Source organism: Lycium barbarum, chromosome 3, assembly GCF_019175385.1.
Source record: "Lycium barbarum isolate Lr01 chromosome 3, ASM1917538v2, whole genome shotgun sequence".
NCBI classification, from domain to species: domain Eukaryota; kingdom Viridiplantae; phylum Streptophyta; class Magnoliopsida; order Solanales; family Solanaceae; genus Lycium; species Lycium barbarum.
In genome coordinates, this window is record NC_083339.1 from 17071524 (window position 1) to 17215702 (window position 144179).

At 38.1% G+C, this 144179-nt stretch overlaps 6 protein-coding genes, 1 long non-coding RNA gene and 1 pseudogene across 8 annotated transcripts; 7 read left to right on the plus strand and 1 right to left on the minus strand.

The window, feature by feature from the left end:
- Positions 1 to 30338: 30338 nt before the first annotated feature.
- LOC132630574 (probable glutathione S-transferase) lies at positions 30339 to 31826 on the plus strand. The gene is made up of 2 exons (XM_060346144.1): positions 30339 to 30795; positions 31179 to 31826. The coding sequence occupies exons 1-2, from the start codon at positions 30487 to 30489 to the stop codon at positions 31530 to 31532; spliced, it is 663 nt and encodes a 220-aa protein (XP_060202127.1). The 5' UTR covers positions 30339 to 30486; the 3' UTR covers positions 31533 to 31826.
- Positions 31827 to 42001: 10175 nt separating this feature from the next.
- LOC132630575 (uncharacterized) lies at positions 42002 to 47277 on the plus strand. Its single transcript, XR_009578627.1, has 2 exons — positions 42002 to 43934; positions 47119 to 47277. It is a non-coding gene; the product is annotated as an uncharacterized LOC132630575 (long non-coding RNA).
- Positions 47278 to 63990: 16713 nt separating this feature from the next.
- Positions 63991 to 65450, plus strand: LOC132630576 (probable glutathione S-transferase). The gene is made up of 2 exons (XM_060346146.1): positions 63991 to 64457; positions 64901 to 65450. The coding sequence occupies exons 1-2, from the start codon at positions 64149 to 64151 to the stop codon at positions 65261 to 65263; spliced, it is 672 nt and encodes a 223-aa protein (XP_060202129.1). The 5' UTR covers positions 63991 to 64148; the 3' UTR covers positions 65264 to 65450.
- Positions 65451 to 66425: 975 nt separating this feature from the next.
- On the plus strand, positions 66426 to 70444 carry LOC132630416 (uncharacterized). Its single transcript, XM_060345993.1, has 8 exons — positions 66426 to 66486; positions 66893 to 67074; positions 67254 to 67444; positions 67607 to 68157; positions 68227 to 68816; positions 68976 to 69363; positions 69696 to 69764; positions 70347 to 70444. The coding sequence occupies exons 1-8, from the start codon at positions 66426 to 66428 to the stop codon at positions 70442 to 70444; spliced, it is 2130 nt and encodes a 709-aa protein (XP_060201976.1).
- A 1346-nt stretch (positions 70445 to 71790) lies between these two features.
- On the minus strand, positions 71791 to 82041 carry LOC132630578 (uncharacterized). 2 transcript variants are annotated; one of them, XM_060346148.1, is made up of 10 exons: positions 81888 to 82041; positions 75219 to 75863; positions 73773 to 74564; positions 73492 to 73662; positions 73361 to 73393; positions 73150 to 73260; positions 72867 to 73068; positions 72675 to 72767; positions 72184 to 72550; positions 71791 to 72094 (listed from the first exon to the last, which is right to left on the minus strand). In XM_060346148.1, the coding sequence occupies exons 3-10, from the start codon at positions 74403 to 74405 to the stop codon at positions 71911 to 71913; spliced, it is 1794 nt and encodes a 597-aa protein (XP_060202131.1). In that variant the 5' UTR covers positions 74406 to 74564; positions 75219 to 75863; positions 81888 to 82041; the 3' UTR covers positions 71791 to 71910. The 2 variants fall into 2 exon arrangements, with proteins under 2 accessions (XP_060202131.1, XP_060202132.1); XM_060346149.1 differs by lacking the exon at positions 72675 to 72767.
- LOC132630580 (probable glutathione S-transferase) lies at positions 79706 to 81141 on the plus strand (annotated as a pseudogene).
- An 803-nt stretch (positions 82042 to 82844) lies between the features above and the next one.
- On the plus strand, positions 82845 to 84320 carry LOC132630579 (probable glutathione S-transferase). The gene is made up of 2 exons (XM_060346150.1): positions 82845 to 83373; positions 83773 to 84320. Exons 1-2 carry the CDS (start codon positions 83065 to 83067, stop codon positions 84145 to 84147), a joined length of 684 nt encoding a protein of 227 aa, XP_060202133.1. The 5' UTR covers positions 82845 to 83064; the 3' UTR covers positions 84148 to 84320.
- Positions 84321 to 109557: 25237 nt separating this feature from the next.
- Positions 109558 to 111727, plus strand: LOC132630582 (probable glutathione S-transferase). Its single transcript, XM_060346152.1, has 2 exons — positions 109558 to 110051; positions 111206 to 111727. The coding sequence occupies exons 1-2, from the start codon at positions 109740 to 109742 to the stop codon at positions 111557 to 111559; spliced, it is 666 nt and encodes a 221-aa protein (XP_060202135.1). The 5' UTR covers positions 109558 to 109739; the 3' UTR covers positions 111560 to 111727.
- The last annotated feature ends 32452 nt before the right edge of the window (positions 111728 to 144179 follow it).

Consider the following 144179-nt stretch of genomic DNA (forward strand, 5'->3'; position numbering starts at 1 on the left):
ACCAAGCAAAAACGGCTCGAAATAAAACATTGTTGATGAGGCGATTGGTAAATCACAAGCTACGTAGCGGTACCTCTGTCACAGAACACACAAGTTTGTTCCAAGATCTCGTGAACCAGCTAAGTGCAGCCGAATGGGTTCTCAAAGATGAGGAGCAAGCAATCTTGCTCCTAAGTTCTCTACCTGATAGCTGGGAGACTCTTGTCGTCACTCTCAGTAATTCCGCCCCCAATGGTAAGGTGACCATGCAGGTAGTCACGGACGCCTTAATAAACGAGGAATCGCGAAGAAAAGAAGCCGGGGTAGATCAATCATATGCCCTTGTTTCTGAAAATAGTGGATGCAACGGAGGTAGAAACGGAGGTAGAGGAAGAGGCCGAGGCAAAGGTAGAGGTCGAGGTCAAAGTAGAGGAATATCTCAAGTTCGAGGGAGATCACGAGAGCGGGGAAAGTCCGTCGATACCAACACTTGGTTTGAGGGCTATTGTAACTATTGTGGCAACTATGGCCACAAGAAGGTGGAGTGTCGAAAGCTTAAACGGGAGCAGCCTCAAACTAACCAGAGTTCGAGCAAGGAAGATGGTGAGACCATGGTCACCGTGTCACCAGACATTGCACTTGTTACATGCGGAGATGAAACATTCCTACACGTGGGCACAAATGATATTGAGTGGGTGATTGATACTTCTGCATCATTCCATGCCACTCCACACCGGGATTTGTTCAGTACTTATAAATCTGGAGACCACGACGTTGTGAAGATGGGAAACACCAGTTTCTCGAGCATTGTTGGCATTGGTGATGTGCACATAAAAACCATCAATGGAAGCTCACTTGTGTTAAAAGAGGTTCGTCATGTTCCGGATCTGAGATTGAATCTGATCTCAGGAGTAGCTCTGGATCGACAGGGGTATGGAAATCTGTTCAAGGATGGTACGTGGAAGCTATCCAAAGGCTCTATGGTTATTGCTAGAGGACATATTTGTGGTACTCTTTACAAAACCAATGTAAAGTTGTATCGACCGAGTCTCAATACAGTTGAAGAAGAGACATTGCCAAACTTATGGCATAGACGATTGGGCCACATGAGTCTGAAGGGATTGACGACTCTTGCAAAGAAAGAAGCCATCTCAATAGATAAAGACGTAACTTTGGATCCCTGTGATCACTGTTTATTTGGGAAACAACATAGAGTTTCTTTCAGTTCCACCAGAAAGAATCGTTCCGAGTTGCTGAGCCTTGTCCACTCTGACGTGTGTGGACCCATTGAAGAAGAATCTCTTGGTGGTAGCAAATATTTCGTGACATTCATCGATGACGCATCACGGAAGGTTTGGGCTTATTGTCTCAATTCGAAGGATCAAATATTTGATCGTTTCAAGACATTCCATGCTATGGTAGAAAAGGAGACTGGAAAGAAGCTGAAATGCCTCCGATCCGACAATGGAGGCGAGTACACTTCCCGGGAGTTTTTGGCATATTGTGCTGAACATGGGATCATACATGAGAAAACGGTGCCACGAACACCACAACATAACGGTGTAGCTGAAAGAATGAACCACACTATTGTTGAGAAAGTCCGATGCATGCTCAGTATGGCTAAACTGCCAAAGCCATTCTGCGGCGAAGCTGTTCTGACAGCTTGTTATCTAATAAACAGGTCACCTTCAGTCCCATTGAACTTTGAAGTTCCAGAAAAGATATGGTCTGGGAAAGATATTTCATATTCTCACTTGAAAGTGTTCGGGTGCAAGGCATTTGTGCATGTATCCAAGGAGATGAGGCAGAAGCTTGATCTCAGATCAACTTCGTGTATCTTTATCGGCTATGGAGATCAAGAGTTCGGATACAGGCTGTGGGATCCCGAAATGAAGAAAGTGATTCGAAGTAGAGACGTCGTGTTCCATGAAAACCAGTTTCATGAGTGTGCTCCAGCAGTCAACAAGCAACGAAGTTATCATGCTCCAGATGATGTCCCTGAATCACCACACATTCCTCTCAACAACGAGGAACTTCATGATAATGTCCATGATGAACAAGAAAACATTGATCCGGCAGATGTTGATAATGATCAAAACGAAGAAATTCTTGAGCAGGGGGAGCCTTCACCCCAAGACGCAGCTGGAAATAATCAAGTTCGACGTTCTGCACGAGGGTTAATCCCTCAAAGGTCATACTCGCCAACAGAATGGATCCTTCTTACCAGCGAGGGGGAGCCAGAAAGCTTTCAAGAAGCTCAATCTTATCGTGAAAAATCCAATTGGCGACAGGCCATGGAGGAAGAAATGAATTCTTTACAAAAGAATCAAACATATGAGTTGGTGAAACTTCCTCCGGGAAAGAAGGCCTTGAAGAACAAATGGGTCTTCAAGCTCAAGAAAGATGCTAGCGGAAATATCGTGAAGTACAAGGCAAGGCTCGTAGTCAAAGGTTTCCAACAGAAGGAAGGAATCGACTTTGATGAGATTTTTTCGCCGGTTGTGAAGATGATGTCTATCCGAGTGGTTCTCGGATTGGTGGCAAGTATGGATCTTGAACTTGAGCAGATGGACGTGAAAACAGCTTTTCTGCATGGTGATTTGGAGGAAGAAATATACATGGAGCAGCCCGATGGTTTCCGAATCCCAAAGAAAGAGCATCTCGTTTGCAAGTTAAGGAAGAGTCTCTACGGTCTCAAACAAGCCCCAAGGCAATGGTACAAAAAGTTCAACTCATTCATGCTGAAACATCAATACAAAAGAACAACTGCAGATCATTGTGTGTACTTGAAGAAGTTCCCCGATGGAAAATTTATCATCCTTCTGCTCTATGTAGATGATATGCTGATAGTAGGCCAGGATGCAACTATGATCAACAACTTGAAGAAAGATTTGTCTAAGTTCTTTGATATGAAAGACTTAGGCCCTGCACAACATATCTTGGGCATGAAAATCATTCGTGATCGAAAGGCAAAGAAGTTGTTCTTGTCACAAGAGGAATACGTTGAACGCGTGATCAAAAGGTTCAACATGAAAAATACCAAGCCTGTTGGTACTCCACTAGCAAATCACTTCAATTTGAGCAAGGAAAGTTGTCCTTCTTCCGAAGAAGAAAAGAAGAAGATGAAAGCAGTGCCCTACTCTTCAGCAGTTGGGAGTTTGATGTATGCAATGGTGTGCACAAGGCCAGACATTGCTCATGATGTCGGTGTTGTGAGCAGATACTTATCAAATCCAGGAAGAATACATAGGGAAGCTGTCAAGTGGATACTACGGTACCTGAAGGGTACATCCAGACTATGTTTGTGCTATGGGGAAGCTAAGCCGATTTTGGAAGGTTACACTGATGCTGACATGGCACGAGATTATGATAGCAGGAAATCAACTTCGAGTTATATATTCACATTTGCAGGGGGAGCTCTGTCATGGCAATCCAAGTTACAAAAGTGTGTAGCACTATCAACCACAGAAGCCGAATACATTGCCGCAGTTGAAGATGGGAAGGAGCTTATGTGGCTGAAATGTTTCCTTCAAGAACTGGGTTTCCGACAAGAAGAATACACAGTTCATTGTGATAGTCAAAGCGCTATGGATCTCAGCAAAAACTCGAGGTACCACTCACGCACAAAACATATTGACGTTCGATATCACTGGCTCAGAGAAGCAGTCGAGCAACATGAACTGAAGCTCTCCAAGATCAACACAAACGACAATCCTGCAGACATGCTGACCAAGGTGGTACCGAGAGACAAGTTCGAATTGTGCAAAGAACTTGTCGGCATACACTCAAACTAAAAGCCAGTGTACCCTCCTTCAGGTGTATGGGACTGGAGGGGAGATTTGTTGGGTCTATCCCATAATTTGAGGAAGGAAACATCTCCCTCATTTTAAGAAAGAAAACAAGGAAGAAAACATTTCCCTTGTTTTGAGGAAGAAAACATATTCCTTGTTTTAAGGAAGAAAACATCTTCCTTATATTTGGCAAATTATCAAGTGCTTGCTTGAGTCACAAATGACATCAATAGGTTCATTTCATCCCTATAAATAGGGATGCCTTCTATCATTTATAGTATCACCAAGAGCAAGAGAGAAAAACAGTAAGGAAAACGCTTGAGTGAGATATAGGTATTCAGTTTAGGATTGGTTTTTTGTAATAGTTGAGTGTGAGAGTTGCTCCTCCTATTGTAATTCTGTTCCGATTATGAATAGAAGACTTTTTCAATCCTAACAGACCGCGACTGCAATTCGAACCTTCAAGCACGAGCAAAAGTTGTCCCCGTGTTCATCCTTCAGTTCTACAGTCTTCTGCTGTGTAACCCGAATAATACCAGAATTTGCGAAATTCGTGTGAGCGAATTTGTATGGAAAAGTTGAAGAAACTTCTAAAACTCTTAGCCTCTTTATGGAATAAGACCCCTATTTTATAACTACAGGTTTAGGGTTTTCACCCTTTTCCAAAACCTGTTGGGTCTTTATTTTCCACTAAGAAATAATAGTCCATTTAATTCTTTATTATTCGGGCACAGCAGGGACCACATAATTTAATTAACGAGGCTTCATATTATGGAATTAATTCAAAAAATCTGAATTAATCCTACCATAATAAATTACGAATTATTCCGCTAAAAAATCGTAACTGCACTCCTCAGTTCAATTTCGAAATCATACATTAAAACTTATTTAACTCCCCATGTTAAGATTACATATACCAATCAATTAAATCAAATTACTGACAATTTAATTCATTGACTAATTGAATCCTTTATATTTCTGCTTAACTTACATCATGTGACGGATACAAAATCCACCTGCAGGGTTTTCACATGAGACTTATAAGCATCTATAAAGAGGTATCATCATTCTCAAAGTCGAGACATGGATTCTATCAACTAATTATTATTTCACAAATGTAATTTGCCATTATCCAATTTACCAGGAATGCATAGACCCGCAATTGAGTCGTACCTTTTAATAAATCAAAATAATGAACAAATCACATTGATCATAATAATTATATCAAGATTAAGATTATAAGTACATTTAATGAACTAGAGAATTTGTTTTATATATTCAGTACAAAAACACTTATCTCTACTTGGTCCGTTCAATACATACAAAATGTACTAGCACAGGAAGACGGAACTATACCATTCCTATAATGAAGATACGTTATATTAATCTTGTGCTACAATCATACTGATGACTTTGTCCAATTTTCATCTTAGATTGTGAACATAAATTTTATACTTATAAGAACCGACGATTTAATCTTCCGTGTATAAGCTAAACTCTATACACTAAATCATCTACTATATAAGTAAAGGACACACATATTAGTACATGATCTATTTAAATCTTTATTAAACAATGAATAAATAATTGTTCTATAATAAATACTATATCCAAACACATTGTTAATAGTATATATCCCAACAATCTCCCACTTAGACTTTTAACCATGACAATTGTTAGAATATACTATGTCTAAACGCATGGTTAATGGTATATACCCCCAACAAATATCTATGCACCAACTTGAGGAGAAGTGTTGAAATTTTGTGAATTTTTATGTTAAGTGTTTACCCTATTAAGGAATAAATATACACTACAAAAATACGCTCAAATTACGGAGGTTTTATTGTGGGGGTCAATCCAACTCCAGCAAATTGCATCAAACTGCAGAGGTTTGACTAACCCCCTCAATTTCAATACAATTTGCGGGGGTCACCAACCTCCGCAACCAGGGGCAGAGCTATAATGCAACATCGGGGTTCGGACGAACCCAGTAACTTTTGCGTAACCTTATATTAGTAGTAGAAAATTCAGTAAGTGTATCTCTACATTTTCCGTGCGAGCCTACTAACAAAAATAGCGGTTGGTTTAGTGGTGTGGAAATGGTTAGCGCACTCTGTTCCCTGTGAGCTTTTGTGGGTTCGAAACCTGCTTGCGGCGTTTTTCCTTCTTCTGTTTTTTAGCTTAGATTTTTTTAAAGTTTATTTTTATAAAACAAAACATAAAATTGGTAAACAACCCATTTTTAATTTAAAAAGTAGCTCATTTTAATCATTCCATTTTAATTTAAAAAATAGCTCATTAATTAAGCTCATTCCAAAAAACCGAATTAGAAAAATTGAACCGAGCTTGAAAAACCGAATTAGAAAAATCAAACCGGTGTTCGGTACACACTTTCGAATATTTAAAAATCGACCGAACATCCATCCGCATTTGTTCGTTTGACGATTGTTATACATTAGCTTGAGGTTGTTGTCCTGTCTTAAACTTCTGAACCCACAAATCTCAAATCTTGGACTCCGTGGCTACAACTCTTAAAATTAAAATTTTATAATACCAAGGCGGGACTTTTTAGTTTCCTGCTCATTTTTTCGCGGGATTTGTATTTTACACAACGGTCTGTATGCTCAGTGTTCATTCATACTTGTCCTCTCTCTCTTCGCATTTCTCTCAAGGTAACCCTAATTTGGACTTTGAAAGCTTCGCAGATGTTTCGATCGGTAATCAAACTGAGTTGTTTTTAACTTTGAATTATTTGAGATTTGTAATCTAATTCTAATATTTCTCTCTTGGGTGATTTTGGAGCAAAAGAAGGCTCCGATTAACTATTGTTCGATTTGCTTCAAGGTCTTTCTTTCATCTTGCATGTTCTAATCTTCTCATTTATCACACTTTGATCGTTTTTCCCTTTCAGTGAATTTAGCTTCTTCTGAAGCATTTATTTAAGTAGTACTTACTATTTAATATTCGATGTTTCTAGATTATGTGACAACAACATGACTGAGATGCATCAACTTTTGATATTTCGAGGAACTAATTTGATGTTGAGTAAAAAATTATCCTCTAAGAAATCAATTGTAAAAACTTGTTTCTGGTGACTTTTGGGACTTTAAACAATTTTAATAGGAAGTTGTATTAGGTACTAGTAACAATTGTTTGTTGTCTTTTGCTGCAGATACAAAAGCAGTAACTTTAAGCTCTTTCGAGGAGTATTATCTTTGTGCTTGGGCCAAAATTTCAACTAAAATCAGAGGCATTTTACTGCTGGTTGAAAAGTACCGCAGGTGTAAGTCTTTTAGAGTCTGTGTAGATAATGGTTTTGCTTGCATTTATATGGTGTAAAGCAGATGAATAGTTATCATTAGGTGTTTATTTTCCTTTATAGTTATCATTAGGTGTTTATTTTCCTTTCTTGCCTTAAATATATGTATATGGATACTGGCAAATTGAATTAAGAATTTCAATCAATGTGAGAGATTGACTGAAGCTGTTATTTCAAAGACTAGACCTTTGAATTTGAGAGTCTAGTTAGATTATATGGATTAAAGTCAATATTTATTGTTGTGTTTCTCAAAATATTGAGCATAACTTAAGAATTATGTACTATATATTTGCATTAATAGTCAGATCCTGAGGACCTTTACAGTTCTAGCTATTTACTAATGAAAAAGACAATATTTACATCCATTACTTGAGTAGATGTGTTTAAAACTTTTACCTTTTTAACGTCGTTGGACTTAAAATTTTCTTATCAGATTAAATTAAACAAATAATAGAGGAATGAAGAAGCAAGATTGAGGAACGAGAGGGCCGAATAAAATGAGGAAGTATAATACATCAAGCCTACCCTCTTTTGGTTTTAACAGGGTATCTATGTGATTGTGTAATTAGACCTTCAAATACGATGTGTAAATTTTAAGTCATCTTGAATCCATATAATCATCTACTGTTATATGAATATTTTGCTAATTTAGTGAGGTTTTAGCTTATTTCTTATGAACGGTTCTCAAGTATTTAAAATATTGTTGGCATGCGTCGTTATCATGTTACTGGCAGAAACGACTACAAGAATATGTATTCCTCTATCACATATATATATATATATATATATATATATATATATATATATATGTTTCTGCTCTTATAGTCTTATTGGTTTATAAAACCAATTCCTTGTTTGTTTATGTATTTTTTCCTATGTATGTTTTTTGGTGGAAGTTAGGTACTGATCGACTTTGTGCAGAGTGGTGCAAAAGCTAGTGAACATACTGAAGCAGACGGACCAAGAGATCCATATCAGATAGAGATGACCGCTGCCCTTCTAAAAAAGTCGTGAGTGCTTTTAGTCTATGTTTTTATGGTTTTGCATTAAGTGTCAAATTTTGAGTGCCCTGATACATTTAAGTTGGTGAGAGCTAAGTCTCCCTCCTTCTGATCCTCTTTTTGCTTGATTTCTATGCATTACTGATTGCCATCTTTGTTCACCCCGAATTTAGGTAACCAATTGAATTTGTAAGTGAGGTATAGGATATGTGGATGAACTTTAATCTATTTTGGGTTTATAGGAAATAATTATAGATTTGCGCGTTATAGCATATGTATGTGAACATATGCGTTAGTGATTCGAATCAAGATACAAATGTTTATGATTAAGCCAACTATATTGGAAGAATAAGCATAAAATGCCACTGATCCGGACCAAAGGAGAGAGAACTTCAATATATAATTTCTATTACAATGTTCTTGATTTTAGAAAAGCTAACCCTTAAAAGTAGGGAAATGCCTCCTATTTATAGTTTTGCCTTATGGGCTTTGCATACAACATAAAGCCTTTTTCGGAATAAAATAAACCCTAAAAGGATAAGGTTGGGCCGTACGGTCGTCGGTATAATGTGACGGAACGATGTTGACGCATGACGATTTTATAACTGATTAACCGGACTAACGACCACGATCAACTCGGTCATGCTAAAACCGGACCAACGGTCATGATCAACTCGATCATGCTGAAACCAGACTGGCTGTGATGCGGAGTTTGGTTCGGTGATACCGGACCAAACAAATTCGCTTCACTTTTCTCAGGTCAACCGCAGCCGGTGCAATATCACCAGTTCTAAGGGAAGACTCGGTGATCATGCCTGTCTCTTCTTATCTCCGGTCCCCGGTCTCACCAGTCTTGCTTATATCCAGTTTTTATCGTATACAGATAGTCCCCACACTTCCCGGACCGTAGTTTTACCGGAGTAACGGGAAATGGATGAATCAACAAACCGGTGGTGCCATAAGCCCGTTCTTATCTTTAAATTTTTGGCGGGAACAATTGTGACACGTCCCTCAGCCGTCAGCCACGTGTCTCACCCCGAGTGGTCGACTTTGGCAACCGCCGTAACGCACGTCTCTTCAACTCACGTCTCATTAATTGTGGGACACGTGGCACCCCCCGGTTGGCTGGCTTCTGTAACTATTTCAGTCCCCCATGCCTATATAAAACATTTAACCCTCTTATTTTACCACTTTCACTTCTAATTCTTGCTTCTCCACCTTTGATCGTCTTCCTCTTCTATTTTCTTACTTATTTTGATTGCCAAAACAGACCAACTTTGTCAACCTCTCCATTGTTGTTCTTTGATCGAAAGTGTTACTTTGCTTCTTCTCTCACTTCGCCATTTTGAAATTTTCTCTCAACTGCTTCTTCACTCTTATTTTTTGTAACTTGTTCCTTCTCCCTCATCGAGTTCACAGAATCTCTTTTTTCATTATCTAATTCAAATGTCTGCCAACACCGAAACCACCTCCCAGGATGTTCCCTCGGTTTCTTCTCAAGGAACCGAGCCAACTTCACAACCCAAGGGAAAAATCGTCATTGAGCCTACTGCTTTGGACATTGTACCATCCAAACCCAACTATAACAAGGAGTTTGAGGTTGAGAAGCCTTCTCTGGTCGCTGATAGAGGGTTTGATGTAAGGCGGTATCCATCGTCCATTACCGAGGACAAACTTGATCAAGTCCGGGCTTATTGCGGATGGGATAACCGTCCGATGCAAGTGTTTGCCCCCGGACCCGACGAATCGATCACCGATCATCGGGAGGGCTTCCTGTACGTTTACACCTATCCTTTTACACTCAAGTTCGACCCCCCGATCGACTCGATTATTTTGGATATGTGCTGGACATATAATGTAACCTTGGCTAGATTGGTCCGATAGTCTGGAGGACCATGGCCTGCCTCCGGCTGTTGGCCAACAACGTAAAGAAGGAGTTTATGATGGCTTACTTCATCCGATTATATTCCCCGAGGTTGTTCCGAGGGGGTGTGATAAAGCTCGCCAAGCGAAGTCGGAACCCGATCTTTTCGAAGATGGATGAAGACAGAGACCGAGGTTGGCTAGAGCGCTACGTCCGGGTGAGGACGCGGACATTATTCCGGCCAACTATATGCCCTTTCCAGAGAGGTGGAATGATAATCGTAAGTTTCTCCATTCTTTTAATAGTTACCCTTGAATGCTTTGTTAAACGCTTGCCCTTTCGTATTAACACGATTCGTCCCCTTTTTTATACCAGCCGTGGCATGGATACCTCCGGCTGTCCGGAACATGAATGAATGGGTTGGTGCTCTCCTTAGCCAACACACCCATGAAGCACGGACATGGGGACTCCTGTCGCGTGGTCGATGGGTCGCTCAAAACCACGGTAATACTATGCTTGATTTGGAACACATTATATCCTCATCTTTTTCTTTTCCCTTTTATAACATCTTCGGTATTCAGGTTTACCCAAGGGCTCGGTGGACCCAAGACCGGAGCCAGCAGCCGAACTCGCTGCGCTGGCACTCGAATTTGATTCAGCGGGTACATCTCGTATTATTGCTGCTGCCAACAAAAGGAGGAGAAACCCCTCGGACAAAGGGCAGAAACTGAAAAAAAGGGCAAAAAGCGTCGTTCGGACTCTAAGAGACGAAACAGAGCTCGATTTCCTTGTTTGGAGGGTCGGTGTGACTCCCTCCGTTGACTCTATACCAGAGGAGGATACAACCATTCCGCCGTTTCCTTCAGCCGGGGAAGAACCGTCAGCTCTGACATTGCACATAGTTGGGGAAGAAGTTCTTTACCCGACTCCTCTAAGGTCAATTGAATATGTTGACATTTTAGGTGATGCTTCATCCGAGGAGACCCCCCTGCAAAGGACCAGAAGATCAGGGCATGCACCAACTGCCGAGGCTGAACAGAGGGCTGAGCCGGTCCCCGAGACCGAGGTTCTATTGGATACCGGTTCAACACCTGCTGGGTACCCAACTACAACACTCGAGGCACCCGCTCCTACTAAGGCTGTCGGAGCTGTTCTGGCTTCTCCTACTCCTGCTTCGAGGTCGGACAACCTCGATGATATGTTCTTGGATACCCCTCCTGTAACCGGAGAAGCTGCCGGTTTCGGACATCTCCCTATCCCTCGAGTCACAAGGGCAGCCGGCCGGGCCACCGAGACTGGTTCGAGAGATAGCCTGGTGCGTATCTTCCCAACCCCGTGTGTGGAACCTATAAGGACCAGATCGATCATGGTCACCGTCTTTGAGGATTGCAGCTTTTCGTCTCGTCCGGTGAGAGTAGCTAGCTATTTGAGGCCCCTCGTCTCGGACTCGGATAAGCGGAAGATGACCGGAGTCCCCTGGCAGAGTCTCATTAATGAGGGCATGCACGCGGGCAATCGAGTTAGCTTATCAGCTTATCCTTGCATAATTCAATGTGAATTTTAGCTTCTCGTTTATCCAAGTTTAACTTCTCATTTCTTTTACAGAGTGTGGTGCTCGTCAATGAAGCCTTCATCCGTGCTCAGCAAGAAGTTGACGACCTTAAGGGCCAGCTGGATGCCCAGGGTCGAGAAACGGAGAAGTTCCAGCACCTTTTGCAAGTGAAGGAGGATGAATTGAACCGAGCTGTTGCCCTTTCCAACCTTCTGAAAACCTTTGGTTAAAGGATGAGTTAGCCAGGATGGTCGAGAAGAACCGGCTTCTGGAAGCGGACAAGGTCAGCCTTAGCCAAGATAATGCTTGTTTTTCTTCGAGGCTTGGTGAACTCGAAGCCACTATCTCTCAACTCCGAGGGGAGCTTGACTCGGTCAAGACTGATGCCGTGAACATGGCCGAGAGGCATTGGCTGCTTGAATCCGAGAGTGCTAAGTATAAAGAGAGGATGAGGGTATTTGAGCAAAAAGCCGAGGATAGAGCCCGGATATGCGACGAGCTGAAAATCGAGCTCGAGAAGATAGCCGAGGCTAATGACCTTCTCAAAGCCGAGCTCAAGTCGGCCACTCAAATCCAAAGAATCCTCGATGAAGAGAGATGAATTAGTGGCCAAGCCGGCCCAGGCTGAGGCCGATTGGCAGAAGCCCTTAGGAGTGTGGAGGCTGCCGAGGTTCATACCACGATTGCGGTGGAGTATGAATGGTGGAAGTCCCGGAGGGCCACCCTTGAGCAAGCCGAAGATTCCAAGCGAACAGTATCCGAGCATTCTGGATCCAGCTGCACCGAATAGATCAGGGCCTGCACTTAGCCTTTTTTTTTAGACTTGTAACAGGCACTTAGCCTTTATTTTGTCTTTGCGTTTTTTGCTTGATTTTTGTTTTTCAACTTCGTAGGAATTTCAGGTGTAAAAAACCTTACATATAAGGAATGTGCATTTTTCTTGTTGACTTTCTTTATTCTTCGATCTGTGTTTATTATGACTTTTGCTCGGAGATATTTTTCTGGTTTTATGCCTCGTTATCGGCCTTTCACTTTGTCCGGCATAATTTGTCCGGGGATTTGATCAAGTTATTTGCCCATAGGACTTAATTATGCTCTTTGAATTCAGACGTCTCCGAATCACATTAGGCATTTTAGGGCCGATATTTTTTCGCCCGTTCATTCATTATGGATTAGGTTCGGACACCTGAATCCTAGCCTTAGCAAATTCTGATATAGCAGTCTCCATTCAAGGGTGTTAAAGATTTTGGCTTGGTTCAATGTGACTTTGTTGCCTTTGACGAATTTTGACTGCAGTACCCGGTGTAGGGTATCTGGATAAAGCGATGCCGAAATTCGGCGGTAATCACCGGGGTAGGGTGTTTAACAATAGTCATATCCGAAATGCAATAATCTGAATTTTCAATAATCTTTGCACTGCAAGTATTTGTATGTACATGATATGAGAATTTCATCCATTTCCTTCTGTTTTTGCCGTAGCAAATACTAAGTGGACACGATTCATTCTGATCGTTTGGTCCTTACATCGAAACCTAATACAGAAGGTCCGGTTTTAGACGAAGATGAGAAACAAAATTTCGAGGACCCAACGACATTCTGCTTTGTTGAGCTGCTTCGTTTTCTATTTACCGGGGTAAGCTTTGATGTGGGTATAGTAGTCCCCTAGTGTTTATCCGAGCTGCATGATCGGGTAAGCACTATCCAGTCCCACTCGTAGGGTATACCCCCGAGTTTTCGGACACTTGACTTTGTTTTTACTAAGTAACACGTTGTACTTGTTGCCTCATTAAAAACTTTGTCGGAAAACCCATTTTGGGACAAAACCGTACTAAGGAAAAGAGTGCAACACGTGTTTTCAGACCTAACACCTAGCTTCATCCGGTACTTGAATTCCTGCGAAAAAGAAAGATGAGCAAAATATAACACAAGGGCAAGTGTCCATACCTTAGTAGTAATATCTCTTCAAAAGCGCCACGTTCCAGTTATTGCGCAATCGTTGTTCGACCATGGATTCCAGCTGATACGGCCCTTCCCAGTTCGGATCCAACTTACCATCGTTGGGATTCTTGGTGTTCAAAGTAACTTTTTGAAGCACCAAGTCCCCAACTTGGAAATGTCGAAAATTGGCCCTCCGGTTATAGTACCTTTCCATTCTCTGTTTCTGGGCTGCAATTCGGACCAACGCATTTTTGCGAAGTTCATCCGTGAGGTCGAGTTTTACAGCCATGGCTTCCTCGTTTGATTCACTGGTGGCGTATTTGAACCGGAGACTCGGTTCGCCAACTTCTACGGGGATGAGGGCTTCAGCCCCGTAGACCAATGAGAAAGGTGTTTCTCCCGTGCTTGATTTTGCTGTGGTTCTGTGAGCCCATAATACCTCTGGGAGCACCTCCCTCCAGCGATGCTTCGATGTTTTAAGTCTTTTCCTTAGATTTTGAATTATTGTTTTATTTGTGGATTCTGCCTGTCCGTTTGCACTTGGGTGATACGGGATTGATACAATTTTCTTGATCTTCAACCCTTTAAGGAAATCATTGACTTTGCTGCCAACGAACTGAGGACCGTTATCATAAGTTATCTCGGTCGGGATGCCGATACGACAAATAATGTGGTCCCATATGAAGTCAATAACTTCTTTTTCTCTAATATTTTCGAAGGCCTGCGCTTCAACCCATTTGGAGAAATAGTCAGTCATAAACAAAATAAAACGGGCCTTACCTGGCGCCTATGACAATGGACCAACAATGTCCATTCCCCACTTCATGAAGGGACAAGGTGATATCACCGAGTGCAGCAACTCCACGGGCTGATGAATCATCGGGGCATGTCTTTGACACCCGTCACATTTCAGGACAAAATTCTTCGAATCTTCCTCCATCCAGTTCCAGTAGTAACCTACTCTGATAATTTTTCGGACTAAGGCTTCAGCACCGGAGTGATTGTCGTAAGTCCCCTCGTGTACTTCTTTCATCACATACTCGATTTCTCCGGGACCCAAACACTTGGCTAGGGGTCCGAAGAATGACCGTCGATACAATTGACCGTCTACCAAGCAGAACCGTGTTGCTTTTGTCCTTAGTGACCGTGATTCTTTTGGGTCACTCGGGAGCTTTCCATCTTGCAAGTAGTCGATGTATTTGTTGCGCCAATCCCAAGTTAAACCCATTGTGTTTATTTTAGCATGTCCATTTCCTATCACCGAATTCATCAAGTGCACCATAGTCTCGGGGTTGATTTCTTCTCCTTCGACTAAAGATCCCAAATTGGCCAACGCATCGGCTTCGCTGTTCTGCTCCCTGGGTACATGCTGCATGATCCATTCTTTAAACCGGTGTAGTATCACTTGGATTTTTTCCAGATACCTTTGTATCCGTTCGTCCTTAACCTCGAAGACGCCATTCACCTGGTTAACGACCAAGAGAGAGTCGCATTTTGCTTCAATTATTTCAGCCCCCATACTCTGAGCTAATTCCGAACCTGCAATCATAGCCTCATACTCGGCTTCATTGTTAGTCAATTTAACGGTTCTGATGGATTGTCGAACGACATCCCTGGCGGGAGTTTTAAGGACAATTTCTAGCTTGGAACCTTTGAGGTTCGAGGCCCCGTTCGTGTGTAATGACCAAATACCCGAAGCTTTTCTCGAGGTCAGCAGAAGTTCTTTCTCAACCTCGGGTATCATAGCTGGGGTGAAGTCTGCCACAAAATCGGCCAAGATCTAGGACTTGATAGTCGTCCGAGGCTTGTATTCGATATCATATCCGCTAATCTCTACAGCCCATTTAGTTAGTCTACTCGATAATTTCGGTTTATGCATGATGTTCTTTAGAGGGTAAGTAGTCACTACACATATCAGATGACATTGAAAGTAAGGCTTAAGCTTTCTAGAAGCACTTACCAATGCCAATGCCAACTTTTCTAAGTGGGGATAATGGGTCTCCGCATCCCCTAAAGTTCTACTCACATAATATATAGGGAATTGTGTACCTGATTCTTCTCGGACCAAAACACCACTTACCGCTACCTCGGATACAACAAGGTAGAGAAAAAGCTGCTCGTCCGCTTTCGGTGTGTGCAGTAGAGGCGGGCTGGACAAGTACCTTTTCACTTCTTGCAAAGCTCTTTGGCACTCCGGTGTCCAAATGAAGTCATTTTTCTTCCTTAGTAAGGAGAAAAAATGATGACTTTTATCCGAAGACCTCGATATGAAACGACTCAGCGCCGCTATCCTTCCGATGAGCCTCTGCACTCCTTTGACATTATTAACCACCTCAATATCCTCGATGGCTTTGATCTTATCCGGGTTGATTTCAATCCCCCGGTTTGACACCATGAAACCAAAAAATTTGCCAGATCGGACACTGAAGGCATATTTTTCCGGGTTAAGCTTCATGTTATACTTGCGGAGTACATCGAAGGTTTCCTGCAAATGCTTTAAATGGTCCTCTGTTTCCAGGGACTTGACGACCATGTCATCAATATAAACTTCTATTGTTTTCCCTATTTGTTCTTCGAACATTCCATTAACTAGGCGTTGGTAAGTTGCACCGGTATTTTTTAATCCGAAGGGCATGACATTGTAACAGTAAGTCCCATACCGGGTAATAAAGGATGTTTTCTCTTGATTCTCCGGGTGCATCGGGATTTGGTTATACCCAGAGTAAGCATCGAGAAAACTTAACATCTCATGTCCGACCGTCGCATCGATCATTCTATCGATGTGAGGCATCGGAAATGAATCCTTCGGGCATGCTTTGTTTAGACCCTTATAATTAACGCACATTCGAAATTTATTACCTTTTTTCGGCACCACTACTACGTTAGCTAGCTAGTCCGGGTATTTTACCTCCCGGATAGAGCCTATTTTCAAAAGCTTTGTTACCTAATCCTTTACAAAGGCGTGTTTTGCCTCTGCCATGGGCCTTCTCTTCTGCTTCACCGAGGGGAACCTCCCGTCAAAGCTGAGCTTGTGAGTCGTCACTCTCGGTGGTACACCTGTCATATCTATATGGGACCATGCGAAACAATCGGCATTAGCTTGAAGAAATTTAATTAACTTGTTCCTGAGCTCCGAGGTTAACCCCATGCCCAGGTATACCTTTCTATCCGGTAAATATTCAAACAAGATGATTTGCTACAACTCCTCTACTGTTGACTTGGTTGCATCTGAGTCATCCGGCAAGACGAACGATCTGGGTACACCGAAATCATCCTCTTCATGCCCCGGGTCCGATCCATTCTGCTCCGTTGTCGAACCCGTGTACTTTAGTTGCTATTTAGGGTCCTTGCCACCGACTGATTCATTTTCTTTTTTATCCGGTTTTTTGGGAAGGGGTGACGCTTCCTCGACCGCGAACTTCTCTCTTGCAGCGGGTTGTTCTCCTCGGATGTTTTTTATCCCCTCCGGGGTTGGGAATTTCAGCAGCTAATGTAATGTCGATGGCACGGCCGTCATGCTATGTATCCACGGTCTACCCAGCAATGCATTATACTTCATATCCCCTTTGATTACATAGAACACCGTTTGCTGAATGGTGCCGTCAATGTTGACCGGCAAAGAAATCTCCTCCGTGGTTTCACTTGCCATATTGAATCCACTGAGCACTCGGGCTACCGGTACGATCTGATCGAGTAGCCTTAGCTGTTCAACCACTCTCCACCGGATGATGTTGGCCGAGCTACCTGGGTCAATCAAAATAGGTTTAACTTGCGATTTAAAAATAAGAATAGAGATTACCAATGCATCATTGTGCGGTTGAATGATGCCTTCTGCATCTTCGTTGTTGAAAGAGATGGAACCCTCGGGTACGTAATCCCGGCTGTGCTTCTCACGCACAATGGAAACTTTTGTCCGTTTCATCACCGGCCCTCAAGGGGTATCGGTACCCCCAATTATCATGTTGATTATATGGTGAGGTTCCACTGGTTCGGCCCGTTTATGAGATTCTCTTTCCTTGTAGTGGCCTTTAGCTCGTTCACTTAGCAATTCTCGAAGGTGGTCATTCTTCAGTAACCGAGCTACCTCCTCTCTTAGTTGGCGACAGTCCTCAGTTCTGTGCCCATAGGTTCCATGATATTCACACATCACGCTCGGGTCCCGTTGGCCCGGGTCTGACCTTAGTGGTCTCATCCATCTTGCTTCTGCGATACGGCCAATAGCCGAGACGAGGTCTGAAGTGTTGACGTTAAAGTTGTACTCCGATATCCTTGGCAAGTCTTTGTTGCTGGCCGAGCTTTCGACATCACTTCTAAATAAGCGACCTCGACTATTTGACGGGCGCTCGGTCCGTTTATCACCCCGACCGGAGGATTGGCTCGGGCCAACCCTAGATTTTTCTGACTTGAAGCTTGGCTTTTCCGAATGAGAGTATGGCCGATATCTTTCCCTCGATGGTCTTGACTCCGGGTCGTAATTTTTCCTTGATCTCTCAGAGCTTTTGTTCATATTTACGGGCCCCGGGGGAAGTTCGAGTTGGTCATCCTCTACCCGAATCTTTGATTCGTATCTTTTATATATATATATATATATATATAATTATGGACATTTGCCCATGTCACAGCCTCGTATTCTAGCAAGTTTTCCTTTAGTTTGAATGAGGACATCGAGCTCCGAGGATTAAGCCCTTTGGTAAAAGCTTGTGTAGCCCATTCCTCCGGAACGGGAGGGAGCTCCATCTGTTCCCTTTGGAACCGGTTGTCAAATTCACGCAATAACTCATCCCTTTGGGCTATACGGAAAATATCAGCCTTACGGGCCTGCACCTTTTTGGCACCGACATGAGCTTTTATGAACGCCTCCGTGAGCATTTCGAAAGAAGTGATTGAATGCTCGGGCAGATGGTCGTACCAAGTCAATGCTCCCTTTGACAGAGTTTTCCCAAACTTTTTCAACAACACGGATTCAATTTCATCCTCTTCAACATCGTTGCCTTTTATGGCACAGGTGTATGAAGTCATGTGTTCCTGAAGGTCCGTTGTGCCGTCATATTTCTGGATATCCGGCATTTTGGATCTTTTCGGGATCAATTTCAGAGCCGCACTCGGAGGAAAAGGACTCTGAATGTACCTCTTTGAATCCGGTCCTTTCAGAATAGGCGAAGCCCCCGGGATCTGGTCCACCCGAGAGTTATATATTTTCACTCTCTTCTCAGTCGAGTCTACCCGCTTTGCCAATGTTTCAAGAAATCTCAGAACTTCGGTGGATGAACCAGCTCCGGACCCATTACTCTTGACCATCCGTGTTTCGTCCCTTCTGGGTTCGGCAACACCTTTCATCCTCTCCAGGGCCGTTTCATCATTTTTGCTTTGCAACTGGGCTATTGCGACTCTTTGTTCGGCAATAGCTGCCCTCTGTTCCTGCAACATTTCAAAAATTAAACGTAAGTTAATATCATCCGGGGTACCCGACACTTTCCGGCCTTGTGCCCGGGACAAAGTAATTGAATTGTGAGTATTTAAGGGATCGGTGGCCGGCGGGGCGGCTTTCTCCTGGTTCACGGTGTTCTGTCGGTTGAGGCCTTCCCTCGAATCAACGGAGTTTGGGTCAATGGGTTCTGCTGGTAAGCCCCATAGCCCACTATTCTCATTTTCGGCCACAATCTCGTTATTGTTGACGTGACCAGATTGTCCACTGCTTGCCATTTGGTTCGTTTTCACAGAGACGAACAAAAGATTTTTTCAATCGTAATGGGTAAGAGATAGAAACCAAGATCAAAGACCACTATTATCCTAGGTCCCACGGTGGGCGCCAAACTGTTTACCCCGAATTTAGGTAACTAATTGAATTTGTAAGTGAGGTATAGGATATGTGGATGAACTTTAATCTATTTTGGGTTTATAGGAAATAATTATAGATTTGCGTGTTATAGCATATGTATGTGAACATATGCGTTAGTGATTCGAATCAAGATACAAATGTTTATGATTAAGCCAACTATATTGGAAGAATTAAAATGCCACTGATCCGGACCAAATGAGAGAGAGCTTCAATATATAATTTCTATTACAATGTTCTTGATCTTGGAAAAGCTAACCCTTAAAAGTAGGGAAATGCCTCATATTTATAGATTTGCCTTATAGGCCTTGCATACAACATAAAGCCTTTTTCAGAATAAAGTAAACCCTAAAAGGATAAGGTTGGGCCGTACGGTCTGACACCCGTACGGTCGTCGGTACAATGTGACAGAACGATGTTGACGCGTGGCGATTTTATAAATGATTAATTGGACTAACGGCCACGATCAACTCGGTCATGCTGAAACCGGACTGGCTGTGATGCGGAGTTTGGTTCGGTGATACCGGATCAAACAAATTCGCTTCACTTTTCTCAGGTCAACTGCAGCCGGTGCAATATCACCAGTTCTAAGGGAAGACTCGGTGATCATGCCTGTCTCTTCTTATCTCCGGTCCCCGATCTCACCGGTCTTGCTTATATTCGGTTTTTACCGTATACAATCTTACTAGAGGTTTGAAGTGAAGCCGACATGGATGTATATATTATTTGATGTTGAACTTGTTAGCCCAAGTGTATATATTAGAGCAGTGAGCTATAGCAGAGAAGATTTCACGCACTACAGATAAAGGAACAACAAGCAAAAAATCCTTGTATCCTATAGCGAGCTAAGAATCCTTAATATGACTCACACTTATATGAATCTTTGTATCCTATAGCGAGCTAAGAATCCTTGATGTAGCTCACACTTATATTAAGCCTTGTTGTTTTAATTAGCAATTGAGGTAAATAATTCATACAAAGAAAATTTTGTTCGGGTGTATTTCAAGTATGGACAAGTGATATCTGTCCCTCCAAAGGATCTAAAATTAGGACAGATCCTCGGTAGAAAACTGTATACAAAAAACTAATGTATCAATGAGTAGGTTAAATGTAACACATAATTCATAGTGTTATGTGTTTAGGAGAATGCTACAGTCCTTTAACGCATAACAAGATGCTTAATGATTCCAATTAACAAATCAAAGAATAGAATGCTTCATGGCATAATATGTTTGTGATGACAAAAATCAAGCAGAAACTCTTCCTTTTGTATACCTTTCTTTCTAATAGTAGTAAACAATAATCGATCTCGTCTCCGATTATGGAGTATCTCTTATTTTAGTTTTTACTTTTTGGTTAGTACTTAAATTCTAATGCTGAAAGTTTTTAGAATTGACTATATCAAAGGGAAATCTTAATATGCATTATTCTGGTAGGTACTTGTCTGGAGTATTTATAGATTGAAGTCAAACCATACTCTCTTCATTTGGTGCATATAATGCCTTTTAAATATCTGCAGAGCCAACTTGATAACGTTTTAGTCTAATTTTATTGGTGATGCTAAATATGTTTGCTTAGTATGGTCACCGTTAAAGAGAGACTGTCAAGACTTTTATATGTTGCTTATTATAATATTTTCACCAATTTTACACTACTCCATGTTGAACATAGTAGATGTGTCCTGGTGTATTTATATTTTCTCAAACTAATTCAGCTGTTTGTAGGTGTTATTCCTAGTGGGTGCTTTTGAAATAGAGCTTCTAGGCTTATACATTTACTTCTTTTTTTTTTTTCCTCTTTAACTATTGTTTTTACCTTTTCAAATAAAAAATATCATTGTTGTTACTTTCTCCTTTGAACATGTTGGTCTTGGAATAGTCCTTCAAACCTTACTGGTCTTATTGATTTGGGTTTGGTTTAGAACATTCTTTTTAAGAATTGAATCTGCAGGATTACACTTATTCAAATATAAGAACTAGAATGACACCTAAATTTGTTATTTGCCTCTTTTTCCTTGTTTTAATTGTGGCTTTCATTTTTCACCTTAACAAGTTATTGCAGACTTCTCCCATAATGCTGGCAATGAAATATGCTGCAGTAGGTGCTATTTTGAAGAAGTGAAATTTGAAGATGCAAAGCTTGTTATTATGCAATGTTTGCTCATTAAGTGATTGAGAAAGATATTCATTGTGGTCTGTGGACAACAAGTGCAGTGCTTGGAGGAGGCTCATTCTGTGTATAGAGAAGATGTATTAGAATTGTTCTTTATTTCTTACATTCTTAGGGCATAAAGGTGTTACGAGAATCTGATAATCTTATGATGTTGTTGTACATGTATTAACAATTTTATGATTCAATTAAATATTGATGTTTCTTCTTATAAAAGTACTTCCATATTTTTATTATAGTAATGACTGTATACAACAACACAACAACAACAACCCAGTGAAATCCCACAACGTGGGGTCTGGGGAGGGTAGAGTGTACGCAGACCTTACTCCTACCAAGGTAGGATGGCTGTTTCCGAGAGACCCTCGACTCAATAAAAACATAAAAAGAGGTCAGATACGGCTAAGAGATTCAAAGCAATATGGAAATGAAGTAACGCAAGCGACACAGATAACATAGAATAATCAAAGCACAGGAAATAACAGATAATAGCATAATAGCATAAATTAGAGCACAAGAAATTATACTACGATAATGCGACTATTAATAAGGCAGGGTAATGAGACTATCTACTAGCCTTCTACCCTAATATGGGTCCTCCAAACCCTCCTATCTAAGGTCATGTCCTCGGTAAGCTGTAACTGCGCCATGTCGTGTCTAATTACCTCTCCCCAATACTTCTTTGGCCTACCCCTACCTCGTCTGAAACCATCCATGGCCAACCTCTCACACCTCCGCACTGGGGCATCCGTGTCTCTCCTCTTCACATGCCCAAACCATCTCAATCTCGCTTCTCGCATCTTGTCTTCCACCGAGGCCACTCCCACCTTGTCCCGAATATCCTCATTCCTAATCCTGTCACTCCTGGTGTGGCCACACATCCATCTCAACATTCTCATCTCAGCAACTTTCATCTTTTGAACGTGAGAAACCTTAACTGGCCAACACTCCGCCCCATACAACATAGTCGGTCTAACCACCACTTTGTAGAACTTTCCCTTAAGTTGTGGTGACACCTTCTTGTCACATAGCACTCCGGAAGCAAGCCTCCATTTCATCCACCCTGCCCCAATACGATGTGTGACATCATCGTCAATCTCCCCGCTGCCTTGCATAATAGACCCAAGATACTTGAAACTACTTTTCTTCTGGATGACTTGGGTACCAAGCCTCACTTCCAAGCCGGCCTCCTGAGGTGCTTCACTAAACTTACACTCTAAGTACTCTGTCTTGGTCCTACTCAGCTTAAACCCTTTAGACTCCAGAGTTTGTCTCCAATCCTCCAGCTTAGCGTTAACTCCGCTACGAGTCTCATCGATCAGGACTATGTCATCCGCGAAAAGCATACACCATGGCACCTCACCTTGAATTTGCCGCGTCAATCCATCCATCACCAAGGCAAATAAGAACGGACTAAGAGCTGATCCTTGATGCAACCCCATCCCAACTGGAAAGTGCTCTGAGTCTCCTCCTACTGTCCTTACCCTGGTTTTGGCTCCCTCATACATGTCCTTGATCACCCTAATGTACGCCATAGGTACACCTTTAGCCTCCAAGCATCTCCATAGGATTTCTCTTGGGACTTTGTCGTAAGCCTTTTCTAGGTCAATGAATACCATGTGTAAGTTCCTTTTCCTCTCCCTATACTGCTCCACCAGTCTCCTCACAAGATGGATGGCTTCTGTAGTTGAGCGTCCCGGCATGAATCCGAACTGATTCTCTGAAATAGACACGCCTTTCCTCACCCTCATCTCCACCACCCTTTCCCACACTTTCATAGTATGGCTTAGTAGCTTGATACCTCTATAGTTGTTGCAACTCTGGATATCTCCCTTGTTCTTGTATAGAGGGACCATTACACTCGACCTCCATTCTTCAGGCATCATTGTCGTCTTAAAGATGACATTAAACAACCTAGTCAGCCACTCCAAACCTGTCGGGCCCGCACTCTTCCAAAATTCCCCAGGAATCTTGTCAGGTCCGGTCGCTCTTCCCCTGCGCATCCTACGAACAGCACCCTTAACCTCCTCAACCTTAATACTCCTGCAATACCCAAAATCTTGACGCCTTCCAGTATGTTCTAGATCTCCCAACACAATGTCTCTGTCCCCTTCTTCATTTAAGAGTTTGGAGAAGTATGACTGCCATCTCCGTCTAATGAGAGTCTCCTCTACCAATACTTTGCCATGCTCGTCCTTGATGCACTTCACTTGAACCACATCACGTGCCTTTCTCTCCCTCACCTTGGCTAGCTTGAACAATTTTTGATCCCCTCCTTTCTCTTCTAGTTCAGCATAAAGGCGTTCAAAAGCTGCCGTTTTTGCCGTCGAAACCGCCAACTTCGCCTCCTTCCTCGCCATCTTATAAAGTTCCCTATTCGTCCACTGCTCCACCTCATCCTTGCTTTCTATCAACTTCGCATACGCCACCTTCTTTGCTTCCACCTTCCCTTGAACTTCTCCATTCCACCACCAGTCCCCTCGATGCTGGCCACGACTACCTGTCGAGACCCCCAACACTTCCCTTGCTACCGCCCTAATGCAACTAGCCGTCCTATCCCACATACTTGTCGCATCCCCACTGCTATCCCAGGCGCCCATAACCTTCAATTTCTCTCCCATCTCCACGGCACTAGTCGTGGTCAAACTCCCCCATCTGATCCTAGGTCGGTCATCCACGACCCTCTTCTTCCTCGGCATCTTGATCCCTAGATCCATCACCAAGAGCTTATGTCGGGTTGTAAGATAGTCGCTCGGAATGACCTTACAGTCTTTGCACAGACCTTTATCGTCCTTCCTAAGGAGTAAAAAGTCAATTTGGGTCTTAGCCACTGAACTACGGAAGGTTACCAAGTGCTCCTCCTTCTTTGGGAAACTCGAATTGGCTATCACCAACCCGAAAGCTCTTGCAAAATCCAAAAGTGAGACTCCTCCTCCATTCCTGTCCCCGAAGCCAAAGCCTCCATGCACATCATCATAACCTCCCGAAATAGGCCCGATGTGCCCATTGAAATCACCTCCCACGAATAACTTCTCAGTAGGCGGTATGCCTCCCACTAATTCGTCCAAATCCTCCCAAAAGCGCCTCTTATCCTCCTCGCCTAAGCCCGCTTGCGGCGCATAAGCACTAATAATGTTCAAAGTGAGTCCTTCAACGACCACTTTAATCGACATCATCCTATCAGTGGCTCTCCTAACCTCTACCACCTGGTCTCTTAAATCACTATCTACTAAAATGCCCACCCCATTTCTATACTTCGACCTACCAGAGAACCACAGCTTATACCCGTCTACCTCTTTAGCTTTAGGACCTACCCATTTAGTCTCTTGGACACAAGCTATATTAATCTTCCTCTTCTTAAGAATCTTAACTAGCTCTATGGACTTTCCCGTTAACGTCCCAATGTTCCAAGACCCTACTCTCAACCTAGAGACTCCTTTAACCCACTTACCCCTCCTAACCCTCGCCCCCGTCCCCGAACGAGAACATGACCCTAGTCTACCATCACTAACCAAAGCCACGAAAATAAGTATGAACTAATAAATTATTCAAAGGTCTAAAGTCAGCAAAATATAACCACAAGTGTATAGACAAATAGTGAATATGGCAACCGGAGGTACCAACTCCAGTTGAACTAAACCTGGTTGTCCCCGGAAAACACTGTTCACGGTCGAGTACTGTTCACTGCCGGAAAAATGTTCACAAATACCTGAAAGGGAGAAGAGAATAGGAGGGAAAAAGAAGAAAAGAAAAATAAAAGAAAAAGGGAAAAGGAGAGAGAAAGAGGGGGCTGGCCGGAAAAAGTCGCCGGAAAAAGTCGCCGGAAAAACTCGCCGGCGATGGCGCAGCGGCGTACTGGCAGCGCCAGGAGCAGATTAGAAAAGGAAAAAAAAGGAGAAGAGAAGAAGAAGAAAAGGAAAGAGAGAAGAAAAGTAAATCTAGCCGGAAAAGTGGCCGGCGTTACCTGGTCGCCGGCGTCACCTGAACAGTGGTGACGTATGGTCGCCGGACGGAGTGGTGGGTGGGCAGATCTGGGAGAGAGCAGAGGAGAGAGAAAGTGCAGAGGAGAGAGAAAGAGCTGTTGGGAGAGAAAGAATAAGAAAGAGCTGTTGGGAGAGGCATGAATTCAAACTATAGACTCAAGAAATTGAGATTATCATAGTAATGACTGTATATTGATCAAATTATTTTTTTTTTGGTAACAACTGTGAAAATATTACCATTAACAAGCAAGAATTTACTACCAAAAGAGCACCTAGGACTAAAACCACCTTCCAGGAAGGGTGCTGCAGCCTCCTAGGCCTCAGACAGGAAAAACCAAAACAAACACAACTCTAAGTACAAAACTGCTGTATCAAATGTTACCCTCTCACTGTTCTCCTCGCTCTATGTAGTATAGTTACTCTATCTCTCATCTCTTTCTTAATTTGGCCTATAACAAAACTACTATTAACATTTATATCCTTGAAGATTTTCCAATTTCTAGCCCTGCCATGTATGATAAATCATAGCCCCAAAAACTGCAGTAAACAGCTCCTTCAAATTGCACCAGTTTCTACCTTTGAACAACTTCAGACTCTGTTGCACATTACTATTACTAAGAAGAGTGAGTTCCAACTCACTTTCTCGTCGTCCGTTGCAATTTAATAAAAAAAATAAATGTGGGCCCCATATATATTATTTAAACAATAACTAATATATATAAAAAAAAATTGTGGGCCCCATAATTCTAATATATATCCATTCCAATTTAATTAAAAAAAAAATTATGGGCTCCATATATATTAAACAACAACTAATATTAAAAAAATAGTGCAAATTAATAATGTCAAAAAAAAAAAATGCACCCCGTATTAAAAAATCAAACAATATTCATGTAATTTCCAAAGTATCTCATTAAGTCAATAATGATGGATTCATTGTCACGTGCGTATTCGTAACAAACATTAATATAATAAAGTTTTTAATACGGAGCACAAACTACAATATTATATTAATCGTGTTTTGAACATAGTATCCCATATTGATAAAATCAAGCAATATATATATATAAAAAAAAGTGAATTAAAAGTGCAGACTTTGTATTCGTAGCAAACACTAATATAATAAAGTTTTAGATACGGAGCACAAATTATAATTTTATATCAATCGTGTTTTGAACATAGTATATATATATTACATGCATAAAAATAGTGCAAACTAATAATGTCCAAAAGAGTGGACTCCATACTAAACAACACCAAACAATATATAAAAAAAAAAAAAAAAAAAACTATATAAAGCATGGGTGTAGACCCATGCTTCGTCGTCCGTTGTCCCTTAAAAAAAAGTGTGGGCCCCATACTAAATAACACCGAGCAATAAAAAAAAAGGGAAGAAAAAAAAAGTGGAACTCACCATCTCCAAACTCATGGGAAAAAAAAAGTGGAACCTATATTATCAAAATCAAGCAATATCAAAAAAATAAAAAAGTGAACTCCATATTAAAAAAAAATATAATGTTAAAAAAAAAGTGTTGGCTTTGTATTCGTAGCAAACACTAATATAATAAAGTTTTAGATACAGAGCACAAACTACAATGTTATATTAATCGTGTTTTGAACATAGTATATGTATATATATTATATGCATAAAAATAATACAAACTAATAATGCCCAAAAATAAAAGTACCCCCCATAAAGGGTGGACCTGATACTAAACAACATCGAGCAATATAAAAAAAAAAAAAGTGGAACCCACCATCTCCAAACATACTGTAAAAAAAAGTGGACCCCATATTAACAAAATCAAGCAATATCAAAAAAAATAAAATGAACCCCATATTAAAAACAAATAATGTCAAAAAAAAGTGTAGACTTTGTATTCGTAGTAAACACTAATATACTAAAGTTTTAGATACGGAGTACAAACTACAATGTTATATTAATCGTGTTTTGAACATAGTATATATATGCATAAAAATAGTGCAAATTAATAATGTCAAAAAAAAAAGTTCACTCCATATTAAAAAATCAAACAATATTCATGTAATTTCCAAAGTATCTCATTAAATCAATAATGATGGATTCATTGTCATGTGCATATCAATCCATTAGTGGGAGCAAATGAAATTGCTTTTCTTCAAAAAGTTAAGTAGTCAAACCATACAGTTTTCTTTCTTTTTTTATATTAGCCTGAGATCTAATCTAGATATTAAACTGTTTATTTGCTATTCCGCCATGTCATTTATTTGTTATGTTCACTAAAATAAATATACTTAAAATATTTATATTTTAAAATAAGATAGAATTTAATTACTTTTTTATTTTTATTCTTACTCTAATAAATGTGAAAAGAGATTAATGTCGTAAAAAATATATATATCAAATGGAGATCAAATAATGAATAAGGTAAATTAGTCAAATTATAATTCTAATCGACATTTTCGTTAAAAACCATGCAAAAGACAAAATGACAAGTAAAATGAGCTAAACCGAGAATATTTACCAAAAATTAAAAAATAGTATTTCTTCGTTTAAATAGAAAATCAATTTCTACTTTGTTTCGTTTTAAACATGTAAAATTAATTCAATAATTTGAATTAGAATTATCCAAATCAAAATTTGATAAAAAATAATAAGTATTTTACACCTTTAAATTAATCGAATTAAAATTAAAAGTATCAACTGATGCTTACATATTTCTATTGTTTTATCTCAAAGAGAGGAAAATAGTTTCCTTTTAAACAAGTCTTTTCTTTTAAAAAAATATTAATAAATTTGCGTTGTATTCGTAGCAAACATTTATATAATAAATTTTTAGATACGGAGCACAAACTCCAATGTTATATTAATCGTGTTTCGAACATATATATATATATATATATATATACACACACTATTCAAAGACAACTACATACACATAGATGCAATATAATCTAAAATGTTGGGCCCGTGCGCAGCACGGGCATAGGCCGTCTAGTCTAATTGTCTAAACTGGAACCCTGTCCAGTTTTTGGTCAAATTATTAAATTTTGTTATATATGAGTAATTTGTAACCCAGTAGCAATAATAATAATAAATATTATTCCGACATTGTGGAAGTTATGACCCCCGCAAATGAAACAAAATATTCTGCACATTGCGGGGGTTACGACCCTGTAAAGTGAAAAAAAAAATCTGCCAAACAAATTGCGGAGGTTGAAACCGCCGCAATTAGACCCCGCAAAATGGTTCCAGCAGTTAACTAAACGCAAATTTATTGCGGCGAACGTAATTGTGAAGGTTTTAAAAACAGCCGTGACAACAGATTGCGGGGGCTTTTAAGTCCGTGATTTACAAATTTAACCCCGCAATATAAGCGTTTTTTTTTTGTAGAGTATATAAATAGATTCCTTGTAGCCCAAGTTTAGAAGTCTATCTTATTTAGAAGGTTTATAATTTCTTACCTAAAATAGGAAATTCTTTCACTTAATGATAAAGCAGTTTTGTATACATTGTAATATTACACTCTTTGAGAATTTACTTACTCTAAATTTTGAACTCGTATTCAAATAAAATTACTTGTAAGATAAACGTATCTTAGCCGGCTATAAACATACCAGGAAGTTTCACTTCTTTTGCTTGTGAATTAATGATTGTACAATAATTAATCATATCAATTTTCTCATCGAACTGAGAAAGAAAGATAAAATTAATTGGTGACTCATAATGTTAAATATCAATTTTTTTTTTGTTTCTAGGGGAAAAAAATATTACTGGTAATGATTTAGCAAGTTCCGAGAATTGACCTAAAGTGTGTGACATAAGCACATAAGTCATCTTTGTTATTGTTCTCCTCGGCTAATATGTGTTAAGAGCTTGTTAATCTTTCTCTGCTTTAATTTGGTTCAACCATGCACCGTGCCGCATTCCTCGTAAGCAATACACAATAATTAATTCTTTCCTATTAAAACAAATACCATTTGAAGATCGTCGTTACTTCATCACCACTTGTCACTTCCACGACATCCGTAAAAGAAACACCCAATTTCACATAAAAACTGCCCCATTCAAGCAAAGCTTTCTCTCAATAACCTTCATCTTTAGTACTTTTATCGTCTTTATTTACCATCGGCAGAAGTCCAATGTTTCTCCATCACCATAAACCTGTATTAATCCACAATATTATTACAAATGATTTAGGAGCATGAATTATGTGTATATGTGTATTTGTTCTTTTCATTAGGAGGTTGATGTGGGGTTCTAGCATTGATATTGGTGATCTAAGAAAGATTGGTGATGGGGTTATGTCGATAAAGTTTAGATAGAATTGCAAATTTAACTTCGTGGTTCAATTGATCATTGTTTAGTTTCAATTGGGCTGATTTAGGCTTGGGGTGATAAACTTGAGCTTGAGGATAAAGACCTGGTTGTTGAAGGGTCTAAGTGTTGAGGAAGACTGTGGTGCTGCTGCTGGAATATTGACCATGTTCTTCAAAATTTAGTGGTAAATTTGAACCATTCCACATAAATTAAAGGCAAATTTGACCTTTTTTTTTCTTTTGTAAAAAAAAATGTCTAGTGTAGGAAAGCTTCTTCCGTTCGTCAATGTGAACAAATCTAGCCCGTTTTGGTAACAACGGGGGTAGATTTTATAAATAGTTGGGCGATTCTAGACCATTTCAGAGACTTAAAGGGCGCATTTGACCTTTTTCCTATTATAAATATACGTAATTACTTCTTCATGGAAAAAGATATTCAAGAAATTAATAATCGAGCCCCGAAATCTTATCCAAGCTGACTCTGGGACCAAGTTCAATGAACTGAACCTTCAATTACAACCTCATATTTAAGACCACAACAGTATTTATTTTAAGTCTCCGGTCAATCTGGAAGCATTATAAATTAGTACAAAACTAAATTGCCAAAGAAGAAACATTAATGAATTTGCTTGGTTTCTACGATACTTCCTTGTTTTCCCCTCTATAAAAGAAGCCTAGACCTCAAGGGACAACAACCACATAAAAGTCCCTCAATATAGTAAAGCCAAAAAAAAAAGAACCAAAGTTGTGAGATGACAGATGTTAAGTTGCTTGGTCTATGGTATAGCCCGTTTAGTCACAGAGTTGAGTGGGCTCTAAAGATTAAGGGTGTCAAATATGAATTTATAGAAGAAGATCTACAAAACAAGAGTCCTCTACTTCTTGAATCAAACCCTGTTCACAAAAAAGTCCCTGTTCTCATTCACAATGGCAAGTCCATTTGTGAGTCTATGGTAATTGTTGAATACATTGATGAGGCATTTGAAGGTCCTTCCATCTTGCCTAAAGATCCTTATGATCGAGCTGTTGCTCGCTTCTGGGCTAAATTCCTTGAAGATAAGGTATATTCATTTTCATTCTATATTAATTTGTAAGTTAATTCTCTTGCTTTTGTAGGATAGGAAATGATATTGTATAGGCTATATACGCCAATTAATTGAAATTATGTTTTAGTAGTACTTATTCTTTAGGTCTTATGTTCCTAAAAAAATTTTGTTCCGACATAGATTATTATATATAATTGTAGAAATATTGAGAATCTCTGGTACTTTAATAATATTATTGAGACGAACTTAAATGAAGTAATACAGTCACCGAGAATTCATATAGGCAACCACAACCTATTTGGGACAGACGAGTAGTTATTGTTATTTTTGTGCAGTCCTATCTGCAGAATTGAGTGTATTTTTTTGGGTTGAAATTTAGGTTGTTGAGTGTTGTGTAGGTGCCAGCAGTGGGAAAAACTTTCTTTCGCAAAGGAGAGGAGCAAGAGAAAAGCAAAGAGGAAGCTTTAGAAGTGCTGAAAATTCTTGATAATGAGCTCAAGGATAAGAAGTTCTTTGTGGGTGACAAATTTGGATTTGCTGATATTGCTGCAAATTTTGTGGGGCTTTGGCTGGGAGCTTTTGAAGAAGCTTCTGGAGTTGTTTTGGTGACAAGAGAAACATTTCCAAACTTTTGTGCTTGGAGAGATGAATACATTAATTGTAGCGAAAACAAGGAATATTTACCTCCAAAAGATGAGTTGATTGCACATTTTAAAGCTCGCTTTCAAGCTGTTGCAGCTGGTTCAAAATGAACACCTCTAGTGAATTTCAAGATCAAGTGTGGGAATAAAAATAGAAGTGAATCTACATGTTTCGTCACAATTTTGTGAAAAATCATAATGCAAATTTTGTAGATTTTTCGTAATCATTAGTATTGGTTCGAACTTGTAAAAGAAAAGGTTAATCGTGTTCCACTTTATGTATCTTACTTTCTTTTTTAGTCTATTACAAAAATGTCTCTTTCTACTTGAGTTCGAAATTTTGTGTATGAAGGCCAGTTTAGAAAGATATATGACATGTCTGAAAGTGCCTCGTGTTACTGTTTAGTTTGATTTGGTCAGTGATTGTAGAATAATTAATCATATTACCACTGTTTTCTCATCGAATTGAAAATAGCAAGAAAGAACTTGTGACTCAAAGTGTGAAAGCATTTTATACTTCTAAGAAAGCTGGAAATAATTATCAGGAGCGTATCGTGTTCCCGTTTTTGCTGGTTAGTCAGCGATTATAAAATTATTATTCCAATTTTTTTCATTGAATTGACTAAAGCATTTGAGGAAGCAGAAATAATAATTAACAGAAAAAACAAGCAGCGGCATTTGAGGAAATTATGTGGGTGGCATACTGACATGAGCACATAAGTCATCCACCACCGTTGAGCTTTTAAGTATAGAAAAGCTTTTGTCGAGTAATCGTTGACCAAAATGTTATAATATGTATCTCAATATTAAGATATTGTCATCTATAGTTGAAACAATCGTTGAAACCAAAGAAAATTATATACTATCAATAAAAACAAACGTTGAAACCAAATGTAAGCAAAAGAGAATTTGAATTCTGCATAACTTGATATTTTAATTATCCAACTAAACCAGAGCCAAATTCCTCAATTCCACAGTACCTTGACAGTAAACATGATGGTAATTGTAAAGTCTTGAAGATCACATTCAAAAAGTTATATGGTGAGCCATCATTTTTTCCTTTTCAAGGGGCAATGTAAAGCCAGTAATAGACAAAATCAAAAGCTAGGACGCTTTAAGAATTGTAAGGAGTAAGAAAGACAAATTTGATAAACAGCGCTTTCAATTGGGTTGTTAGTTGGAGAGAAAAGAATCCCTTTTTAGTCGGAACAACATTGTAACGTTTTTTAGAATTTGATTACTATTAGGACATTTTCAGAGATTCGATTGATTCAAATCTATTCAAGACCTATTAATATGTTTTAAAAAATATAAATATAAATGCATTTAACCGGCTGAAGTTTGAACCATTCAAATTAACACCCTCTATTAAGTGCAAGCAAATGAGGTCCAATGAGACAAAAAGCGGTTCTCAAGTTAGGGATCACTCAGTTCATGTTATTGAAATTTTAATCTAGAGATAATATTATTAAAGGTAGAATTAATTAACAGTTCAAAGGATAAGTTCCCCTTTGGTAGAGATTAGCAGCGGACATAAATCATCGAAAACCGAATTACTTAACCGAATCTGAATTACCGTACAGTACCGAACCGAACTTTGAAAGTTAGGTACTTGGTATCTATTTTTAATTACTGATTACTGAAACCGAACTTTAGAAATATCAAACCGAATGCTGAACGTCCACACCAAATGAATTATTTACCATATATAGGGGCAACATTAAAGAGTGATTTGGATGTCTTGATTGACCTGTAATGCTAAATTCATAATGTTAGGGCTTGAGAGTGGTGATCTAATATCTATATGTGATTTCTCTAAAAGCTAACATGTCAAATGTTGGACAAACTATGAACATATCTTGTCCAAGATATCTTTCCTTCAATACGTAATTACCGAGTTACATAAGTTTGATTTACCGTACCGGACCGAACTTTGAAGTTCAGTTGTTGATATCTACTTTTAATTATCGAAATTGAACTTTGAAAATACTGAACCGTATATTGAACGCCCACCCCTTATGAAGACTCTTAACTTTCTTGGAATTGAGATATAATTTAAATTTTGAGTGTGATACAGGTAAAGTTGCTGCCATGTGACCAGGAGGTCACGGGTTCGAGCTGTGAAAACAACCTCTGCAGAAATGCAAGGTAAGGCTGCGTACAATAGACCCTTGTGGTCCGGCCCTTCCCCGGACCCCGCGCATAACGGGAGCTTAGTGCACCAAGCTGTTTTTTTTTTTTTTTTTTTTTTTTGAGTGTTATACAGGTATCAGACTTGTAGTGGCAAAAACTTTCTTATCTGAATGGAAGAAGAGCAAGAAAAAAGTAAAGAGGAAGGTTATTGACTTGTTGAAAGTTAATGATAAGAGTAGAGTTGTAATATTTGTCCATGAAAATATGCTTTGCATAATCATGAATTCCGCAAAGCAGGCCGACAGGTCGAGCGAACGAGAATTGTCGAAAAAGTACCTCAGTATGCTGTAGCCCGCTATTTTTCTAAATTTGAGTGGCTTGGACAAAACATATTTTCATGATGGGTCATTCTGGCCATCTAAGCCATGGGTAAAGGCTGAACTAATTTGGGCTAAATATATAGCTTAAAATTGATGGGTCTTCATCTGCACTTTTGTCCCCTATTTTGTGCTAGTCTTTAATTTTTACCCTTTAAAATCGAACTTACACATAGAGTGATATAAGTTACGGATCATAATATTTACAAGTTATGCCAACGCTAACTTATCCCCCGCTAGGCATAAGTTCGATTTTGAGATGCAAAAATTAAAGAGCAGTCCATTTGAAGGTCAAACCGTGCAATTACTTCTAAATTGACTCATAAGAGACTTCTTAGAATATAAATATTTTTTAAAAAAGTATTTTTCGTTTAATATGTTATATATAGACATAATACAAAAAGTTCTTTTAATTTTATTTGGTAACTAAACAAATTGCAAAAACAGAAAAAAATATTAAAATTTCTAAGAGTTGGGGGTCGGTATATAACTAACTGTATATAGTTTATCTTGTCCTAATTCATTTCAATTCAGTTCAAATAATTTTTGAGCGAGTATTAAATCCAATACAATCAAATAATTTTTGAGCGAGTATTAAATCCAATACAATCCATCCACTTCACATGTCTAATTTAATGAGCTCAGATCTTCGTGGAAGAGCAGATTAGGCGGTGAATAAAAAGTTACTTCTTCTTCTTCTTCTTCTTCTTCTTCTTCTTCTTCTTTTTTTTTTTTTTTTTTTTTTTTTGTGTGTGTGTGTGTTTGGAGAGATAATTATATTAACTGCAGTCAAGTCATCGATATTTGCCTACGAGAGATAAGTTGGTCGAATTATGTAGATTCCGCAAATTCATTTCTTTTGACTACAACGTTATACACAATTAAATATATCTTATCCCTTCCGCTTTATTTATGCGCCTTCATTTATTTGAGCAGTAAATTTAAAAAAAAATAAGAAAGACTTTTAAATTTTATGATCTTAAATTATAAATGTGTGTAGTATTTTAAATTTCCTTCAATTTTATTGGAGTTAAAAAATTACTAAATATGAAATTCTTTTTAAAATAAATGTAAGATGCATGATTGAACTAGATGAGATATTAAATTACCATGACCGAGTATGCACTCCTCTCTGTATATGGTCAGTCCCACATTGGTTGTGGGAAAGGAGATTAGACTCCGTATATGATTTTGCGCAATCATCACCAATTCAGCTAGCATTTGAAGTTAAATTATGATATCAGATTCAGGCTCTTCTCAATGTATTCTTTATAGAATATTAATTCTCTATCTTATAATTTCCATGCTGGATTGGTGAGTCCCACATTGACAGTGAGACAGAGAGACAGAGAGATTGAATTCCTTATATAATTTTAGATTATTCTTGTATACATGACAAAATATAACTTAACACATGGCATGATGAGAAAGGAACACATGGCGGTTGAAGGTGAAACGCTGATTAGTAGTTTAACTTAATCGGAATGAGAGACCCTGGATAAACCCGGAGTAAACCAACCAAAGCAATTGTCTCGGGTCATTAATGAAAGATGAACGTTGTGTGACCGGTCCAGCTTCAAAGCATACGTTATGATTTAGAATTAAAACAACATTTATTGTTTATTATTACTCATTATTAGAATTTAATCACGACCTATGTGCTGATGTATTTGTACTATAAAATGAGCCTAAAGGCTTCTCTAAAGCATCATTGAATAACAACTACTTACACACATTCATACTGTTCAATCTTTCACAATTAAGCTCACTTTATCATTCTTTTGTACCGGTTTAATATTAATTCTGCAAGGCCAAAGCATACAATAGTTCCATCGGAGGAAACCTATCAAAGGATTCTCTCCAAGGATCAACTAAGCCCAGACTTATTTAATTCATTCTTGCTTATAATTCTTTACTGATTTATTCATTTGATTTCTCTAGTCATTATTAGCATTTTTATAACTGTTTATAACAAATCAAATCACATATTCTTTAGACCACAAACAAATTTAATTGTACTCTTTTTTAGGGTAAACAGTTTGACGCCCACCGTGAGGCTAAGGATAATAGTGATATTGCTTTGTTGCTCTAATTACTTTACTTATCACTTTTTAATCTCTGTTACCAGTTAGTTTTTAACAATGACGAACACTGAAAACCAAGTTGATGGAGTATTGAACGACGCTAATGCACAAGAAACAGAATCGGCAATAGGAGAAGTCAGGGCGAGGAATCATCAAGCCCAGATTTCCCCTCGTGGATCCAAGCATGGGAAATGATTTAACTCCTAATGATGAGCACGAAGAAGAAGTAGCGGCTGCAAATCCGGGGTTAGCAAAGATCTTGGACCTGCTGGAAAAGCAGTAAAAGGCTATTGCTGATTTGCAAGCAGGAAGAAGTAATGTTGAAACGAACTTACCCAATACGAATTTCGAGCACGGAGAAAGCAACAGTGAAACTCAAGGTGAAAAAATGACACCGGACATTATGCAATACTAGGAGGCCCTTTCTAATCGGCTAGAAAAGAATGAGAAAGAATTAAACAATCAATTGGATCGGAACGAAAAAGAATTTAAGGCGTTCAATTTCAGGATAGACCAGATTCTAGGAGCCCCTCCAGTACTGAAGGGACCAGATTTAAAGAGATATGTGCAGTTGCCGTACCCACCAAGTGCAATGCCTAAATTAATCCCAAGGAGGTTCAAAATGGCGGGTCTACCCAAATATGATGGAACCACAAATCCGCAAGAGCATGCGATCGCATACACATGTGTCGTTAAAGAGAATGATATGCAGCCAAACGAGATTGAATCCGTTCTATTCAAGAAGTTTGGTGAAACATTATCTAAAGGGGCAATGACTTGGTATTCATTACTTCCAGAGCATTCGATTCATTCTTTTGATATACTTGTGGATGCTTCTATCAAAGCACATGCTGGAGCGAAGAAGGTGTCAGCAAGGAAAGCGGATATCTTCAAGGTTACTCAAGGCGATGCTGAGTTGCTTCGTGAGTTTGTTATAAGGTTCCAAAAGGAACGAATGTTATTGCCGGCCGTCCAGGATGAATGGGTAGTAGAGGCATTTGCCAAGGGATTAAACCCTAGAAGCTTGAGAGCCTCGTTGAAATTAAAAGAAAGCCTATAGCAATTTCCCGTTACAACATGGGCGGATGTTCATAATAGGTATGAATCAAAAATTGGAGTGGAAGATGACCAGTTTAGGCTACCGGCTGGATTAACTGGACGAAGTCGGAACCATAACAGACCTAGAAGGAATGCTGATCACGATTTCAGATTTGGGAAATAAAGATAACAGCCCTATGATCAATAGGAAAGATCCTGTTCAAGACCAAAAAGGAATCGAAATAATCAATATGAGAGGGCAAATTTTGACAGAAAGATCAATTCAAGTCAAAATAGACGGGGATTGCAGCCCAAATCTGCAACCGTGGATTCAGTTACAAATAATATTGAAAATTCGAGGTTATCGAAATATAATTTCAATGTTGATTTAGTAGAGTTGGTTGCAGCAATAAGCAAGATTGATGGTGCGAAGCGGCCCAGACCAATGAGATCAGATCCCAGTCAAAGGGATATGAGCTTATTTTGCAATTACCATGGAACCCATGGTATCGGACTGCTGACTACCCTCAGGGATGAGGTTGCACGGTTGTTAACAGGTGACCACTTAAGAGAATTTTTAAGTGACAGGGCCAAGGACAATTACGGAAAGCATAGGGATTTAATTAAGCAAGAGATTCATACCAAACCACTTCATGCTATCAACATGATAGTTGACAAGCCCGAGAAAACCAAGGAAATTCCTCCTGGTAGAAATGATGGGGTGTTAGGAGTTCGCGAACATGAACGAAATAAAGTAGTGTCTATTGGCAGCAAAAATGTGGAAGAAATTTCACCCCGACCTTGGTGATTTCTGCTTTGATTAATAATTACGAAATTTCTGGAGTTGTCGTTGTTCTGAGGAGTGCAGTGATATTTATTCAATGGGGAGTCATAGAGCAGTTGGCAATGATGGGTGAAATAGAATTATCCGGAGTAATTGAGAAAGGAGTTCTAGAATTGTTAGTTGTCACCGGAGGCAGGGAAAGGAATACAAAGTTTCGAGTAGTAAATGGAGGCATAGATTTCAAGGTTGTCTTGGGGAGACCTTGGGTTTAAGATACAAACGTTGTGATCGCATCTTCACTCAAACGGTTGGAATTTCAAACGTCAGAGGGAGTAGAGTTCGTCCCAGCGAAAAGTTTCGATGATTGGAATGCCTGATAGTGGCATAGGCAAGGCAGATTTATGGATTACAAAAAAATCGATAGATAAAGTGAGCAGAAGGAATGAACAAAGGAGTATTTAACCGGATAAGGTTACAGGGGTAGAAATTCGTACCAAATGATCGAAAGTCAATATCATTCGAGGTAAGTTTTAATTCTTTAAATGTCTTTTCTAAGAAAATTTCAACATTTATTGCAGGAGTAGAAGGGAAGTTGATCCCAACAAGAAATGAGTTCGGAAGCAAGGGAAGGTTAAAAAATTACCCGAACTTAGAAAACACGTGTTGCACTCCTTTTCTCTTCGTCAAATTTTATCCCTGAAAACAAAGAAAGGATTTTTCCGGCAAGGTTTTTAATGAGGCCGCAACAAACGTGTTACCTTGAATAAATTGGATTGGAGGCAGCAGGAAACCATAAATGATTCAAAAAACTTTCAAGAAAAAGGAATCTAAGGCGAGATACTGGGGACTGACGAAGGAAATGTCATAAGAAGTCAAAGCTTTTAAATCAAAAGAATGATACAATTTTCTTAGATAATTATTGGCCAAGCTCTAAGCCGGCCAGTCAAAAAGTTATACAAATTTGATGGATTTATTTCCTAAAAAGTTTAGTGTTACAATAAAAGGGAAATGTATCAGCCAAGTAGACTTTTTTTCTCCACGTAAGATTGTGATTGAGAGTTATACATACTCAAATTATAAGTTTGCACTTAAGCAAATAATGCCCAAATGAAATAGAGACGTCTAATTCATTAGCATAATTATAGGACCTTATTCATGAAAAGAAAATTGAGTCGGAAGTATCATTCCCAACCAATAAGGCAAATTCAGAGGTATTTAAACCCGAGATAATCAAATTCAGAGGTATTTCAACCCAAGATAATCAAATTCAGAGGTATCTAAACACGAGATAATCAAATTCGAAGGTATTTTAGCCTAAGAAAATTAAGTACAGTAATATTTAAACCTGAGGGAATTATTATCCATGTGGAGGTATTTAGCCCGGATGATAATAAGATAGCCCGAATAAGAAAATTAAAAGGAGAAAAGAAGCAAATGTGGAAATTATCTGCCCAAGTGCAGTAGAAGTGTGCATGAATCGCATATACACCGCTTTCGCAGTAAGTATGGAAGATTTTGCTTGATTATTCTCGTATCTTTATTTTGTCATACATTAGAATAAGAAACAGTTGCTAGAATTGTAAAAAGAAGTGTGACAATAAGTAGAGTGAAGAGTCATGTTTATTGAAATAGAAGTTAGGAATACATGTTGGGAAATTAAAAAGGTACGACAAAAAGCTCAAGGTAAGTACAAAAACTGAAAGGGTTATAATGTATCAGCAAGCTACTAGTCTCAAACTAATTATCACAAAGCATCTACTTTTCTCATCACAATTGGAGTAAAAAAACTTCCTATAGTAAAAACTCTTCCTATATGGTTATGGTAGAGTTAGCCTACAAATTTCCTCTTCAAACCCCTCTGGAACCTTCTGCGAGGATGAGCAGGGAATAACTTGGCAAGTTCATCAGTAGACATGTCAAGAAGAGCATCAAGAAACTAAACTTCTTAAACGTTTTCTTCTTTGGCTGCTGCCCAGCAACCTCGCCTTCATATTCCGTTGAGGTAAAAAGCCTGAGGAAAAGTAGCTATTGACACCTAATTTTTGACCTCCCATAATTCTATTTTAATTACCTAGAATTCTTGAATATCAAACGGAATGAAATATGTATTTTTATAAGTCAAAATGGTTTTTACAAAATTGTTTCGATAATATTTTGCCATTTCATTTGGCAAAATAACTCCCAATATGTATTGTAAATCATTTGGAAAATAATTTACATATTTTTTATAATTAACATGAAGCACTTGCCAAGCTTAATCAAAAATATTTTAAAATAATTATTTAATTAGTTGTTAAAATTATTGAAGGTCTAATTAACAAGTATTTTACTCTGTTTAATTCAAGAAATTTGATTAATTAAATAAATAATCATTTTTACCTCTCAAATTTTAGCCCTGCATAATCAATTTGCATTTGTGCAATTTTTAGATTAATCATAATTAATTAAATGTTTAACTATGGCTATATTTGAAAATTTGTTTACTATGGGATTAATTGCAGCTACAATTGAAATAATCGATTGTTGGTTAATTATGGCCTTAGTGGAGATAGTCAACTTCATAGTTTAAATCAATTAAGGTCATTTTTTTTTGTAAAATTAGTCTTTAATTGGATGATTAGATTAATAGCCTGTTTGGCCAAACTTATTTTTCCCCCAAAAGTACTTATTTTTTCAATAAGTGCTTATTTTAAAAAAAGTGAGGTGTTTGGCCAAGCTTTTGGGAGAAAATAAGTACTTTTGGGGAGTAGCAGAAGCAGTTTTTCAGAAGCTAAAAAAAATAGCTTTTGCCCAAAAACACTTTTTTGAAAAGTACTTTTGAGAAAAATACACATAGAAGCACTTTTTAAAAGCTTGGCCAAACACTAATTGCTACTCAAAAGTACTTTTTAAATTAATTGGCCAAACACAAACTGCTTTTAGCCAAAAGTACTTTTTTGAAAAGTACTTTTGAAAAAAATACTTTTTAAAATAAGCTGTTTTTAGAAGCTTGGCCAAACAGGCTATAAAAGATTAATAGCCTGTTTGGCCAAGCTTATTTTTCTCTCAAAAGTACTTATTTTATCAATAAGTACTTATTTTATCAATAAGTACTTATTTTTAAAAAAGTGATGTGTTTGGCCAAGCTTTTAGGAGAAAATAAGTACTTTTGGGGAGTAGCAGAAGCAGTTTTTCAGAAGCTAAAAAAAATAGCTTTTGCCCAAAAACACTTTTTTAAAAAGTACTTTTGAGGAAAATACATATAGAAACACTTTTTAAAAGCTTGGCCAAACACTAATTGCTGCTTAAAAGTACTTTTTAAATTAATTGGCCAAACACAAACTGTTTTTAGCGAAAAATACTTTTTTGAAAAGTATTTTTGAAAAAAATACTTTTTAAAATAAGTTGTTTTTAGAAGTTTGGCCAAACATGCTATAAGTCTTTTACATAATTAACCATACTTATTAGTCTGGTATAGTCGGATCGAGCGAAGAAATTAATGCTTGCCTCTCTCTCCACCGCATCAACCAAACAAGGCATAACCCTTCTTTTCTCTTACTTTTTCTGCGATTGATGGTCAAACAAGGACAAATCCCTTAATGGGATTTGTCTTAACCTACTTTGAATCAAGGACTCTCATTGGTTCACCAAGAAATCAACGAATTGACCACAATTGAGTCAAATCCGACCATTGATATGTTTATCTGCTTGAATCTTAGCCGTTAAACGTGGTATTGAGAGAAGCAATTATGAGAATTGCAAAAAATCGCACATCGAGTATGAGCTAGGGTTTCGATTTTTTGGGGTTCTATAATTTGCATTTGACAAGGACTCGAACATGGAATATTACACATTTTCACACAAAAACTCGAATTACCTAGGGATTTAGCATGTTCTTGTGGGGTCCAGTCCTCTATCCCATATTTTAAGAAAGGAAGATTTTTCTTCCTTTGACAAAATCACATTGGTAGCAATTGTGGAATTGGCCAACAAGTCAATTCTTTTGTTCACATAGCCGTGATGTAAGCGCTTACCTCATCTTAGTCGTGATGTAAGCGCTTACCTCATCATAATCGTGATGTAAGCGCTTAGCTCATCATAGTCGTGATGTAAGCGCTTACCTCATCATAGGAAATTCATTCCTATAAATAGGCGGCCTATGGTTCATTTGTATCATTACCAAGATCATTTGCTATACACACCAAAATCTCAGACAATACATCTGAGTGAGAGCAAAGTGAGGTGTTCCATAGACTGTGAGAAAATAGTCTGTGAAGAAAAATAGAGTGTGAGTGATATTGTAGTAAGGTGGGAAATCAAAAGAGTGTTATTTCTTTTGAGGGTGTAGTGGTCTTAGGAGTATTTGTACTCGTTACTACACAGTGTAAAATTCCTCGCTATAGTGATATCAGCTGCTCCTCTTGGCCGTGGTTTTTCCCTTATTCAGAAGGGTTTCCACGTAAAATCTTGGTGTCATTATTGCTGCATTTTATTCTTGCTGATTTAACCATAAGTTAGTGTTCCGCGTTTATCACTAATACCGTGAATATTATTTTTGCGGGTCTATTTTATTCCCAACAAGTGGTATCAGAGCCAAGGTTCTGTCTGAGTATGCTCTGTGGTTGCAGCACAGTCTGAACTTCCACATCAGAAAAGAATTACTTTGGTCCTCGAATAAAATAGTATTTGTGTTTGTGATAAACGATGGAAGCCAACACTAGTAGAATGGTTACTTTGAGTGGCGTAAATTATGCCATTTGGAAGGGCAAAATGGAAGATTTGCTCTGTGTCAAGAATTTTCATCAACCTGTCTTTGGAAATAAAAAGCCTGATAATAAATCAGATGAAGAGTGGAATTTGTTGCATCGGCAGGTTTGCGGCTTTATTAGACAGTGGGTTGACGATAATGTGTTGAACCATATTTCTGGGGAGACACATGCTCGGACCCTATGGAAGCATCTTGAAAGTTTGTATGCTCGAAAAACTCGTACCAACAAGATGTATGCAATGGTATGCACTCGACCAGATATTGCTCATGCAGTCGGTGTTGTTAGCAGATTTCTCGAAAATCCAGGGAAAGAGCATTGGGAAGCTATGAAGTGGATACTCAGGTATCTAAGAGGAAGCTCAGGGGGAGCTATACCATGGCAGTCGAAGTTGCAGAAGTGTGTCGCACTATCAGATATGCTGACCAAGGTGGTACCGAGAGACAAGTTCGAATCGTGCAAAGAACTTGTCGGCATGCACTCAAATTAGAAGCCAGTGTACCCTCCTTCAGGTGAATGGGACTGGAGGGGGAGATTTGTGGGGTCCAGTCCTCTATCCCATATTTTAAGAAAGGAAGATTTTTCTTCCTTTGACAAAATCACATTGGTAGCAATTGTGGAATTGGCCAACAAGTCAATTCTTTTGTTCACATAGCCGTGATGTAAGCGCTTACCTCATCTTAGTCGTGATGTAAGCGCTTACCTCATCATAATCGTGATGTAAGCGCTTAGCTCATCATAGTCGTGATGTAAGCGCTTACCTCATCATAGGAAATTCATTCCTATAAATAGGCGGCCTATGGTTCATTTGTATCATTACCAAGATCATTTGCTATACACACCAAAATCTCAGACAATACATCTGAGTGAGAGCAAAGTGAGGTGTTCCATAGACTGTGAGAAAATAGTCTGTGAAGAAAAATAGAGTGTGAGTGATATTGTAGTAAGGTGGGAAATCAAAAGAGTGTTATTTCTTTTGAGGGTGTAGTGGTCTTAGGAGTATTTGTACTCGTTACTACACAGTGTAAAATTCCTCGCTATAGTGATATCAGCTGCTCCTCTTGGCCGTGGTTTTTCCCTTATTCAGAAGGGTTTCCACGTAAAATCTTGGTGTCATTATTGCTGCATTTTATTCTTGCTGATTTAACCATAAGTTAGTGTTCCGCGTTTATCACTAATACCGTGAATATTATTTTTGCGGGTCTATTTTATTCCCAACAGTTCTTGCTAAAACCTTTAAATATTTGAGTTAGTTTAAGTTTTAAATCTTTGTTTTCTTTTGATTGTGGCTGAGTTAGGGATTTGAGGAGCATCTCCAAATCTATTCTCGACAAGGGTTGCACTCAAAAAAGGTAATATTTTATCCTTTTAGTTTCTTTTAGTCTTAATCTGTTCAGTTGATATTAGGCATTAGTTTAGTTATGTTGTGAGCCTGCTGTTTATGCTTGCTATTAGTGATTAATTTATAAGCATGTTTGGTCAATATTTTGTTCTGTTTAGTTGATATTAAGCAGTAGTTAGTTTTGGTGGTGTTGTTAGCATGTTGTTTATGCTTGCTATTAGTGATTAGTTTATAAGCATGTTTGGTCAATATTCTGCTCTGTTGAGTTGATATTAAGCAGTAGCAAGTTATGGTGTTGTTGTTAGCCTTTTGTTCATGCTTTCTATCAATAGTGATTTAGTTCATAAGCATGTGTTGAGTTCAGTTCATCGCTTTTGTTTATCTAGCTAGGGATGATGCTCAAGTGTTTATATGTTTAAGTTAATGATTATCATGTTATTTGTTTTCAACCTAAGAGGATTAGTGTTTAATGTTGGAATTAGAATCTGGAACTATATAATGATTTGTTAAGCATAGGAGATGCGGAACATCATGTTTACTTAATCAATGTTAGATGTGTCATTTTTTGTCAGTCTTTTATGTTTGAATATAGTATGATCCCCTGTGTAAACTTGGTTGGTCTCTTTACTGTTAATATATATCTGCAATTAGCATTGATTGTTTTGGTTTAACCTAGTCTTGAACTATCAGTCTTAGATTAAGGTCTAATGGTCAATGTAGTATGCTGAGTAGTTTAACACAACTATATTCAAATTCAGTTGGGGTTTAGATGTTGTATATAGTTATTTGACTTCCAAGAAATGTTTATTTGATTTCTAGTGCCACAGTTTATAAGTGTTTACATGCCTTTACTTTGCACAATCCCATCATCAGCATGTTTAAAGTACATTGGGTTCATTGATTTGCTTAAGTGGGTGGGCAAAAAATAAAAAAAAATAAAAAAAAGTATCTAACTGCCTACTCTTTTAATGACTCGTGAGAGTTTTTGACAAGGGTGTTCAATATGTTTCTTTGAAACTAACTGTAAAGAATCTTACATGTAAAATGAATGAAATAGTATCTTAGAGACTCTGACATGCTTGTTTAACATCATCACTGCCTTGAGTTGTTTAATATTGAGTTAATATGCCTTGGTCTCCTATTTTGGACATCATTTGTTGATCTTCTGTTGTCCGTCTGAAGTCTTCCATGGTCCATGACACATCAATGATGGCCTGGGGTGTTTTAAGCTGCCTATATATGTTTGTATAAACTGTTGTGCATCTGTTGTGAAAGAGATTATTGAATAAACTATATTGATATGATCTTTGTGAAATTTTTCCATAGTTGTATTTGTTGATACCTAATTTTGGCTCGATGTGCTTAAAATTAACATTTTGGGGTGCCTTGATTCGTTAAAGAACGCGAAATACATTTTTGCATATTTTTACATTTTTGACAATTTATTGATGATTATTCTTATTTTAGGAATTTTTATCAATTTATTGTCTTTTTTTTCAAGAATCATTATTTTGCACATGTACAGCGTAATACTACTATTTTGTGCAATCAATAATGGTCACTTTATTTTATAGCGGTACATTTTTTATATCTTATACATTAATATTTATATTTTATACTTACATTATTATTTATACATGTATTAATTAACTATATTTTAGTACAGTTCGTCAATGCAGAAAAAACTGAAGCAATTAATTTTTAAACGCAGAGCAAAAATTCGATCAAGTCAAGGTCTCGTCACCTTTTAAAAAGTTAACATTTGAGGCGATGGGTTGAGTTCTTGATCCATTGGTTAATGCATTTTTAAATGGGGGTTAAAAGGGGTAAGGGAATAAGGGGGTGCATTTTTTTATTTTTTGGACAATAGTAGGAGCTATTTTATACTATATAGAAAAGGGAGGGCCTTTTATTCCACAATAAAAAATATTTTCAGATTTTTTACTCCTCCCTCTTCTAAAAAACCCTAAACATTTTTCTCCCTCTCCTCACTTCTCTCTAAAAACCGCCGCCTCCCTCCAAGTTCCGGCGAACTCCGACGCAACCCACCAGTCGCAAACCCCCACTGCCCCACAACTTCATCTTCCTCGTCCCCCAACCACACCACCACCACAACACCTCCATCAACCACCACTGGCCCATCACGTCTCCACCATCAATACCAACCAACAACGCCACCAAAGCTTTGACGAACCATCGCACAGCCACCACAGTCCCACTCCCTTTCCCCCTTTCTTCCCAATGCCCTTTTCCCCTCCAACTCCAACTCCGACGAAATCCGCAACCAAACACCACCACAACTCCGCCTACGAGAAACCAGTCCACACCACCACAATGGCACTGCTCACTCCGTCTCCCTTTCCCCGCTAACGTTTATTATGTTCTTGTGTTTTCAGATTTCTCCGACGAACAGCCAGCAACCAAAAACCACCACTTTGTCTCCTCTTTTTTTCTCGTCGACAACGCCAAATGACCGCGAACCATCAACTTCGTCAACACCCACAAACTGCCTCGACACCACTGCCAAACAACACTATTCACACCCTTTTGCTCCCTCCCTTCTCACCTCCTTCACATCAAAACTCCCACCATCTCCAACGACCTTCATTGGTCGCCTATTGTTCATTTGCTGTCCGTTGGTTTTTACCCCATTTTTACTACTTTAACTCCATTGTTATCTGTGTTCTTGTACAATTGTGGGCGTGCTTGAGCTACTGGTTACCATTGTTTTTTGACTGATTTCATGCCATTTTGCTTATCTCCAATAGGCTACTTCAGCCATAGTAGCTACTGCTCTGTTTTGGTTAATTGTTTGTTGAACCTGTTGACGTTTTTGTACTGTTTTTTACATATTACCCCTTTAATGATCTTTGGACTGATTTTTACATTTTGTTTACTAAATAATGTTGATTTTATGTCTGAGAAATGCTACTCCGTTGGGTAGGCATTGGTATTGTGTTTAAACCTTTCTCGGTTGTGAAACTGTTATTGACACTTTCACCCCTTTTTATTATTTTACTAAATCGATTTGGGCGAATACTAAACCCAAATGGCCGATGAAGAAATTTCCGTCGATTTCCAAGGCCTCCCATGTACAAACGACGGGTTTTTATTTTAAGTTTATTTATCATTTCTTTAATTCATTAGATAGTTATTTATTCTCTTACTAACACTTTTACTAAGTGTTTATACAGGTATCCGGAGATACATCTGAATATGACACTCGGAAGGAACCCGAAGACTTCATCGAATCAGTGTTTGTATTTACTTTCCGCATTTTTTTATAACTGTACAAACATAAACTCAACGTATAGTGGGAACTTTATTTTTGGAATGACGGGTTGATATATTTATTTACTTGTCGCCTTGTTTGTTAAACTTAAAATTGTCATTCGCTTTAGGCAAGACTTAGGCCGTCAATACTTTCATAACTGTATTAAATTGACTTGGTATAAATACTTTGTTAGATAAATTCACACTTTTGACGTTTAGGCAAAACATACTAGTCCCTCCTTTATTTTATATTATTTATACACTCTTAATACAACTTACATTTTATATTGTTTCGTGTACACTATTACATATTTTAATTAAGTTAACTTCACATTTTGACGCTAGGCAAATATTAAGTCTTCTATTCACAAATCTTTTATTCTTTAGAGGCATTACACATTTTCACTCATTTTTTATCCACAATCTCTTATACTTATTTTTTACCAATACTTTTTACAATTATTTTGTTCCTTATTCTTTTGATAGGATATTTATTAAACAAACACTCTTTTTAACTAAACGGTAGAAACAAGTCAAATAAACTTTACTTTTCTGAATAATTTTGCTATATAAACTCTTTACACCAATGAATATTTGTAGATTATTTTTTTACATTCTTTATGGACTAATATACCTAGTTGTACAATTCTTTAGACATTTTATGTTCGATATACACTCTTTTATTCTTGAAAATACATTCTTTATTTATTTAATATTCATACATTCTTTCATAGACGCACATTCTTTATATCCTTGATATATTTATTTTACATAGTCTTACATTTTTTTTATATATTCTTAATATAGTTACACATTCTTTACACTAACATATATATATATATATATATATATATATATATATATATATATATATATATATATATATATATATATATATATATATATACACTCTTTGTACTAACAGATATACTTTTATACTTACGAGATACATTCTCTTTATACTCTTTTATATATTCTTTTTTACTATACATTCTTTATGAATACTTGATACTTGATATAAATACATTTTTATACACTGTATATACTTAGTATATTATCACTTAGTGTAGATTTTCATGAAGTCATAACATTTTGAAAACAGGTAATAATAATGATAAACAGATAGATAATCCCCCTCTAGTTTTCAGTTAAACTAAGTTTAGGGACTGTCTTCGGACAGACTCTGAGGGATGCTTAATACCTTCATCTCGGGGTAAATAAAACCCTTATCTAGAATCTTATAGGTTCGTGGATTAAAAATGGAGTGGACACACAAATACATATAGGTTTCCTATTTTTCCTTAAAAATTAGGTGGCGACTCTAACCCTTTTAAAACCAGTTAAAAGAACCGTGAAGTTGCAAACTATATTGGACCCAGTTCAAAATAGGGCATAACAGAATGACAACTCTGCTGGGAATCACCTAGGTTTTGACCTTAACAGACTTAGTTTAAGTGAGCACTTGAGGGATATGCGATTATTTATCTATTTTTATTATTATTACTTGTTATATATATCGTGAACTGCTACGATATTATCTTTGAAAGGACACGAGCAAAGCCAAACTTGTGTTCCTTATTTGTTTGAAGACATTACATGTTACTGCTTTCTTTATACTGTCCTCGTACTTGCAATTGAGTCTTTGGCTGTACACATACACACATTATACACGCGAGTTGTGCTTTGCGCTCCTCCGAACCTTCTTCAAACTCCTTAGTTTCAGAGATTTGTGGGCTAGTCTTACTACTTGTCATCTCGCAGTTTTTCGAATATTCTTTATCAGCTTAGGTGAATCTACTCTTAGAATTCTTAGGCCGTTGTATGTAAAATTTGGATCACTGCTCTAGCCGGATTAATTTCATTCTTTATTTGTCACACATTCTTTATTTGCTACATGCTCTTTGCATCTTACATATTTTTTTATTTGTTTTACATACTAAATTTATTAGACATTCTTTGGTTGTACATATATACTAGACATACCTTCTTCCGCCTCGTCTGCTTTATCGGACAATTTTGGTTGACTTGTGTTGAGCTTGGAACCTTTCCAAACCCCCACGCCCATTTTTTGGGCTTTACGACCATCGTCACAGCCACATTATTTTTCATACCCATGTCCGATCTTTGTACCATCGTTTTGACTTTATCAGTCTTTTTTTTAATACAAAATGGTCTTGTACATTCTTTCCATCTCTGGAATGCACTTTTTCATATGCAAACTCTTGTACATAACCTCATTTCTTTTCAATACAACCACTAATTCATAGAAATCATACAAATCACATACAACACCGTATCTGCCCGAACTACGTCTGACCTGATTCTTGTCCTGACAAGATACGTAGGCAACCCTACATAAGGGTTCGGTCTCCCCACTGTTTCAAAATAATTCACCAGAATAAAAACTGGGACAATTATTTTGGAGCAGTTCAAAGACGCTCTCCAAAAAGGCTTCTAAGAGCGTTAATCAACCCCTTGAAATCCAAAACCAACAGTGCCAATACCAGCCTTACCCCTACCATCACCTGGCTTTGGTCCCAAAATCTGGGATATAAGCTGTTTTTCTTCTCCCAAGCATAGCAGGCCATGGAACTTTGGCTTGTTGGTGTTTATTTTTCAACCCCAAGGGTTCAACACATGTAAATACTCCCCCCCTCAACTATACAATAATCGTGCCAACTGACAAGAAGTAATGTCAAAGCTCCGCAAACAGTTTGGTACCCAATCATTGCAATCTTACCGATGGGCGCGGAGTATTTTTAGAAACTCCGTAAAAGTCGGCATCCCCTCTTATCACCTTGCCAGCAGACGCGAATTGTTTTTAAAGTTCCGTTGACGTTGACATTTCCTCATAGCCAGCCATGCCAATGGACGCAGAGTAATGTCAAAACTCTGCCAACGTCCAACCTTCTCCTCCATAACAATCTTGTCAACGTATTGGAGTAGTGTCAAGGCTCCATCTACGGTTGGCATCCTTCTTTTCGGCTGCCTGTTAGAGTATTTTCAAAGCTCTAACTGTGACCGGCTCATTTCTCTAACCGCCTGTCAAGGTATTTCCAAAGCTTGGCAACGATCGTTCCCCTTTTCGGTCGCCTGGCCATAGTATTGTCCAAGCTCTGATCTTACGATTGGTCCTTTCCTGGATAATTTTCAAAGCCCCGTGCCTACGATTGACACATCTTTCTACCGTCTGTCGGGGTACTTGCAAAAAACTGCCTTCAATCGGCACCTCTTCTTATATCTTATCTGCAAGAACTACGCACACCTGATTCTCTTCTTTGATAAGATACGTAGGCAACCCTTTTGGGTTCGGTATTCATTATTCAAAAAAAAAAAATCAGAAAAAAAAGTTCGAAAATTATTTGAAAATAAATAAAAAAATTCTTTGTTCTTACCTCTCTGAACGAACTACGCGCACCTGATTCTCATCAAAGATGAGATACGTAGGCAACCCTTCTTGGGTTCGGTACCCCTTATTCAAAAAATACAAAATAAAATAAAATTTTAGATTCATATCTTTGATTTGGTTGGTACCAACACAGTTAGGAATGTGCATAGGAAAGAAACAAGTAACAATCAATATGATGGAGAGGACTGACTTCATGGTAAACCATAGATTCTTTTGGTACCTCTCATTCACACTTTAAGTGACACTTGAAAAATTCTCTTTCATGCTTGTAAGACAAGAACAAAACCAATCTTATTGTTTCATGTGCATTGTGTGGTGAGCTTTAGATAGCGTTCAATTGCATTGCATTGTGATCTAGAACTTGGCCAGAATATCTGTTGAGGCGAAATTATGAGTAACACTCAGTATAGGAAAGGATCGTAGGCCTTCTTTGACCCGTTTGAGCCTTTCTAGCCTACCAAATGACATTATCCCTAGCATTCCCCCTTTGAGCCTAAAGCCTTTTCTTTGACAACCACATCATAAGCCTATATCATTTCTGAGTGCTTACATGCATTATCCCTCTCTTGGCCCAACCTCCTTGAGCCAGCTTACTAGAAATGTGCAATCGCGGATAAAGATCCAAGCTGAAGTTTCCAATGACAAAAAGATACAAAAGTCCCATAAAAACAAAGACGAACAACGACCTCCAAAGCAAGAACGAGTCAAAAAAAATCATCAGTCATCATTCAGGATCTCGGGTACACAACCTGTTATTCCTCTTTATTTTTCACACTCCGGCATATAACTCGGAATTAACATCAGGACTTTGGGCATACAACCCAGGTTCATTCTCTTAATCCCCAAAGAGTCTTGGCATACAAACCGAACTCCAAAAATAAAACTCCAACTTGCAAAAGAAATCACACAAGTACAAAAGGAAAGGACAACAAAACGAAACAGATCAGCATCAGAGCACACAAATACAAAGCACAACCATAGTGCAACGCTCAGGGAAAGATTAGTCAATCCTTACCCAAATGATATCTTACCCTTTTCCCAAGCCTACATTACAAACCCATAACAAGCCCTACGTGATCTTATGCCAAGGGTTCTCACATTAGTGGATACTTTCATGACGGCCAAGCCTATGGTATCACAATTGCATGCATTGAACATATTTCTGAGTAAGAGTGTACTTCTCTAGACATCCCAATGTTCAAAATACTGAATGTGTGAAAAAGGGACTTTCTTTCTAGTGAGGGCACTTGAAACATAAGGATAGTATAGTTCAAAACCTTTGCTTGAAGCAAGACGAACAACTCTTGTCGATACTTACATATGTCTGAGGTACCACTTGAAGCTATAGGAATTATCCTGAAGTAAATCTCGGTTAGTTGGGAGGAAATTGATGGTTCTTATGCACAAAACTAATTGTTGGTACCAACTGAAGTCAAGACACGATTCTCTTCACTTCTTCATTCTTTAAAAAAAAAAAATATAGGCGCCCACCTTCTAATGCGGGTATTTTCATTTCAAGTACATTTTTACAGGCGCCCACCTTCTAATGCGGGTATTTCATTTCAAGTACATTTTTACAGGCGCCCACCTTCTAATGCGGGTATTTTAAATTCAGTCAGGCACCCACCTCATAATGCGGGTATTTTAATTTCAGTCAGGCGCCCACCTTCTAATGCGGGTATTTTAATTTATGTTAGGCGCCCACCTCATAAAGCGGGTATTTTAATTTCAGTCAAGGCGCCCACCTTATAATGCGGGTATTTTAATTTCAGTCAGGCGCCCAACTTCTAATGCGGGTATTTTAATTTCAGTCAGGCACCCACCTTCTAATGCGAGTATTTCAATTCTAGTTCAGGCACCCACCTTCTAATGCGGGTATTTTAATTTCAGTCAGGCGCCCACCTTCTAATGCGGGTGCGGGTATTTTAATTTCAGTCAGGAACCCACCTTCTAATGCGGGTAATTTAAGTTCAGTCAGGCACCCACCTTCTAAAGCGGGTGCCCACCTTCAAATACGGGTATTCCATCTCAAAGCTCTGGCACACAAAGCAGAGTATGCATCAGGATCTCGACACACAACACGAGACTTCATTTCATTTCAAGGCTCTGACACACAAACCGGAGTATGCATCAAAGTCCTCACACACAATCCAGGACCCCTCTACATTCAAAGCTTTGGCACACAACCCGATGTTTTCATCAAGGTCCCGACATACAACTTTGTAGTCCATTTTAATCCATTGCTCTGAGTTTGGTCACTCCTATAGCAATACATCATTTTCCTCCCCAAATCATTTTTCCAAACTACAATCGGTCTGACTCCCATTTCAGGGATATATAGGTAGCTCGAATTCGAGCACGACTGTTCTTCGTCCCACACCTGTTAGGACCACTCCAACAACATTGGGGAAAAATTTTGATCGGACGATCAAAATTTTCCACAACATCTATTAGTCATCATTTTTCAAACTACATTGACCTGATTCATGTGATTGACGAGATATGTAGGAAGCTCTATGCAGAGTTCGGTCACATCGGGGCGAGAATCATTCTTTCCCCAGAAAGTATACAATCTTGCACCCTCCCAACATTTCGTAGCTCGACACTAGGGCAATTTTGGAAGCGATGACGTGGGGTACGTGAGTGTTTTCGAACCTGAACAATCCTTCGCTTTTTATCATTTTTCTTTTTATCACAACCCCTCCGACGGATGGAGAACATTGTCAAAGCTCTATCAACGTCTGACTTCTTTCTCCGTACATATACTTTTAGTTATTCTTTGCCGAGCCAAAATAGGCTACACGTCAACGTCTTCGTCCCAAAACTCTTTCATCGTCTCCGGTCGAAGAGGGACAAGCAGTTGACACCTAATTTTGGCTCGACGTGCTTAAAATTAACGTTTTGGGGGGCCCTGATTCGTTAAAGAGCGCAAAATACATTTTTTCATATTTTTACATTTTTTGACAATTTATTGATGATTATCCTTATTTTAGGAATTTTATCAATTTATTGTCATTTTTTTCAAGAATCATTATTTTGCACATGTACAGAGCAATACTACTATTTTGTGCAATTAATAATGGTCTCTTTATTTTATAGAGGTACATTTTTTATATCTTATACATTAATATTTATATTTTATACTTACATTATTATTTATACATGTATTAATTAACTATATTTTAGTACAGTTCGTCAGTGCAGAGAAAACCGAAGCAATTAATTTTTAAATGTAGAGCAAAAATTCGATCAAGTCAAGGTCTCGTACCTTTTAAAAAGTTGACATTTGAGGTGATGGGTTGATTTCTTGATCCATTGGTTAATGCATTTTTAAACAGGGGTTAAAAGGGGTAAGGGAATAAGAGGCTGCATTCTTTTATTTTTTGGACAATAGTAGGGGCTATTTTATACTATAAAGAAAAGGGAGGGGCCTTTTATTCCACAATAATAAATATTTTCAGATTTTTTACTCCTCCCTCTTCTAAAAAACCCAAAACATTTTTCTCCCCCTCCTCACTTATCTCTAAAAACCGCCGCCTCCCTCCACGCTGGAGCTCCGAGCTCCGGCGAACTCCGACGCAACCCACCAGTCGCGAACCCCCACTGCCCCACAACTTCATCTTCCTCGTCCCTCAACCATACCGCCACCACGACACCTCCATCAACCACCACTGCCCCATCACGCGCCACCATCACTACCAACCAACAACGCCAAGCTTCGACGAACCACCGCACAACCACCACAGTCCGACTCCCTTTCCCCTTTTCTTCCCACTGCCCTTTTCCCCTCCAACTCCAACTCCGACGAAATCCGCAACCAAACACCACCACAACTCCGCCTACGAGAAACCAGTCCACACCATCACAATGCCACTGCTCACTCCGTCTCCCTTTCCCCGCTAACGTTTACTATGTTCTTGTGTTTTCAGATTTCTCCGACGAACAACTAGCAACCAAACACCACCACTTTGTCTCCTCTTTTTTTCTCGTCGACAACGCCAAATGACCGCGAACCATCAACTTCGTCAACACCCACAAACTGCCTCGACACCACTGCCAAACAACACTATTCACACCCTTTTGCTCCCTCCCTTCTCACTCCTTCACATCAAAACTCCCACCATCTCCAACGACCTTCATTGGTCGCCTATTGTTCATTTGCTGTCCGTTGGTTTTTACCCCATTTTTACTACTTTAACTCCATTGTTATCTGTGTTCTTGTACAATTGTGGGCGTGCTTGAGCTACTGGTTACCATTGTTTTTTGACTGATTTCATGCCATTTTGCTTATCTCCAAAAGGCTACTTCAGCCATAGTAGCTACTGCTCTGTTTTGGTTAATTGTTTGTTGCACCTGTTGACGTTTTTGTACTGTTTTTTACATATTACCCCTTTAATGATCTTTCGACTGATTTTTACATTTTGTTTACTAAATAATGTTGATTTTATGTCTGAGAAATGCTACTCCGTTGGGTAGCCATTGGTATTGTGTTTAAACCTTTCTCGGTTGTGAAACTGTTATTGACACTTTCACCCCTTTTTATTATTTTACTAAATCGATTTGGGCGAATACTAAACCCAAATGGCCGATGAAGAAATTTCCGTCGATTTCCAAGGCCTCCCATGTACAAACGACGGGTTTTTATTTTAAGTTTATTTATCATTTCTTTAATTCATTAGATAGTTATTTATTCTCTTACTAACACTTTTACTAAGTGTTTATACAGGTATCCGGAGATACATCTGAATATGACACTCGGAAGGAACCCGAAGACTTCATCGAATCAGTGTTTGTATTTACTTTCCGCATTTTTTTATAACTGTACAAACATAAACTCAACGTATAGTGGGAACTTTATTTTTGGAATGACGGGTTGATATATTTATTTACTTGTCGCCTTGTTTGTTAAACTTAAAATTGTCATTCGCTTTAGGCAAGACTTAGGCCGTCAATACTTTCATAACTGTATTAAATTGACTTGGTATAAATACTTTGTTAGATAAATTTACACTTTTGACGTTTAGGCAAAACATACTAGTCCCTCCTTTATTTTATATTATTTATACACTCTTAATACAACTTACATTTTATATTGTTTCGTGTACACTATTACATATTTTAATTAAGTTAACTTCACATTTTGACGCTAGGCAAATATTAAGTCTTCTATTCACAAATCTTTTATTCTTTAGAGGCATTACACATTTTCACTCATTTTTTATCCACAATCTCTTATACTTATTTTTTACCAATACTTTTTACAATTATTTTGTTCCTTATTCTTTTGATAGGATATTTATTAAACAAACACTCTTTTTAACTAAACGGTAGAAACAAGTCAAATAAACTTTACTTTTCTGAATAATTTTGCTATATAAACTCTTTACACCAATGAATATTTGTAGATTATTTTTTTACATTCTTTATGGACTAATATACCTAGTTGTACAATTCTTTAGACATTTTATGTTCGATATACACTCTTTTATTCTTGAAAATACATTCTTTATTTATTTAATATTCATACATTCTTTCATAGACGCACATTCTTTATATCCTTGATATATTTATTTTACATAGTCTTACATTTTTTTTATATATTCTTAATATAGTTACACATTCTTTACACTATATATATATATATATATATATATATATACACTCTTTGTACTAACAAATATACTTTTATACTTACGAGGTACATTCTCTTTATACTCTTTTATATATTCTTTTTTACTATACATTCTTTATGAATACTTGATACTTGATATAAATACATTTTTATACACTGTATATACTTAGTATATTATCACTTAGTGTAGATTTTCATGAAGTCATAACATTTTGAAAACAGGTAATAATAATGATAAACAGATAGATAATCCCCCTCTAGTTTTCAGTTAAACTAAGTTTAGGGACTGTCTTCGGGCAGACTCTGAGGGATGCTTAATACCTTCCCCTCGGGGTAAATAAAACCCTTATCTAGAATCTTATAGGTTAGTGGATTAAAAATGGAGTGGACACACAAATACATATAGGTTTCCTATTTTTCCTTAAAAATTAGGTGGCGACTCTACCCCTTTTAAAACCAGTTAAAAGAACCGTGAAGTTGCAAACTATATTGGACCCAGTTCAAAATAGGGCGTTACAATATTCATCCTAGAACAACACAAGTGCTATTGATTTTGGTTTTAGGCTATAGAATATTTATCCATGTTATTGAAGATTGACATGAACAATTGTAAGCCTAATAGGAATCAAATGCATCAGATATGATTCATGTGTAATATGATAGATCCTTAACATGCTATATTTCCGGTGCACTTTTATCCTTTGCCATGTTCTATGCTATTATCATGTTGATATACTTGAAATGTACATAGTATACATGGTCTGTATACACTTCTGCTTATACAGGAGGGTATATCGTGTATATCGATAAGGTCTGGGGGTAATCCTCAATTTAGATGTGTTAATGTGAATATTGCTTCGGCCCATGCCTATTTTCATTTATTATGTTGTCACTTAAATGGGACTGTTTCCCCATGTTTTAGTTGATTCGTGTTGCTACTGACATTTAGGCCTTGCCTCTGCGTGTTATATCTTTATGGACTATCTGAACTCTTTATTTTGATTATTTCATTTAGTGTAAAAATGCATTTGATTTACGCCTGAACCTTTCTATGTGGTTATCCTATTTTAAACTCTGATTAGTTTAGTCATTTAAGGCCTAGATACTTTCTATCCCAGTACCCTTCTTTTTCCCTTTGTGTTGCATGGGATGAATTCTTTGGGTTGCTTCGTTTTGAAACCTGTTGGACCTGAGGCCCAACCTTCCTTCTTTGATTGAGTTCGAACCTGAGTAAGCGAAGCAAATATGTCGAAGGCCCACCTATGGGTAAAAATAGGCAATTGGTGGGCTTAGGTAGGCCCACCAGCCTAACTCTTCTTCTATATATATATATATATATATATATATATATATAGTGTGTGTGTGTGTGTGTGTGAGAGAGAGAGAGAGAGAGAGATCTTATATATTATTAGTATACTAGTTGTATGTTGTAAACAACAATTGTACATATTGAAACCCTTATGTATGGTAGAACTTAGGAAACAAGCCTAGTTACTAGGAAGTCGCCTCAAATGATTTTCCAAACTCGGTTAATTCCTAAGTGTAAGCATGAAAATTGGTAATTTAACTTTGTCACAAACCTTTTCAAGTACAAAAAATCAAATTTGATAATGTCATTAAGTTAAGTGGATCTTTTAAGAAGCAAATCATATTTTTGGGCCTTATGCCCTTTGTGAAATCTGGAAAAACAGAATGGGCTGATAAAAAATAGTTTTTGGGCCTTAAGCCCATTATTAGACCATTTGAAATCGAATTGCATAACTGATTTTGCCGTTGGGCCTTAGTGTTAAATTGGACCGAAATGGGAATAGACTTGAGGATTATTTGGACTATAAGACAACTTTGACAAAAGGTATTTGCAGAACTGATGTTAAAATTTTTGGAAAAATTGGAAGTTGAAGATTCAAAAACTTCAAAACAATAGCGACACTTTTCTTTAAAATTGTTTAAACTTGGGGAAGTTTTCAGAAAGGAAACAAGACTTTTGGGGACAAACGCCTAAACCTAAGGCTTAAAACAAGAGGAGATATACTTTGACCAATTTGAGATAAGTTGTCTTAGGTAGGAATATGGTTGACCCAATTGAGCTTCAATAAACTAAAATGGACATAATAAACTCTTCTATATACTCATACTATAAAAAAGGAGATATACTCCACTTACTTTCCTATATATGTAATAAAATTTACAAGAACTAAATTCATATCATTAGGACCAAACTAGTAGCGACTCTACTTGGGAGAAATCCTGAGTGTGTCTTGGTCCGGAAATGAAATGAGTTGAACCCTTGTATGAATTTTAAACCAAAAATCCTTTTTTCAAAGGGGACGTTTTTGCCAAAAAAAAAAAAAAAAAGAATTTATGATAAGCATGATAATTTTGCAAGAAAGGAAATACTTTAAGCAAATAAACACAATAATCACACATTGAAACTCGAAGGTCAACCGTGTTCTACGGATCCTTAATACTAGGGTGTTAAAACCTTCCCTAGGGGATCACCAAAACCTTACCTCGAACTCTGATTTAAAAGGTTTTTCTCTTATTTTGATAAACCCCTTTTACCCGATTTTCCTAATTTTCATTATAAAATTAGGTGGCGACTCTAAAAATACGAAATCCAATTAGAGCATCAACAACCTCTTAGTAGCTTTTATGCACCCGCGTAAAAGTGAACCGTAATAGTAGCTACGGTGAATAAATGGAAGAGGAAGGATATGATTGTATAAGGTCCAAAAAGTAAAAGTGGACGCGGAAACAAGTTATTATTAAAAAGAAATAGAAATGTGCCTGTATGTCGTAAAAATTTATCCGGCCATGTTACAGACCCGCTGAAAGGGCCAGTCCCATGATCCGCTTGGGCTCACAAATAAAACTTGGAGAAATTCCATTAAAAAGTTGACAATTGTTAGAAACAAAAAAGAAGAATGAAAAAAAAAACAATTTGATTATAAAAAATTTAGAGCAAGTACGAGGGCTACGTGTCTGGAGCAGCTCCAGCAGCAGGTGGTGACCCAGAGTCTTCACTCCCTAGTCTGTCCACTACAGGATCTTGGATGTCCTCGAGAGCTATCTCTGCAGCCTCCAAGTCCATTTCCTCTTCAAGCAGCGACGTAGGAAGATCAAAATCAGGAACGCTTGCCTTTTCGAGCCTATCCCTCCAGGTTTGTAGAATGGCCAAATCATGACGAAGCAGTAATTTTTTGCATTGGGCTTGAAGGCAGTCCCGGGAAACCTCAATACTGAAAAGCTGGCCTCGAATGTTGTTCAAATTCTCCTCAAACCTGGCAGCTTTATTCTGAAGACCTACATATGAGGAAGTCAGAATCTGAAGAGAATTTTCCCTGTCCCTAAGTGAATTAGCCGCATCTTCCAAGCGCATTCTCAAGGAGGCCTGGAGAGAATCAAAATCTTGAATCTCAGCCTGCTGCCTCTCAACCTCAGCCCTTAAACAATCGTTATTTTCCTGGAGCTTGACCTCGCCACGAGAGGGAGAAATCGATCGTGCAAGTTCGCAGTGGAGGTGGCACCCACATGATTCTGATAGAGGAAAAAAAAGAGGGTCAACCGGGAACACCGGGGACTTGTGAGTGATTTTACAATAAAGATAGAATAAGTATGTGAAGAAACAGATTGACCAGGTGGGCCAGTGAAGATTCCAAACTGACAACCGGAGGTTTTGAACGTGGAGATAAGCCCAAACTTCCAACTTCAACTGGTGGAATGAAGCTCCTCTGCGATGGTCCGCATACTAGGGTAGCAGGGCTTCCTGAACACAATTCAGCAGAAGAAACCTTGGGACCCCCAGATGCTTTGCTGGATGATCAGGCAAAGGGTCCTAGGGACTGCCAACCTGAGGCCACTCATCGTCATCATCAATAAAAACCACCCCGAGCTGAGCATCCTATTGTGCTTTGCACCACGCTGCCATGAGCCGGCGTCGGCTCTGCACTCTAGAGCCAATTCCTGCCGGGGAGGTTGATGCATCCTTTGGCTTACTCTTTCGGATGGAAGAAGCAACATTGACAATGTTTGACAGGGCAATTTTTCGAGTAGGCACTCTCCAGGAAGTGTTCTGTCTCACAAGAAGACCTGCAAGGAGAGGATGAATGAAAAAGGGGAACAAAGAAGAGGTATGAAGTCATACGCTATTAATGAAATTGAGCTTTGCATCCGTGACTTTTTCCCTACCACCAATCGGAGGTCATGCTTCTCCAAGATCACGTCATATTAGGAGTGGCACGCAGTAGTGCAACAACCCTACCTACTCGAAAATCCCGACTAGGAGTTCAGGCTCTACAGGAACCGCTATAAAATAGCATAGTTACAAAGAAAAAAATGGGGATTAAGCAGAAAAAAGAAACGGTATTATTAAAAACAATTGGGGGGCGGGGGGAATAGCAAGGGACTTACGAGTGTTATTCCAAGCCTCCGGAAATGGCTCGGGCACAGAATGATGAAGGTGACAGGTTCGGATCATCACAAACCTATGAAGCCATCCCTGATCAAAATCATCCTCCAGATTGACCAAGCAGCGTCTACCACGAGGATACACGTAAACCAACCCTCCTCGGAATACTCGAGGAGCATACAAGTGCATCAAGTGGTCTAGGGAGAACGCAACACCAACTTGTTCTGCCAGAATTTGAATATAGTAGACCAGGTGGCAAATTGAGGAGTAGCTTGACTGATACAAACCCGGTATCGGCGGCAAAAGTCTTCAATAATTTGGGGAATTGGGAGGTTGAAACCTATCACAAAAGGATAGGTGTAAACCATGGAGAAACCTTCGAAGTGATGGTTCATCCTAGCATCAGAATTAATTGCAGAAATTTCAACTTCGGGAGTGAAATAGCAGTCCTCTCAAACTTTGGGAATAGTATCAGCAGTTATGAAGGATTCAATTTCTTCGACCGATTGATGGTGGTCGACTACGCTAAAATCTTCATGATACTTAAACCCAGCAGGAAGGATACGACAAAGGAATTAAGATCAACTTCTTGGATTGTTGGTGACATTAGGGCTTTCCCAGAACGACGTCCAGTTGATGGAGTGTTATTTTGAGAAGAACGATTAAGGGATGAAGAAGTAGACATAGCCAGCGTCTTTGCGAGAAAGAATGAAGATAAGGAAGATTTCAAGAGAGGTTTCTCTCGTTTAAGGAAAGGAAAGATTTGGTTGAATTTGGGTTTGATCTCTTGCCTTATACACACTTAATTGAGGGAGAAGAAGCGTTTGATATTCAAAGGGGCACAACTTTCCAGGAACAACAGCTTTATGTCAGTCATTGTAATTGAAAGGTTGTCGGCGCTTTGTTGTAAGAGCATTGAATGCAAATTCGAGTTGCCTTTTTGCATAAACCCTCGGGACGATTTATTTTCCCGCCATTAAGTGGAGATAGGTCCAGTGACGTTTCAAATCCACTCTCCGGTGTCATTTGTCTCCATCGGAGAGTAGAGGGACTATCTGTATACATGACAAAAGATAGCTTGACACATGGCATGACGAGAAAGGAACACGTGGCGGTTGAAGGTGAAATGCTGGTTAGTCGTTTAACTTAATCGGAATGAGAGACCCCGGATAAACCCGGTAAACTAACCAAAGCAATTGTCTCGGGTCATTAATGAAAGATGAATGTTGTGTGACCGATCCAGATTCGAAGCAGACGTTACGATTTAGAATTAAAACATCATTTATTGTTTATTATTACTCATTATTAGAATTTAATCACGACCTACGTGTTGATGTATTTGTACTATAAAAGGAGCCTAAAGGCTTCTCGAAAGCATCATCAAATAACAGCTACTTACACACATACATACTATTCAATTTTTCACAATTAAGTTCACTTTAGCATTTTCTTTGTACCGGTTTAACATTAATTCTGCAAGGCCAAAGCATACAGTAGTTCCACCGGAGGAAAACCTATCAAAGGATTCTCTCCGAGGATCAACTAAGCCTAGGCTTATTTAATTCATTATTGCTTATAATTCTTCACTGATTTATTCATTTGATTTCTCTAGTCATTGTAAGCAATTTTATTCACTGTTTATAACAAATCAAATATCCTTTAGACCACAAATAAATTTAACTATACTCCTTTTTAGGGTAAACAATTCTTACTAAAAATATCTTTTGGTTAAATTAGCCCCACAATTCATACATACCTTACTTGATAGAGAAAGCTAGCTTAGCCAGCAATTCGCATACGAGGAAGTGTCGTGTAATTGTGGTACTCCCTCCGTCTCAAAATATTTATCGCATTTTTCATTTGCACGTCCATTAAGAAATCATTTATAAAGGTTACATTTTGATTATTTTATTCTCTTAACATATTTCATTATGTTCTTTCTCCTCAATAAGTATTACTCCATTAATAATGAAACCTCTTAAATGTTGGTATGTGAACTCACAAAATCAGCCAATTGATGTAATTAATATAAAAGTAAAATACGAAAAAGCTATTTAATTTTTATCTTGAGTAAATAAAACAATAAATATTTTGAGATAAATACTTTTAGTAAGAACGATAAATATTTTGAGACGGATGGAGTACTATTTTGTTGCGCAGTCAGATACAATGAATTTGTACAAATAACCATACTACAAATTTCTCATTAAATTTTGTAAAAGTACTTTTATATTTGTTGGGATCAGAAAACATTAATGAAAAGCAGGCTACAAGATTTGACGACAAAGTGGGTGACATAAGCACATAAGTCATCTTATTGTTCTCACCACGGGCACTGATTGAGATTTGGTCAAAATTTTGGCTTTTTTGTGAAGCATAAAATTGGCACATTTCTAATGAAAAATATTTATTCGTTATTTTAGGTCAGATTAAATAATTTAATTTAGAGAGTTATTATTTAAAATGCATATTATATAATTATTTTAAGTAATAAAAGTGTACATAGAAAATATATATTTTGCACCTAATTTGACAAAAATATTAAATACAAGTAAATTTTGTTAATTACAAACTAAAGTGAGAAAGTGAGGTAAAGGCTTACGCCACATCTCCTGGACGTCTTCTTAATACCAAAGAATGCCTATATCCGGTATAGGGTTCCAAAAAATCAATGATTAATGCCAGAATTTAATCTGGAAACTAGGCAATAAAATGTCTTGTTCACTATATCTTACATTTTCGAACTATCAGTCTCTCCCTTCTTTTTACTATAATATGTAATAATTTGGTTTTAACAAAATCATTAAGAAAATCTAGGAGTGTCAAATGAGCACGTTCTATTGAATTTTGGGGAATTAAAATGGGCTGAGTTAAATGAGCAAGTCATTGACCCGTTCGAAAGTTACTTGAGCTGAAATAGGCTAGAACGCCGATCATAAATCAACCAGCCAAATTCTTACTAAATTTTATTTATATTTATTTTCTTATACTTTATTTGAGTACCTAATAAGTTTTTTTCTTTATTATGATTATATACTCTGTATAACATATCAAATAACTGTCTTTTTAAGTATATTTTAACAAGATTTCTTACGGATCAATTTAAACTATATATTATCAAATTTCTCCCTTAAATGAGTAACTCACGAGTCACGACCATACCTATATCATATGTCTATCTTAAAGTAATAAAGGAATACGTACCAAGCTCATGCGCTGTAAGATGGTGGATGTAAGTTTCAAATGGACCAGCAGTTTATAATAGATTAAACCTTCAACTACACATAATAATTAATTGAGGATAAGTCACCGCTCAGCATGGAAGCATAAAAAAAATTCGTCAACTGAATTGTTGATCAAGAAACATTTTACTTTCTTGGTTGCATTTATGATATTTTAAATAATTTGTCCATCTATAAAAGAAGACAAGAAATCAAGAATGAAAACACACACATAAATTCCTCAAACGTAGGGAACTAAAACACAAAGAAAATATTTTTAGATGGCAGAAGTGAAGTTGCTTGGTGTTTCATTGAGCCCTTTTAGTCGCAGAGTTGAGTGGGCTCTAAAGATTAAGGGTGTTGACTATGAATTTATAGAGCAAGATTTACAAAAGAAGAGCCCTTTACTACTTGAATCCAATCCTATTCACAAGAAAATCCCAGTGCTCATTCACAATGGCAAGCCCATTTGTGAGTCCATGATCATTGTTGAATACATTGATGAGACATTTGAAGGCCCTTCTATCTTACCTAAAGACCCTTATGATCGAGCTATTGCTCGTTTCTGGGCTAAGTTCTTCGATGAGAAGGTAATCTCTTTCTTTACCCGTCTTGGTCTTGTACTTTTAATTTCAGTATGGTTAGTTAAATTTAGTGGTGAGAAATGGAAGGGTCGGGTAAAATTTGGACATAAACCATAATGAATCAAATAAGGGTTATAACACAACCTGCTCAATATGAACCAACCTCCTCTTTTGTTTTCGAAAAAGATGTAAAAGCTAATGAGAAGTTATTATTGCATTTTGATATCTATTCACGGAATGGTATAATTGGTCATTTCTGATCAACCTGATTAGGTCAAGTCAATAAAGTTATAATTAAACTTTTGTTTAAACTTGGAAGAGTTGAGCGAATTACTAAAAAAAAATGGGTTGATTTGTTCTGAATTCACGACATGTAATGTATTCAAATTTGTAGATTAATTTGATATAAGCAGAAATATTAGAAAACTCAAGATTTGAGTGTTTTGCAGTGCTTGCCAGTACTGGGGAAAGCTTGGTTTGGCCAAGGAGAGGAGTCAGAAAAAGCTAAAGAGGAGGCTAGTGAGCTGATAAAGATTCTTGATAATGAGCTCAAGGACAAAAAGTTCTTTGTGGGCGACAAAATTGGATTTGCTGATATGGCTGCTAATTTGGTGACATATTGGTTGGGAATTATTGAAGAAGCCTCTGGAAACGTTTTGGTGACAAGTGAGAAGTTCCCAAACTTTTGTGCTTGGAAAGATAATTACAGTAACTGCAGCCAAGTCAAGGAACATTTACCTCCAAGAGATGCGATACTTGCCCATTTCAAAGCTCGCTTTCAAGCTGCAGCTGATGCCACTGCTCCCAAATGAACACCTCTTACTTAGTCAAATTTCTAGTTCTTGTGTGTCAATAAAACCACCTATCGAAGAAAAATAGCTTATCCAACTTCACACATAGTAGGTAGTATCTTGTGCTTTTGTTTAGCTAGTTTGTCAGTGATTGCCTGTGAGTGTAATTTCTTCCAGCTATTAAATAAGAGTCATCTTTTTATCTTCACTTCTCCCAACTAGTGGATTTTGGTAACAAATGATGGTCGAGCAGTGGATCGAAATAACAGACGTCATGTAGAAAGCTACCAATGGTAAGTCTTGAATGACGATAAATCATATATAAAGACAAGTATACTAAAATAAGCATAATAATGTGGTTTGACAACAAATTGACATACATATGATAAAATCAATATAAAAGAAAACATAAAAAGTACTATTGAAGGAATAATCTTCCTCTAAACAAGATTCCTTAATAACTATATTTTGAATGTTATTGCATCGTTGTATGAAGGAAAGATCCTCAATTTATAGAAGTCTAAACCTTTTACTCTAAGAAAGGAATATCCAAAATAGAAGATTTATATTTTTCTTTTGGAAAAGCTAAGGTAAAATCAATAATGGTAAATTCTTGCGGTTTGGGAGATAGAGACATTACGATTGGAAGTTTTGAGTAGGGAAAAGTACATATATATACATCTTTAAAGTAAATATTTACAAAATGCGACGACAGTTTTCAGTTTACAAGGTATAACAATAGAATACTTACAAACCTATACAAAACCCAATTAGAGGCCAAACCCACGGAATCACGCACGCAAATACCGTTGGTTCCTACTCTTCCCATAATATCTCCCTCGATTTTTCTCCCCCAATTTCGCTCAATGTTTTCGCCCTATCTCTTCAGTTTTCATTGAGGATTCAAATGTGATTGAAGAAACAACTGCAACGTTGATAACACAATCAATTCCTCAATCAAAAACCATTGAAGTATCAGAAGTAATACAAATTTCGAGTTCCAAAAAAAAAAGGAGCAGGTATTTTCCTTTTTTTGTTGTTGATATTTTGTGGAAGAATACAATCTGATTTAATAGAATTCGATTGATGCATCAATTACCTAAACAAATTATCAATTATACGCGATTGAAATTTCAGAAGAACCATTCAAAATCGTACGGATCAAAGCTTTATTAGTGTAACAATGGCTGATAGCACAATGCAGTCAATAATGATACAACACAGTGGAAGATGGGACACATCAGGTGAATATATTTGAACTCCAAATACATTATGTTTTGAAGTCAATTAAAAGCATGTAATCTCGTGCATGAAAGAATTTGTATGAAAAGTTGTATGAACTTCATATAATAAGTAGATTCTGTAGTATGGAATTGATTTTGTTCAGGAAAAATTTGTCTATTGGAGAATGTATGAATTTTGGTTGAAAGTTGTATGAACTCCGTATACTAGGTAGATTCTGTAGTGTGGAACTGATTTTGTTCAGGAAAAATTTGTCTATTGGAGTATGTATGGATTTTGGTTGAAAGTTGTATGAACTCTGTATACTAGGTAGAGTCTGTAGTGTGGAACTGATTTGGTTCAGACAAAATTTGTCTATTTTAGTATGTATGAATTTTGGTTTAAAGTTGTATGAACTTCGTGTAACAGGTCGATATGTAGAATTCAAAATTGAAGGAATCCAGTACGATTCATATTCGAACTATAATGGATTGATTTCTACAATTGCTGCTCAACTGGGGATAGATACCACAGTCCAAACCATAATGATTAAATACATTGCTAGTGACCGATGCCCACCAATGATCATACACAACGACATGGGTGTTTCGGTATATTTAGATAAAAAAAAAAGTACAAAGATTTCTTCAGTAGGTTTCCTTTATGTATCACATTGGAGGATAGTGAAATGGAGGGAATTGAATTCCATCATGATGGTGAAAGTAGTTCCAGTTCAATAAACAGGGGTCGAGAAATTTAATCTTCATACATGGGAAATATTATTGAACAGATTGATATGGCTTCAAGTGAACATATTGAGTTGTTGGATAGTTGTGAAACTGAAATAATAAATGACCCTCGACATGAATTTGTTGTGGAAAAACAGATTTACAAGGATAAAGAAACACTCAATGCAGTTATGAGGCAATATGCCTTTATGAAGCAGTTTCAATTTCGGGTGAAAAGGTCTGGTACAAAAAGGTACGAACAAATATTATTGTTTATTGTAGATAATAAAAAATGTATGAAGCATGTATGTAGGTAAATCACATATATAATATAGGTGGGTGTATGAATATTGTATGATGTATGTATAAAAATGTATATTTTCAATGTTTCTGATGTGTACTTCTTCATCAATAGCTATCATCTCGTATGCCCTGGTGACAATTGTTCATGGTGTTTAAAGGCCTCAAGTCTAAATGAGTCAAGGCTTTTCAAGATTAGGAATTTCTTTGATGTGCACACATGCTTGTTAAAGGATAGAATTTATGAACAACGTCAAGCAACTTCCAATGTCGTCAGCATTATTATAATGGATAAGTATGAAGATCCAAAAACAATATACACACCCAAGGATATATCTAGGGACATGAGGAAACAACATGGTGTAACATTAACCTACATGCAAGCTTATAGAGAGAAGCAAAAGGCAATGATTATGTTACGAGGGGATCCCACCGACTCGTACAGTAAAATTCCAGCCTACTTATACATTTTACAGAAGACATATCCGGGATCGGTTGTAAGATTGGAAAAAACAGAGGAAGACCGTTTCTTGTATACCTTTGTAGCACTGGAAGCTTGTATTAGAGGATGGGAGTATTGCAGACCTATAGTGGTGGTTGATGGAACCCATCTTAAATCAACTTACAAGGGGACTATGCTAATTGCTTGTACATTGGATCCAGGAGGTTTGTTTTTTATCTTTTTTTTTTTTTTATTTTTTTATAACTGATTGTATTATTTGTGTATGGAAACAGGTAGTATACTGCCGCTTGCATATGGTATAGTTGATTCCGAAAATGATTCATCTTGGACATGGTTCTTTGAGCGGTTCAGGGATGCTTTTGGTGAGAGGGAGAACATGTGCTTTGTGTCGGACAGGCATGAAAGTATATGGAATGCGAGTGCAGCAGTGTACCCTGGGCTGCCTCATTATGCCTGTATTTGGCATTTGTGGAACAATTTAATTAAGCAATGCCACAGAAACAAAGAGCAGATGAGGAAATTATACTATGCAATGGCTAAGGCATACACCCTCCAAGAGTTTAACGAATGCATGGGAAGGATGACCAAAATAGATAGGAAGCTGAGGAGATACTTGTTTGAGATTGGTTATCATAAATGGGCACGGATACATGCAACAGTAAAAAGAACATGGACACAGACTTCAAACATAGCTAAATCTATAAACAATGCTACAGTGAATGCTAGGGAATTGCCGGTGGAAAAATTATTGGATTTCATGAGGGAATTGGTTGAAAGATGGAATGCGACGCACAATGAAGAAGCAAGGAATACATTCACTGATCTTACTAAAAAGTATCAAGAAATTATCAACAAGAATGGGGTATTATCACACCGTATGACTGTAAGATAATCCTTCTGTTAACTTATATCCTTCTTTTTTTTCTGTCATATGTGTGAAAACTCTATAATATGTGTATATATGTTGTATGTTTAGTGTATAATTTCTGAATTACTTGTACAAATGTAATTTTGATTGCAGGTACGAGCTTCCACTGAATTTCTACATACAGTGATTGATGGTGTTAGGAGGTTCACAGTGTGTCTTCGAGCTAGGACGTGTACTTGTGGAAGATTTCAACTGGATGAGATACCTTGCGGGCATGCTATGGCTGCTATAGTGTATAGGCACCAACATGGAGCAGAATATACCTCTGCCTACTACAGCAATAAGAATTTCCTAGATACATATGCAATACCAGTTGTGCCTCTTCCATGTGAAAGTACATGGGATATACCGAGGCATGTAAAGGAAGAGATTGTGTTGCCACTAGATGGTAAAAGACCACCAGGAAGACCAGCTACCAAACGAATGAAACCATTTCACGAGGGGAAATTTAAGAAATCAACAGTGACATGCAGCAGATGTGGTACAGAAGGCCACAATAAGAAGACCTGTAGCAATATTCCAAAGGGAAATTAAATAGTCGACAATGTTATGGCGGTGATATTTTTTTTAATGACAGTAGAAACTCTGTTTTTTTTAGTAACAGTAGAAACTGACTATTTTTTTTAGTAACAGTAGAAACTGAGTACAATTTTAATAATAATAATGTTGAAAAGTTGATATGAATTTGGTTATCAACATTACGTGTTTGATTTTGGTTGGCTATAATAAAATCTTATAGTTTGTCTGCAATATGTATGGTTACTATATGAATAATGTATTTAACATGCTGATGTATTGTGGTAATTATGTCAGAGCTCACATTACCTGTGGTTTGTTGGTGGACTCACTGGCTTTCACTTGTATCTAATAAGCACCAATCAGGTCAATTGCTTTACCTTGTATTCATGTTGATAAAATTGGGTTTTACCACAGGAAGGCCTTTTGTGTTTTGTCTTCTGGCTGCTTTTATACCTTTGTTGGACCCATGAATATGCTGCTATTCCTTTAGCAGAATATGATTGGGACCTTTTGATTCCTTTTTAGTGACCTTATGATGCAAGGAAAAGAGGAGGAGCCTAATGTACTACTTTCTCTATTCCCATAATTGCTTCTGCATTTTAGTATACTGTTGGACGGGAGGGTAGGGTCAAGTTGTTCCTTCGCATTTATCTATAATAGATGCAGACAGTTCTGGTGAAGGTTTTGGGCAGTTCTGATTTAGGATAAGCTGCACTCTGGTTTTCTTGCTTTTCTTTCCTTCTAATCATTTAAACCAAATAATCTGTTTTGGTTGGGTGGTTATGCATCAGGTTTCTTTTAGTCAAACTACTGTCTATATAAGTTAAAGTAAAATAACTTTTAGACAAGGTGTCTTGCAGTGAGATCCCACACAAAACTTGACACCTAAATATGTCAGAGCTCACATTAAATTATTTTCAATTTGGCATTTCTTACAATCTGCAGAACCTGAAGCAAGAGCAGCTACACGATTCAAAACGCCTCTCAAACCAAATTGTATGAAAGACGTATCCAATATGATTAATAAACTCAAAGATTCATAGCAAGATGAGTTACAATATTTGCATAACAAAACAGGCAAAAACTTAAGATGGATCCCGACAAAATGTATCATACCCAGTCACCAACAAACTATGTTTTTACATCAAACGCTACAAACTAGTAACTCTAAAAACTAATTTTTCACTTTTCGTTTAGGTCTCGGTAATTTTTCCCACTGGGGGACAGGTTCCTTGCGAATTCTTGGCCCACCTAATTTACCGGTAACCAATCCAGTGGCTTCACACTCACTAATAGCTCCAGCATCCTGCTTTTGCCTTGCATAATCCCACAGTAGGGCACCATACCTACTACGGTGAAGATGATGATCGAACTCATCCTTTGGGATTTCCAAGATGCCTTGGCTGATATATTCAGCAAATGCACATACATAGACTCCACAATCACTGAAAAGAAAATGATAATGGAATGTATGAGAAAAGAATTTTTTATGTATGAAAACTATCAACAGATGTTAAAAATTGCAAAAGACCATATTTCATAGAATAAATATACGTACTTTGATTCCGGATCTTTTTCTGGCAAATTCTCCACGAAGACATAATCCAAAGGATCAGAAACACCCTTCTCAATGTATTCTATGTTATTCTTCCAGTCCACGTCATCCCCTTTGCCATAAAATCCAGTACTGTTAAAGAAGAGTGGTATCATTTTTGCCAGTTTTTGAACAATTTCTCTAACCGCACGAGTGTGCACTGCACCTCCCGGGAGTGAATCATAGACATAAAGAAACCTGCTTTGTGTAGATAAAACAGCCAGCACCCAATGATGTTTCTGGCCTACATTAATCGGTATGAGCACACAGTCGACTTTATCCCAAGCGATATTTACAAGCAACTTATACCCACGGATAACTTGCGCGACATCATGTTCTGGAGTGATCAGACTAGGATCATTATGGTTATCCTTGAACTGATTGTAAATTAACTCAACCCACGACTTGAAAAAAACATCGGTCGTTACGTATCTGACTGGATTATTTGGCCCATACTTGGCTTTTTTCCTCAAGTAATACATAATCACATCAACTTGCTGAAAACATGTCAGTTAAACTATGTATCAGATTTTAGGATACCACATTTCATACACATTCCATACATATGTCTGTCTACTGTCTTAGACGACATAAAAGAAAAAACCACATTCCATACATATTACATACATATTCCATACATATGTTTGTCTACTGTCCTGGATGACATAAAAGTAAAAACCACATTCCATACATATTACATACATATCCCATACATATGTTTGTCTACTGTCTTAGATGACATAAAAGTAAAAACCATATTCCATACACAAGACACATAATAAGAACAAACCAATCTTTAACAAAGAGCAATCAACTATGAGACCCGAATCACATTTAAATTATTCAAACAGTGTCAGCCCACACATTTAAATTCAGACAAAAAATCATATATTCAGACTAGTTTCAATACATATTTCATACACTGTGGAAGTCAAAAATCATAGTCAGACAATTTATAGGTTCAAGACAACGTATCGAGTCTTGCCAACACTTTCCAGTAGTCAGTATAGTGTGGAACCACTCCATTTTGTCCACTGTATCAACTCCCATATTAAAAGCATTCACAATCTTATTGGCCTTTTTAGAGAACACTGATTCCCTGCAAAATAACAGATGTTTTAAAATTGTAGAATAACATGTGTTAAATAAATAATTCTCTGCAAAATAGCTGATGTGTTCAATACAGACCTCCCATGTCTTGTAGACATTTTCGATTTCACCCAATCCTTAAATTCGGTGATCAGATCATTGTCAACATCAAAGCCAATGCAATTTGTGAATGGGTGTTTAATGTGAAAGTATGTAGGAGAATTGATTGTGCTGCTGCCGCCTGAACTAAAATCAGTGTATGGTGATTTACCATACGGTCCAGGATTTCTATTTCTTGCTTGTTGTTCAGGTGTAACGATGTCACCACCTTTGGTTTCAATCGCTACTATTTGAGACTCGGTAAATGGAGGCATTTCAAAATCATCAAGGGTAGGGGTCTTAGTGGCAGAATTTCCCAAAGCACCCAACTTATCAATGCCAGCAACCACATCATCTAGATTATGTTCTGTAAAATTTGAACATTTAAATTTCATATCAAAATCTTAACCAAATCATTTAAGATCTTATCATGTAAAATGTATATTTGTTTAATGCATATAGTAAAAATGAAAACTGAGTGGTCTCATTACCTGAAATCAGAGTATCAATAGGATGACTCTTCAATTCGTCTGGGTCAACTATATATTTATCACATGCTTCACCATCTCCAACTTGCTCACCAACTTCATGTTTCACATAAAGGTGTAAGTTTTCTTATTTTTCTACATTTTGCATACATTCACATGGGTCTGAAAATGTGTAAAATATAGAGGAAACTATACCTGGAATAGAAGCATTAATCCCATTCTTAAAAGCAGATGCATCTACTACCATGTGATTGGATATTTGTTCACTTACATCCTGCCCACCAATGTCAAAATCACCTATCGGTTCATCAAAATGAAAATATAGGTTGTGCTGAAGTCCATCATTCTTGTTGCTTGTCTTTGGTTCTTTTGTAACATCCTTAACACTGCCAGACATCTGTTTATTAAGATATGTATAAACACATTTAGATAGAAAGGGATAATACAACAGACATTAACTCAAATTTTGATAAATAACCTTAGCTTCAGGAGTTTCAGTTTGCCTGCCAAACATGGACTTTAGATCTTTAAGTAAATTCATAATTGACTTGTCCATGTAGTCTTTCATGTCAACAAACTGTTCACCGACCTGGGATAAAAAGGAAAATATGACAAGAAACCTAAGCTAATCTATATACTACAATGAGAATAAAATTATGAACTTTGAAAATTATATTAAACTTGTCAACCTTTTTCTCAAATGATTTAAGATCTTTGCGGACCTGAAAGATGTAGAATAACATTAATCAATGTCTTAACCACAAATACAACTATTTCATAAAAAAAAATATGAATGCAATTAGTGAAAACACATGCTTACATTTGCAACTTCCTTCTTCAACGCATCAAATTCAGAACCACGTACAGAGGGACTCAACTGTGTGGGACCCTGTGGTTCTAACACATGTTTGACCGCTGTCTCTTCTGGAAACTCCATAAAGTTGATAGCTACCTTCTCCTCATCTGTTGGGAGAATGTTGGTAAAAACCAGCTACCAACATTTAAAAAAATGTATAAGCTGACCAGTTAGCATGTATAAAAAAAAGAATGAATGAAATGTGTATGATTAATGTATGACAATCAGTTAGCTTGTATTGTTACCTGATTGCTGTACTTTTTGAACATCACCTTCTTCAGATGGGAAAAGTAGACTCTTTGCGAAGTTGTTCGCCAGTTAAAAATACGAGGGAAGTGGTTTCCAATACGGGTCGCAACCGTAGGATCTACCTTCGAGCAGCATTCATAAAACCATACTTGAATGGCCAGGGGAAAACCCTCAAACCTATAGTAGGTTGGATCATTCGCCAACTTGTGACTGACTAAAGACAACAGCGCTTTGAAGCAATCATTTCCCCATGGATAATTCATATATTCTCCGCTTTCAACCAAGTCAAAGTGTAACTTGGGAACAAATGCTCTATTACTCTCAGTTGAGAATAAGAATGTGTTGATAAAATAAAGTATTGCTATCTTAAAAGCATCAGCATCCCCAATTTCCTTTTTTTTTTTGTCATGAAAAAGCTCAATCAAATCATTTTTCGGCACTTTGGTTTGTCCGTTAAAGTACATATCCATCAGTCTGTTGGGGGAATCGGGGTCCGAGACAAATTCGCTGTCAATGCCACATTTTAAACCAGTCACGATGGCAAACTCTCTAATGCCGAAATGAAGCTCTTTCCCATTCAAATTGATGATAAACATATCATCCCTATCATGCTCTGTCTCGGCATACATCAGGCATCGAATTAGCTGTGGCTGAACATTCAGCTTTGGCAAATCCAGAAATAACCCAAAAGGGGACTCCCTAAACAGCTTCAATTGCGCGTCGTTAAGGCGGTCCTTAACTTCAAGTGGGGCTTCCACGTTGGTGTAAGAACACCAATGAGTCTGTGTCTGAATATATTAAATAAGAGATAGTTACAAAAAAGAAAGCATACATAACTATAAAGCGAGTCAAATCATCTAAATATGAGATATACCAAAGTCCATACATATTTTATACACCAAACTCAAGAATCCAATGACATATCTAGACACATTATATCCACAAAAATGCATTACAACTTTATAACTAAACATGTTACTCAAAAATCTTACAGTCAGCCCACTTTTCATACATATTTCATACACCACCAAATCTAGAATTCAGTGTTTGTTCTCTAGATAAATTGATAACTTAGGAACAGAGAACACAAAAAGGGAATTGCTGATCATGAGGCCCAACGGACCACAAAAAGACACTTATCATACACCAATTTAATTAAATCTTAAACAAATAATTAGACATTAGCCACTTCTTTTCAATACTGAAAAACAAACTTAGAACACTTTCCTTACATTTTTCATACACTACCAATTCAGAAATAAAGTTATACACAATTGTTTAAGAGAAATCATACAGTCAGACCACTTTACATACATATTCCATACATCTCCGGAACTCAAAAAAGCATATAAAAAGACCAATCAAACCCTTTTTATACCACAAATCATACACATGCAAGTAACCAAACATTCAAAGACTAAAGTGTAAATGCTTTTTTATACCTTCTTTGTCGGGTTGTTTTTCTTTCTCTTTGATGTTTCACCTTTCTCGACTTTCTTCCTCTTTGATGTTTCACCTTTCTCGACTTTCTTCCTCTTTGATGTTTCACATTTCTCGACTTTCTTCCTCTTTGATGTTTCACCTTTCTCGACTTTCGTTTTCTTTACTGTTTCACCTTTCTCGACTTTCGTCTTCTTTACTGCACTACCTTTCTCAACCTTACTTTTTTGGCTTCAGGATGCTCAGTTTCTTCTTCGAAATTAGAGTCGTCAGTGACTTTTTTTGACTTACTAGTTGACGTTTCTTTTCGCTTCCTTTTGGAATCATTCCGGGGGGTTGATTTGATTTCAACAATAGTGGGACCAACATTACAAGGATCGTTTAGAACTTTCGTCCTAATTTCATTTTGAACAAACAATCCTTCGTCATCAGAATCTTGCTTTTCCCTTCCTCCTTTTTTTACCGGGGTTTGAGTGAGTAAATTGAAGTTTGGAATTGGCCCTACTTTCGGGCTTGTTGGGGGCCCCAAAAATCTAGGGCTTTTGCGCATAGGAGAATTTATCGAATTGTTTTTACTCATTTTCACAAAAAAGGGACTGGAATCACAACAATTTAAGTTGGTACAGAATGATGCACACACAAAACACCTGGAAAATACGAAGTAGAAACCCTAAATAAACCGTTCAAATTGACTGAACAAGATGAAATTGATTGAAATGAAGATAGAAACACATCAATATATATTCGAAACTAACACAACAATAGATGATTGAAACTATATGATTGAAACTAACACAACAATATATGATCGAAACTAAAGGAATTGTGAACCCTAGATTACCTTTACTAATCATGAAATGGAACGAAATAGAGGAAAATGGAATGGAGAATCACACACATGCGCACACAAAAAAACTGGAAATACAAAGTAGAAACCCTAAATAAACCGTCCAAATTAACTGAACAAGATGAAATTGATTGAAATGAAGATAGAAACACATCAATAGATATTCGAAACTAACACAACAATATATGATTGAAAATATAATTGAAAGTACTACAACAATATATGATCAAAACTAAAGGAATTGTAAACCCTAGATTACCTTTAATAGTGGTGAAATGGAACGAAACAGAGGAAAAATGGAATGGAGAATCACACACTTTACATCAACATTGCAAACACAGTAGAGAGAGAGAGAGAGAGAGAAAAAATTTGTATGAGATGGTGGGTTAAGAGTAGAGAGGGAATATGGGAATATTGCAGAGGAGGAAGAGAATCATTCGCAGTTGGGCTACGATGAACTGCCAAAGCCCAAAATCGCCCAAAATCGTGGTGCGGTACTAAAGCCCAAAACGTGGTACATTACTAAAGCCCAAATCCGTCATGTTTCGTAAATTGTCGTTATGTTCCGTAAATAAGGAAAAATATCGTTATATTTTGTGATAAAGAGTCTTAAGTTGGTAGTCTATGTTATTTTCCCTTTTGAGTATTGATGCTATGAATCAGCATCAACCCAATATGGATACCTGGAAGGATCTCACACAAACAATTATTGGGCCGAGAAGAATCAATGAGGTCAAAAGGCCTTCACTAATGTTGATTTGGGATCCAGGCCAATTAGCAACTGTTTAAAAAGGATGAGGAGTTAGAAACAAAGGTTATGCATATTGTGGTTATACTTAGGCAAAGACTGTGCTACTCATCCCCTATTCCCTCTGTATCCTCTCATCCTCTTCTCTTATTACTCTATTATCTTGTTTCTGTCTATTTCCTCTCCCCTTTCAGCTCTTATCAATCTCTGTGTTGCTCAGTTATGTATTTTCTATCTCAGTCATTTAATACAATTAAACCCTTTTCTTGAGTATTTTGAGTAATGTTTACTAGGAGTGTACATGGACCAGGTTGGTTCGGATTTTTTAAACACCAAACCAAACCAAACCAATTGCGTTGGATTTTTAATTTTATACACCAAACCAATAAAATTCGGGTTTTTCAACCTCGGTTTTTTTTTTCCGGAATAGTCATGATACAAAACATATAACTTTTTCTTCAAATATTTCTTTAGTCCTAGTAAGAAACAACTATATAATTAAGGTGTTTCTTAAAAAAATAACACAAAATGTGAGAAGAGTGATGACATTGTATTAAAATATTCAACAAAAGCTAATAAAATCGGTTAAAATAAATATTGCTAATTAACAAACCATAAAGAAAATGACCATAATATAAAAATACTAAGCCATGCTAAAATAAGTACAGCTAATAAATATTAATTACATGACAAAGAAAAAAAAATTAAGTTATGTATTTTCATACTCTAAATCAATTATGCAAAACTAAAGAATACATATTCAACATTATTGTCATTCCTAGTGGTCAATTAAATTTCTTTTGTCAGCATTAGTGTTGAGTTGGTTTTGGTTTGGACTTTATTTGAGTTACTAACATCGATAGGATATAAAACTTATTGACATTCAAAATTCTAAGTTCAGGCTTGAATAATATGATAATAGATAAAAAAAACTACGAAAAAATTTAAGAAATATGTATAAATTACATTACAAATAAATATTTTAAAAATTGAATACATCTAATGTCGGGTTGGTTTGGTTCGGTTTGACTTTTTTTAGTTATAACCAAACCAAACCAATTATAGTCAATTTTTTTTCCAACACCAAACCAAGTCAAACCAAACCACTAGTCGAGTTTTTTTCTCGGTTTGATTCGGTTTATCGGTTTGGTGCGGTTTGTCGGTTTACTATGTACACCCCTAGTGTTTACAACAGCGGAAGAAGACAACGTTGTTGTCGCGTGAACAATAAGCCCAATTTCACAAAGTTTAGGGGCAAGTTTAGATTATTTGACAAGGGAATTTGTGACTTATTTATCGTAAAAAAGTGTTAAAATTTACTTTTATTCTACTTTATGATTTAATTGATGGTAGAAATATTTACTAACTTTTAGTCTAGGAATATTCTAGAACATTTAGTTTCCTTCTAAGTCTAGTTAATACATTAATTATAAAATATTTAGTTTCTTTTTGTTTAGTATCTAACTATCTATAAGGAAAATAATATATTTTCTTTTATTTTATTCTCTTTATTTTTCTATAAATAGAGATGTAGTCTTTTATTTTTCAATACAAGAACAATTTAATGAATTAATGCAATTAGTTTTCATTCATTCTCTCTTCGATTTTCTCTTCCGCTTTTTCTATTCCATAACAGTGGTATCAGCGCCATGTTCATTATTCTCAATGGATCTGTGATTTCATTGGAAAAAAAAAAACTAATTTCTACCACTTTTAACTCATACCTATTTTCAACCCAATTTTAACCCTTGCTTTTATTTTTAACGCAGGGCAATAATTTGAACCTGTGCTCACTTTCAACGCATCGAGCTCCAATAATTGTAATCCGTGTTCACTTTCAGCGCACCGGGCTTCAATTTCAATCAATACCAATTTTTAACAATACTTGTTTTAATCCATACAAATTTTATCCATATCTATTTTGAACCATATTAAGCATCAATATATCTTTGAATGATCCACAAATCTTCTTTGATGAAAAGTGAAAACCATCACATTTGACTAGTGAAGATGAAGTTAAAAATTAATTTTACACGACCTTCAAGAAGAAGGAGAAGAATCAAGTCTTCAAACTCAAACTGGATACACCAACTTGAGTTTGAGGGGAATGTTAAAATTTACTTTTCTTCTACTTTATGATTTAACTGATGGTAGAAAGATTTACTAATTTTTAGTCTAGAAATATTCTAGAACATCTAGTTTCCTTCTAAGTCTAGTTACTACATTAATTATAAAATATTTATTTTCTTTTAGTTTAGTCTCTATAAGGAAAATAATATATTTTCTTTTATTTTATTCTCTTTATTTCTCTATAAATAGAGATGTAGTCTTTTATTTTTCAATACAAAATAATGTAATGAATTAATGCAATTAGTTTTCATTCATTCTCTCTTCGATTTTCTCTTCAGCTTTTTCTATTCTATAACAAAAAGGTCACGTGTTGACTCTTTGTTAGTGAATTAAGGTATATTTGGACCAATTTTATAATGACGGGAGTATATTTTACTCCAATTATTAACCGATGATATTTTTGAGCCATTTTCCAAAGTTCAATGGCATGTATGAACTCTTTTCCCGTAAAGAATAAAACCTCCAATCACTCAAATTATTGGCTTATACTCCCTCCGTTCCAATTTATATGACAACTCTTTTATTTTTAATCAGTTTAAAAAAGAATGACATTTTCTATATTTAGTAAGAATTTAACTTCAAATTTACCTTTTATCCTTAATGAAATGATTTATATCCAAACAAATATCTATGACTCATTTTGAACCACAAATTTGATAATTCTTCTTTTTCTTCTTAAACTCTGTGTCCCATCAAACACCCTCGAATAAAATGGTACGGAGGGAGTAGTAGTTAATTGAGGATAAGTCGCCGGTCAACATAGAAGGATTAAAAGATCAGACAATTGAATTGTTGATCAAGAATATTGCATCGCGTGGTTGTTAAAACGCTTGTTTTCCTTAAACCATCTATAAAAGAAGACAACGATGTCAAGAACGAAGACCCACCACATATACATAAATCTCATAGACATACAAAAGTAGTAAACAAACAGAGGAACCTAAGTTGTGAGATGGCAGAAGTGAAGTTGCTTGGTGTTTCAATGAGCCCTTTTAGTCTCAGAGTTGAGTGGGCTCTCAAGATTAAGGGAGTGGAATATGAATTTATAGAAGAAGATTTACAAAACAAGAGCCCTCTACTTCTTGAGTCCAACCCTATTCACAAGAAAATTCCAGTTCTTATTCACAATGGCAAGCCCATTTGTGAGTCTCTGGTCATTGTCGAATACATCGATGAGACATTTGAAGGCCCTTCCATCTTGCCTAAAGACCCCTATGACCGAGCTATAGCTCGTTTCTGGGCTAAATTCCTTGATGATAAGGTAAATTAGTTTGAATTTACGTTATACAGCATATACTTGACACTATTTTTTTTTTTTTTACATAATTCGTGTAATTTAACATGTTATACCGAGTTTTTTATTTTCTTTTAAATTTTGCATTACGCCAGGAGTTGTGAGAGTGAATAAGGAGTAATAAGAATCGAACTAATAGGTGTGAGACTCTCATCAATACAAACTAGATTAATTTTAAGCTTTGATGAGCTATAGCAGATTAGGTACTATTTTATGAATTAACCAATTAGGTGTATATCATAAAAATTTAGAACAGTAGTACTTTACCTATTAATGATCTGATTGTGCAAATATTTTTTACCCATCAGTGCATAGAACTTAAAACTCCATTCCGCTTCTTGTAACATGTTTGTATAAATTTTGAAACTTAAGTAATTGAGTGATTTTGCGGTGTATACCAGTATTGGGGAAAGCTTTGTTTGGAAAAGGAGAGGAATCAGAAAAAGCTAAGGAGGAATGTGGTGAGCTGCTAAAGATTCTTGATAATGAGCTCAAGGACAAGTTGTTCTTTGTGGGAGACAAATTTGGATTTGCTGATGTTGCTGCAAACTTTATGGCATTTTGGCTGGGAATTCTTGAAGAAGCCTCTGGAATTGTTTTGGTCACAAGTGAAAAGTTTCCCAATTTTTGTGCTTGGAGAGATAATTACATTAACAGTAGCCAAGTCAAAGAATATTTACCTCCAAGAGATAACTTGCTTGCCCATTTCAATGCTCGCTTTCAAGCTGCTGCACCTCCCAAATGAACACTTTTATAATTGTGGAATAACAAGATTTGTTTTGGCAATAAAACTATCTACTAAGTATAGTAGGTAGTATCTTGTGTTTTTATCTGTTTTGCTGGTTTGTCAGTCATTATATGAAAGTGTAGTTTCTTCCATCTATAAAACTGCCTATTAGTAAATGATAGGAGACGTGTTTATCTTCCCCTCTCCAAAGTCCAAACTAGTGGTTGGGCAAATGTTTTTTTTTTTCTCACCCGACGTTCAGGAACTGAATTAGTCCCTTTTTAAACCTGTTTACAATTGACTTAAATTTTTAAAAAGTTTTCCAATCCAAAGGGGCCTACCATAAAGGCGTTTTAGCTTCTTTTAAACTACCCTGTATTTTTGCTTTTGGTGATCTTCTATACTTTTCTAGCCTGTTTTATTATTATAGAATATTCGATTAAACACACTATTTGGCATATTTTGGCTATATGATTTTAAAGCTGAATGTAACAATTTAATCCCTATTTCTGAGCATTTATGCTTTTAAATAGTGTTTTGAGACTTTCTCTAAGTCAACAATACTATTTGGGACTTGCCATAATTTGGGATGAGAGTCAAGAGGCTCAGGGTATTTTGGCATCACTTAAACCCATTTCTTATCTATCCATTGTACTCGTACAATGCAATCATTATTTCCAACCTCTATAATACAATTGCTACTGCCAACAACTTTCGCTATTAGTTATTACTATCAATATTAGCATTCATATTAAGAAATGTCAAAAAATATAAATATTTCGTGACCCTCAACTTATTTCGTGACCCAGGTTCGAAGCGACCTTAGAAAACTTTTGCAATCCTTTAATCGCTGCGCGGAATCCTCAACTTATGTCAAAACTGTCAACACTGATATATATACCTATAAAATCAAAATTTCACATACCTATACAATGTAATTTTGAGGAGTCGGTTGAAAGGATAGCTCTGCCCCTGACTACCTACAACATCCACCACCACCAGTAACCACCTATGTCACCAATCACTTTCGCCCTCAGTCATCATGACTAACTGCTATCACTTCTACCAACCACCTCCATCACCAACCATCTTCATCACCAAGCTCACTATCGACTACCTACACCACCATTTGGCACTGTCAACCACGTCATTCCATCTCCAACAACCACCGAATCGACACCATCATACAACAATCATTTTAGACGATCATCATACAACCATCACTAATTATTGCACAATCACACAACCAGCTATCTCCACTAACCATTATTACGGATGCCACATCCAGCTGCCACCGCCACTACTGTGAAACAATCACCACTAGCCATCTCCATTAATCATAACCAGCCAACCACATCACAGTAGTTAGTAGTTACCATCGACGACCATTACCGTAGGCATCATCGCTAGCTTTTAGATGTTGATACATCAAAAAACAATTATAACACCATATATATAATTAACATTTTCTCTTGTATTTTGATGATATAATATTTGATTATTTTTTAATATTCTAATTTCATTAGATATTAGTTAAAGATTCTTTATATTTTATTTAATATTCTAATTTATTAATATAAGTACAGATAAATTTAAAGACAACTTCCTTATAATCGGATGTTATTCAGATTTAAGTATTTTAATCTAATAAAAATAGATGAAGGGATTCTTGGCGTAACTGGTAAAGTTGTCGTCATGTGACCGTCACGGGTTCAAGCCGTGGAAATAGCCTCTTGAACAAATGCAAGATAAGGCTGCGTACAATAGACTCTTGTGGTCCAGCCCTTCTCCGAACCCCACACATTGCGGGAGCTTTAGTGCATCGGACTGCCCTGTTTTTTTTGTCTAATAAAAATAGATGAGTTTTCTCTCAAAATGGAGCACCAGTTCCTAACTTGATAGAACATGTAACCACTACCTCATATTTTAGACTTCAAATTGAGGAAAAGTCGTCGGTCAACGTAGGGGCATTAATTAGACAAAGCATTGTGTAAGAAGTAAATTGGATTTGCTTGGTTGTAAAGACAGTTCATTATTCTTTTGCTGTATAAAAATAAGCCAGATTGATCAAGAAAGAAATCTACCATAACCAAAGTTGTGATATGGCAGAAATGAAGTTACTTGGTAATTCCTTGAGCCCATTTACTCACAGAGTTGAGTGGGCTCTGAAGATTAAGGGCGTTGACTATGAACTTATAGTAGAAGATCCACAAAACAAGAGCCCTCTGCTTCTTCAATTGAACCTTGTTCACAAGAAAATTCCAGTGCTAATTCACAATGGCAAGCCCATATGTGAGTCTATGGTAATTGTTGAATATATTGATGAGACATTTGAAGGCCCTTCCATCTTGCCTAAAGACCCCTACAACCGAGCTATTGCTCGTTTCTGGGCTAAGTTCCTTGATGATAAGGTAAATTTATTATTCTGTGTAAAGAAATCCATACATTATTAGTATTGTTTAGTTTGTTAGCAGATTAGTTACTATTTTACCGGGTTATAACTTAACACTAATATTCATCTGCAGTGTAGAATATTTATGAATAATTTACTTGTTGTAACATGTAACCTAACTCATTTTCAAGATTACAAATTTCACCTTTTTATGGAGTACTTGTAGATATTTTTTTGAAGGACTTGATAGCGTTAAAAAGGTTATTTACAACATCGTATATATAAGTTGAACTCATGCTTATAATATAAAGTACTTTAATCTATTTTATAAGTGACTGTAAATAGTATGATATAAACTCCAATCATTACATGCTATATATTCGTATTATTGAACCTCAAGATTTTGAGTGTTTTGCAGTGCTTGCCAGCAATGGGGAAAGCTTTGTTTGGCAATGGAGAGGACTCAGATAAAGCTAAAGAAGAGTGTAGTGAGCTGCTGAAAATTCTTGATAATGAGCTAAAGGATAAGAAGTTTTTTGGTGGAGACAAAATTGGATTTGCTGATATTGCTGCAAATGTGATGGCATTTTGGATGGGAATAACTGAAGAAGCCTCTGGTGTAATTTTGGTGACAAGTGAGAAATTTCCAAATTATTATGCTTGGAGAGATAATTACATTAGCTGCAGTAAAGTCAAAGAATATTTACCTTCCAGGGATGAATTATTTTCCCATTTACAATCTCGATTTCACCTACAGCAGCTCCCAACTGAACACCTCCTAGGCTCTTACTAGTGAAATTTCAAAATTTTGTGTGGCAATAAAATATTACTTGTAGGTAGAACCTTGTGTTTTTGTTTTGTCAGTGATTGTATGAGATATAATCTTTTCCGGCTACTAAATTATAAGAGTTATGTATACTATCTTGCCCTTTTCTAAACTAGTGGATTATATTTTATCATTTCTCATCCTATTGGGGCAAAAAGATGTTTTATAGCATTGAACAGATTCAAGATTGGCTGCCTAACAAAAATGTTGAACTGTCGGCTGTATAATTTTAATATACAAACAAAGCGCAAGATACGAAAAATATGGTGAAATACAGGGTGAACAAGCACATCATCTATATATAATATAAAGTTAGGCATATACAAGGTGATGAGGCATCCCTCTATGACCTAGAATGCTATTTATTCTTTTTCTCCTTTTTTTCTATTTTTTCCATTTATGTGCCATGTTAAAAAAAACTCAAAAGACACTCCTTTAACTCTATTAAATAGCAATTAATTTTATCCAATTGATGGGATCACTAATTAAAGGTTATAATTTTATTATCTATTAATTTTGTTAAATGTGCTTATTAGGTCTACTAAATTAAATAATCCAACAATTAGCCACATTTAGAGCACTATTTTTTTTGCTTCTGTTTAGAGCACTATTTCAATATCCATTACAACATGCTTATGGAGGAATGAAACGACAGAAGCTTTAAATCGTAATAAACTCATATATTAAGAAATTAGAAGTTATGGAGATGAAAAGTTATTAAATTTTGAAGATAGGCTATATAATATCCATACTACAAATAAAGACCACAGCCATATCAGTTTTTCAACTTTCTTGTAAGCATTATGGGTCCTTTAAATAACTTGTAAACGAGTGGTTTATTAATTCAAATATCCACACTATAAATAAAGATGAAGACTGATCAGTTTTCCAACATTCTTGTAAGCATTTCTGCATTTAGCGTTTTCTCTTTATGCCAATCATTTAGACGTTAGCTTCACAAAGGTAATCACATGAGATTATCTAATCTCTTGAAGGTTATTTGAATTTGTTTTCTGTTTAATTTTATATGTATAATGTTTTTTCTTTATAAGTTTGATATTTAATTTTCATCACAATATTTGCTTTTAGTTTTTGGTATTATAATTATCTTATATCTTGATACCTATATTTGCATTAAGAAAATACGTTTATAGTAAAAAATCTTAGAGGTCTCTTTTAGATTCCTAAACATTGTGGTTGTTCTCCTCCCTCGAATTAATTTTATTATTGTGTAGTAGTGTGTTGAGGATAGGATTGTATACGGTAAAAACCGGATGCGAGGCAAACCGGTGGAGCGAGGGGACCGACTGATCTGCCTTCTTCGTCATTGGAACGACCAAGCCCGGTGACCCGAGCATTCGTGGCCGTTGGTCCGTATAGCCGTTGGTCCGCATGACCGTTAGCCCGAGTGACCGTTTGTCCGTGTGGCCGTTGCAGACGGGTCACGCGCCAGTAACGTCCAGTCATGGTCAACTACCTACCATGCGTGTGTCAGACGGCGCCGTCAGTCTAATCCCACCAAATCCGTGCAGAGCAGTCCTTTTTATTATTATTATTTTATTAACTCATATTGTATGAGAACCATGGGAGTGCCACTATAAATAGGACATGTCCCCTTCCTTTAAGAGGGTTGGCTTCTTCATTTTCCAAGAACACTTGTAATAGAAAAATATATATACAATCTTTCTCTCAAATATCTGATCCGGCCAAGGCCGTTTGTTTCCATTTACGTTGTGTTTCTTCCATTAAGTATTCAACATGGCTTCTAAACATTCATGTCCGTAGCAAATTAAGCAAATCACCGTTACTAGCCGTTTTATTACCAAATACTCACACGCTTATTTTCCGCTATCAAATATACATCAAGATCCAAGCACATATTCTATACCCGCGTACAAATTTAATTGATTATCCAATTCCGGGGTAAACAGTTTGGCGCCCACCGTGGGGCTAGGATAATAGTGGTCTTTGATCTTGATCTCTATCTTACCCATCAAAATCAGAAACATTTACTGTCCGTCTCTGAAAAAACAGACCAAATGGCTAACAGTGGGCAATCTGGTCACGTCAACAACAACGAGACCGTGGCCGAAAATGAAGGCTGCGGGCCACGAGGATCGCCAAACCCCACTGACCCTTTAAATACTAACAATTCAATTACTTTGTCCGGGACACAAGTCCGGAAAGAACTGGGTACCCCGAATGATAATATTGACTTGCGTTTAATTTTTGAAATGTTGCAGGAATAGAGAGCGGCGATTGCCAAACAGGGAATCACAATAGCCCAGTTGCAAAACGGAAGAGGTAAAACGACCCCGGAAAAGGCGAAGAGTGTTGCTGAACCCAGAAGAGATGAGGCACGGATGGTTGAAAGCAATGGCTCCGGAGCTGGTCCATCCACCGAGGTTCTGAGAATGCTCGAAACGTTGGCGAAGCGGGTGGACTCGACCGAAAAAAGGGTGGAGACATACAACTCTCGGGTGGATCAAATCCCGGGGGCTCCGCCTATTTTGAAAGGGCCGGATACAAAGAGGTACATCCAAAGGCCTTTTCCTCCGAGTGCAGCTCCGAAATTGATCCCGAAGAGGTTCAAAATGCCGGATATCCAAAAATATGACGGCACAACGGACCCTCACGAACACGTGACCTCATACGTCTGTGCTATAAAAGGCAATGATATGGAAGATGATGAAATCAAATCCGTGTTGCTGAAGAAGTTTGGGGAAACTCTGTCAAAAGGAGCATTGACTTGGTACGATCATCTGCCCGAGCATTCAATCACTTCTTTCGAAATGCTCGCCGATGCCTTCATAAAAGCACACGCCGAAGCCAAAAAGGTGCAAGCTCGAAAGGCGGATATTTTCCGTATAGCCCAAAGAGACAAGGAGCTATTGCGTGAATTTGTCAACCGGTTCCAAAGGCAACGAATGGAGCTCCCCCCGGTTCCGGAGGAATGGGCCGCACAAGCTTGCACAAAGGGGCTCAATGTTCAGAGCTCGACGGCTTCATTCAAACTAAAGGAAAGCTTGTTGGAATACGAGGCTGTGACCTGGGCGGATGTCCATAACCGATACGAGTCAAAAATTCGGATAGAGAATGACCAACTCGAGCTTCCCCCGGGGCCCGGAAATATGAACAAAAGCTCGGAGAGATCACGAAAGAATTACGAACCGGAGGCCGGACCATCGAGGGAAATGTATCGGCCATACTCTCAAGCTTCAGCTCAGAAATATCAAGGGATGGCCCGAGTCATTTCTCTGGGCGGGGGTGATAAACGGGCCAAGTTCCCGGTTCAGGTATACCACCGAGGAGTCAAACGAGGAGGCCATGGCTGTGAAACTCGATCTCACGGATGAACTTCGCGAAAACGCGTTGGTCCGCATTGCAACCCAGAAGCAGAGAATGGAAAGGTACTGCAATCGGGGACTTGGTGCTTCGGAAAGATACCTTGAGCACCAAGAATCCCAACGGAGGAAAACTGGGTCCGACCTGGGAAAGACCGTACAAGATAACCGAGGTAACGGGCAAAGGATCGTGTCAGCTGGAATCCGTGGACGGGCAGCGATTGTGCAACAACCGGAACGTGGCTCATTTGAAGGGATATTACTGCTAAGGTATGGACACCTCATGTTTAACCTTTTTCTTTTTGCAGGAAGTCAAGTACCGGATAAAGTTAGGATCTAGGTCTGAAAACGCGTGTTGCACTCTTTTCCTTAGTACGGTTTTGTCCCAAAATGGGTTTTTCGACAAGGTTTTTAATGGGGCAACAAGTACAACGTGTTACTTAACAAAAATAAGGACAAACGGCCGGGAACTCGGGGTCACGGCCTACGAGTGGGGGCTTGATAGCGCTCGTCTGATCTTGCAGCTCGGATAAGCACTAGGGGACTTATACCCACATCGAGGTTTACCCCGGTTAATGGAAAACGGAGGATCTCAACAAACCAAAACCGGGCCTTCTGCATTCGGTGTCGATGAAAAGACCAAACGATCATAATGAATCGTGTCCCATTTAGCATTTGCTACGGCAAAACTAAGGCCCGGCCACCGGCCACAGCCTCCGATGTAAGGACCAAACGATCATAATGAATCGTGTCCCATTCAACATTTGCTACGGCAAAACTAAGGCCCGGCCACCGGCCACAGCCTCCGATGTAAGGACCAAACGATCATAATGAATCGTGTCCCATTCAACATTTGCTACGGCAAAACTAAGGCCCGGCCACCGGCCATAGCCTCCGACGTAAGGACCAAACGATCATAATGAATCGTGTCCTATTTTTCATTTACTACGACTAAGGAAGGAAGAATTAAAATTCTCATATATACAAACATTTTGCAAACGCAAAGTTACCAAAAGCTGGTATAACAAAATCTTGGGTGTCTTTCTGTTAAAAGGACTTCGCCCCGATGGTAACCACCGTATTCCGGCACTGCCCCACTTACATACTCTATATCGAGGATTGTGCCCGAAATTCGATAAAGGCGACAAGGTCACAATGACCCAAGCCAAAGCTCAGCAAATTCCCCCAAAACGGGAACCGCTACATCAAAAACTTTGCCAAGGTTGAAGAAATACCGACCCTAAAGAAAATGCCTATCGTAATTCGGAGACATCTGAACTTATGAAGCATCGGATAAAGCCCCACGGGTACGGTGAATTAACGACTATGAGTCGACCTGTCCTAAAACGGACCAACGATCATGACAAAAATAATGGCAAACATTCAAACCGAAGAAATAAGAAGGTAACGACGAGCTGACAGGGCCACCGGTTTCAGAAGTTATCCACTCCCCGTTACTCCGATATATCGGAGATCCAGGAAGTGTGGGGCTATTTGTATACGGTAAAAACCGGTGGAGCTAGGGGACCGACTGATCTGCCTTCTTCGTCATTGGAACGACCAAGCCCGGTGACCCGAGCATTCGTGGCCGTTGGTCCGTATAGCCGTTGGTCCGCATGACCGTTAGCCCGAGTGACCGTTTGTCCGTGTAGCCGTTGCAGACGGGTCACGCGCCAGTAACGTCCAGTCATGGTCAACTACCTACCATGCGTGTGTCAGACGGTGCCGTCAGTCTAATTCCACCAAATCCGTGCAGAGCAATCCTTTTTATTATTATTTTATTAACTCATATTGTATGAGAACCATGGGAGTGCCACTATAAATAGGGCATGTCCCCTTCCTTCAAGAGGGTTGGCTTCTTCATTTTCCAAGAACACTTGTAATAGAAAAATATATATACAATCTTTCTCTCAAATATCTGATCCGGCCAAGGCCGTTTGTTTCCATTTACGCTGTGTTTCTTCCATTAAGTATTCAACATGGCTTCTAAACGTTCATGTCCATAGCAAATTAAGCAAATCACCGTTACTAGCCGTTTTATTACCAAATACTCACACGCTTATTTTCCGCTATCAAATATACATCAAGATCCAAGCACATATCCTATACCCGCGTACAAATTTAATTGATTATCCGATTCCGGGGTAAACAAGGATCTCAAAAAGACAAAAACGTTAAGGTTTTCTTCCTTCCCTTTAATTAATTTTATATTAATGGGTAGTATTGTGCCAAAATAGGAGATAAAAAGACAAGAACTAACCTATGCTTTATACTGCCAAGCTATTCATATAGAGTATGATTCATCTATTTTAGCTCCAAGAGTTAGAAATTCTCCAGCATGAGGTTCACTGTATGTTTTGTTTTTTACTTTGCATTGTAACAATTTGTTTAGTGAGTTTTATGTGTTAGTGGATTTTTTTTCTTGGTTGATCTTACATGTACCAATTTTTTGGGGGCAAAGGTTTGTCAATGTTTGAATTGAAAAGTCCACACTTTTTTGTCACACAATCTCTTACTCAGTATTTACTAAGTTTTGATGACTTGTGCTATGTCATCTGCATCGAGGAGTCTGGTATACTCGATGATATCTCTCTCAACTTTGGTTGCATTACTTTAGAAGTAATTATATGCACTTTCTAAATTCATAAAATTTTCTCAATTCCTATTAATTTGTTTTATTTCTTTTACAATGCATAACATTTTTATTAGATTCGTTTAGGAATATGAGTAGATCTGTTTAAAATTGATACAATATAATTTTGAAAACTATTTTGAAACTTAAATAATTTGAAATAGAGTCAAAACGTAACTTCTTAACAATAAATGAGGATTTGCTTGGCATTTACTGAGAAATTGGAAAGAAGCCACACAATTTCGTTGATGTAAATAAATTTACTTAGATTTCCTGTTTGTTGTAGATAATAAAAGGATGAACTTCTGCTGAAAGAAGTGTTTTAAGTTGTAATTTTTGAAATAGGAGAGTCATCTTATGATGTAAAGATTTGAAGAAAAATATTGTCTTGGAGAAATCTTAAAGATAAAAATATTGATTTGGAGTGGAGGAATCTTGACGTGTATTTTTTTCCAAAGCTATTTCAACTTGAGAAACCCAAAAAAAAAAAAAAAAAAAAAAAAAAAAACTTGCATTAGCTTTACCTAATTGCTCTACTAATTTAGATTCTCGAATATTTTTTTTTAGCAAACAAGAACTATATGTAATTATTTCTTGATTTTATATTTCAATTTAAATCTTATATTTCTTTTGTTGAGGAAGACTGAAATCTTCCGCAATAATTGAAATTTCACACTTAAGCCTCTATTTAAGTATTTCATCTTCTTATATTTTTTCAGTCGGCGCTCTACTTGATAACTGTTTTGGCGATCAATAAAATTATATTGCCTTCGTGGAAGGTTATTCAGGCGGTCGTTCACAAAATATTAAACTTTTTATCGATCATTTTAAAAGATTTATATTTATTGGTACACCTAACAATATAATTATCAACCAAATACAATTCTCAATATGCACAATTATAAAGACCAAAAGCTTATAGTAAAACGAAAAACTATAAAGAAAAATGATTGAGGTAGTAATTTATTTCTGTAAACTTTTCTTACTTTTAGTATGTGGGCTTTTGTTAAAGTTTAAGTGAAAATTTGTTGTGATCGTTTGTTAACTATTTATCATATCAAGTTATGGTTGGGGAACCTACAGCTAACCATTATTGTAAATTATTTTGAAAGCAAAATAAAGTACAAAATAACGAGATAGAAAGCAGCAATACTAATTGGTAATTTTGAGGCAGGTTGTGAAGGGATCAATACTATTGGCATCACGTTACAATGGATTTGTCGTGAAGTTCTATGGTCTTTGTAATTTTGTTTCCTTGAAATGTGAATGGACATGTAATTTAGTGGTTATTATTTTTCAAATCCAAGATACATACAAACTAAAATTATAAACTTTTTTTTTTCAAAAAAAAAAAAATCTTTTGAAAGACAAACTAATGACAACTTAAGGTTGCGAAAATTATACTCTATTTTAGTATTCAGATAATTAAAAATATTATTTACAAATTTAAGGTCTTATGACTACGCGAAGCGCGGGTTAAATCACTAGTGTGGGGATAAACACAGAGGTTGGACTTGGAATTTAATGTTTATGCGTTTCTTACATTGATTTCAAGTTAAAAGTTATTACCTCCGTCCTAAAATAAGCGTCGCTTTAGCAAAAAATTGTTTCTCCCAAAATAATTGTCGCTTTATGAATTCAAGACAAAAATAATAATTGTTTCCAACTATAATCTTATATTAAAGAACTATTTCTTCTTAATAGTGCTTAATTATCAAGAAACAACTAATAAATAGATTATACCTTGTATTTATTGTTTTTCTTAATGGAGTGAAATGAGCTAAATCAACACTTATTTTTGGACGAAAGGAGCACTGGATTCACATGAACCGCTAACTGATCTTGTAGATCCATCTTCTGGATCCGCTCTTAATAAACATGTGGGATTTAAAATTTATTATTCTCATCGCTATCAAGTTGTTGTTTTTGGTTTAATTTTATTTTTATTTTGATGAAATCAACTTGTTCAAAACTATGCCTTTTTCGTAAGTGTACATCACCCATACATCCAAAATCCCATTCAATAATTAAGAGGGAAGCCAAGAAGATAGAATTGCAAAGTAAGCTAAGAGTTTGAGCAATCAAGAATTGCAAGATGGAGGAAGTGAAATTAGTAGGTTTTTGGACAAGTCCATTTAGTAAAAGAATTGAGATTGCCTTGAAACTCAAGGGAATTGAATATGAGTTCATTGAGCAAAATCTATTAGACAAGAGTCCTACACGTGGAACAATCCCATTCATAAGAAGATTCCAATACTTTTGCACAATGGAAGACCAATTGTTGAGTCTCTTGTGATTCTTGAATATATTGATAAAACTTGGAAAGAAGGTATTGTTATTGTTATGATTTTAATGATGAAAAATTGTTGTGTAGGTACTATACTCAAAGGTTCAACCAAACTCATTGGACAGAAAAGCCCAAAAGACAAAAAGGGTTCAGTCGGCTCTATAAGGAAAGGACTTCAAGGCACGAAGAAAACAATCTCTTGCTTATTTTTGGAACAAGGATCAAATCTTACTCAAGCATTCAAATCAGCACAATTATGGAGATTCAAGCCTTAAATCAAATCGGCATATACAAGGAAACAAGTACCATTCAAACACGGCAAATGGCGCATAAGGAAAGCAACAGTTGTACAACAATGATTATGCATCAAGGACGTGCAAGGAAATAAGTATCTACTAAATAAGGGTGATGACAAAGAAGGAAAGAAACGTTATAAAATTAATACGCTCTTACTTTATTCTTGGAAATTAGGATCCTCAATACTCCTAATTTACAAGGATCAATTCTCTTGGGTTGACATCTCTGCTAAAAAAGATTCTAACGGCTAGTCACTTGAAGACAATATATTCAAGGCTCTAGAGACGAAGAAAAACATACCTTGCCTCATACTCTCAAGCTCTCTGCTTTACTTTTCACAAACATTGTATTCTTGAGTGATATAGTGTAAAAAAAAAAAACAGTATAGTTTGTGAGGCATTGTATCAAAAAGATTACAAGTGTTTGAGTGTAGACATAGGAGCTCCATTCAAACAAACCGGTGTACTAATCCATTTGCAAAGAGCTGCACAGAACACTCTTGCAACCCAAGGGGACTGGACTAGGATTCACATTAAATCTGAACCAGTATAAAAGACTTGCTATCATTTACTTTATGCACCTTTATTATTGCATTACATTATAGTCGACTAGCATTCGAAGTTAGTCGACTGTTCGAGTGAAAAAGTTACAATTCACCCCCCTCCACCCCTTGCACTTTCAATTGGTATCAGAGCAAGGTCTCACACTTCATTGCTTAAAAGCAAGTGAGAAAAGATCAAATGATTGCATATCAAATTCCTGGAGCAATCTTACAAGATGGGCACTCCACAACAAGACCATCCTACTTTAATGGTGAACACTACTGCCATTGGAAAGAAAGGTTCAAGATCTTTGTGCAATCAACAGGCTATCAAGCATGGACCGTGATCAAGAAAGGACCTAAGCCTATTCCAAATGTGGATACAAAGGATACAAATACAACAATTGATCTGGAGTCACATGATGTAACTAAAGAACAACAGGAGACTCTATCAACAAATGCTAGAGCAATAGCTTTGTTGTACTGTGCAGTCAGTGGAGAAGAATATGCCAAAATATCCAACTGCGAGACTGTAAAAGAAATGTGGGATAAGCTTGAAGTCACTTATGAAGGAACATCAAAAGTGAGGGAAACTAAAATTGATGCACTAAGGCATGATTATGAAGCTTTTAGCATGAAAGATGTTCCTTGAATTAATGTTCACTAGATTCAGCAAGATCATTGGTGAACTTAAATCTCTTGGAGTGACCTACACCAATTCTCAACAGGTGAGAAAACTTGTCAGAAGTCTACCAAAGACTTGGGAAACTAAGGCTATTGTTTTGGAAGATGGAAATCTGGATAATTTTACATATGACGAGCTAAGAAGAAATCTGATGGCCTTTGAATAAAGTATCAAGCTTCAGGTGAGATTGAGAGGTATAAGGCCAGACTTGTGGCAAAAGGGTTCAGTCAAAGGAAGGACTAGACTACAATGACACATTTTCACCTGTTGCTAAGATGGTGACAGTCAGGTCAGTCATTGCTCTTGCTGCCTCAAAAAATTGGTTCATCTACCAAATCGATGTTCACAATGCTTTTCTCAATAGGGAACTGGTGGAGAATGTCTATATGAACATTCCTGATAGGTTTTCCAGACAGGGGGAATCAATGAAGGTCTGCAAAACTTCATAGGTCACTAGTTGGGCTCAAACAGGCCCCTAGGCAGTGGAACAAGAAGCTAAATGAAGCACTGGTGGATATGGGATTTCAACAGAGTCATTTTGATTACTCTCTTTTCACTCAGAAGTCTAGTGCTGAGATCACAGTGGTGTTGGTGTATGTAGATGACTTAATAGTCACAGGAAGTAGTCAAAAGTTAATTGATCACACAAGGAAAGAACTACAAACCAAGTTCAAAATGAAAGACCTTGGTGAGTTAAAGTTTTTCCTTGGGATTGAAATTGCAAGGTCTGAGAAAGGTAGTGTGATGACACAAAGAAAGTATGCCTGAACTTGTATCAGAAGCTGGCTTAAGAGGCTCAAAACCAGCAGGAACACCATTAGAGATTAATCAGAAACTGACATCTATAGAGTATGATAAGAATGTAAAAGAAAAAGGAAAGGAAGGAAAGGTAATAGACAGTCCACTCAAGGATCCAGGTCCATATCAAAGATTGGTAGGTAGATTACTATACCTTACCATGACAAGGCCAGATTTGGCATTCACAGTTCAAGTATTAGGCCAATTCATGCACAGGCCAAAGACATCTCACATGGAGGCTGTTAAACATGTGCACGATTCAGTTCGGTTTTGGCCATCAACGAGTTGAAATTTCAAATTTCGACTTTCCAAATTTCTCAACCAAACTCAATCCATTCTAGGTTCAATTCGATTCATTTTTATTATTTCGGTTCGGTTACACAAATCGATTTGTTCAGTTTGTTCAAAATTTAAATAAGGACTTATTTTCATTTCAGTTTTAAAGTAAACATAACCAAAAATAATAAGATCCTAAATTTGCAATTTTATAACCAATACATTAACCAAGAAAAAACTATAAACTTGCAAGCATAATAGCATATAAATAGCAAAACAAGAGCTTGACAACTTGTGCAAACATACAAATCCGCCAACACCACATTACATATACAAAATTAATAATCCAGCATCTTGCAACTTGCAATCAGACAAGCATAATAACTCAGTTTGCATCCTAAAAAAAAGGCTAAGATCAAAGTACAAACAAAGCCATGGGTGGAGGAACTGACGAAAAGGCAAAGATAGCTCGTGAGAAGAACGCAAAAAGGATGAAAGACCAAAAGGGAAGTTAGCTTGAGGCCAACAAGAAGGCTATGAATATCCCGTGCAAGGTGTGCAGGCAGACGTTCATTTGCACCACTTCTGAAGTTAAATAAATATTACTTCACTATTAAGTATAAAGCATATATAGTTAGACTATTAAAGTATTAATCATATTAGTCAATAGTGGCATATAAATTTGGTTTGTTCGGGTCGGTTCGGTTGATTATTGAAGCCAACTATATCCGAACCGTTAAACCATAATATTTTATAATTGCATTTGTAAATCAAAATCGAACTGTATTATCCGAATTGTTTCGAATCGGTTCGAAAATTCAGATTGAACTGATTTGTGCACAGGCCTAGAGGTTACCCTCAGGGTAGTCACGTATATTAAAGGGTCACCTGGACTGGGTCTCTATATGCCTGCACAATCCACAAACTCTCTAAATGCTTATTGTGACTCAGACTGGGGAGCTTGCTTGCAAACTAGAAGATCAGTAATTGGATACTTGGTGAAGTTTGGTAGGGCTCTAATATCATGGAAATCCAAGAAACATGAGACGGTCTCAAGAAGTTCAGCAGAAACTGAGTTTAGAAGTATGGCCTCAGTGACTGCAGAAATTGTGTGGTTGACAGGGCTATTCAGAGAACTTGGTACTAAGATTCAACTACTTGTGAAGCTGTGGTGTGATAGCAAAGCAGCAATACAGATAGCTGCCAATCTAATCTTCCATGAGAGGACCAAACACATAGATTTAGACTGCTATTTTGTTAGAGAAAGGATCATAAAAGGACTGATCAACACTGAGCACATACCTACAGAAGATCAACTAGCAGACTTACTTACTAAGAGTCTAGGAAAAGCTCAACATGACTATTTACTGAGGCAACTTGGAATGAAGGATATATATCAACCATCAGCTTAAGAAGGGGTATTGACAGCTAAGCACAAGCTGAGTTAGTTAGGGGTAATATAGTAAGTGTACAGTACAGCTAATAGATTGTTTTATGATTAGAAAGCTAGTTAGACAAATTGTGTATATACAGCTCATTTCATTCATGTAACAGTTAGTTGAAGAGTAATAAGATTTCTTCGCTCTAACTCTAAATTCACTTTGTATCTTCCTCTGTAAGTTTCCCTCAACCTCAAGTTCACATCCATGGTTACTAACAGAGTCAGGTTGGGATAAGGGGGTTCATCCGAATCTCCTTCAGCGAGAAATTTCATTGTTTGTACATGGTTAAAATTACTTTTTATATATATATATATATATATATATACAATAGATGTTGAACCCCTAATTTGGCTTATTCGAGTGTTTAGTTCTTCATATTTTGAACTCCCAATGAATATCCTGACTATGCCACTGGTAGCAAAGAGGGTTAAAAAGTTACATAGGCTCATAGTTTTAAATTCTAGGTGCGACATTCTTTTTTTTTTTTTTTTTTTTTTTTGAGTTCTCTTATATGAATTTCCAATTCCGCCTTTGCCTCCGATATAGTAGGAAAAAAAATTAACATAAACAAAAACAAAATAAAATAACAAGTGTTAATTCTTTTCAATTTTAGTGCTTGCCCAAGATGCAGAAACTTGGTTATGGGAGCAAAGAAGAAAAGGAAAAATCTAGGGATGAACTTTCTAAGTTCCTGAAAATTCTTGACAATGAAGTCAAAAGACAAGAAATTCTTTGGAGGAGACACAATTAGATTTGTTGATTTAGTATCCATTCTCATAACATATTGCCTAGGAGTTATTCAAGAAGCATTGAAAGTTGAAGTATTGACAAATGGTGAATTTCCAAATATGTGTGCCTGGTCTGAAGAGTTGCAAAGTTGTGGCATTATTAAGGAAAATTTGCCTCCCAGAGAAAAATTACTTGGAGCTTATAGATCTGTCTTCAAAACTAGTGAAGTTGCCTAATAAAAATATCAACTCTCAGATGCATATGGATTTAGGTGTTGGATTTTTCAATTTTATTTTTTTGTACTCTTTAATGATGGAAAAGTTCAAAGTCGCTCATGTATTAATGTTTGAGATTAATTTTCTTACTTTATACTGTGGGTAAATATCAGATCTCTATTTGGACCACTAGCTTGGCTCCAAATTAAATTGGTTTCAAGCATGATGATTGAGTTTCAGTATTTATAATAATAAATAATGTAATGAACTTTATCGATTATAATATGAAAGTTGTGAACTATTTTTATCACAAGAAATTAACCGAACTTTAGAAAATATTTTTTTGTTAGTTTGAAACTTTTTTCTTGTCATTAAGTAGCAGCCTAAATTTATAAGTTTCGTCCAATCCAGAATTTTATAGTTTAGAATTTCTCATTTGACTAACTACAGGTGTCACATACCAAAAATGGCTTAGTGGCAACTCTTCTCTAGCTGGTAAACGATAAGGGGTCGTTTCCCATGGGAACAAGTTATTTTCGGATAGTGAACGATAGTACAATACAGAATGTAAGTAGCAATGTGATTATTTAATAGATATTTTTAATGATAAATATTTACTCCATTGGATTGACAAGAAAAATATATTGCATAATATAAAGGTGTATTTTGTTTAACCAGATAAATCGGGATAAATTTTTATTTTCAAATTTAATTTGTCTTTGTATACGGTAAAAATTGGATGTATGTTAAACCGGTGAGACCAAGGATCGAAGGAAGAAATTAACCAGAACATGCACGAAGGCTTCCATTCTGAACCGGAGGAACGCTCGGACCAAGGCCAGGGGAGGGCATCATTTGGTCCGGTTTTCTTCATGGCCGAGTTGGTCGTTGCCGTTGGACCGTTTGGTCGAGGTTGTTAGTCCGTTTTATTGTGGCCTGTGGACCAGGAGAATGCCACCTTACCGGCCACTGATCCTCTAAACACCAACAATTTTGTTACTTTGTCCCGGATACTGGGCTGGAAAGACCCGGATACACCTAATGACAATATTGACTTACGTTTAATCTTTGAAATGTTGCAGTAACAGAGAGCTGCGATTGCCGAGCAAGGGATCGCAATTGCCCAGTTGGAAACCCGAGGGGATACAACGACCCCGGAGAAGACAAGTGGTGTTGCTGAACCTAGAAGGGAAGAGGCACGGGTTATTGAGAGCAATGGATCCGGAGCTGGCTCCTCCACCGAGGTTCTAAAAATGCTCGAAACTTTGGCAAAGTGGATAGACTCGACCGAAAAGAGGGTCGAGACATACAACTCTCAGGTGGATCAGATCCCAGGGGCTCCGCCTTTACTGAAGGGGCCGGACTCGAAGAGGTACATCCAAAGGCCTTTTCCTCCGAGTGCAGCCCTGAAATTAATCCCGAAGAGGTTTAAAATGCCGGATATCCAGAAATATGACGGCACAACGGACCCGCACGAGCACGTGACCTCATACACCTGCGTCATAAAAGGCAATGATATGGAGGAAGACGAAATTGAATCGGTACTGCTGAAGAAGCTCGAGGAAACTTTGTCAAAAGGGGCGTTGACATGGTACGACCATCTGCCAGAGCATTCAATCACCTCATTCGAAATGCTCGTCGATGCCTTCGTAAAAGCTCACGCCTGTGCCAAGAAGGTGCAGGCCCGTAAGGAAGATATCTTCTGTATAACCCAGAGAGACGATGAATTACTACGTGAATTTGTCAACCGATTCCAAAGGGAATGAATGGAGCTCCCCCCGGTTCCAGAAGAATGGGCTACACAAGCTTTCACAAAGGGGCTCAATGTTCAGAGCTCAACGACTTCGTTTAAGTTAAAGGAAAGTTTGCTTGAGTACGAGGCTGTGACATGGGCTGATGTCCATAACCGATACGAGTAGAAGATTCGGGTGGAGGATGATCAATTCGAACTTCCCCCGGGGCCGATAAATGTGAACAAAAGTTTTGAGAGACCAAGGAAAGGTTACGAGACGAAGGCTGAGTCGTCGAGGGAAAGGTATCGGCCATACTCCCATTCGGAGAAGCCAAGCTTTAGGTCGGAAAAATCAAGGGTTAGCCCAAGCCATTTCTCCGGTCGGGGTAGTAAACGGGTCGAGCGCCCATTGAACAGTCGGGATCTCTCATTTAGGAGTGATACCAGAAGCTCTGCCGGCAACAAGGATTTACCGAAGATATCGGAGTACAACTTCAACGTCGGTACCTCGGGCCTCGTTTCGGCCATTGGCCGTGTCCCGGATGTAAGATGGCCAAGACCTCTAAGGTCGGATCCGGGCCAACGGGACCCGAGCATAGTGTGTGAATACCATGGAACCCATGGTCACAGAACCGAGGATTGTCGCCAGCTAAGAGAGGAGGTAGCCCGGTTACTAAAGAATGGTCATCTCCGAGAATTGTTAAGTGAACGAGCCAAAAATCACTACAAGGAAAGGGAGGCTCATCGAAGGGCCGAGCCAGTAGAACCCCAGCATGTAATCAACATGATAGTTGGGGGCACCGATGCCCCTCGAGGGCCGGTGATGAAACGGGCCAATGTTTCTGTTGTTCGCGACAAGCGCAGCCGGGATTATTTACCCGAGGTTTCCATCTATTTCAGCAACGAGGATGCAGAAGGCATCATTCAACCGCAGAATGATGCATTGGTAATCTCTATTCTTATCTTTAAAACTCAGATTAAACGTATTTTGATTGACCTAGGTAGCTCGGCCAACATCATCCGGTGTAGAGTGGTCGAACAGCTGGGGTTGCTCGATCAGATCGTACCGGTAGCCCGGGTACTGAGCGGGTTCAACATGGCGAGCGAAACCACAAAGGGGGAGATATCGTTGCCGGTCAACATCAATGGCACTATCCAGCAAACGGTGTTCTATGTGATCGAAGGGGACATGAAGTATAACGCATTACTGGGCAGACCCTGGATGCATAGCATGAGGGCCGTGCCATCGACGTTGCATCAGTTACTGAAATTCCCGACACCGGAGGGGATAGTAACCATCCTAGGCGAACAGCCCGCTGCAAGGGAGATGTTCGTGGTCGAGGAAACAATACCTCAGCCCGAAAAATCGGATCAAAGGGAGAAGGACTCAACCGAGGAAACAGACACCAAATAGCAATCACAGCACACAGGGTTGGACCCGGGGTGCGAAGAGGATGACTTCGGTGTGCCCAGATCATTCGTCATGCCGGATGATTCGGACGCAACCAAGTCAACAGTAGAGGAGCTGGAGCAGATCGTCTTGTTCGAATACCTACCGGACAGAAAGGTATACCTGGGCACGGGGTTAACCTCGGAGATGAGGAACAAGTTAATTGAATTTCTTCGGGCTAACACAGATTGCTTTGCATGGTCCCATATAGATATGACAGGTATATCACCGGAAGTAGCAGCTCACAAGCTCAGCTTAGACGGCAAGTTTCCCCCGGTGAAGCAGAAGAGAAGGCCTATGGCGGAAGAAAAACACGCCTTCGTAAAAGACGAGGTACAACATGAAGCTCAACCCGGAAAAATGTGCCTTCGGGGTAAGGTCTGGCAAATTTCTGGCTTTCATGGTGTCAAACCGAGGGATCGAAATCAACCCGGACAAGATCAAGGCCATCGAGGATATCGAGGTAGTGAATAATGTAAATGGGGTACAGAGGCTCACCGAAAGGATAGCGGCGTTGAGTCATTTCATATCGAGGTCCTCGGACAAGAGTCACCGTTTCTTCTTCTTATTAAGGAAGAAGAACGACTTTGTTTGGACACCGGAGTGCCAAAGAGCTTTGCAAGAATTGAAGAGGTACTTGTCCAGTCCCCCGCTGTTGCAAACGCCCAAGGCGGACGAGCCGCTTTTTCTCTACCTTGCTGTCTCCGAGGTAGCGGTGAGTGGAGTTTTGGTCCGAGAAGAATCAGGTACGTAATTCCCTATCTATTATGTAAGTAGAACTTTGGGGGATGCGGAGACCCGTTATCCCCACTTAGAAAAATTGGCATTGGCACTGGTGAGTGCTTCTAGAAAGCTCAAGCCCTACTTTCAATGCCATCCAATATATGTAGTGACTACTTACCCACTGAGAAACATCATGCATAAACCGGAATTGTCGGGTAGACTAACTAAATGGGCCGTCGAAATTAGCGGATATGATATCGAGTACAAACCTCGAACGACCATCAAGTCCCAGATCTTGGCCGATTTTGTTGCAGATTTCACCCCGGCTATGGCCCCCGAGGTCGAGAAAGAACTTCTACTGACCTCGGGGAAAGCCTCGGGCATTTGGTCGTTACATACGGACGGGGCCTCGAACCTTAAAGGTTCCGGGATAGGAATTGTCCTTAGAACCCCGGTCGGGGATGCCGTTCGGCAATTCATTAGAACTGTTAAATTGACTAACAATGAAGCCGCGTATGAGACTATGATTACAGGTTTGGAATTAGCTCGGAGTATGGGGGCCGAGATAATCGAAACAAAATGCGATTCGCTCTTGGTCGTAAACCAGGTGAACAGCGTCTTCGAAGTCAAGGACGAACGGATGCAGAGGTATCTTGAAAACATCCAAGTGATTCTACACCGGTTTAAAGAATGGACGATGCAGCATATACCGAGGGAGCAGAACAGCGAAGTCGATGCATTGGCGAATTTGGGATCCTCGGTCGAAGGGGAAGAAATCAACCCCGGGACCACGGTGCACTTGTTGAACACGGCGATAGAAAATGGGCATGCTGAAATAAACACAATGGGTCTAACTTGGGATTGGCGCAACAAATATATCGACTACTTGCGTGATGGAAAGCTCCCGAATGACCCGAAAGAATCACGGTCATTAAGGACCAAAGCAGCGCGTTTCTGCTTGGTAGACGGCCAATTGTATCGACGGTCTTTCTTCGAACCCCTGGCCAAGTGTTTAGGTCCCGGAGAAACGGAGTATGTGATGAGAGAGGTGCACGAAGGAACCTGCGGCAATCACTCCGGTAATGATGCACTGGTCCGAAAAATCATCAGAGCCGGTTACTATTGGAACCGGATGGAGGAAGATTCGAGAAATTTCATCCGAAAATGTGACGGGTGTCAGAGACATGCTCCGATGATTCACCAACCCGGGGAGTTGCTGCATTCGGTGGTTTCACCTTGGCCTTTCATGAAGTGGGGAATGGACATTGTTGGTCCGTTACCATGGGCACCAGGTAAAGCCCGTTTTATTCTGTTTATGATTGATTATTTCTCTAAGTGGGTTGAAACGCAGGCCTTTGAAAAAATCAGAGGGAAAGAAGTCATTGAATTCATATGGGACCACATCATCTGTCGCTTCGGCATCCCTGCCGAGATAACTTGTGATAACGGGCCCCAGTTCGTGGGTGGTAAAGTCAGCGATTTCGTAGAAGGGTTGAAGATCAAGAAAACCGTGTCAACTCCGTATCACCCGTGTGTGAACGGACAGGCGGAATCCATGAACAAAACAATAATCCAAAATCTGAGGAAAAGACTTGAAGCATGAAAGCATCATTGGAAGGAAATATTACCGGAGGTGTTATGGGCTTACAGAACCACCTCGAAATCAAGCACAGGGGAAACTCCTTTCTCATTGGTCTACGGGGCTGAAGCTCTCATCCCCGTGGAAGTTGATGAGCCGACCCTCCGGTTCAGATATACGACCGAGGAGTCAAACGAGGAGGCCATGGCCGTAAAACTCGACCTTACGGACGAACTTCGCGAAAATGCGTTGGTCCGTATTGCAGCCCAGAAGCAGAGAGTGGAAAGGTACTACAATCGGAGAGTCAATTTTCGTCATTTCCAAGTTGGAGACTTGGTGCTTCGAAAAGTTACCTTGAACACCAAGAATCCCAATGAAGGAAAACTGGGTCTGAACTGGGAAGGACCATACAAGATAACCGAGGTAACGGGCAAAGGATCGTACCAGTTGGAGTCTATGGACGGGCAACAGTTGCGCAATAACTGGAATGTGACTCATCTGAAAAGATATTACTGCTAAGGTATGGACTCCCCGTGTTTTTCCATTTTTACCTCTTTTTTTTGCAGGAAATCGAGTACCGGGCAGAGAAAAGAATCTAAATCTGAAAACACGTGTTGCACTCTTTTCCTTAGTACGGTTTTGTCCCAAAATGGGTTTTCCGACAAGGTTTTTAATGAGGCAACAAGTACAACGTGTTACTTAACGAAGGCGAAGACAAACGCCCGTAAAACTCGTGGTCACACCCAACGAGTGGGGAATCAATAGCTCTCACCCGATCTTGCAGCTCGGATAAGAGCTAGGGGACTATCACAACCACTTCGAAGTTTACCCCGGTTAGCTGAAACCGGAGGATGCCCTTAACAAAGCAAAATCGGACCTTTAACATTAGGTTCCGATGTAAGGACCAAACGATCAAATTGAATCGTGTCCACGTAATATTTGCTACGGCAAAACAAAGAACCAGACCTTCTGCATTAGGTTCCGATGTAAGGACCAAACGATTAGAATGAATCGTGTCCATTTAATATTTGCTACGGCAAAGGCAGGAGGAAAACGTTCAAGTTCATTCTCATATATATAAATACCTGCGATACAAAATTATCGAAAGTTTGGATAACATTATCTCGAGATGTCTTACTGGTAAATCACTTTACCTCGATGATTACTGTCATATTTCGGCACTACTTCATTCACATACCCGATACCGAGCGCTACAGTCGAAATTCGACAAGGGCAACGAGATCATAGCGAATCGAGCCAAAAATTTTAACCCCACAAACGGGGACTTTTACATCAAAATCCAGCTAAGGCCGAGATTCAGGTGTCCGAAAAATACCGGCCCTAAAAGATAAAAATAACAGAAAAATTCCGGCCCTAAAAATGCCTATCGTGATTCGCAGATGTCCGAGTTCACAAAGCATAAGATAAGTCCCATGGGCAAAAATTCAATAAAACTCTCGGGCACAATGTACCGGATGAAGTAAGAAGCCAATATTCAGGCATAGTCAGAAATAATAATTCTTTAAAGCAGACCGGCAATTCGGTTGGAAGTCACAACAAACATTCAAACAAAGTAAAGAGTCAAAGGAAAATATATGTTTTATTTATACGAAGGATTTTCTTTTTACATCGAAGACCCCTACAAAGGCAAAAAATAACAAAAGGCTAAGTACAGGCCCTAATCTATCCGGAACGGCTAGAGCCAGAGTGCTCGGACACTGTACGCTCAGAGTCGTCAAAGTCGGTCCCGAGGGCACCCTTTGCCTCTTCCTCGATCCTTTTAGCCTCGAGAATAAGGGCCGGAAGATCCGTAAAGCCGTGCTCGGCTTGCTCGAGGGTGATCCTCCAAGACTTCCATTTTTCATATTCAGCGGCAATGGTAGCATGAGCCTCGGCGGCCTTGATGCTCTTCAAAGGCTCGTCCAAATCAGCCTCGGCCTGGGCTAACTTCGCCGCTAGAGCAACCCGAGCCTCCCCAAGAACATTCTGCATTTGGATGGCCGATTCAAGCTCGGCCTGGAGAGTATCATTAGCATCGGCCGTCTCCTTAAACTCGTTTTTCAGATCATCACACATCTGGACCCTCTTCTCCGCCTTTTCCTCGAACACCCTCGCACGCTCTTTGTATTGGGCACTCTCATATTCGAGCAGCCGATTCTTCTCGGCCAAGCTTGCAGTATCAGACTTCACCAAATCCAGCTCCCCCCGGAGTTGGGAGAAGGTGGTTTCGAGCTCACCAAGCCTCGAGGAAATTTGAGCGTTGTCTCGGCTAAGGCCGATCTTGTCAGCTTCGAGAGTCCGATTGTATTCGGCCATCGCGGCCAGCTCACTCTTTAACTGACGGTTTTCGGCCTTTGCTGCATCAAGCTCAGGTCGGAGGTTGGAAAGAACGACTGCTTGGTTCAACTCCTCCTCCTTCTCCCAGAGAAGGTGCAGATATTTCTCCATTTCCCGGCCCTGGGCATCTAGTTGGCCCTTGAGATCGTCTACCTCTTGCTGGGCACGGATGAAGGCTTCGTTAACCAGCACCACACTCTGCAAAAAGAAGCAAGTCAGACACTTTTCATAAAACGAGACAAGAGTTCTCAAGAAAAGCATGCAGGGACAGTTGATAAAACTTACCCGATTGCCCGCATGCATACCCTCGTTAATGAGGCACTGCCAAGAGACCCCGTTCATCTTTCGCTTGTTCGAGTCCGAGACAAGAGGCCTCAGATAGCTTACCACGCCCACTGGGCGAGAAAGAAAGCCGCAATCCTCGGGGACGGTGACCGTAGCCGATCTTTTCCTCCTCGGCTCCACACTTGGGGCCGGAAAGATGCGTACCAAGCTGTCCCTGGCACCAGATTCAGAGGTCCGGCTGGCCGTCCTCGTGGCCCGAGGGATCTGTAGATGCCCGAAACCCATGGCTTCGCCAGTTGCGGGAGGAGTGCTCGAGAACATGTCCTCAAACTCATCCGGCCTCGAAGCCGGAGCTGGAGAACTTGGAGCGGCCGGGGCAGCTTCAACAAAAGCAGGGGGCTCCGTAGTCGCAGCAGTTTCAAAATCGGGCAACGAGCCAGTGACCGTTGGAGCTTCGCTCTTGGGGACCGGCTCGGTTCTTTGATCGGCTTCGACAACAGCCGCCCCCCCAAATCTACTTGTCCTTTGCAAGGGGCTTTCTTCGGAAGAAGTTTCACCTGAAATGTCGACGAAATCAATCGACCTTAGAGGAGTCGGGTAAAGAATTTCTTCTGCACCTGTGTGTGATGCCGGAACCAAAGGAAGGGGTGAAGCGGTGATGTCCTCCTCCAGAATGGCGGCCACGGAAGTCCTAACGACGCTCATTGCCCTTTTCTTTGCTTTCTACCCTTTTCCCGAGGGCCTTTTTCTCTTGGCAGTAGCGGCAGCAGCAAGGATACGAGATTCACCCGCTGAATCGAATTCGGGTGCTGACGTTGTGGGTTCGGCTGCCGACTCCGGCCTGGGATCCACCGAGCCTTTAGGTAAACCTGAAAATTGAAGACGCAATCAATACGGATAGAAGAGGATGCAGCGAACACAGGTAGAAGCAAAGTATTACCGTGGTTCTGGGCGACCCATCGGCTGCGTGACAGGTGGCCCCACGTTCGGTTGTCGTGGGCACGCTGGCTAAGGAGTGCAGTAACCCATTCGTTCAGATTCCGGACGACCGGAGGAATCCATCCATTGGCTAATATAAATAAGAAAAGCAGTGAGAAAGTAGGACCGAAGTGTGATGAAACATACAAAGGCAATTACTTAGAGTTCAGGCTTACGCTTGTTGTTCCACTTTTCCGGAAAGGGCATGTAATTGTCCGGAATGATATCCGAGGTCCGCACCCGGACGTATCGCTCCAACCAGCCACAGTCTCTATCTTCATCCATTTTCGAGAAAAAGGGATTCCGGCTGCGCTTTGCGAGTTTTATTACGCCACCCCGGAACAACCTCGGGGAATACAAGCGTATCAAGTGGGCCAACATGAGCTCCTTTCCGGCGTTATTGGACAATAGCCGGAGGCATGCCACGACCCTCCAGACGATCGGACCAATTTGTGCCAAGGTCACGTCATAGGTCCGGCACATGTCCAAGATGACCGGGTCGATCGGAGGATCGAGCTTGAGAGTGAAAGGGTAGGTATAAAAGTATAAAAAACCTTCCCGGTGGTCGGTAATTCATTCGCTTGGCCCGGGGGCAAAAAGTCGAACCGGACTCGTGTCCCACCCGCAGTCGGCCCGGACCAAGTCGAGTTTTTCCTTGGTAATGGACGAAGGATATCGCCTCACATCGTACCCCCTATCGGATACCGAAGAAGGTTTTTCGACCTCAAAATCTTTGTTGAAGTTAGGCTTGACCAGTATAATGTCCGAGGCAGTGGGCTCGAAGGTGCTATTTGCTTTGGCTGGAGATGCAGGTTCAGTTCCTTGAGATGAAACCGAGGAAATATCATGGGAAGTAGTTTCAGACATTTGGAAATATGAAAAGAAGAAGTTGAGTGGATTAGAAAAGGAAACAGTCAAAGAGTTCAAAAATGGCAAAAGCGAAAGGAGGAAGCAGCAACAGACGAGAATGACAAGTGGAGAAATTGGCAGTATCGATTCTTTTCACGTAGTGCATGCATCAGATCAACAAGAACTGAGTTTTTCAGATGATTATGAGTAACGATATGGAATGTATAAGAGGCAGAAAACTTGAAGCAGAAAGATTAATTGAAGAGGTAAAATGTTCAAATGAAGGGATGAAAGAGCCTTATATAGGCATGGGACTGTGACGGTTACAATTCCCCAGCCAACTGGGGAGCGCCATGTGCCCCATCATTAATGAGGAATGACTTGAGGCGACGTGCGTTGTGGCGGTTGTCAGAGTGGCCATCCGGAATAAGACACGTGGCCGATGAAAAGGGGGACGTGACGCAACTGTTCCCGCCAAAATGAGAAGATGACAACGGACAAACGGATTCGCCGATTTCTGGGCTTATCCACTTCCCGTTACTCCGATAAATCTGCGGTCCGGGAAGTGTGGGGCCTATCTGTATATGGTAAAAATCGGATGTATGTTAAACCGGTGAGACCAAGGATCGAAGGAAGAAATTAACCAGAACGTGCACGAAGGCTTCCATTCTGAACCGGAGGAACGCTCGGACCAAGGCCAGGGGAGGGCATCATTTGGTCCGATTTTCTTCATGGCCGAGTTGGTCGTTGCCGTTGGACCGTTTGGTCGAGGCCGTTAGTCCGTTTTATCGTGGCCGGTGGTCCGGGAGATCCGTTGCGCGGTTGCCACGTGTCGATAACGTCCTGCCATGTTCAACTGCCAATCGTACGGTCAACCTAATCCAACCTAACCTAACTCAGAGCTTTTTCATTATTATTTTATTGTTCATGTTGTATGAAGCCCATGGGGCAATACTATAAATAAGGGGCATTGTCCCCCTCTTAAAGGGTTGGCTCCTTAACATCAAGAACATTCTTTTGTATAAGAAATATATAAATCTCTCTCATATCGTGTGCAATCCGAATTCATTGTGTTCATCTTTATTACATTTCTTCAATCAAGTAACACCTATATATTAGTAAACATATAAGTCTATAACAAACCATCAATCATTAGTTGCTTCTTTATAATACATTCATATATTTTTTTTCCCCATCAAATAAATTGAGGCTTAACCACATATCCTATACCTACTCACAAATTTAATTGATTATCCAAATCCGGGGTAAACAGTCTTCGTTAAACAATTTGGGAAAAGCTTTGAAGAAGGATGAGATTAATAATTTTGAAATTGCTATCTCACATAGAGGCGTGGTATGAAAAAATAAATACTGCTATAATTGTAATTGTAATATAAATAATCTCTAGATTATTGATTTCGAGATAAAAAAATTATACTAAACGTAGAATAAAATAATGCATAAATCATCTCCTGAACATACGTAAGATGTTGATTTGATTAAAAATCAGGCAACTTCAAATCCCTTTCGATAAGAAGGCAAAAATCGAGAAGACAGAATTACAAACTAGCTAAGCCAAGAGTTACGTGCAATTAACAAGTAACAATGGAAGAAGTAAAATTGTTGGGTTAGTGGGCAATTCCTTTTATAGTAAAAGAGAGTCGAAACTGCCCTGAAACTCAAGGGACGTATTCAATATTACATTGAAGAAAAATTATGTTAAATAAGACAAAAAATTTGGAAGAGTTGGTGACTCATGATGTTAAAAACACTTTAAAATTTGTAGGGGCCGTTTGGTAGTCAGTATACAACAACAACAACCCAATGAAATCCCAATAGAAACAACTTATTCATGTATTAATTTTTGCATAAGTTATATCATGTTTGATTAGAAACCCCCATAACTAATATATGTATATGTTAGGAGGAAATTAATGTATAATTTTATGCGGGATAGAAAATGAAATAATTAATACCTGTATAACTAATACTTGCATAACTATATAATACCTGTATAATTTTGACTACCTACCAAACAACCCCTTAAAAAATAATTCTTCTAAGAAGGCAAGTCACGAGATTTGGTATGAGGTAGAAGATGAAATAATTAATACTCCCATAACTGATAACTACACAACTAATATCTGCATTACTAATAGTTACCTAACTAATACCTGCTTAATTCTAAATCAGCTGCCAAACTTGACTGCCTAATTAAAAATATTCTTCTAAGAAGGCAAGCCACGAGATTTGATGAAAATATTGGTGACATAAGCACATAAGTCATCTCTCGGATCCCGTTCTATAAGAAGGGCAAAAGTCAAGAAGATAGAAATGCAAATTAAGCCAACATTTTCGAGCAATTAAGAAACAGTGAAACATGGAACAAGTAAAATTGTTGGGTTCTTGGGCAAGTCCTTTTAGTGTAAGAGTTGAAATTGCTCTGAAACTCAAGGGTATTCAATATGAGTATATTGAAGAAGATCTGTCAAATAAGAGTCCTACACTTCTCAAGTACAATCCTATTCATAAAAAAATTCCAGTGTTGTTGCATAATGGAAAACCAATTGTTGAGTCTCTTGTGATTCTTGAATATATTGATGAAACTTGGAAAGATGGCACTCCTATTCTACCAAAAGATCCTTACCAAAGAGCCATGGCACGTTTCTGGGCTAAGTTTATGGATGAAAAGGTATGTTTCCGACTGTAATTGATACTATATACACTACTAGAAATAAAAAAAAAAATTCCTACCAACATTAAAATTTTATATTATTTCTTCTGTTTCAATTTGTTTGAATCTATTTTCTTTTTAGTTCGTGCCAAAATGAATGATCTCTTTCTTAATTTGAAAACAAATTCACTTTATGAATGATTTACAGCCATACAAATTTTCAAGGCTTATTTTGAACTACAAGTTTCAAAAGTCTTCCCTCTTTCTTAAATATCATACCCAATCAAATGGGTTCATATAAATTGAAATAGAGGAAGTATAAGATATGATTTTCCGACCTCATTACCATCAAATCAACTCATGGGAAAACGCACGGTGAAAACAGGTTCCCAACTTCCCATTGAGCTGGAAACTTCCTAATTTTTTCATATGAAAATATTACTATTTAGATTTTTTTTCACCGATATTACAATAACCACAAAACATTTTTATGTGGGAAATTCAGGGAAAATAGTGATTTTTTGGTAGTGAGAAATTATTTTTTTTACAAAGAATCATTTATTTATGGAAATTATTTTCCGTTCAAAAGTTTTATGTGTTTTTTTGAAGAGAGGAAGACATTTTCTAGGGAAAATATTTCTTCAAAAATTTATAATAGTAGTAATATTTTAGCAAACCTGATTGTGTGTTGATATATAAAATTTCGGAGTATTAAGAACTGATAATATTGTAAGTATTAGTTAATCAGATATGAAATTTAAATCTGGGGCATGTGTGGTATGAAGGAAAATATTTTTTGCAGAAAAATAAGTCATTTAGTAGGAACCAAACATCATTAAGTAGGGGACAACAATTTTCTCTGTTTATGTTTTTCTCCATTAGTTCATTTGAAATAGCGATCATATTTTTAGAGTGTAAGATAGTGAGACGAAGATCCTTATGGAAAATATTTTCCAAGAAAATTTCCTTCATTCCAAATACACCCCTAGTTGAAATAAAATGTTGTGTACTCTTTTGATGGAAAATGTTTTTCTGCTAACCAAGTAGAGAAAATGATTTAGCTGTGGAAAATATTTTCCTTCGTACCAAATGTAGCCGGACCCTCTTGAAATATTTCTGTTCAAATTCATAGTCACTTTCATGTAATAACAAGTGTTATTTAACAATTTCAGTGCTTGCCAGAGATGCTAAAACTTTGTTATGTTAGCAACAATGAAGTAAAGGTGAATGCCATGGGAGAACTTCATGAGCTTCTTAAACTTCTTGAGAATGAATTGATCAAAGATAATAATAACAACATCTTTGGAGGATACATTGAGATTGTTTCCATTTTGATAACTTATTGGCTTGGAGTTATTCAAGAAGCATTGGAAGTGGACATATTGAAGAAAGAAGAATTTCCAAATATATGTGTCTGGGCTGATAAGTCAATTAGTTGTAGCTTTATCAAGGAAAATCTGCCACCCAGAGAAAAATTACTTGTGTTTTACAAAAATCATACCAAACCACTAATACTGCCAAATTAAGAACTTCCTAAGTAAACAAATCACAAGAACTTTGTATTGAAATCCTCAAGGGAAAAGTTGTGTTTACAGAGTGATGTACGGTGTGTTTTTTTTTTTTCTTCGTGTAATTGTTTGTCTTTGCAATGGTGAAATAGTTCAAAAATGAAATAAAAATATCTCTATAGAGCACCCCTTTTTTTTTTGGTAATACCGATCAGCAATTCATATTGCGTTACTCCATATACCCCTAATATCTACTCACATATGAGCCAACTATAATCAGATGCAGAGTGGAATTCAAAATCTTTTTTAGGGGATTCACAATTAATAGATATATATATATATATATATATATATATATATATATATATATAAAATTACCTTATTTACTTAGTAGTATAATTTTCAATGAAGGGGGTTCAACTAAACCCCTTGCACCCCTCTGCCTCCGACCCGACTATAATGGGTGATCTGTGAGGTCTTTAACATTATGAAAAAAAAAAAAAAAAACGAAGTGAACTTGGATCACTTTCGGCCGCGGTCATACAACATGGGACGAAAACATTTGGAAATCAAACCCTGAAATTGCTTCAAAAAGTCAGGGCATAGTGCCCAACGATAATTGTTTGTTCATGTTAATGGTAACCCCTGGAGGGGTTAATTATTTCATCATGAAATATTTGGGTGTGTTCCCTCTCTCTATGCTTAACATTTAAAATGTTATGTACCATGACGACACACAGATGTCTCTGTGACGAGGAACAAACATTGTTTGCCGAAAAGAAAATCAAGAATTGCCGGTGAGAGAACAACACTTATTCAGGTTCTTCTTGGCCCCGCAGGGGCATTAACAACTCAAAAGAGAGAAAAGAGACAAAAATGAAAATCACTTATTGGTAATTACATAGTTGGCGAATAATTTTAATTGTTTGTGTGTGATGGTGAATCTGTTCTTTGTAATCCGTATGATTGGTCTCGGATGTGTATGCAGTCGTTGCCATGGGGGAATGCGATACTCAGGAAATGAAAAGAATATGTTTTTTGGGGGATGACGAAATGTGTGTCGTAGGCTGATGAATGGAAAGTGATGGTAGAGGAGACTCTGGCTAGTGATGATGATGTAAATCGGTATTTGTATCTGAAGTAAATAGCGCAAGTGCAGTTGCTGATCTAAACTAGGAACATAGTGGTAAATATGTTTGATCATATGTAATTGATGGTGAATGAAATGTCTGCGATGTAATTTAATAATGTGTTCTTGGATATCTGGGGTTAATTTGGATATATTTGGTAAAGTTGTCATGTTTGAAGTATTTGAAAAATATTTGGCGGGGTGTGTTAGCGTATAGTTGAGGAAGATAGGATGGGAGATGAATAGTGTATGAGACCTATACAAAAGTCTGGTGAGACCGGTGTATCGGGTCCCTATATATAGGGAACTCCTTAGTCTCATCTTGGCCATCCGTTCTAATATTACCGGATGGCCGAGATTTTGCCAGGTGTCCTTATCATATTACATGTGGGTCCTCTGCAGTATGTTGCGTAGGGGGTAGGCCGTAGGCGTTACGTAGCCAGACGTGCAGAACAGTATGTGCCTTCACGATTATATGATGTTCAGTGTTGTTTAATATTTTTAGGATGGTAATTAATATTAATTACTGTAATACGGAATAGTATTAACAGTATAGAATTAAATAATTAAATGTATGGGGTGTTCTGCAGTATGTTGCGTAGGGGGTAGGCCGTAGGCGTTACGTAGTCAGACGTGCAGAACCGCTAGTTATGTAAGTTAAACCTAATCGTCGAAGACGAATCAACGAAAGGCATAGTGCCCAACGATAATTGTTTGTTCATGTTAATGGTAACCCCTGGAGGGGTTAATTATTTCATCATGAAATATTTGGGTGTGTTCCCTCTCTCTATGCTTAACATTTAAAATGTTATGTACCATGACGAGACACAGATGTCTCTGTGACGAGGAACAAACATTGTTTGCCGAAAAGAAAATCAAGAATTGCCGGTGAGAGAACAACATTTATTCAGGTTCTTCTTGGCCCCGCAGGGGCATTAACAACTCAAAAGAGAGAAAAGAGACAAAAATGAAAATCACTTATTGGTAATTACATAGTTGGCGAATAATTGTAATTGTTTGTGTGTGATGGTGAATCTGTTCTTTGTAATCCGTATGATTGGTCTTGGATGTGTATCCAGGGGTTACCATTAACATGAACAAACAATTATCGTTGGGCACTATGCCTTTCGTTGATTCGTCTTCGACGATTAGGTTTAACTTACATAACTAGGGGTTCTGCACGTCTGGCTACGTAACGCCTACGGCCTACCCCCTACGCAACATACTGCAGAACACCCCATACGCAGTATGTTGCGTAGGGGGTAGGCCGTAGGCGTTACGTAGCCAGACGTGCAGAACCCCTAGTTATGTAAGTTAAACCTAATCGTCGAAGACGAATCAACGAAAGGCATAGTGCCCAACGATAATTGTTTGTTCATGTTAATGGTAACCCCTCCGCGACTCGTTACTGTTACAACGCGGGTGAATAGTAATCATTTAATGAGGACCCACATGTAATATGATAAGGACACCTGGCAAAATCTTGGCCATCCGTTAAGTTAAACCTAATCGTCGAAGACGAATCAACGAAAGGCATAGTGCCCAACGATAATTGTTTGTTCATGTTAATGGTAACCCCTAGAGGGGTTAATTATTTCATCATGAAATATTTGGGTGTGTTCCCTCTCTCTATGCTTAACATTTAAAATGTTATGTACCATGACGAGACACAGATGTCTCTGTGACGAGGAACAAACATTGTTTGCCGAAAAGAAAATCAAGAATTGCCGGTGAGAGAACAACATTTATTCAGGTTCTTCTTGGCCCCGCAGGGGCATTAACAACTCAAAAGAGAGAAAAGAGACAAAAATGAAAATCACTTATTGGTAATTACATAGTTGGCGAATAATGTTAATTGTTTGTGTGTGATGGTGAATCTGTTCTTTGTAATCCGTATGATTGGTCTTGGATGTGTATGCAGTCGTTGCCATGGGGTAATGCGATACTCAGGAAATGAAAATAATATGTTTTTTGGGGGATGACGAAATGTGTGTCGTAGGCTGATGAATGGAAAGTGATTTCATTTTTGTCCTATGTGCCTTTTAGACCATCACTTTCACATATTTACACAAATCTTGGCCATCCGTTCTAATATTACCGGTCTCACCAGACTTTTGTATAGGTCTCATACACTATTCATCTCCCATCCTATCTTCCTCAACTATACGCTAACACACCCCGCCAAATATTTTTCAAATACTTCAAACATGACAACTTTACCAAATATATCCAAATTAACCCCAGATATCCAAGAACACATTATTAAATTACATCGCAGACAATTCATTCACCATCAATTACATATGATCAAACATATTTACCACTATGTTCCTAGTTTAGATCAGCAACTGCACTTGCGCTATTTACTTCAGATACAAATACCGATTTACATCATCATGACTAGCCAGAGTCTCCTCTACCATCACTTTCCATTCATCCGCCTACGACACACATTTCGTCATCCCCCAAAAAACATATTATTTTCATTTCCTGAGTATCGCATTACCCCATGGCAACGACTGCATACACATCCAAGACCAATCATACGGATTACAAAGAACAGATTCACCATCACACACAAACAATTAAAATTATTCGCCAACTATGTAATTACCAATACGTGATTTTCATTTTTGTCTCTTTTCTCTCTTTTGAGTTGTTAATGCCCCTGCGGGGCCAAGAAGAACCTGAATAAATGTTGTTCTCTCACCGGCAATTCTTGATTTTCTTTTCGGCAAACAATGTTTGTTCCTCGTCACAGAGACATCTGTGTCTCGTCATGGTACATAACATTTTAAATGTTAAGCATAGAGAGAGGGAACACACCCAAATATTTCATGATGAAATAATTAACCCCTCCAGGGGTTACCATTAACATGAACAAACAATTATCGTTGGGCACTATGCCTTTCGTTGATTCGTCTTCGACGATTAGGTTTAACTTACATAACTAGGGGTTCTGCACGTCTGGCTACGTAACGCCTACGGCCTACCCCCTACGCAACATACTGCAAAACCCCTAGTTATGTAAGTTAAACCTAATCGTCGAAGACGAATCAACGAAAGGCATAGTGCCCAACGATAATTGTTTGTTCATGTTAATGGTAACCCCTGGAGGGGTTAATTATTTCATCATGAAATATTTGGGTGTGTTCCCTCTCTCTATGCTTAACATTTAAAATGTTATGTACCATGACGAGACACAGATGTCTCTGTGACGAGGAACAAACATTGTTTGCCGAAAAGAAAATCAAGAATTGCCGGTGAGAGAACAACATTTATTCAGGTTCTTCTTGGCCCCGCAGGGGCATTAACAACTCAAAAGAGAGAAAAGAGACAAAAATGAAAATCACCTATTGGTAATTACATAGTTGGGCACTATGCCTTTCGTTGATTCGTCTTCGACGATTAGGTTTAACTTACATAACTAGGGGTTCTGCACGTCTGGCTACGTAACGCCTACGGCCTACCCCCTACGCAACATACTGCAGAACACCCCATACATTTAATTATTTAATTCTATACTGTTAATACTATTCCGTATTACAGTAATTAATATTAATTACCATCCTAAAAATATTAAACAACACTGAACATCATATAATCGTGAAGGCACATACTGTTCTGCACGTCTGGCTACGTAACGCCTACGTCCTACCCCCTACTTTCACATATTTACAAAAATACCCCTCCGCGACTCGTTACTGTTACAACGCGGGTGAATAGTAATCATTTAATGAGGACCCACATGTAATATGATAAGGACACCTGGCAAAATCTTGGCCATCCGGTAATATTAGAACGGATGGCCAAGATGAGACTAAGGAGTTCCCTATATATAGGGACCCGATACACCGGTCTCACCAGACTTTTGTATAGGTCTCATACACTATTCATCTCCCATCCTATCTTCCTCAACTATACGCTAACACACCCCGCCAAATATTTTTCAAATACTTCAAACATGACAACTTTACCAAATATATCCAAATTAACCCCAGATATCCAAGAACACATTATTAAATTACATCGCAGACAATTCATTCACCATCAATTACATATGATCAAACATATTTACCACTATGTTCCTAGTTTAGATCAGCAACTGCACTTGCGCTATTTACTTCAGATACAAATACCGATTTACATCATCATCACTAGCCAGAGTCTCCTCTACCATCACTTTCCATTCATCAGCCTACGACACACATTTCGTCATCCCCCAAAAAACATATTATTTTCATTTCCTGAGTATCGCATTACCCCATGGCAACGACTGCATACACATCCAAGACCAATCATACGGATTACAAAGAACAGATTCACCATCACACATAAACAATTAAAATTATTCGCCAACTATGTAATTACCAATAAGTGATTTTCATTTTTGTCTCTTTTCTCTCTTTTGAGTTGTTAATGCCCCTGCGGGGCCAAGAAGAACCTGAATAAATGTTGTTCTCTCACCGGCAATTCTTGATTTTCTTTTCGGCAAACAATGTTTGTTCCTCGTCACAGAGACATCTGTGTCTCGTCATGGTACATAACATTTTAAATGTTAAGCATAGAGAGAGGGAACACACCCAAATATTTCATGATGAAATAATTAACCCCTCCAGGGGTTACCATTAACATGAACAAACAATTATCGTTGGGCACTATGCCTTTCGTTGATTCGTCTTCGACGATTAGGTTTAACTTACATAACTAGGGGTTCTGCACGTCTGGCTACGTAACGCCTACGGCCTACCCCCTACGCAACATACTGCAGAACAGTATGTGCCTTCACGATTATATGATGTTCAGTGTTGTTTAATATTTTTAGGATGGTAATTAATATTAATTACTGTAATACGGAATAGTATTAACAGTATAGAATTAAATAATTAAATGTATTGTTTGTGTGTGATGGTGAATCTGTTCTTTGTAATCCGTATGATTGGTCTTGGATGTGTATGCAGTCGTTGCCATGGGGTAATGCGATACTCAGGAAATGAAAATACCCCTCCGCGACTCGTTACTGTTACAACGCGGGTGAATAGTAATCATTTAATGAGGACCCACATGTAATATGATAAGGACACCTGGCAAAATCTTGGCCATCCGGTAATATTAGAACGGATGGCCAAGATGAGACTAAGGAGTTCCCTATATATAGGGACCCGATACACCGGTCTCACCAGACTTTTGTATAGGTCTCATACACTATTCATCTCCCATCCTATCTTCCTCAACTATACGCTAACACACCCCGCCAAATATTTTTCAAATACTTCAAACATGACAACTTTACCAAATATATCCAAATTAACCCCAGATATCCAAGAACACATTATTAAATTACATCGCAGACAATTCATTCACCATCAATTACATATGATCAAACATATTTACCACTATGTTCCTAGTTTAGATCAGCAACTGCACTTGCGCTATTTACTTCAGATACAAATACCGATTTACATCATCATCACTAGCCAGAGTCTCCTCTACCATCACTTTCCATTCATCAGCCTACGACACACATTTCGTCATCCCCCAAAAAACATATTATTTTCATTTCCTGAGTATCGCATTACCCTATGGCAACGACTGCATACACATCCAAGACCAATCATACGGATTACAAAGAACAGATTCACCATCACACACAAACAATTAAAATTATTCGCCAACTATGTAATTACCAATAAGTGATTTTCATTTTTGTCTCTTTTCTCTCTTTTGAGTTGTTAATGCCCCTGCGGGGCCAAGAAGAACCTGAATAAATGTTGTTCTCTCACCGGCAATTCTTGATTTTCTTTTCGGCAAACAATGTTTGTTCCTCGTCACAGAGACATCTGTGTCTCGTCATGGTACATAACATTTTAAATGTTAAGCATAGAGAGAGGGAACACACCCAAATATTTCATGATGAAATAATTAACCCCTCTAGGGGTTACCATTAACATGAACAAACAATTATCGTTGGGCACTATGCCTTTCGTTGATTCGTCTTCGACGATTAGGTTTAACTTACATAACTAGGGGTTCTGCACGTCTGGCTACGTAACGCCTACGGCCTACCCCCTACGCAACATACTGCAGAACAGTATGTGCCTTCACGATTATATGATGTTCAGTGTTGTTTAATATTTTTAGGATGGTAATTAATATTAATTACTGTAATACGGAATAGTATTAACAGTATAGAATTAAATAATTAAATGTATTGTTTGTGTGTGATGGTGAATCTGTTCTTTGTAATCCGTATGATTGGTCTTGGATGTGTATGCAGTCGTTGCCATGGGGTAATGCGATACTCAGGAAATGAAAATACCCCTCCGCGACTCGTTACTGTTACAACGCGGGTGAATAGTAATCATTTAATGAGGACCCACATGTAATATGATAAGGACACCAGGCAAAATCTTGGCCATCCGGTAATATTAGAACGGATGGCCAAGATGAGACTAAGGAGTTCCCTATATATAGGGACCCGATACACCGGTCTCACCAGACTTTTGTATAGGTCTCATACACTATTCATCTCCCATCCTATCTTCCTCAACTATACGCTAACACACCCCGCCAAATATTTTTCAAATACTTCAAACATGACAACTTTACCAAATATATCCAAATTAACCCCAGATATCCAAGAACACATTATTAAATTACATCGCAGACAATTCATTCACCATCAATTACATATGATCAAACATATTTACCACTATGTTCCTAGTTTAGATCAGCAACTGCACTTGCGCTATTTACTTCAGATACAAATACCGATTTACATCATCATCACTAGCCAGAGTCTCCTCTACCATCACTTTCCATTCATCAGCCTACGACACACATTTCGTCATCCCCCAAAAAACATATTATTTTCATTTCCTGAGTATCGCATTACCCCATGGCAACGACTGCATACACATCCAAGACCAATCATACGGATTACAAAGAACAGATTCACCATCACACACAAACAATTAAAATTATTCGCCAACTATGTAATTACCAATAAGTGATTTTCATTTTTGTCTCTTTTCTCTCTTTTGAGTTGTTAATGCCCCTGCGGGGCCAAGAAGAACCTGAATAAATGTTGTTCTCTCACCGGCAATTCTTGATTTTCTTTTCGGCAAACAATGTTTGTTCCTCGTCACAGAGACATCTGTGTCTCGTCATGGTACATAACATTTTAAATGTTAAGCATAGAGAGAGGGAACACACCCAAATATTTCATGATGAAATAATTAACCCCTCCAGGGGTTACCATTAACATGAACAAACAATTATCGTTGGGCACTATGCCTTTCGTTGATTCGTCTTCGTAATAGGCGTTACGTAGCCAGACGTCAGAACCCCTAGTTATGTAAGTTAAACCTAATCGTCGAAGACGAATCAACGAAAGGCATAGTGCCCAACGATAATTGTTTGTTCATGTTAATGGTAACCCCTGGAGGGGTTAATTATTTCATCATGAAATATTTGGGTGTGTTCCCTCTCTCTATGCTTAACATTTAAAATGTTATGTACCATGACGAGACACAGATGTCTCTGTGACGAGGAACAAACATTGTTTGCCGAAAAGAAAATCAAGAATTGCCGGTGAGAGAACAATATTTATTCCTGTGTTCGTCATGGATGTTAAGCATAGAGAGAGGGAACACACCCAAATATTTCATGATGAAATAATTAACCCCTGGTTACCATTAAAGATTTTGCCAGGTGTCCTTATCATATTACATGTGGGTCCTCATTAAATGATTACAGTAATTAATATTCAGTATAGAATTAAATAATTAAATGAATTGTCTGCGATGTAATTTGCCAAGATTTTGCCAGGTGTCCTTATCATATTACATGTGGGTCCTCATTAAATGATTACTATTCACCCGCGTTGTAACAGTAACGAGTCGCGGAGGGGTATTTTTGTAAATATGTGAAAGTGATGGTCTAAAAGGCACATATGTAAATATGTGAAAGTGATGGTCTAAAAGGCACATAGGACAAAAATGAAATCACTTTTGTCTTTATTGTTATTGGTATGCGTAGGATGTCATTAAATATTAATGATTTAATTATCTAATATTATTAACAGTTCAGAATGAAATAATTAAATGTATGGGGGTGTTGGTATGCGTAGGATGTCATTAAATATTAATGATTTAATTATCTAATATTATTAACAGTTCAGAATGAAATAATTAAATGTATGGGGTGTTCTGCAGTATGTTGCGTAGGGGGTAGGCCGTAGGCGTTACGTAGCCAGACGTGCAGAACAGTATGTGCCTTCACGATTATATGATGTTCAGTGTTGTTTAATATTTTTAGGATGGTAATCAATATTAATTACTGTAATACGGAATAGTATTAACAGTATAGAATTAAATAATTAAATGTATGGGGTGTTCTGCAGTATGTTGCGTAGGGGGTAGGCCGTAGGTGTTACGTAGCCAGACGTGCAGAACCCCTAGTTATGTAAGTTAAACCTAATCGTCGAAGACGAATCAACGAAAGGCATAGTGCCCAACGATAATTGTTTGTTCATGTTAATGGTAACCCCTGGAGGGGTTAATTATTTCATCATGAAATATTTGGGTGTGTTCCCTCTCTCTATGCTTAACATTTAAAATGTTATGTACCATGACGAGACACAGATGTCTCTGTGACGAGGAACAAACATTGTTTTGCCGAAAAGAAAATCAAGAATTGCCGGTGAGAGAACAACATTTATTCAGGTTCTTCTTGGCCCCGCAGGGGCATTAACAACTCAAAAGAGAGAAAAGAGACAAAAATGAAAATCACTTTCACATATTTACAAAAATACCCCTCCGCGACTCGTTACTGTTACAACGCGGGTGAATAGTAATCATTTAATGAGGACCTACATGTAATATGATAAGGACACCTGGCAAAATCTTGGCCATCCGGTAATATTAGAACGGATGGCCAAGATGAGACTAAGGAGTTCCCTATATATAGGGACCCGATACACCGGTCTCACCAGACTTTTGTATAGGTCTCATACACTATTCATCTCCCATCCTATCTTCCTCAACTATACGCTAACACACCCCGCCAAATATTTTTCAAATACTTCAAACATGACAACTTTACCAAATATATCCAAATTAACCCCAGATATCCAAGAACAAATTATTAAATTACATCGCCGACAATTCATTCACCATCAATTACATATGATCAAACATATTTACCACTATGTTCCTAGTTTAGATCAGCAACTGCACTTGCGCTATTTACTTCAGAGACAAATACCGATTTACATCATCATGACTAGCCAGAGTCTCCTCTACCATCACTTTCCATTCATCAGCCTACGACACACATTTCGTCATCCCCCAAAAAACATATTATTTTCATTTCCTGAGTATCGCATTACCCCATGGCAACGACTGCATACACATCCAAGACCAATCATACGGATTACAAAGAACAGATTCACCATCACACACAAACAATTAAAATTATTCGCCAACTATGTAATTACCAATAAGTGATTTTCATTTTTGTCTCTTTTCTCTCTTTTGAGTTGTTAATGCCCCTGCGGGGCCAAGAAGAACCTGAATAAATGTTGTTCTCCCACCGGCAATTCTTGATTTTCTTTTCGGCAAACAATGTTTGTTCCTCGTCACAGAGACATCTGTGTCTCGTCATGGTACATAACATTTTAAATGTTAAGCATAGAGAGAGGGAACACACCCAAATATTTCATGATGAAATAATTAACCCCTCCAGGGGTTACCATTAACATGAACAAACAATTATCGTTGGGCACTATGCCTTTCGTTGATTCGTCTTCGACGATTAGGTTTAACTTACATAACTAGGGGTTCTGCAGAATGTTGTTCTCTCACCGGCAATTCTTGATTTTCTTTTCGGCAAACAATGTTTGTTCCTCTTCACAGAGACATCTGTGTCTCGTCATGGTACATAACATTTTAAATGTTAAGCATAGAGAGAGGGAACACACCCAAATATTTCATGATGAAATAATTAACCCCAGATTTTGCCAGGTGTCCTTATCATATTACATGTGGGTCCTCATTAAATGATTACTATTCACCCGCGTTGTAACAGTAACATGAACAAACAATTACCGTTGGGCACTATGCCTTTCGTTGATTCGTCTTCGACGATTAGGTTTAACTTACATAACTAGGGGTTCTGCACGTCTGGCTACGTAACGCCTATGGCCTACCCCCTACGCAACATACTGCAGAACACCCCATACATTTAATTATTTAATTCTATACTGTTAATACTATTCCGTATTACAGTAATTAATATTAATTACATGTTGCGTAGGGGGTAGGCCGTAGGCGTTACGTAGCCAGACGTGCAGAACAGTATGTGCCTTCACGATTATATGATGTTCAGTGTTGGTGTGTTAGCGTATAGTTGAGGAAGATAGGATGGGAGATGAATAGTGTATGAGACCTATACAAAAGTCTGGTGAGACCGGTGTATCGGGTCCCTATATATAGGGAACTCCTTAGTCTCATCTTGGCCATCCGTTCTAATATTACCGGATGGCCGAGATTTTGCCAGGTGTCCTTATCATATTACATGTGGGTCCTCATTAAATGATTACTATTCACCCGCGTTGTAACAGTAACGAGTCGCGGAGGGGTATGTTTGTAAATATGTGAAAGTGATGGTCTAAAAGGCACATAGGACAAAAATGAAATCACTTTTGTCTTTATTGTTATTGGTATGCGTAGGATGTCATTAAATATTAATGATTTAATTATCTAATATTATTAACAGTTCAGAATGAAATAATTAAATGTATGGGGTGTTCTGCAGTATGTTGCGTAGGGGGTAGGCCGTAGGCGTTACGTAGCCAGACGTGCAGAACAGTATGTGCCTTCACGATTATATGATGTTCAGTGTTGTTTAATATTTTTAGGATGGTAATTAATATTAATTACTGTAATACGGAATAGTATTAACAGTATAGAATTAAATAATTAAATGTATGGGGTGTTCTGCAGTATGTTGCGTAGGGGGTAGGCCGTAGGCGTTACGTAGCCAGACGTGCAGAACCCCTAGTTATGTAAGTTAAACCTAATCGTCGAAGACGAATCAACGAAAGGCATAGTGCCCAACGATAATTGTTTGTTCATGTTAATGGTAACCCCTGGAGGGGTTAATTATTTCATCATGAAATATTTGGGTGTGTTCCCTCTCTCTATGCTTAACATTTAAAATGTTATGTACCATGACGAGACACAGATGTCTCTGTGACGAGGAACAAACATTGTTTGCCGAAAAGAAAATCAAGAATTGCCGGTGAGAGAACAACATTTATTCAGGTTCTTCTTGGCCCCGCAGGGGCATTAACAACTCAAAAGAGAGAAAAATGAAAATCACCTATTGGTAATTACATAGTTGGGCACTATGCCTTTCGTTGATTCGTCTTCGACGATTAGGTTTAACTTACATAACTAGGGGTTCTGCACGTCTGGCTACGTACCTACGTCTGGCTACGTAACGCCTACGGCCTACCCCTACGCAACATACTGCAGAACACCCCATACATTTAATTATTTAATTCTATACTGTTAATACTATTCCGTATTACAGTAATTAATATTAATTACATGTTGCGTAGGGGGTAGGCCGTAGGCGTTACGTAGCCAGACGTGCAGAACAGTATGTGCCTTCACGATTATATGATGTTCAGTGTTGGTGTGTTAGCGTATAGTTGAGGAAGATAGGATGGGAGATGAATAGTGTATGAGACCTATACAAAAGTCTGGTGAGACCGGTGTATCGGGTCCCTATATATAGGGAACTCCTTAGTCTCATCTTGGCCATCCGTTCTAATATTACCGGATGGCCGAGATTTTGCCTGGTGTCCTTATCATATTACATGTGGGTCCTCATTAAATGATTACTATTCACCCGCGTTGTAACAGTAACGAGTCGCGGAGGGGTATGTTTGTAAATATGTGAAAGTGATGGTCTAAAAGGCACATAGGACAAAAATGAAATCACTTTTGTCTTTATTGTTATTGGTATGCGTAGGATGTCATTAAATATTAATGATTTAATTATCTAATATTATTAACAGTTCAGAATGAAATAATTAAATGTATGGGGTGTTCTGCAGTATGTTGCGTAGGGGGTAGGCCGTAGGCGTTACGTAGCCAGACGTGCAGAACAGTATGTGCCTTCACGATTATATGATGTTCAGTGTTGTTTAATATTTTTAGGATGGTAATTAATATTAATTACTGTAATACGGAATAGTATTAACAGTATAGAATTAAATAATTAAATGTATGGGGTGTTCTGCAGTATGTTGCGTAGGGGGTAGGCCGTAGGCGTTACGTAGCCAGACGTGCAGAACCCCTAGTTATGTAAGTTAAACCTAATCGTCGAAGACGAATCAACGAAAGGCATAGTGCCCAACGATAATTGTTTGTTCATGTTAATGGTAACCCCTGGAGGGGTTAATTATTTCATCATGAAATATTTGGGTGTGTTCCCTCTCTCTATGCTTAACATTTAAAATGTTATGTACCATGACGAGACACAGATGTCTCTGTGACGAGGAACAAACATTGTTTGCCGAAAAGAAAATCAAGAATTGCCGGTGAGAGAACAACATTTATTCAGGTTCTTCTTGGCCCCACAGGGGCATTAACAACTCAAAAGAGAGAAAAGAGACAAAAATGAAAATCACCTATTGGTAATTACATAGTTGGGCACTATGCCTTTCGTTGATTCGTCTTCGACGATTAGGTTTAACTTACATAACTAGGGGTTCTGCACGTCTGGCTACGTAACGCCTACGGCCTACCCCCTACGCAACATACTGCAGAACACCCCATACATTTAATTATTTAATTCTATACTGTTAATACTATTCCGTATTACAGTAATTAATATTAATTACCATCCTAAAAATATTAAACAACACTGAACATCATATAATCGTGAAGGCACATACTGTTCTGCACGTCTGGCTACGTAACGCCTACGGCCTACCCCCTACTTTCACATATTTACAAAAATACCCCTCCGCGACTCGTTACTGTTACAACGCGGGTGAATAGTAATCATTTAATGAGGACCCACATGTAATATGATAAGGACACCTGGCAAAATCTTGGCCATCCGGTAATATTAGAACGGATGGCCAAGATGAGACTAAGGAGTTCCCTATATATAGGGACCCGATACACCGGTCTCACCAGACTTTTGTATAGGTCTCATACACTATTCATCTCCCATCCTATCTTCCTCAACTATACGCTAACACACCCCGCCAAATATTTTTCAAATACTTCAAACATGACAACTTTACCAAATATATCCAAATTAACCCCAGATATCCAAGAACACATTATTAAATTACATCGCCGACAATTCATTCACCATCAATTACATATGATCAAACATATTTACCACTATGTTCCTAGTTTAGATCAGCAACTGCACTTGCGCTATTTACTTCAGATACAAATACCGATTTACATCATCATGACTAGCCAGAGTCTCCTCTACCATCACTTTCCATTCATCAGCCTACGACACACATTTCGTCATCCCCCAAAAAACATATTATTTTCATTTCCTGAGTATCGCATTACCCCATGGCAACGACTGCATACACATCCAAGACCAATCATACGGATTACAAAGAACAGATTCACCATCACACACAAACAATTAAAATTATTCGCCAACTATGTAATTACCAATAAGTGATTTTCATTTTTGTCTCTTTTCTCTCTTTTGAGTTGTTAATGCCCCTGCGGGGCCAAGAAGAACCTGAATAAATGTTGTTCTCTCACCGGCAATTCTTGATTTTCTTTTCGGCAAACAATGTTTGTTTCTCGTCACAGAGACATCTGTGTCTCGTCATGGTACATAACATTTTAAATGTTAAGCATAGAGAGAGGGAACACACCCAAATATTTCATGATGAAATAATTAACCCCTCCAGGGGTTACCATTAACATGAACAAACAATTATCGTTGGGCACTATGCCTTTCGTTGATTCGTCTTCGACGATTAGGTTTAACTTACATAACTAGGGGTTCTGCACGTCTGGCTACGTAACGCGTACGGCCTACCCCCTACGCAACATACTGCAGAACAGTATGTGCCTTCACGATTATATGATGTTCAGTGTTGTTTAATATTTTTAGGATGGTAATTAATATTAATTACTGTAATACGGAATAGTATTAACAGTATAGAATTAAATAATTAAATGTATTGTTTGTGTGTGATGGTGAATCTGTTCTTTGTAATCCGTATGATTGGTCTTGGATGTGTATGCAGTCGTTGCCATGGGGTAATGCGATACTCAGGAAATGAAAATACCCCTCCGCGACTCGTTACTGTTACAACGCGGGTGAATAGTAATCATTTAATGAGGACCCACATGTAATATGATAAGGACACCTGGCAAAATCTTGGCCATCCGGTAATATTAGAACGGATGGCCAAGATGAGACTAAGGAGTTCCCTATATATAGGGACCCGATACACCGGTCTCACCAGACTTTTGTATAGGTCTCATACACTATTCATCTCCCATCCTATCTTCCTCAACTATACGCTAACACAACCCGCCAAATATTTTTCAAATACTTCAAACATGACAACTTTACCAAATATATCCAAATTAACCCCAGATATCCAAGAACACATTATTAAATTACATCGCAGACAATTCATTCACCATCAATTACATATGATCAAACATATTTACCACTATGTTCCTAGTTTAGATCAGCAACTGCACTTGCGCTATTTACTTCAGATACAAATACCGATTTACATCATCATCACTAGCCAGAGTCTCCTCTACCATCACTTTCCATTCATCAGCCTACGACACACATTTCGTCATCCCCCAAAAAACATATTATTTTCATTTCCTGAGTATCGCATTACCCCATGGCAACGACTGCATACACATCCAAGACCAATCATACGGATTACAAAGAACAGATTCACCATCACACACAAACAATTAAAATTATTCGCCAACTATGTAATTACCAATAAGTGATTTTCATTTTTGTCTCTTTTCTCTCTTTTGAGTTGTTAATGCCCCTGCGGGGCCAAGAAGAACCGGAATAAATGTTGTTCTCTCACCGGCAATTCTTGATTTTCTTTTCGGCAAACAATGTTTGTTCCTCGTCACAGAGACATCTGTGTCTCGTCATGGTACATAACATTTTAAATGTTAAGCATAGAGAGAGGGAACACACCCAAATATTTCATGATGAAATAATTAACCCCTCCAGGGGTTACCATTAACATGAACAAACAATTATCGTTGGGCACTATGCCTTTCGTTGATTCGTCTTGGCCAAGATTTTGCCAGGTGTCCTTATCATATTACATGTGGGTCCTCATTAAATGATTACTATTCACCCGCGTTGTAACAGTAACGAGTCGCGGAGGGGTATTTTTGTAAATATGTGAAAGTGATGGTCTAAAAGGCACATATGTAAATATGTGAAAGTGATGGTCTAAAAGGCACATAGGACAAAAATGAAATCACTTTTGTCTTTATTGTTATTGGTATGCGTAGGATGTCATTAAATATTAATGATTTAATTATCTAATATTATTAACAGTTCAGAATGAAATAATTAAATGTATGGGGTGTTGGTATGCGTAGGATGTCATTAAATATTAATGATTTAATTATCTAATATTATTAACAGTTCAGAATGAAATAATTAAATGTATGGGGTGTTCTGCAGTATGTTGCGTAGGGGGTAGGCCGTAGGCGTTACGTAGCCAGACGTGCAGAACAGTATGTGCCTTCACGATTATATGATGTTCAGTGTTGTTTAATATTTTTAGGATGGTAATCAATATTAATTACTGTAATACGGAATAGTATTAACAGTATAGAATTAAATAATTAAATGTATGGGGTGTTCTGCAGTATGTTGCGTAGGGGGTAGGCCGTAGGCGTTACGTAGCCAGACGTGCAGAACCCCTAGTTATGTAAGTTAAACCTAATCGTCGAAGACGAATCAACGAAAGGCATAGTGCCCAACGATAATTGTTTGTTCATGTTAATGGTAACCCCTGGAGGGGTTAATTATTTCATCATGAAATATTTGGGTGTGTTCCCTCTCTCTATGCTTAACATTTAAAATGTTATGTACCATGACGAGACACAGATGTCTCTGTGACGAGGAACAAACATTGTTTGCCGAAAAGAAAATCAAGAATTGCCGGTGAGAGAACAACATTTATTCAGGTTCTTCTTGGCCCCGCAGGGGCATTAACAACTCAAAAGAGAGAAAAGAGACAAAAATGAAAATCACTTTCACATATTTACAAAAATACCCCTCCGCGACTCGTTACTGTTACAACGCGGGTGAATAGTAATCATTTAATGAGGACCCACATGTAATATGATAAAGACACCTGGCAAAATCTTGGCCATCCGGTAATATTAGAACGGATGGCCAAGATGAGACTAAGGAGTTCCCTATATATAGGGACCCGATACACCGGTCTCACCAGACTTTTGTATAGGTCTCATACACTATTCATCTCCCATCCTATCTTCCTCAACTATACGCTAACACACCCCGCCAAATATTTTTCAAATACTTCAAACATGACAACTTTACCAAATATATCCAAATTAACCCCAGATATCCAAGAACACATTATTAAATTACATCGCCGACAATTCATTCACCATCAATTACATATGATCAAACATATTTACCACTATGTTCCTAGTTTAGATCAGCAACTGCACTTGCGCTATTTACTTCAGAGACAAATACCGATTTACATCATCATGACTAGCCAGAGTCTCCTCTACCATCACTTTCCATTCATCAGCCTACGACACACATTTCGTCATCCCCCAAAAAACATATTATTTTCATTTCCTGAGTATCGCATTACCCCATGGCAACGACTGCATACACATCCAAGACCAATCATACGGATTACAAAGAACAGATTCACCATCACACACAAACAATTAAAATTATTCGCCAACTATGTAATTACCAATAAGTGATTTTCATTTTTGTCTCTTTTCTCTCTTTTGAGTTGTTAATGCCCCTGCGGGGCCAAGAAGAACCTGAATAAATATTGTTCTCTCACCGGCAATTCTTGATTTTCTTTTCGGCAAACAATGTTTGTTCCTCGTCACAGAGACATCTGTGTCTCGTCATGGTACATAACATTTTAAATGTTAAGCATAGAGAGAGGGAACACACCCAAATATTTCATGATGAAATAATTAACCCCTCCAGGGGTTACCATTAACATGAACAAACAATTATCGTTGGGCACTATGCCTTTCGTTGATTCGTCTTCGACGATTAGGTTTAACTTACATAACTAGGGGTTCTGCAGAATGTTGTTCTCTCACCGGCAATTCTTGATTTTCTTTTCGGCAAACAATGTTTGTTCCTCGTCACAGAGACATCTGTGTCTCGTCATGGTACATAACATTTTAAATGTTAAGCATAGAGAGAGGGAACACACCCAAATATTTCATGATGAAATAATTAACCCCAGATTTTGCCAGGTGTCCTTATCATATTACATGTGGGTCCTCATTAAATGATTACTATTCACCCGCGTTGTAACAGTAACATGAACAAACAATTATCGTTGGGCACTATGCCTTTCGTTGATTCGTCTTCGACGATTAGGTTTAACTTACATAACTAGGGGTTCTGCACGTCTGGCTACGTAACGCCTATGGCCTACCCCCTACGCAACATACTGCAGAACACCCCATACATTTAATTATTTAATTCTATACTGTTAATACTATTCCGTATTACAGTAATTAATATTAATTACATGTTGCGTAGGGGGTAGGCCGTAGGCGTTACGTAGCCAGACGTGCAGAACAGTATGTGCCTTCACGATTATATGATGTTCAGTGTTGGTGTGTTAGCGTATAGTTGAGGAAGATAGGATGGGAGATGAATAGTGTATGAGACCTATACAAAAGTCTGGTGAGACCGGTGTATCGGGTCCCTATATATAGGGAACTCCTTAGTCTCATCTTGGCCATCCGTTCTAATATTACCGGATGGCCGAGATTTTGCCAGGTGTCCTTATCATATTACATGTGGGTCCTCATTAAATGATTACTATTCACCCGCGTTGTAACAGTAACGAGTCGCGGAGGGGTATGTTTGTAAATATGTGAAAGTGATGGTCTAAAAGGCACATAGGACAAAAATGAAATCACTTTTGTCTTTATTGTTATTGGTATGCGTAGGATGTCATTAAATATTAATGATTTAATTATCTAATATTATTAACAGTTCAGAATGAAATAATTAAATGTATGGGGTGTTCTGCAGTATGTTGCGTAGGGGGTAGGCCGTAGGCGTTACGTAGCCAGACGTGCAGAACAGTATGTGCCTTCACGATTATATGATGTTCAGTGTTGTTTAATATTTTTAGGATGGTAATTAATATTAATTACTGTAATACGGAATAGTATTAACAGTATAGAATTAAATAATTAAATGTATGGGGTGTTCTGCAGTATGTTGCGTAGGGGGTAGGCCGTAGGCGTTACGTAGCCAGACGTGCAGAACCCCTAGTTATGTAAGTTAAACCTAATCGTCGAAGACGAATCAACGAAAGGCATAGTGCCCAACGATAATTTTTTGTTCATGTTAATGGTAACCCCTAGAGGGGTTAATTATTTCATCATGAAATATTTGGGTGTGTTCCCTCTCTCTATGCTTAACATTTAAAATGTTATGTACCATGACGAGACACAGATGTCTCTGTGACGAGGAACAAACATTGTTTGCCGAAAAGAAAATCAAGAATTGCCGGTGAGAGAACAACATTTATTCAGGTTCTTCTTGGCCCCGCAGGGGCATTAACAACTCAAAAGAGAGAAAAGAGACAAAAATGAAAATCACTTATTGGTAATTACATAGTTGGCGAATAATTTTAATTGTTTGTGTGTGATGGTGAATCTGTTCTTTGTAATCCGTATGATTGGTCTTGGATGTGTATGCAGTCGTTGCCATGGGGTAATGCGATACTCAGGAAATGAAAATAATATGTTTTTTGGGGGATGACGAAATGTGTGTCGTAGGCTGATGAATGGAAAGTGATGGTAGAGGAGACTCTGGCTAGTGATGATGATGTAAATCGGTATTTGTATCTGAAGTAAATAGCGCAAGTGCAGTTGCTGATCTAAACTAGGAACATAGTGGTAAATATGTTTGATCATATGTAATTGATGGTGAATGAATTGTCTGCGATGTAATTTAATAATGTGTTCTTGGATATCTGGGGTTAATTTGGATATATTTGGTAAAGTTGTCATGTTTGAAGTATTTGAAAAATATTTGGCGGGGTGTGTTTGCGTATAGTTGAGGAAGATAGGATGGGAGATGAATAGTGTATGAGACCTATACAAAAGTCTGGTGAGACCGGTGTATCGGGTCCCTATATATAGGGAACTCCTTAGTCTCATCTTGGCCATCCGTTCTAATATTACCGGATGGCCAAGATTTTGCCAGGTGTCCTTATCATATTACATGTGGGTCCTCATTAAATGATTACTATTCACCCGCGTTGTAACAGTAACGAGTCGCGGAGGGGTATTTTTGTAAATATGTGAAAGTGATGGTCTAAAAGGCACATAGGACAAAAATGAAATCACTTTTGTCTTTATTGTTATTGGTATGCGTAGGATGTCATTAAATATTAATGATTTAATTATCTAATATTATTAACAGTTCAGAATGAAATAATTAAATGTATGGGGTGTTGGTATGCGTAGGATGTCATTAAATATTAATGATTTAATTATCTAATATTATTAACAGTTCAGAATGAAATAATTAAATGTATGGGGTGTTCTGCAGTATGTTGCGTAGGGGGTAGGCCGTAGGCGTTACGTAGCCAGACGTGCAGAACAGTATGTGCCTTCACGATTATATGATGTTCAGTGTTGTTTAATATTTTTAGGATGGTAATCAATATTAATTACTGTAATACGGAATAGTATTAACAGTATAGAATTAAATAATTAAATGTATGGGGTGTTCTGCAGTATGTTGCGTAGGGGGTAGGCCGTAGGCGTTACGTAGCCAGACGTGCAGAACCCCTAGTTATGTAAGTTAAACCTAATCGTCGAAGACGAATCAACGAAAGGCATAGTGCCCAACGATAATTGTTTGTTCATGTTAATGGTAACCCCTGGAGGGGTTAATTATTTCATCATGAAATATTTGGGTGTGTTCCCTCTCTCTATGCTTAACATTTAAAATGTTATGTACCATGACGAGACACAGATGTCTCTGTGACGAGGAACAAACATCGTTTGCCGAAAAGAAAATCAAGAATTGCCGGTGAGAGAACAACATTTATTCAGGTTCTTCTTGGCCCCGCAGGGGCATTAACAACTCAAAAGAGAGAAAAGAGACAAAAATGAAAATCACTTATTGGTAATTACATAGTTGGCGAATAATTTTAATTGTTTGTGTGTGATGGTGAATCTGTTCTTTGTAATCCGTATGATTGGTCTTGGATGTGTATGCAGTCGTTGCCATGGGGTAATGCGATACTCAGGAAATGAAAATAATATGTTTTTTGGGGGATGACGAAATGTGTGTCGTAGGCTGATGAATGGAAAGTGATGGTAGAGGAGACTCTGGCTAGTGATGATGATGTAAATCGGTATTTGTATCTGAAGTAAATAGCGCAAGTGCAGTTGCTGATCTAAACTAGGAACATAGTGGTAAATATGTTTGATCATATGTAATTGATGGTGAATGAATTGTCTGCGATGTAATTTAATAATGTGTTCTTGGATATCTGGGGTTAATTTGGATATATTTGGTAAAGTTGTCATGTTTGAAGTATTTGAAAAATATTTGGCGGGGTGTGTTAGCGTATAGTTGAGGAAGATAGGATGGGAGATGAATAGTGTATGAGACCTATACAAAAGTCTGGTGAGACCGGTGTATCGGGTCCCTATATATAGGGAACTCCTCAACTATACGCTAACACACCCCGCCAAATATTTTTCAAATACTTCAAACATGACAACTTTACCAAATATATCCAAATTAACCCCAGATATCCAAGAACACATTATTAAATTACATCGCAGACAATTCATTCACCATCAATTACATATGATCAAACATATTTACCACTATGTTCCTAGTTTAGATCAGCAACTGCACTTGCGCTATTTACTTCAGATACAAATACCGATTTACATCATCATCACTAGCCAGAGTCTCCTCTACCATCACTTTCCATTCATCAGCCTACGACACACATTTCGTCATCCCCCAAAAAACATATTATTTTCATTTCCTGAGTATCGCATTACCCCATGGCAACGACTGCATACACATCCAAGACCAATCATACGGATTACAAAGAACAGATTCACCATCACACACAAACAATTAAAATTATTCGCCAACTATGTAATTACCAATAAGTGATTTTCATTTTTGTCTCTTTTCTCTCTTTTGAGTTGTTAATGCCCCTGCGGGGCCAAGAAGAACCTGAATAAATGTTGTTCTCTCACCGGCAATTCTTGATTTTCTTTTCGGCAAACAATGTTTGTTCCTCGTCACAGAGACATCTGTGTCTCGTCATGGTACATAACATTTTAAATGTTAAGCATAGAGAGAGGGAACACACCCAAATATTTCATGATGAAATAATTAACCCCTCCAGGGGTTACCATTAACATGAACAAACAATTATCGTTGGGCACTATGCCTTTCGTTGATTCGTCTTCGACGATTAGGTTTAACTTACATAACTAGGGGTTCTGCACGTCTGGCTACGTAACGCCTACGGCCTACCCCCTACGCAACATACTGCAGAACACCCCATACATTTAATTATTTAATTCTATACTGTTAATACTATTCCGTATTACAGTAATTAATATTAATTACCATCCTAAAAATATTAAACAACACTGAACATCATATAATCGTGAAGGCACATACTGTTCTGCACGTCTGGCTACGTAACGCCTACGGCCTACCCCCTACGCAACATACTGCAGAACACCCCATACTTTTAATTATTTCATTCTGAACTGTTGATAATATTAGATAATTAAATCATTAATATTTAATGACATCCTACGCATACCAACACCCCATACATTTAATTATTTCATTCTGAACTGTTAATAATATTAGATAATTAAATCATTAATATTTAATGACATCCTACGCATACCAATAACAATAAAGACAAAAGTGATTTCATTTTTGTCCTATGTGCCTTTTAGACCATAACTTTCACATATTTACAAAAATACCCCTCCGCGACTCGTTACTGTTACAACGCGGGTGAATAGTAATCAATAAGTGATTTTCATTTTTGTCTCTTTTCTCTCTTTTGAGTTGTTAATGCCCCTGCGGGGCCAAGAAGAACCTGAATAAATGTTGTTCTCTCACCGGCAATTCTTGATTTTCTTTTCGGCAAACAATGTTTGTTCCTCGTCACAGAGACATCTGTGTCTCGTCATGGTACATAACATTTTAAATGTTAAGCATAGAGAGAGGGAACACACCCAAATATTTCATGATGAAATAATTAACCCCTCCAGGGGTTACCATTAACATGAACAAACAATTATCATTGGGCACTATGCCTTTCGTTGATTCGTCTTCGACGATTAGGTTTAACTTACATAACTAGGGGTTCTGCACGTCTGGCTACGTAACGCCTACGGCCTACCCCCTACGCAACATACTGCAGAACACCCCATACATTTAATTATTTAATTCTATACTGTTAATACTATTCCGTATTACAGTAATTAATATTAATTACCATCCTAAAAATATTAAACAACACTGAACATCATATAATCGTGAAGGCACATACTGTTCTGCACGTCTGGCTACGTAACGCCTACGGCCTACCCCCTACGCAACATACTGCAGAACACCCCATACATTTAATTATTTCATTCTGAACTGTTAATAATATTAGATAATTAAATCATTAATATTTAATGACATCCTACGCATACCAACACCCCATACATTTAATTATTTCATTCTGAACTGTTAATAATATTAGATAATTAAATCATTAATATTTAATGACATCCTACGCATACCAATAACAATAAAGACAAAAGTGATTTCATTTTTGTCCTATGTGCCTTTTAGACCATCACTTTCACATATTTACAAAAATACCCCTCCGCGACTCGTTACTGTTACAACGCGGGTGAATAGTAATCATTTAATGAGGACCCACATGTAATATGATAAGGACACCTGGCAAAATCTTGGCCATCCGGTAATATTAGATCGGATGGCCAAGATGAGACTAAGGAGTTCCCTATATATAGGGACCCGATACACCGGTCTCACCAGACTTTTGTATAGGTCTCATACACTATTCATCTCCCATCCTATCTTCCTCAACTATACGCTAACACACCCCGCCAAATATTTTTCAAATACTTCAAACATGACAACTTTACCAAATATATCCAAATTAACCCCAGATATCCAAGAACACATTATTAAATTACATCGCAGACAATTCATTCACCATCAATTACATATGATCAAACATATTTACCACTATGTTCCTAGTTTAGATCAGCAACTGCACTTGCGCTATTTACTTCAGATACAAATACCGATTTACATCATCATCACTAGCCAGAGTCTCCTCTACCATCACTTTCCATTCATCAGCCTACGACACACATTTCGTCATCCCCCAAAAAACATATTATTTTCATTTCCTGAGTATCGCATTACCCCATGGCAACGACTGCATACACATCCAAGACCAATCATACGGATTACAAAGAACAGATTCACCATCACACACAAACAATTAAAATTATTCGCCAACTATGTAATTAACAATAAGTGATTTTCATTTTTGTCTCTTTTCTCTCTTTTGAGTTGTTAATGCCCCTGCGGGGCCAAGAAGAACCTGAATAAATGTTGTTCTCTCACCGGCAATTCTTGATTTTCTTTTCGGCAAACAATGTTTGTTCCTCGTCACAGAGACATCTGTGTCTCGTCATGGTACATAACATTTTAAATGTTAAGCATAGAGAGAGGGAACACACCCAAATATTTCATGATGAAATAATTAACCCCTCCAGGGGTTACCATTAACATGAACAAAAAATTATCGTTGGGCACTATGCCTTTCGTTGATTCGTCTTCGACGATTAGGTTTAACTTACATAACTAGGGGTTCTGCACGTCTGGCTACGTAACGCCTACGGCCTACCCCCTACGCAACATACTGCAGAACACCCCATACATTTAATTATTTAATTCTATACTGTGCGTAGGGGGTAGGCCGTAGGCGTTACGTAGCCAGACGTGCAGAACAGTATGTGCCTTCACGATTATATGATGTTCAGTGTTGTTTAATATTTTTAGGATGGTAATTAATATTAATTACTGTAATACGGAATAGTATTAACAGTATAGAATTAAATAATTAAATGTATGGGGTGTTCTGCAGTATGTTGCGTAGGGGGTAGGCCGTAGGCGTTACGTAGCCAGAGTCTCCTCTACCATCACTTTCCATTCATCAGCCTACGACACACATTTCGTCATCCCCCAAAAAACATATTATTTTCATTTCCTGAGTATCGCATTACCCCATGGCAACGACTGCATACACATCCAAGACCATTCATACGGATTACAAAGAACAGATTCACCATCACACACAAACAATTAAAATTATTCGCCAACTATGTAATTACCAATAAGTGATTTTCATTTTTGTCTCTTTTCTCTCTTTTGAGTTGTTAATGCCCCTGCGGGGCCAAGAAGAACCTGAATAAATGTTGTTCTCTCACCGGCAATTCTTGATTTTCTTTTCGGCAAACGATGTTTGTTCCTCGTCACAGAGACATCTGTGTCTCGTCATGGTACATAACATTTTAAATGTTAAGCATAGAGAGAGGGAACACACCCAAATATTTCATGATGAAATAATTAACCCCTCCAGGGGTTACCATTAACATGAACAAACAATTATCGTTGGGCACTATGCCTTTCGTTGATTCGTCTTCGACGATTAGGTTTAACTTTAACTTGCACGTCTGGCTATAACGCCTAGGCCAGGTGTCCTTATCATATTACATGTGGGTTCATTAAATGATTACTATTCACCCGCGTTGTAACAGTAACGAGTCGCGGAGGGGTATTTTTGTAAATATGTGAAAGTGATGGTCTAAGGCACATAGGACAATGAAATCACTTTTGTCATTTTATTGGTATGCGTATCTGATGTCTTTATTCATTATCTAATATATTAACATTCAGAACACACCCAAATATTTCATGATGAAATAATTAACCCCTCCAGGGGTTAATTGAACAAACAAATGTATGGTCTTCGACGATTAGGTTTAACTTACATTAGGGGTTCTGCATACGTAACGCCTAGGCAACATATGAACACCCCATACATTTAATTATTAATTCTATATAATACTATTCCGTATTACAGTAATTAATATTAATTACCATCCTAAAAATATTAAACAACACTGAACATCATATAATCGTGAAGGCACATACTGTTCTGCACGTCTGGCTACGTAACGCCTACGGCCTACCCCCTACGCAACATACTGCAGAACACCCCATACATTGTCTGCGATGTAATTTAATAATGTGTTCTTGGATATCTGGGGTTAATTTGGATATATTTGGTAAAGTTGTCATGTTTGAAGTAATTTTTTGTTCATGTTAATGGTAACCCCTGGAGGGGTTAATTATTTCATCATGAAATATTTGGGTGTGTTCCCTCTCTCTACACTATTCATCTCCCATCCTATCTTCCTCAACTATACGCTAACACACCCCGCCAAATATTTTTCAAATACTTCAAACATGACAACTTTACCAAATATATCCAAATTAACCCCAGATATCCAAGAACACATTATTAAATTACATCGCAGACAATTCATTCACCATCAATTACATATGATCAAACATATTTACCACTATGTTCCTAGTTTAGATCAGCAACTGCACTTGCGCTATTTACTTCAGATACAAATACCGATTTACATCATCATCACTAGCCAGAGTCTCCTCTACCTTCACTTTCCATTCATCAGCCTACGACACACATTTCGTCATCCCCCAAAAAACATATTATTTTCATTTCCTGAGTATCGCATTACCCCATGGCAACGACTGCATACACATCCAAGACCAATCATACGGATTACAAAGAACAGATTCACCATCACACACAAACAATTAAAATTATTCGCCAACTATGTAATTACCAATAAGTGATTTTCATTTTTGTCTCTTTTCTCTCTTTTGAGTTGTTAATGCCCCTGCGGGGCCAAGAAGAACCTGAATAAATGTTGTTCTCTCACCGGCAATTCTTGATTTTCTTTTCGGCAAACAATGTTTGTTCCTCGTCACAGAGACATCTGTGTCTCGTCATGGTACATAACATTTTAAATGTTAAGCATAGAGAGAGGGAACACACCCAAATATTTCATGATGAAATAATTAACCCCTCCAGGGGTTACCATTAACATGAACAAACAATTATCGTTGGGCACTATGCCTTTCGTTGATTCGTCTTCGACGATTAGGTTTAACTTACATAACTAGGGGTTCTGCACGTCTGGCTACGTAACGCCTACGGCCTACCCCCTACGCAACATACTGCAGAACACCCCATACATTTAATTATTTAATTCTATACTGTTAATACTATTCCGTATTACAGTAATTAATATTAATTACCATCCTAAAAATATTAAACAACACTGAACATCATATAATCGTGAAGGCACATACTGTTCTGCACGTCTGGCTACGTAACGCCTACGGCCTACCCCCTACGCAACATACTGCAGAACACCCCATACATTTAATTATTTCATTCTGAACTGTTAATAATATTAGATAATTAAATCATTAATATTTAATGACATCCTACGCATACCAACACCCCATACATTTAATTATTTCATTCTGAACTGTTAATAATATTAGATAATTAAATCATTAATATTTAATGACATCCTACGCATACCAATAACAATAAAGACAAAAGTGATTTCATTTTTGTCCTATGTGCCTTTTAGACCATCACTTTCACATATTTACAAAAATACCCCTCCGCGACTCGTTACTGTTACAACGCGGGTGAATAGTAATCATTTAATGAGGACCCACATGTAATATGATAAGGACACCTGGCAAAATCTTGGCCATCCGGTAATATTAGAACGGATGGCCAAGATGAGACTAAGGAGTTCCCTATATATAGGGACCCGATACACCGGTCTCACCAGACTTTTGTATAGGTCTCATACACTATTCATCTCCCATCCTATCTTCCTCAACTATACGCTAACACACCCCGCCAAATATTTTTCAAATACTTCAAACATGACAACTTTACCAAATATATCCAAATTAACCCCAGATATCCAAGAACACATTATTAAATTACATCGCAGACAATTCATTCACCATCAATTACATATGATCAAACATATTTACCACTATGTTCCTAGTTTAGATCAGCAACTGCACTTGCGCTATTTACTTCAGATACAAATACCGATTTACATCATCATCACTAGCCAGAGTCTCCTCTACCATCACTTTCCATTCATCAGCCTACGACACACATTTCGTCATCCCCCAAAAAAACATATTATTTTCATTTCCTGAGTATCGCATTACCCCATGGCAACGACTGCATACACATCCAAGACCAATCATACGGATTACATAGAACAGATTCACCATGGGGTAATGCGATACACCGGTCTCAGGAACAAACATTGTTTGCCGAAAAGAAAGTCAAGAATTGCCGGTGAGAGAACAACATTTATTCAGGTTCTTCTTGGCCCCGCAGGGGCATTTAACAACTCAAAGAGAGAAAGAGACAAAAATGAAAATCACTTATTAAATTACCATCCTACAAAATTAACAAACTGAAACATCATATAATCGTGAAGGCACTATACTGTTTCTGCACGTCGGTCTTTGTAATCCGTATGAGTGGTCTTGGATTGTGTATGCAGTCGTTGCCATGGGTAATGCGATACTCAGAAATGAAAATAATATGTTTTTTGGGGGATGACGAAAATGTGCGTCGTAGGCTGATGAATGGAAAGTGATGGTAGAGGAGACTCTGGCTAGTGATGATGATGTAAATCGGTTTTGTATCTGAAGTAAATAGCGCAAGTGCAGTTGCTGATCTAAACTAGGAACATAGTGGTAAATATGTTTGATCATATGTAATTGATGGTGAATGAATTGTCTGCGATGTAATTTAATAATGTGTTCTTGGATATCTGGGGTTAATTTGGATATATTTGGTAAAGTTGTCATGTTTGAAGTATTTGAAAAATATTTGGCGGGGTGTGTTAGCGTATAGTTGAGGAAGATAGGATGGGAGATGAATAGTGTATGAGACCTATACAAAAGTCTGGTGAGACCGGTGTATCGGGTCCCTATATATAGGGAACTCCTTAGTCTCATCTTGGCCATCCGTTCTAATATTACCGGATGGCCAAGATTTTGCCAGGTGTCCTTATCATATTACATGTGGGTCCTCATTAAATGATTACTATTCACCCGCGTTGTAACAGTAACGAGTCGCGGAGGGGTATTTTTGTAAATATGTGAAAGTGATGGTCTAAAAGGCACATAGGACAAAAATGAAATCACTTTTGTCTTTATTGTTATTGGTATGCGTAGGATGTCATTAAATATTAATGATTTAATTATCTAATATTATTAACAGTTCAGAATGAAATAATTAAATGTATGGGGTGTTGGTATGCGTAGGATGTCATTAAATATTAATGATTTAATTATCTAATATTATTAACAGTTCAGAATGAAATAATTAAATGTATGGGGTGTTCTGCAGTATGTTGCGTAGGGGGTAGGCCGTAGGCGTTACGTAGCCAGACGTGCAGAACAGTATGTGCCTTCACGATTATATGATGTTCAGTGTTGTTTAATATTTTTAGGATGGTAATTAATATTAATTACTGTAATACGGAATAGTATTAACAGTATAGAATTAAATAATTAAATGTATGGGGTGTTCTGCAGTATGTTGCGTAGGGGGTAGGCCGTAGGCGTTACGTAGCCAGACGTGCAGAACCCCTAGTTATGTAAGTTAAACCTAATCGTCGAAGACGAATCAACGAAAGGCATAGTGCCCAACGATAATTGTTTGTTCATGTTAATGGTAACCCCTGGAGGGGTTAATTATTTCATCATGAAATATTTGGGTGTGTTCCCTCTCTCTATGCTTAACATTTAAAATGTTATGTACCATGACGAGACACAGATGTCTCTGTGACGAGGAACAAACATTGTTTGCCGAAAAGAAAATCAAGAATTGCCGGTGAGAGAACAACATTTATTCAGGTTCTTCTTGGCCCCGCAGGGGCATTAACAACTCAAAAGAGAGAAAAGAGACAAAAATGAAAATCACTTATTGGTAATTACATAGTTGGCGAATAATTTTAATTGTTTGTGTGTGATGGTGAATCTGTTCTTTGTAATCCGTATGATTGGTCTTGGATGTGTATGCAGTCGTTGCCATGGGGTAATGCGATACTCAGGAAATGAAAATAATATGTTTTTTGGGGGATGACGAAATGTGTGTCGTAGGCTGATGAATGGAAAGTGATGGTAGAGGAGACTCTGGCTAGTGATGATGATGTAAATCGGTATTTGTATCTGAAGTAAATAGCGCAAGTGCAGTTGCTGATCTAAACTAGGAACATAGTGGTAAATATGTTTGATCATATGTAATTGATGGTGAATGAATTGTCTGCGATGTAATTTAATAATGTGTTCTTGGATATCTGGGGTTAATTTGGATATATTTGGTAAAGTTGTCATGTTTGAAGTATTTGAAAAATATTTGGCGGGGTGTGTTAGCGTATAGTTGAGGAAGATAGGATGGGAGATGAATAGTGTATGAGACCTATACAAAAGTCTGGTGAGACCGGTGTATCGGGTCCCTATATATAGGGAACTCCTTAGTCTCATCTTGGCCATCCGTTCTAATATTACCGGATGGCCAAGATTTTGCCAGGTGTCCTTATCATATTACATGTGGGTCCTCATTAAATGATTACTATTCACCCGCGTTGTAACAGTAACGAGTCGCGGAGGGGTATTTTTGTAAATATGTGAAAGTGATGGTCTAAAAGGCACATAGGACAAAAATGAAATCACTTTTGTCTTTATTGTTATTGGTATGCGTAGGATGTCATTAAATATTAATGATTTAATTATCTAATATTATTAACAGTTCAGAATGAAATAATTAAATGTATGGGGTGTTGGTATGCGTAGGATGTCATTAAATATTAATGATTTAATTATCTAATATTATTAACAGTTCAGAATGAAATAATTAAATGTATGGGGTGTTCTGCAGTATGTTGCGTAGGGGGTAGGCCGTAGGCGTTACGTAGCCAGACGTGCAGAACAGTATGTGCCTTCACGATTATATGATGTTCAGTGTTGTTTAATATTTTTAGGATGGTAATTAATATTAATTACTGTAATACGGAATAGTATTAACAGTATAGAATTAAATAATTAAATGTATGGGGTGTTCTGCAGTATGTTGCGTAGGGGGTAGGCCGTAGGCGTTACGTAGCCAGACGTGCAGAACCCCTAGTTATGTAAGTTAAACCTAATCGTCGAAGACGAATCAACGAAAGGCATAGTGCCCAACGATAATTGTTTGTTCATGTTAATGGTAACCCCTGGAGGGGTTAATTATTTCATCATGAAATATTTGGGTGTGTTCCCTCTCTCTATGCTTAACATTTAAAATGTTATGTACCATGACGAGACACAGATGTCTCTGTGACGAGGAACAAACATTGTTTGCCGAAAAGAAAATCAAGAATTGCCGGTGAGAGAACAACATTTATTCAGGTTCTTCTTGGCCCCGCAGGGGCATTAACAACTCAAAAGAGAGAAAAGAGACAAAAATGAAAATCACTTATTGGTAATTACATAGTTGGCGAATAATTTTAATTGTTTGTGTGTGATGGTGAATCTGTTCTTTGTAATCCGTATGATTGGTCTTGGATGTGTATGCAGTCGTTGCCATGGGGTAATGCGATACTCAGGAAATGAAAATAATATGTTTTTTGGGGGATGACGAAATGTGTGTCGTAGGCTGATGAATGGAAAGTGATGGTAGAGGAGACTCTGGCTAGTGATGATGATGTAAATCGGTATTTGTATCTGAAGTAAATAGCGCAAGTGCAGTTGCTGATCTAAACTAGGAACATAGTGGTAAATATGTTTGATCATATGTAATTGATGGTGAATGAATTGTCTGCGATGTAATTTAATAATGTGTTCTTGGATATCTGGGGTTAATTTGGATATATTTGGTAAAGTTGTCATGTTTGAAGTATTTGAAAAATATTTGGCGGGGTGTGTTAGCGTATAGTTGAGGAAGAT

What these genes read in the sequence shown, in the direction of transcription:
- LOC132630578 (XM_060346148.1), bottom strand. Translation starts at nt 74,405, where the DNA reads ATGTATGCCGAGACAGAGCATGATAGGGATGATATGTTTATCATCAAT. An exon ending in CTGAAACTCCTGAAGCTAAG is followed by an intron (nt 73,069 to 73,149) that starts GTTATTTATCAA and finishes CTTAATAAACAG; the next exon opens with ATGTCTGGCAGTGTTAAGGA. An exon ending in TATTGATACTCTGATTTCAG is followed by an intron (nt 72,551 to 72,674) that starts GTAATGAGACCA and finishes CAAATTTTACAG; the next exon opens with AACATAATCTAGATGATGTG.
- LOC132630416 (XM_060345993.1), top strand. Translation starts at nt 66,426, where the DNA reads ATGGCTGATAGCACAATGCAGTCAATAATGATACAACACAGTGGAAGA. An exon ending in TGGAAGATGGGACACATCAG is followed by an intron (nt 66,487 to 66,892) that starts GTGAATATATTT and finishes TTCGTGTAACAG; the next exon opens with GTCGATATGTAGAATTCAAA. An exon ending in ACAACGACATGGGTGTTTCG is followed by an intron (nt 67,075 to 67,253) that starts GTATATTTAGAT and finishes ATTATTGAACAG; the next exon opens with ATTGATATGGCTTCAAGTGA.
- LOC132630582 (XM_060346152.1), top strand. Translation starts at nt 109,740, where the DNA reads ATGGAACAAGTAAAATTGTTGGGTTCTTGGGCAAGTCCTTTTAGTGTA. An exon ending in CTAAGTTTATGGATGAAAAG is followed by an intron (nt 110,052 to 111,205) that starts GTATGTTTCCGA and finishes TAACAATTTCAG; the next exon opens with TGCTTGCCAGAGATGCTAAA.
- LOC132630576 (XM_060346146.1), top strand. Translation starts at nt 64,149, where the DNA reads ATGGCAGAAGTGAAGTTGCTTGGTGTTTCATTGAGCCCTTTTAGTCGC. An exon ending in CTAAGTTCTTCGATGAGAAG is followed by an intron (nt 64,458 to 64,900) that starts GTAATCTCTTTC and finishes AGTGTTTTGCAG; the next exon opens with TGCTTGCCAGTACTGGGGAA.
- LOC132630574 (XM_060346144.1), top strand. Translation starts at nt 30,487, where the DNA reads ATGACAGATGTTAAGTTGCTTGGTCTATGGTATAGCCCGTTTAGTCAC. An exon ending in CTAAATTCCTTGAAGATAAG is followed by an intron (nt 30,796 to 31,178) that starts GTATATTCATTT and finishes AGTGTTGTGTAG; the next exon opens with GTGCCAGCAGTGGGAAAAAC.
- LOC132630579 (XM_060346150.1), top strand. Translation starts at nt 83,065, where the DNA reads ATGGCAGAAATGAAGTTACTTGGTAATTCCTTGAGCCCATTTACTCAC. An exon ending in CTAAGTTCCTTGATGATAAG is followed by an intron (nt 83,374 to 83,772) that starts GTAAATTTATTA and finishes AGTGTTTTGCAG; the next exon opens with TGCTTGCCAGCAATGGGGAA.